Raw genomic sequence first — 140384 nt, 5'->3', positions numbered from 1 at the left:
TGTCTTTTCATTCTACATTGTTGCCCTTTTTTTTCCCTCCAAGATGTAAGTAAATGACTCTGAGTATCAAGTTATCTTCTTTTGTTCTTTCATTACCCATACGTGCTCCTCAACAGGAGGCACCGACGCTCAGTTTCCCCAGTCACTTACCTCTGTCCGGGGTGACCATTTGTTGTAGTATTGATGTTTTAATTACTTCGAGCAGTGCTTTCTGGGCCAGATGTAAGCAGCTGAAGACATTTATTACATTATACAGCAAAGTTATATAGTCTAATCAGAAGGCACACGTGGCACATCTCAGTTGGGCATTTTCTACTGGCATACGTGTAATTAAGGCATACAGTAGGTCGTAACAACAAAACTATTTTAACACGTCCAACCAAACTCTGCCCAGTTTCTCTCCTTCGGTTCCAAAGTGTTTACATTACTCTCAGAGTCAAAGGCAAAACATAGCTTTCTCTGACTCGAGCAAAGGCAAATCTTCCCCGTAGTCTTCCAAAGCTATCCCAAAACACCTTCCCACATCATACTATTCTTCTACATCCACTTAAACAGGAGAGCTTCTGGAATGTAAAAGCAAATTCTAGGGAGAGCAAAACAGGGTTTCAAAGCATAAATATAACATGTGTATCACATAAAAACAGTAGACCTTCCTTTTTGTCTGTCATGGGGGGGGGGGGGTTGCCCTTCTTTGTTCCTTTGGGGTTTTTTTCTTTTTGTTTCTTAGTTTTCAATACAAATGGAAAAACCTTCAAAGAGGGCCGCACTCAGCTGCTCCCCACACACAGGGGCAAGAGAAGCCCCTAACTGGTCAGTGTTGCCACCCCTCTTAAGGGGATCGGTTGGCACCTAAGGTGCACCTGGGGGTATCAAAGGGGAATTTGGGGGCACATAGAGGGATGAGGAGGGCCTCTGGAGAGTCTCCCAAAGGATTAGTTGGATATTTAGGGTTATTTGGACCCCCGCCACAAAGGCCACTACTGCAAAGCTTTCCCCCCACCACCACAACTAACCCTAACCATCCGACTAAAATACCCACAGGAGACCTTCCATTAGTCCCCACATGCCTCTATATTCCCCTTGACTTCCCATTCAAATTAAGAAACTAAAAATAAAACCAGTGATGTTTCTTTTGTGTGTCTTGTGGGGTTTTTTAGTTTGCAAATAAGAGTCATTTCAAAGCCTTTTTGCATCCACATTACTACTGTTCTGCAATCTCTCGATTAAGAGCACAGCTTTTTCTCTGCTGGAATACCTCACACTAACACTTAAATTTTTTTCATGGGTTTTCATCCCCTCTGAGAGCATTCAGGCAGCTTTTTTGGGCAGCATCCCCCGCCCCTCACTCACCTGCTCCTCTCCTGCATCAGCACCCACCCCCATGTGGTATCATGGAAGGAAAGAGAGACAGCTGAGGGGCTGCCCCGCTTTTTATCACCCCGACCCACGGATGCCCTTCTCAGTAGGATTTGCACCTTCAGCACGCAGCTGAGTTTTTGCTGCGCTTCTCTCCTCTGTGACAGCTGCTGCGCAGGTCTGCATCTCCAAGCGTGTCACACCTTCAGGGATTTACTACCCCATAATCACCTCGCAGTTGGTGCATTTCTTGCTGGCAATCAACCCATCTCTTCCATCTGTTGCTCTCATTGTTTTGTTTCAGCTTTCTGAGCCTGTGTCGGTACAAGTCCTTCTCAGGGCACTGCAAACAGAGACAGACAAAGCTTCCTTTTCTCCAATAGTTCCAGGAAGATTTCCGGCACTTCTAGGCAAGCACTGACAGAGTGACGGCTGTGAGGGGACATCAGCCTGGCACTGGAGCTGGGCATTCTGAGCAGATGAGGAACCCTGGGCAACACCTGCAGAGAAATCTTGGTTTCTCTGCAGAGAAGCACTGGCCTTAGAGACAAAGCTGTCTTTGATCTGGGCACCAGCTGCAGCTCCCAGCAGTGCCTAGCTGCAGAGCAATGGCCTGCACCTTCATCCTGATCCAGGTGGAGAGAGAACTGCCAGGAGCACAACTTCCCTGCTACGGTTGCAGCATCCCCAGGGGCCGAGCGCAGCCTTGCTGTTAGTGAGGAACACAGCCCCTGTGAAAAGCTCCTGGGGTCAGGGGACAAACAAGAGGTTGTCCACACTGGAAACAAGGGAAGTCTCTTTGCCACTCCCATTATACCCATCAGAGGACTTCTGCTTGCTTACCTACCTGCTCGGTTGGAGTCTACACTGGAAGAAGTTTCAGCTCCTCGGTAAAAGCGTGGACTGAGCAGTTTCTTTTTCAGCCTTTCCTTCCTGACTGACAGATCAAACCCTACCTGGAGCCCACACAAGCCAAGCAGGAGATCCCCTGCTAGGCTGGCAGGGCGAGGCTGTACCGTCGCAGCAGCCGTAGCCCTTGTGCCGACCGTGTCGCTGCTGCACGTCTTGCTTGCTCAGTTAATGAAGTGGAAAGCAAAGAGTCAATCTGTAAAGAATAAAGCAAAAAGCAAAGAACAGATCTCAGTTACTCACATTGTAAAGCTCTGAGGAGGTTAGCATGCATTCAATAAAAATACCACAAAATCATTTGTTCTCCCTTCAGCGTTCATTTAACTCACAGAGCTGTGAACTGATGCTGTCCCAAAACACACACTCAGCATCTGGTGGTACTTGGAGCACCAAGAAGAGAGTTTGGCATGCTGGGAGAACACTTCCCCACTGAGGGAAGATCTGGGGCCCCACTGGGAGACTTGGGAAGGCACTGGGAGCACTAGAAAAGGATTTTGGAGTTACTGGGAAGAAGAGGGAGAACACAGGGGCCATGCTGGGAGCAATCAGGAAAGCAGAATAGAATACAGACTTAACCAGGTTGGAAAAGACCTTCCAGAACACTGAGTCCAACCTATCACCCACCACCATCTAGTCAACCAAACCATGGTACTCAGTGCCTCATCCAGTCTTACTTTAAACACTTGCAGTGATGGTGACTCCATCACCTCCCAGGGCAGCTCATTCCTCATGAGTGCAACACAAAGCAGACTTACTTGTGGTCTTGTTCTCCAAAGCACAACGTATAGACTGCTCCTGATGTAGACATACACACACACCCCACATGTGGAGAACAGCAAGAGTCCTGCAGACAAGACTCCTAACAGGAGTGGGGAAACACTGGGTGTACTAGAAAAGAAAAGAGATAAAGGGCCAATTCTGTTATCACTTACAGCTCCACACTTCCGTCATTATTGCATGCACTAGAAGCACAGAGTTACAGGTATCTCTAGGTACAGTTGAGGCAGCAGCCGCCACCCCCCCAAAGCCCCGCGCTGCCCCGCCGGCGGCCAGCCCCCAAAGCCTCGCGCAGCCCCGCCTGGGGCCACCCCCCAAGCCCCGCGCAGCACCGCCTGCGGCCACCCCCCCAAAGCCCCGCGCAGCACCGCCGGCGGCCACCCCCCCAAGCCACGCGCAGCTCCAGCGGCTGCTATAGAGAAACCCCACAAAGCAGCAGAGACTAGCACTGACCTGGGACACAGCAGAAGAGCTCCAACCTCTACCAGCCACGACCCTGCACTGAGCCATTTTAAAGCATCCGGCGCCATGTTGTTCAGGGCGGTGCCACGCTGGGGGGTGGGGTTCAGGCTGGGGGGGCGATGCTACGCTGAGGGGGCGGTGCCGCGCTGGGGGAGGCGGTGCCGCGCTGGGGGAGGCGGTGCCGCGCTGGGGGAGGCGGTGCCGCGCTGGGGGAGGCGGTGCCGCGCTGGGGGAGGCGGTGCCGCGCTGGGGGAGGCGGTGCCGCGCTGGGGGAGGCGGTGCCGCGCTGGGGGAGGCGGTGCCGCGCTGGGGGAGGCGGTGCCGCGCTGGGGGAGGCGGTGCCGCGCTGGGGGAGGCGGTGCCGCGCTGGGGGAGGCGGTGCCGCGCTGGGGGAGGCGGTGCCGCGCTGGGGGAGGCGGTGCCGCGCTGGGGGAGGCGGTGCCGCGCTGGGGGAGGCGGTGCCGCGCTGGGGGAGGCGGTGCCGCGCTGGGAAGGACGGTGCCGCGCTGGGAAGGGCGGTGCCACCCTGGGGGGGGGCGGTGCAACCCTGGGGGGGGGCGGTGCCTGCTTTGTCACTTCACGCTCAGCTTTCCATGGGTTTTATTCCCCTCCAAGATTGTTGAGTTATGAGCAGCTGAGGAGCCCTGGGGAACACCTGTACAGAAATGTTCTTCCAAGAGCTGTCAGAAAAATCTGACTGAGAAGGACTGGGAAAGAACTGGGAGGGACTGGGATACCACTGGGACCCTCACAAGTCTATGGCACCAGATGGGATCCATCCCAGGGCAGAGAGCTCTGGCAGATGAGCTCCAAGCCACTGCCCAACATTTGCCACCAGTCCTGCATGACCACAGAGGTCCCAGGTGGCTGGAAGCTGCCAGTGTGATGCCATTCACGAGAAGGGCTGGAGGGAAGAACCTGGGAACTCCAGGCCTGTAAGCCTGACCTCAGTGCCTGGCAAGACTATGGAGCAGATCGTCCTGGGGGCAATCACAGCAAACCTGCAGGACGGGCAAGGGCTCAGGCCCAGCCAGCAAAGATTTGGTGGGAGGGGCAGGTCCTGCCTCACCAACCTGATCTCCTTCTATGCCCAGGTGACTGCCTGGTAGGTGTGGGGAAGGCTGTGGATGTAGTCTGCCTGGACTTCAGCAAGGCCTTTGACACTGTCTGCCACAACAACCACCTGGCCAAGCAGAACAGCCCACATCCTGGACAGGAGCACTCTGTGCTGGGTTAGGAACTGGCTGGAGTCCTGGGCCCAGAGAGTGGTGGTGAATGGTGCCACATGCAGCTGGCAGCCGGGCACTAGTGGTGTCCCCCAGGGATCAGTGCTGGGTCCCATCCTGTTCAATATCTGTATTGATGATCTGGATGAGGGGAGCGAGTCCATCATCAATAACTTTGCAGATGACACCAAGCTGGGGGCAGGAGTTGATCTGCTGGAAGGTAGGAGAGCTCAGCAGAGGGACCCTGACAGGCTGGACAGATGGGCAGAGTTTGGAAAGCATGCACGGACTCCCTGGTTGGTGAAGCAGGAATTGTTTAGTGGTACAGAACAAGCAGTGTATGTAGGAAAAATCAAGCAGGCTAAGCAATTCCCTGGCATTCTTGCACCACTGCTGCTAATTGAGTTTTCTCCTTTGATATGCAGCTCTCCATTATTATCTTCATCCCATATCAGGTTGAGCTTCTCCGGCACGGAGGCGAGCGTCCTTCTGTCTCGCGCTTCAGGCTGTTTACTGCAGTCAGCTCTTCTTTATCATCAGACCGTTCTTCCGTCGTCAGCAGCCTGTTGTTCTTTCCTGTCCTGAAACCTTCCATAGATACTTTCTGCTTTCCTCCAGGCAGAGTCCAAGGGCATGATATTGAACACATGCAAGTGCCAGGTTCTACACATTACCACAACAACCCCAGGCATTGCTACAGGCTGGGGTCAGACTAGCTGGAGAGGAACCAGGCTGGAAAGGGAGCGGTAAGGGAGTGGCAAAGGGCTGGGAGGGGCTCAGGACAGTACTGGGAGGTACTGGGAGGCTGTGGAAGGACTCTGGGGGGGAGGGTTACTGGGGGGGAGTGAGGAGGCACTGGGAAAATTCTAAGGGTTAACTGGGAGGTACTGGGAAGGGCTCTGAATGGCACTGGGAAGAACTCAGAGACTGTGGAAAGACTCTGGGGCAGTGTGGAGGGGCTGAGGGGGGCACTTGGGGTTATGAGGAGATACTCACAGTGCTCCCAGTGCTCTCCCAGTTGTCTCCCAGTTGCTCCCAGTTGGGTTCCTGCTGCTTCCAGTTGTCTCCCATGGCTCCAGAACTGACTTCAGCTGCTGCAGGTATGGCTCCCAGTCCCTCCCAGTGCCTCTCAGCCCCTACCAGCTTCCTCCCAGACTGGGAAAGGACTGGGAGGCACTGGGAGGGGTTCAGGACAGTACTGGAAGGTACTGGGAGGCTGTGGAAGACCTGTGGTGGGGGTAAGGTTACGGGGGGGAGAGTAAGGGGACACTGGGAAAATTCTAAGGGTTAACTGGGAGGTACTGGGAAGGGCTCTACATGGCACTGGGAAGAACTCAGACTGTGGAAAGACTTTGGGGCGGTCTGGAGGGGCTCAGGGGGGCACTGGGGGTCATGGGGAGATACTCCCAGTGCTCTCCCAGTTGTCTCCCAGTTCCTCCCAGGGACCCCTAGTGCTCCCAGTTGGGTTCCTGCTGCTTCCAGTTGTGTCCCAGGGCTCCAGCAATGCCTCCAGCTGGTCCAGGCATGTCTCCCAGTGCCTCCTGGTCCCTACTGGTCTCCTCCCATACTGGGATAGGACTAGAAGGGATTGGGAGGTACTGGGAGGGACAGGAATAAACAGGGGGGGACTGGGAGGGGACTGGGAAGGGAGTGGGACAGTGTGGGAGGGGACTTGGAGGGACAGGGAGGGGACATAGTGGGAATGGACTGGGAGGCTGTAAAGGGCTGTGGGAGGGAAATGGGGGACTGAGGGGGGGTACTGGGAATTCCTGGGTCATGCTCCCAGTGCTCCCAGTTGTCTCCCAGTGGGGATGCTACTGCTTCCAATTGTCCACCAGGGCTCTTGCCAGGTAGTGCAGGTATGACTGGGAGGGGACTGGAAAGGGATGGGGAAGGCACTGGTTGGGGACTGTGAAGGGACTGGGATGGAATGGGAGGAACTGGGATGGACTGGGAGGGGCTGGGATGGACTGGGGGGGCACTGGGAAGAGACTGGGATGGGAGTGGGAAAGGACAGGGAGCAACTGGGTGCACTGGAATGGGAATGGGAGGGAACTGGGAGAGACTGGGAAGGACTGGGAGTGCACTGCGACGGGACTGGGAGGGGAGTGGGGAGCCAGTGGGAGGGGATTGGGAGGGAACTAAGAAGGGAATGGGAAAGGAAAAGAGTTGGAAGGGACTGGGAAGGGACAGGGAGGGGATTGGAAAACGACTGGGAGGGTACTGGAAAGGGCTCAGGACAATAGTGGGAAGGACTGGGAGGCTGTTAACAGCTCTGGAGGGGAATTGGGGGGGGCAGTGGGAGGCTGTGGAAGGATCTGGGGTAGGGAGGGTTACTGGGGGGGAGTGAGGGGGCACTGGGGAAGTCTAAGGGTTAACTGGGAGGTACTGGGAAGGGCTCTACATGGCACTGGGAAGAACTCAGAGACTGTGGAAAGACTTTGGGGCGGTCTGGAGGGGCTCAGGGGGGCACTGGGGGTCATGGGGAGATTCTCCCAGTTGTCTCCCAGTTCCTCCCAGGGACCCCTAGTGCTCCCAGTTGGGTTTCTGCTGCTTCCAGTTGTGTCCCAGGGCTCCAGCAATGCCTCCAGCTGGTCCAGGTATGCCTCCCAGTGCCTCCTGGTCCCTACTGGTCTCCTCCCATACTGGGATAGGACTAGAAGGGATTGGGAGGTACTGGGAGAGACAGGAATAAACAGGGAGGGACTGGGAGGGGACTGGGAAGGGAGTGGGACAGTGTGGGAGGGGACGTGGAGGGACAGGGAGGGGACATAGTGGGAATGGACTGGGAGGCTGTAAAGGGCTGTGGAGGGAAATGGGGGACTGAGGGGGGTACTGGGAATTCCTGGGTCATGCTCCCAGTGCTCCCAGTTGTTTCCCAGTTGTCTCCCAGTGTTCCCAGTGGGGATGCTACTGTTTCCAATTGTCCACCAGGGCTCTTGCCAGGTAGTGCATGTATGACTGGGAGGGAACTGGAAAGGGATGGGGAAGGGACTGGTTGGGGACTGTGAAGGGACTTGAAGAGGACTGGGAGGGGCACTGGGAGGGGAGTGGGAGGGCCACTGGGCAGGACTGGGAGGGACTGGGGAGGAACTGGCAGGGACTGGCAAGGACTGGGAAGGGACTGAGAAAGGATTGGGAGGAAATGGGTTGAATGGGAGGGGACTGGGAAGGACTGGGGAAAACTAGGAAGGGACTAGTAGGGGACATGGAAGGGACTGGGATGGAATGGGAGGAACTGGGATGGACTGGGAGGGGCTGGGATGGACTGGGGGGGCACTGAGAAGAGACTGGGATGGGAGTGGGAAAGGACAGGGAGGAACTGGGTGTACTGGGATGGGAGTGGGAGGGAACCGGGAGAGACTGGGAAGGACTGGGAATGCAGTGCGACGGGACTGGGAGGGGAGTGGCAAGTGACTGGGAGGGGAGTGGGGAGCCAGTGGGAGGGAAATGGGAGGGAATTAAGAAGGGAATGGGAAGGGAAAAAAGTTGGAAGGGACTGGGAATGGAATGGGTAGGGAGTGTGAAGGGAGTGGGAAGGAACAGGGAGGGCACCGGGACAAACTGGGAGGCGACTGGCAATGTCACTGGGAGGACCTGAGTGAAATGGGAGGGGACTGAGAGGGAATGGGAGGAACTGGGAAGGATGGGGAGGGAACTATGAGGGGAATGGGAATGGACTGGGACAAACTGGGAGGGGACTGGTTGGGAAGTGGATGAACTGTGAAGGGACTGGGAAGTGACAGTGAAGGGACAGGAAGGGACTGGGAAGGGACAGGGAGGGCACTGGGACAAACTGGGAAGGGACTGGGGGGGGGGACTGGGAGGGGACTGCTTAGGCACTGGGATGGGAATGTAAAAGGGACAGGGAAAAGAGTTGGAAGGGACTGAGAAGGGACAGTGCGGGGAGTTTGAGGGACAGGGTGGACCAGGAGGGAATGGAAGGGACTGGGAGGGTACTGGGAAGGGTCTGGAAAAAGCCTGGGAGAAACTGGGAGGGGACTTGGAGGGAACTGGGAGTGGACTGGGAGGGAATGGGAGGGCACTGGGAAGGACTGGGCGGACTGGGAGGGGACCGGGAGGGAATGGGTGGAACTGGGATGGAGTGGGAGGGAACTGGGAGGGCCTGGGAAGGGACAAGGAAGGGGAGTGGGAAGAGATTGGCACAAACTGGGAGGGGACTGGGAGGGAACTGGGAAGGGAAAAGGAGGGCAGTGCAAAGGGACTGGGAAGGGACAGGAAGGGACTGGGAAGGGCCTGGGACAAATTGGGAGGGGACTTGGAGGGAACTGGGAGGACCCAGGAAGGGACAGGGAGGGGAGTGGGAAGGGACAGGGACGGGACAAGGAAGGGACAGGGAGGGGAGTGAGAGGAAGTGGGAGGGAACTGAAAAGGGAATGGGACGGGCCTGGAACTAACTGGGAGGGGACTTGGAGGACCTGGGAGGGCACTTGGAAGGACTGGGAGGGCACCAGGAGGGAGTGGGAGGAAACTGGGAGTGCCTGGGAAGGGACTGGAAAGGGCCTGGGACAAATTGGAGGGGACTGGGATGGAACTGGGAAGGGAAAAGGAAGGGACAAGAAGGGTAGAAGGAGGGGACAAGGAGGGGACTGGGAGGGGAGTGGGAGGACAAGGAGGGTACTGAGAAGGGACAGGGACAAACTAGGAAGGGCCTGGAACGAAGTGGGAGGGGACTTGGAGGACCTGGGAGGGCACTTGGAAGGAATGGGAGGGGACCGGGAGGGAGTGGGAGAAAACTTGGAGGGCCTGGGAAGGGACTGGAAAGGGCCTGGGACAAACTGGGAGGGGACTGGGATGGAACTGGGAAGGGAAAAGGAAGGGACAGGGAGGGGACAAGGAGGGGAGTGAGAAGGGACTGGGAGGGGAGTGAGAAGGGACTGGGAGGGGAGTGAGAAGGGACTGGGACAAACTGGGAAGGGCCTGGAACTAAGTGGGAGGGGACTTGGAGGGAACTGGGAGGGAATGGGAGGGCCTGGGAAGGAACTGGAAAGGGCCTGGGAGGGACTGAGAAGGGACTGGGTAGGTCCTGGGACAAACTGGGAGGGAACTGGGAATGCACAAGGAAGGGCAGTGGGAAGGGACTGGGAGGGGATTGGGATGGGACTGGGAGGGACCTGAGAAGGGACTGGGACAAACTGGGAAGGGCCTGGGAAGGGCCTGGAACTAACTGGGAGGGGACTTGGAGGGAACTGGGAGGACCTGGGAGGGCACTGGGAAGGACCGGGAAGGAATGGGAGGGGGTGGGATGGAGTGGGAGGAAACTTGGAGGGCCTGGGAAGGGACTGGAAGAAACTGGGTGGACTGGGAGGGGACTGGAAGGGGACTGGGATGGAACAAGGAAGGGACAAGGAAGCAACACGGAGGCAACAAGAAAGGGACAAGGAAGCGACACGGAGGCGACAAGGAAGGGACAGGGAGGGGAGTGGGAAGGGACAGGGAGGGGAGTGGGAAGGGACAGGGAGGGGAGTGGGAAGGGACAGGGAGGGGCCTGGAACTAAGTGGGAGGGGACTGGGATGGACAGGGAGGGGCTTGGAGGGACTGGGAGAGAATGGGAGGGGTCTGGAAGAGAATGGGAGGGGACTGGGAGTGCACTGGGAAGGGACTGGGAGTGCACTGGGAAGGGACTGGGAGGGGACAGGGAGGAAAGTGAGAATGGACTGGTAAGGGCCTGGGACAAACTGGGAGGGAACTGGGAGGGGAGTGGGAGGGACTGGGTGGACTGGGAGGGAATTGGGAGGGACAGGGCAGGACTGGGAGCTTGCTGGGAGGGACTGGAAAGGGCCTGGGCGAAACTGGGAGGGAACTGTGAAGAGACTGGGAAGGTATGGGGAGGGCACTGGGACGGACTGGGAGGGAACTGGGAAGGGACAGTGAGGGAGTGGGAGGGACTGGGTGGAACAGGAGGGAATGGGAGGGACTGGGATGGAGTGGGAGGGACTGGGAAGGGGCTGGGAAGGGACAGGGAGGGAACTGGGACAAAGTGGGAGGGGACTGGGAGTGCACTGGGAGGACCAGAGTGAAATGGGAGGGGACGGGGAGGGAATGGGAGGGCACTGGGAATGGACCAGGAGGGGACTGAGAGGGAATGGGAGGAACTGGGAATGACTGGGAGGGCACTGGGCAGACTGGGAGGGGACGGGGAGGGAATGGGAGGGGCTGGGATGGACAGGAATGGGGGGGGAGAGACTGGGAAGGACTGGGACGGAATGGGAGGGAACTGGGAAGGGAATGGGAAGGGACTGGGAGGGCCCGGGATGGAGTGGGATGGACTGGGATAGGACGGGGAAGGGACTGGGTGGGAATGGGATGGACTGGAAAGGACCTGGAGGGAACTGGCAAGGGACTAAGAAGAACTGGGAGGTAGTGGGAGAAATTGGGAGGGACTGGAAGGAAACTGGGAAGGGACTTGGCTGGGAATGGGAGAGTACTGCGAAGGGACTGGGATGCAGTGGGAAAGGACTGGGAATGAAACTGGGAAGGGACTGGGAAGGGACTGGGACAGTGTGGGAAGGGACTTGGTAGGGATAGCAAAGCGATTGTTACAGACTGGGACAAGCTGGGAGGGACAGGGACAAACAGGGAAGGGACTGGGAGAACACATTGCAGTACTGGGAGCCCTTGAAGGAGATCTTGGAGTTCCTGGGAGCACTGTTGTTGCTGCGAGGTCACCGAGAATAGGATCGGAGAGGTTTTACTGGCAGCACCGCGTGGGACAGGAGGTCACTCACTGCGTTCCTGGGAGCACTGGAGAGGGATTTTGCAGTTCCCGGGAGCACTGGCAGAGACTGGGAGGCGCTGGGTTCACCCTGGGATCGCTGGGCGAGTCTGGGGGCATTGGGGTCAGCCTGCAAGAGCTGGGAGAGACAGGAGAACAGCTCGTGAACTGGGAGCAGACTGCTCCTGACCGCGGCAAATCGACACCCACCCCCCGCCCCCTCGCTGCTGCCCACCCCCAGACCCGTGGCAGAGTCCTGCAGCAGGGACAAAACAACTCCAGAGAGCAGCAGAGTCGACACTGAGCTGATGCGGAGCAGAGAAAGCAGAGGGGACGAGGGTTACGCTGGCTAGGTCAGAGCCGAGGGGGCGAGGGCGGCGCCATCTTGGGAAGGGCAGGCGCTGTCACGGGGAGGACGGCGCCATCTTGGGAAGGGCAGGCGCTGTCACGGGGAGGACGGCGCCGAAGGGAGCCGAGCCGAGCCGAGGAGCCGAAGGGAGCCGAGCCGAGCCGAGGCGCCGAAGGGAGCCGAGCCGAGCCGAGGAGCCGAAGGGAGCCGAGCCGAGCCGAGGAGCCGAAGGGAGCCGAGCCGAGCCGAGGAGCCGAAGGGAGCCGAGCCGAGCCGAGGAGCCGAAGGGAGCCGAGCCCAGCCGAGGCGCCGAAGGGAGCCGAGCCCAGCCGAGGCGCCGAAGGGAGCCGAGCCCAGCCGAGCCGCCGAAGGGAGCCGAGCCCAGCCGAGCCGCCGAAGGGAGCCGAGCCCAGCCGAGCCGCCGAAGGGAGCCGAGCCCAGCCGAGGCGCCGAAGGGAGCCGAGCCCAGCCGAGGGTTATATAAAAGGTTAATCTTTTCCCATGTTAATTCTTATTTTATACAGAACGGTTAATTTTTCCTATCAGGCTCAGCCAGCCTCTGTTCAGAGGGTTTTCCATTCACATAAAAAATAACCAATCGACAACAAAATCGATACTTTTAAAAAGCCACTCTTTGCATATGATAGATACACACTGCACATTTATATATTTGAGAACCCCACGTACCCCATTTCAAAGCCTCCCTTCTTACGAATTAACACTGTAGTATAGAGGTTTTACTTCGAGCAGTGCTTTCTGGGCCAGATGTAAGCAGCTGAAGACATTTATTACATTATACAGCAAAGACATATAGTCTCATCAGAAGGCACACGTGGCACATCTCAGTTGGGCATTTTCTGCTGGCATACAATAGGTTGCAATAAAACTATTTTAACACATCCAACCTGTTATAAAATATGCATCCTTTTTTTTTTTAATATATATAATCCTTCTCTTAAAACGATTTTGAATACAAAGAAACAAAAATCTCATTCTATAATATCCCTATATCAAACTCTTATCCTAACACCTTAGTACCTTAGTACAATCACTAATTACTTAATACTTATAAACACTAAATACTTACTATTCATTATGCTTACAGGTAAAACAACTATTAAAAACAAAAAAAAAAATCTCTAAAACACATCACAATCAGAAATAATGAAATAATCATTGTTGCTTTAAATCAGAACACAACTTTCATAGACTAGAGAGGTTATCAGAAAGGGGGGGAGAAATGGGGGGGGGGGGGAGGCGGCCGGCTAGCAAAGGCACCATAGGGACAAAGAGAGGGGGGGGGAAAGGGGGGTGGGGAGAAAGCCACCGAATTCACACCAGCTGCCCTTCCAGGCAGCCTCGAGGTCAAATGTAGGATTCCCTGAAGGCATGGAGACTTCCATAGGAGGCGATAGCAGCAATTTTGAGCTACATTGATGTTTTTGAGCCTAAAACTCAAGGTGCTTGTAGCAGATGCCACTGTCTCTTCTCCACTCCATATTGCTGGATGTCAGTGCATACAACTTACAGCAGCAGTTCCTAAAGTACACAAAAGTATCTGGCAATCAGTGTTTCTTACAGGCTTCTAGGACAGTCATCTTCTCCCAAGTCATGCTTTTTGCCTAAAGTGTCCCTTCTGTCCACAATTAAAACACATGGAAAAGCTTTTAAGAGTTAGTGGGAGGGTGTCCAGCAGCAGGGGGGGAGTGGGCTGCTGTTGCTATTGGCCAGGTGCCAGTGACTGCAGCTCCAGGGGTGCAGGTGAGCTTAGTGGCCATGGTGGGGGAGAAGGGCTGGGGGGCGTAGATGTCAAAGAAGAGCTTTGTTCTGGTGAAATGGCATTACTATTGTAACAGCTTTATAATGCTCTGCTAATTGATCTAAAGAATCTTTAATTAGTCCCTGTGTTGTAAGGGAAGATGTAACAATTTTGTTTACTTTTGTTGCCGCCATCCCTCCCCGCTCCCATGTCTTTTCATTCTACATTGTTGCCCTTTTTTTTCCCTCCAAGATGTAAGTAAATGACTCTGAGTATCAAGTTATCTTCTTTTGTTCTTTCATTACCCATACGTGCTCCTCAACAGGAGGCACCGACGCTCAGTTTCCCCAGTCACTTACCTCTGTCCGGGGTGACCATTTGTTGTAGTATTGATGTTTTAATTACTTCGAGCAGTGCTTTCTGGGCCAGATGTAAGCAGCTGAAGACATTTATTACATTATACAGCAAAGTTATATAGTCTAATCAGAAGGCACACGTGGCACATCTCAGTTGGGCATTTTCTACTGGCATACGTGTAATTAAGGCATACAGTAGGTCGTAACAACAAAACTATTTTAACACGTCCAACCAAACTCTGCCCAGTTTCTCTCCTTCGGTTCCAAAGTGTTTACATTACTCTCAGAGTCAAAGGCAAAACATAGCTTTCTCTGACTCGAGCAAAGGCAAATCTTCCCCGTAGTCTTCCAAAGCTATCCCAAAACACCTTCCCACATCATACTATTCTTCTACATCCACTTAAACAGGAGAGCTTCTGGAATGTAAAAGCAAATTCTAGGGAGAGCAAAACAGGGTTTCAAAGCATAAATATAACATGTGTATCACATAAAAACAGTAGACCTTCCTTTTTGTCTGTCATGGGAGGGGGGGGTTGCCCTTCTTTGTTCCTTTGGGGTTTTTTTCTTTTTGTTTCTTAGTTTTCAATACAAATGGAAAAACCTTCAAAGAGGGCCGCACTCAGCTGCTCCCCACACACAGGGGCAAGAGAAGCCCCTAACTGGTCAGTGTTGCCACCCCTCTTAAGGGGATCGGTTGGCACCTAAGGTGCACCTGGGGGTATCAAAGGGGAATTTGGGGGCACATAGAGGGATGAGGAGGGCCTCTGGAGAGTCTCCCAAAGGATTAGTTGGATATTTAGGGTTATTTGGACCCCCGCCACAAAGGCCACTACTGCAAAGCTTTCCCCCCACCACCACAACTAACCCTAACCATCCGACTAAAATACCCACAGGAGACCTTCCATTAGTCCCCACATGCCTCTATATTCCCCTTGACTTCCCATTCAAATTAAGAAACTAAAAATAAAACCAGTGATGTTTCTTTTGTGTGTCTTGTGGGGTTTTTTAGTTTGCAAATAAGAGTCATTTCAAAGCCTTTTTGCATCCACATTACTACTGTTCTGCAATCTCTCGATTAAGAGCACAGCTTTTTCTCTGCTGGAATACCTCACACTAACACTTAAATTTTTTTCATGGGTTTTCATCCCCTCTGAGAGCATTCAGGCAGCTTTTTTGGGCAGCATCCCCCGCCCCTCACTCACCTGCTCCTCTCCTGCATCAGCACCCACCCCCATGTGGTATCATGGAAGGAAAGAGAGACAGCTGAGGGGTTGCCCCGCTTTTTATCACCCCGACCCACGGATGCCCTTCTCAGTAGGATTTGCACCTTCAGCACGCAGCTGAGTTTTTGCTGCGCTTCCCTCCTCTGTGACAGCTGCTGCGCAGGTCTGCATCTCCAAGCGTGTCACACCTTCAGGGATTTACTACCCCATAATCACCTTGCAGTTGGTGCATTTCTTGCTGGCAATCAACCCATCTCTTCCATCTGTTGCTCTCATTGTTTTGTTTCAGCTTTCTGAGCCTGTGTCGGTACAAGTCCTTCTCAGGGCACTGCAAACAGAGACAGACAAAGCTTCCTTTTCTCCAATAGTTCCAGGAAGATTTCCGGCACTTCCAGGCAAGCACCGACAGAGTGACGGCTGTGAGGGGACATCAGCCTGGCACTGGAGCTGGGCATTCTGAGCAGATGAGGAACCCTGGGCAACACCTACAGAGAAATCTTGGTTTCTCTGCAGAGAAGCACTGGCCTTAGAGACAAAGCTGTCTTTGATCTGGGCACCAGCTGCAGCTCCCAGCGGTGCCTAGCTGCAGAGCAATGGCCTGCACCTTCATCCTGATCCAGGTGGAGAGAGAACTGCCAGGAGCACAACTTCCCTGCTACGGTTGCAGCATCCCCAGGGGCCGAGCGCAGCCTTGCTGTTAGTGAGGAACACAGCCCCTGTGAAAAGCTCCTGGGGTCAGGGGACAAACAAGAGGTTGTCCACACTGGAAACAAGGGAAGTCTCTTTGCCACTCCCATTATACCCATCAGAGGACTTCTGCTTGCTTACCTACCTGCTCGGTTGGAGTCTACACTGGAAGAAGTTTCAGCTCCTCGGTAAAAGCGTGGACTGAGCAGTTTCTTTTTCAGCCTTTCCTTCCTGACTGACAGATCAAACCCTACCTGGAGCCCACACAAGCCAAGCAGGAGATCCCCTGCTAGGCTGGCAGGGCGAGGCTGTACCGTCGCAGCAGCCGTAGCCCTTGTGCCGACCGTGTCGCTGCTGCACGTCTTGCTTGCTCGGTTAATGAAGTGGAAAGCAAAGAGTCAATCTGTAAAGAATAAAGCAAAAACCAAAGAACAGATCTCAGTTACTCACATTGTAAAGCTCTGAGGAGGTTAGCATGCATTCAATAAAAATACCACAAAATCATTTGTTCTCCCTTCAGCGTTCATTTAACTCACAGAGCTGTGAACTGATGCTGTCCCAAAACACACACTCAGCATCTGGTGGTACTTGGAGCACCAAGAAGAGAGTTTGGCATGCTGGGAGAACACTTCCCCACTGAGGGAAGATCTGGGGCCCCACTGGGAGACTTGGGAAGGCACTGGGAGCACTAGAAAAGGATTTTGGAGTTACTGGGAAGAAGAGGGAGAACACAGGGGCCATGCTGGGAGCAATCAGGAAAGCAGAATAGAATACAGACTTAACAAGGTTGCAAAAGACCTTCCAGAACACTGAGTCCAACCTATCACCCACCACCATCTAGTCAACCAAACCATGGTACTCAGTGCCTCATCCAGTCTTACTTTAAACACTTGCAGTGATGGTGACTCCATCACCTCCCAGGGCAGCTCATTCCTCATGAGTGCAACACAAAGCAGACTTACTTGTGGTCTTGTTCTCCAAAGCACAACGTATAGACTGCTCCTGATGTAGACATACACACACACCCCACATGTGGAGAACAGCAAGAGTCCTGCAGACAAGACTCCTAACAGGAGTGGGGAAACACTGGGTGTACTAGAAAAGAAAAGAGATAAAGGGCCAATTCTGTTATCACTTACAGCTCCACACTTCCGTCATTATTGCATGCACTAGAAGCACAGAGTTACAGGTATCTCTAGGTACAGTTGAGGCAGCAGCCGCCACCCCCCCAAAGCCCCGCGCTGCCCCGCCGGCGGCCAGCCCCCAAAGCCTCGCGCAGCCCCGCCTGGGGCCACCCCCCCAAGCCCCGCGCAGCACCGCCTGCGGCCACCCCCCCAAAGCCCCGCGCAGCACCGCCGGCGGCCACCCCCCCAAGCCACGCGCAGCTCCAGCGGCTGCTATAGAGAAACCCCACAAAGCAGCAGAGACTAGCACTGACCTGGGACACAGCAGAAGAGCTCCAACCTCTACCAGCCACGACCCTGCACTGAGCCATTTTAAAGCATCCGGCGCCATGTTGTTCAGGGCGGTGCCACGCTGGGGGGTGGGGTTCAGGCTGGGGGGGGGGGCGATGTACGCTGAGGGGGCGGTGCCACGCTGGGGGCGGTGCCACATGGGTGGAGGCGGTGCCGCGCCGGGGGAGGCGGTGCCGCGCTGGGGGAGATGAGCTCCAAGCCACTGCCCAACATTTGCCACCAGTCCTGCATGACCACAGAGGTCCCAGGTGGCTGGAAGCTGCCAGTGTGATGCCATTCACGAGAAGGGCTGGAGGGAAGAACCTGGGAACTCCAGGCCTGTAAGCCTGACCTCAGTGCCTGGCAAGACTATGGAGCAGATCGTCCTGGGGGCAATCACAGCAAACCTGCAGGACGGGCAAGGGCTCAGGCCCAGCCAGCAAAGATTTGGTGGGAGGGGCAGGTCCTGCCTCACCAACCTGATCTCCTTCTATGCCCAGGTGACTGCCTGGTAGGTGTGGGGAAGGCTGTGGATGTAGTCTGCCTGGACTTCAGCAAGGCCTTTGACACTGTCTGCCACAACAACCACCTGGCCAAGCAGAACAGCCCACATCCTGGACAGGAGCACTCTGTGCTGGGTTAGGAACTGGCTGGAGTCCTGGGCCCAGAGAGTGGTGGTGAATGGTGCCACATGCAGCTGGCAGCCGGGCACTAGTGGTGTCCCCCAGGGATCAGTGCTGGGTCCCATCCTGTTCAATATCTGTATTGATGATCTGGATGAGGGGAGCGAGTCCATCATCAATAACTTTGCAGATGACACCAAGCTGGGGGCAGGAGTTGATCTGCTGGAAGGTAGGAGAGCTCAGCAGAGGGACCCTGACAGGCTGGACAGATGGGCAGAGTTTGGAAAGCATGCACGGACTCCCTGGTTGGTGAAGCAGGAATTGTTTAGTGGTACAGAACAAGCAGTGTATGTAGGAAAAATCAAGCAGGCTAAGCAATTCCCTGGCATTCTTGCACCACTGCTGCTAATTGAGTTTTCTCCTTTGATATGCAGCTCTCCATTATTATCTTCATCCCATATCAGGTTGAGCTTCTCCGGCACGGAGGCGAGCGTCCTTCTGTCTCGCGCTTCAGGCTGTTTACTGCAGTCAGCTCTTCTTTATCATCAGACCGTTCTTCCGTCGTCAGCAGCCTGTTGTTCTTTCCTGTCCTGAAACCTTCCATACAGACTTTCTGCTTTCCTCCAGGCAGAGTCCAAGGGCATGATATTGAACACATCCAAGTGCCAGGTTCTACACATTACCACAACAACCCCAGGCATTGCTACAGGCTAGGGTCAGACTAGCTGGAGAGGAACCAGGCTGGAAAGGGAGCGGTAAGGGAGTGGCAAAGGGCTGGGAGGGGCTCAGGACAGTACTGGGAGGTACTGGGAGGCTGTGGAAGGACTCTGGGGGGGAGGGTTACTGGGGGGGAGTGAGGAGGCACTGGGAAAATTCTAAGGGTTAACTGGGAGGTACTGGGAAGGGCTCTGAATGGCACTGGGAAGAACTCAGAGACTGTGGAAAGACTCTGGGGCAGTGTGGAGGGGCTGAGGGGGGCACTTGGGGTTATGAGGAGATACTCACAGTGCTCCCAGTGCTCTCCCAGTTGTCTCCCAGTTGCTCCCAGTTGGGTTCCTGCTGCTTCCAGTTGTCTCCCATGGCTCCAGAACTGACTTCAGCTGCTGCAGGTATGGCTCCCAGTCCCTCCCAGTGCCTCTCAGCCCCTACCAGCTTCTTCCCAGACTGGGAAAGGACTGGGAGGCACTGGGAGGGGTTCAGGACAGTACTGGAAGGTACTGGGAGGCTGTGGAAGACCTGTGGTGGGGGTAAGGTTACGGGGGGGAGAGTAAGGGGACACTGGGAAAATTCTAAGGGTTAACTGGGAGGTACTGGGAAGGGCTCTACATGGCACTGGGAAGAACTCGGAGACTGTGGAAAGACTTTGGGGCGGTCTGGAGGGGCTCAGGGGGGCACTGGGGGTCATGGGGAGATACTCCCAGTGCTCTCCCAGTTGTCTCCCAGTTCCTCCCAGGGACCCCTAGTGCTCCCAGTTGGGATCCTGCTGCTTCCAGTTGTGTCCCAGGGCTCCAGCAATGCCTCCAGCTGGTCCAGGCATGTCTCCCAGTGCCTCCTGGTCCCTACTGGTCTCCTCCCATACTGGGATAGGACTAGAAGGGATTGGGAGGTACTGGGAGGGACAGGAATAAACAGGGAGGGACTGGGAGGGGACTGGGAAGGGAGTGGGACAGTGTGGGAGGGGACTTGGAGGGACAGGGAGGGGACACAGTGGGAATGGACTGGGAGGCTGTAAAGGGCTGTGGGAGGGAAATGGGGGACTGAGGGGGGGTACTGGGAATTCCTGGGTCATGCTCCCAGTGCTCCCAGTTGTCTCCCAGTGGGGATGCTACTGCTTCCAATTGTCCACCAGGGCTCTTGCCAGGTAGTGCAGGTATGACTGGGAGGGGACTGGAAAGGGATGGGGAAGGCACTGGTTGGGGACTGTGAAGGGACTGGGATGGAATGGGAGGAACTGGGATGGACTGGGAGGGGCTGGGATGGACTGGGGGGGCACTGGGAAGAGACTGGGATGGGAGTGGGAAAGGACAGGGAGCAACTGGGTGCACTGGAATGGGAATGGGAGGGAACTGGGAGAGACTGGGAAGGACTGGGAGTGCACTGCGACGGGACTGGGAGGGGAGTGGGGAGCCAGTGGGAGGGGATTGGGAGGGAACTAAGAAGGGAATGGGAAAGGAAAAGAGTTGGAAGGGACTGGGAAGGGACAGGGAGGGGATTGGAAAACGACTGGGAGGGTACTGGAAAGGGCTCAGGACAATAGTGGGAAGGACTGGGAGGCTGTTAACAGCTCTGGAGGGGAATTGGGGGGGGCAGTGGGAGGCTGTGGAAGGATCTGGGGTAGGGAGGGTTACTGGGGGGGAGTGAGGGGGCACTGGGGAAGTCTAAGGGTTAACTGGGAGGTACTGGGAAGGGCTCTACATGGCACGGGGAAGAACTCAGAGACTGTGGAAAGACTTTGGGGCGGTCTGGAGGGGCTCAGGGGGGCACTGGGGGTCATGGGGAGATTCTCCCAGTTGTCTCCCAGTTCCTCCCAGGGACCCCTAGTGCTCCCAGTTGGGTTTCTGCTGCTTCCAGTTGTGTCCCAGGGCTCCAGCAATGCCTCCAGCTGGTCCAGGTATGCCTCCCACTGCCTCCTGGTCCCTACTGGTCTCCTCCCATACTGGGATAGGACTAGAAGGGATTGGGAGGTACTGGGAGAGACAGGAATAAACAGGGAGGGACTGGGAGGGGACTGGGAAGGGAGTGGGACAGTGTGGGAGGGGACGTGGAGGGACAGGGAGGGGACATAGTGGGAATGGACTGGGAGGCTGTAAAGGGCTGTGGAGGGAAATGGGGGGACTGAGGGGGGGTACTGGAAATTCCTGGGTCATGCTCCCAGTGCTCCCAGTTGTTTCCCAGTGGGGATGCTACTGCTTCCAATTGTCCACCAGGGCTCTTGCCAGGTAGTGCAGGTATGACTGGGAGGGGACTGGAAAGGGATGGGGAAGGCACTGGTTGGGGACTGTGAAGGGACTGGGATGGAATGGGAGGAACTGGGATGGACTGGGAGGGGCTGGGATGGACTGGGGGGGCACTGGGAAGAGACTGGGATGGGAGTGGGAAAGGACAGGGAGCAACTGGGTGCACTGGAATGGGAATGGGAGGGAACTGGGAGAGACTGGGAAGGACTGGGAGTGCACTGCGACGGGACTGGGAGGGGAGTGGGGAGCCAGTGGGAGGGGATTGGGAGGGAACTAAGAAGGGAATGGGAAAGGAAAAGAGTTGGAAGGGACTGGGAAGGGACAGGGAGGGGATTGGAAAACGACTGGGAGGGTACTGGAAAGGGCTCAGGACAATAGTGGGAAGGACTGGGAGGCTGTTAACAGCTCTGGAGGGGAATTGGGGGGGGCAGTGGGAGGCTGTGGAAGGATCTGGGGTAGGGAGGGTTACTGGGGGGGAGTGAGGGGGCACTGGGGAAGTCTAAGGGTTAACTGGGAGGTACTGGGAAGGGCTCTACATGGCACTGGGAAGAACTCAGAGACTGTGGAAAGACTTTGGGGCGGTCTGGAGGGGCTCAGGGGGGCACTGGGGGTCATGGGGAGATTCTCCCAGTTGTCTCCCAGTTCCTCCCAGGGACCCCTAGTGCTCCCAGTTGGGTTTCTGCTGCTTCCAGTTGTGTCCCAGGGCTCCAGCAATGCCTCCAGCTGGTCCAGGTATGCCTCCCAGTGCCTCCTGGTCCCTACTGGTCTCCTCCCATACTGGGATAGGACTAGAAGGGATTGGGAGGTACTGGGAGAGACAGGAATAAACAGGGAGGGACTGGGAGGGGACTGGGAAGGGAGTGGGACAGTGTGGGAGGGGACGTGGAGGGACAGGGAGGGGACATAGTGGGAATGGACTGGGAGGCTGTAAAGGGCTGTGGAGGGAAATGGGGGACTGAGGGGGGGTACTGGGAATTCCTGGGTCATGCTCCCAGTGCTCCCAGTTGTTTCCCAGTTGTCTCCCAGTGTTCCCAGTGGGGATGCTACTGTTTCCAATTGTCCACCAGGGCTCTTGCCAGGTAGTGCATGTATGACTGGGAGGGAACTGGAAAGGGATGGGGAAGGGACTGGTTGGGGACTGTGAAGGGACTTGAAGAGGACTGGGAGGGGCACTGGGAGGGGAGTGGGAGGGCCACTGGGCAGGACTGGGAGGGACTGGGGAGGAACTGGCAGGGACTGGCAAGGACTGGGAAGGGACTGAGAAAGGATTGGGAGGAAATGGGTTGAATGGGAGGGGATTGGGAAGGACTGGGGAAAACTAGGAAGGGACTAGTAGGGGACATGGAAGGGACTGGGATGGAATGGGAGGAACTGGGATGGACTGGGAGGGGCTGGGATGGACTGGGGGGGCACTGAGAAGAGACTGGGATGGGAGTGGGAAAGGACAGGGAGGAACTGGGTGTACTGGGATGGGAGTGGGAGGGAACCGGGAGAGACTGGGAAGGACTGGGAATGCAGTGCGACGGGACTGGGAGGGGAGTGGCAAGTGACTGGGAGGGGAGTGGGGAGCCAGTGGGAGGGAAATGGGAGGGAATTAAGAAGGGAATGGGAAGGGAAAAAAGTTGGAAGGGACTGGGAATGGAATGGGTAGGGAGTGTGAAGGGAGTGGGAAGGAACAGGGAGGGCACCGGGACAAACTGGGAGGGGACTGGCAATGGCACTGGGAGGACCTGAGTGAAATGGGAGGGGACTGAGAGGGAATGGGAGGAACTGGGAAGGATGGGGAGGGAACTATGAGGGGAATGGGAATGGACTGGGACAAACTGGGAGGGGACTGGTTGGGAAGTGGATGAACTGTGAAGGGACTGGGAAGTGACAGTGAAGGGACAGGAAGGGACTGGGAAGGGACAGGGAGGGCACTGGGACAAACTGGGAAGGGACTGGGGGGGGGGACTGGGAGGGGACTGCTTAGGCACTGGGAAGGGAATGTAAAAGGGACAGGGAAAAGAGTTGGAAGGGACTGAGAAGGGACAGTGCGGGGAGTTTGAGGGACAGGGTGGACCAGGAGGGAATGGAAGGGACTGGGAGGGTACTGGGAAGGGTCTGGAAAAAGCCTGGGAGAAACTGGGAGGGGACTTGGAGGGAACTGGGAGTGGACTGGGAGGGAATGGGAGGGCACTGGGAAGGACTGGGCGGACTGGGAGGGGACCGGGAGGGAATGGGTGGAACTGGGATGGAGTGGGAGGGAACTGGGAGGGCCTGGGAAGGGACAAGGAAGGGGAGTGGGAAGAGATTGGCACAAACTGGGAGGGGACTGGGAGGGAACTGGGAAGGGAAAAGGAGGGCAGTGCAAAGGGACTGGGAAGGGACAGGAAGGGACTGGGACGGGACTGGGAAGGGCCTGGGACAAATTGGGAGGGGACTTGGAGGGAACTGGGAGGACCCAGGAAGGGACAGGGAGGGGAGTGGGAAGGGACAGGGACGGGACAAGGAAGGGACAGGGAGGGGAGTGAGAGGGAACGGGACGGGCCTGGAACTAACTGGGAGGGGACTTGGAGGACCTGGGAGGGCACTTGGAAGGACTGGGAGGGCACCAGGAGGGAGTGGGAGGAAACTGGGAGTGCCTGGGAAGGGACTGGAAAGGGCCTGGGACAAATTGGAGGGGACTGGGATGGAACTGGGAAGGGAAAAGGAAGGGACAAGAAGGGTAGAAGGAGGGGACAAGGAGGGGACTGGGAGGGGAGTGGGAGGACAAGGAGGGTACTGAGAAGGGACAGGGACAAACTAGGAAGGGCCTGGAACGAAGTGGGAGGGGACTTGGAGGACCTGGGAGGGCACTTGGAAGGAATGGGAGGGGACCGGGAGGGAGTGGGAGGAAACTTGGAGGGCCTGGGAAGGGACTGGAAAGGGCCTGGGACAAACTGGGAGGGGACTGGGATGGAACTGGGAAGGGAAAAGGAAGGGACAGGGAGGGGACAAGGAGGGGACAAGGAGGGGAGTGAGAAGGGACTGGGAGGGGAGTGAGAAGGGACTGGGAGGGGAGTGAGAAGGGACTGGGACAAACTGGGAAGGGCCTGGAACTAAGTGGGAGGGGACTTGGAGGGAACTGGGAGGGAATGGGAGGGCCTGGGAAGGAACTGGAAAGGGCCTGGGAGGGACTGAGAAGGGACTGGGTAGGTCCTGGGACAAACTGGGAGGGAACTGGGAATGCACAAGGAAGGGCAGTGGGAAGGGACTGGGAGGGGATTGGGATGGGACTGGGAGGGACCTGAGAAGGGACTGGGACAAACTGGGAAGGGCCTGGGAAGGGCCTGGAACTAACTGGAAGGGGACTTGGAGGGAACTGGGAGGACCTGGGAGGGCACTGGGAAGGAATGGGAGGGGGTGGGATGGAGTGGGAGGAAACTTGGAGGGCCTGGGAAGGGACTGGAAGAAACTGGGTGGACTGGGAGGGGACTGGAAGGGGACTGGGATGGAACAAGGAAGGGACAAGGAAGCAACACGGAGGCAACAAGAAAGGGACAAGGAAGCGACACGGAGGCGACAAGGAAGGGACAGGGAGGGGAGTGGGAAGGGACAGGGAGGGGAGTGGGAAGGGACAGGGAGGGGAGTGGGAAGGGACAGGGAGGGGAGTGGGAAGGGACAGGGAGGGGAGTGGGAAGGGACAGGGAGGGGAGTGGGAAGGGACAGGGAGGGGAGTGGGAAGGGACAGGGAGGGGAGTGGGAAGGGACAGGGAGGGGAGTGGGAAGGGAACTGAGAAGGGACAGGGAAGGGCCTAGAACTAAGTGGGAGGGGACTTGGAGGACCTGGGAGGGCACTTGGAAGAACTGGGAGGGGACCGGGAGGGAGTGGGAGGAAACTGGGAGGGCCTGGGAAGGGAAAAGGAAGAGACATGGAAAGGACAAGGAGAGGAGAAGGAGGAGACAAGGAGAACAAAGAGAGTACAAGGAGGGGAGTGGGAAGGGACTGGGAGGGGAGTGGGAAGGGACTGGGAGGACCTGGGAGGGCACTTGGAAGGACTGGGAGGGGACCGGGAGGGCCTGGGAAGGGACTGGGAGGAAATGGGTGGACTGGGAGGGGACTGGGAAGGGACAAGGAGGAGACAAGGAGGGAATTGGGGAGGGACAGAGGGGAGTGGGAAGGGACTGGGAAGGGACAGGGAGGGGATTAGGATGAGACTGGGACAAACTGGGAGGGGACTGGAAGGGAACTGGAAAGTAACAAGGAATGGACAGGGAGGGAAGTGGGAGGGAACTGGAAGGGTAATGCAAAGGGACTGGGAGGGGAGTGGGAGAGACTGGGTGGAGTGGGATGGACTGGGATGGAACTGAGTAGGCACTGGGATAAACTTTGAAGGGACTGGGAAGGGCCTGGAACTAACTGGGAGGGGACTTGGAGGGAACTGGGAAGACCTGGGAGGGAATGGGAGGGAACGGGAGGGACTGGGAAGAGACGGGAAAGGGCCTGGGAGGAACTGGGTGGACTGGGAGGGGACTAGGACAAACTGGGAGGGGACTGGAAGGGAACTGGAAAGTAACAAGGAATGGACAGGGAGGGGAGTGGGAAGGGACTGGGAGGGGATTGGGAAGGGACTGGGACAAAGTGGGAAGGGACTGGGACACACTGGGAAGGGACTGGGACACACTGGGAGCAGACTTGGAGGGAAGTGGGAGGACCCGAGTGAAATGGGAGGGCACTGGGAGGGACTGGGAGGGCAGTGGGAAAGACTGGGTGACCACTGGAAAGGGAATGGGAAGAGACTGGGAGGGGCCTGAGAGGAACTGGGTGGACTGGGAGGGGACCAGGAGGGAATGGGAGGGACTGGTAGGAAACTGGGAGGACCAGGAAAGGGACTGGGACAAACTGGGAGGCGACTGGGAGGGCACTGGAAGGCTAATGGAAAGGGAGCGGGAGGGGAGTGAGAGGGTATTGGAAAGGGACTGGGAAGGGAGTGGGGGGGAGTGGGAGGGAATGGGTGGACTGGGTCAAACTGGGAAGGGACTGGGAAGGGCCTGGAACTAAGTGGGAAGGGACTTGGAGGGAACTGGGAGGGAATGGGAGGAATCTGGGAGGGCCTGGGAAGGGACTGGAGGAAGTGGGTGGACTGGAGGGGAATGAGATGGAGTGGGAGGACACTGGGAACGGCCTAGGAAGGCCCTGGAACTAAGTGGGAGGGGACTTGGAGGGAACTGGGAGGCAATGGGAGGGCCTGGGAAGGAACTGGAAAGGGCCTGGGAGGGACTGAGAAGGGACTGGGTAGGTCCTGGGACAAACTGGGAGGGAACTGGGAATGCACAAGGAAGGGCAGTGGGAAGGGACTGGGAGGGGATTGGGATGGGACTGGGAGGGACCTGAGAAGGGACTGGGAAGGGCCTGTGGGAGGGGACTTGGAAGGAACTGGGAGGACCTAGGAGGGCACTGGGAAGGACCGGGAAGGAATGGGAGGAAACTTGGAAGGCCTGGGAAGGGACTGGAAAGGGACTGGGAGAAACTGGGTGGACTGGGAGGGGACTGGAAGGGGACTGGGAAGGTCCTGGGACAAAATGGGAGGGGACTGGGATGGAACAAGGAAGGGACAAGGAAGCAACACGGAGGAGACAAGGAGGCGACAAGAAAGGGACAAGGAAGCAACACAGAGGCGACAGGGAAGCGACACGGAGGTGACAGGGAAGGGACAGGGAGGGGAGTGGGAAGGGACAGGGAAGGGCCTGGAACTAAGTGGGAGGGGACTGGGATGGAACTGGGAAGGGAAAAGGAAGGGACATGGAAAGGACAAGGAGAGAAGAAGGAGGGAACAAGGAGAGGACAAGGAGAGGACAAGGAGGGGAGTGAGAAGGGACAGGGACAAACTGGGAAGGAAGGGCCAAGAACTAAGTGGGAGGGGACTTGGAGGACCTGGGAGGGCACTTGGAAGGACTGGGAGGGGACCGGGAGGGAGTGGGAGGAAACTTGGAGGGCCTGGGAAGGGACTGGAAAGGGACTGGGAGGAAATGGGTGGACTGGGAGGGGACTGGGAAGGGAACTGGGAAGGGAACGGGAAGGGAACGGGAAGGGAACGGGAAGGGAACGGGAAGGGACCTGGGAAAGGAGTGGGAGGGAACTGGGAAGAGACTGGGACAAACTGGAAGGGGACTGGGAGGGGACTGGGATGGAACAAGGAAGGGACAAGGAAGCAACACGGAGGAGACAAGGAGGCGACAAGAAAGGGACAAGGAAGCAACACAGAGGCGACAGGGAAGCGACACGGAGGTGACAGGGAAGGGACAGGGAGGGGAGTGGGAAGGGACAGGGAGGGGAGTGGGAAGGGACAGGGAGGGGAGTGGGAAGGGACAGGGAGGGGAGTGGGAAGGGACAGGGAGGGGAGTGGGAAGGGACAGGGAGGGGCCTGGAACTAAGTGGGAGGGGACTGGGATGGACAGGGAGGGGCTTGGAGGGACTGGGAGAGAATGGGAGGGGTCTGGAAGAGAATGGGAGGGGACTGGGAGTGCACTGGGAAGGGACTGGGAGTGCACTGGGAAGGGACTGGGAGTGCACTGGGAAGGGACTGGGAGGGGACAGGGAGGAAAGTGAGAATGGACTGGTAAGGGCCTGGGACAAACTGGGAGGGAACTGGGAGGGGAGTGGGAGGGACTGGGTGGACTGGGAGGGAATTGGGAGGGACAGGGCAGGACTGGGAGCTTGCTGGGAGGGACTGAAAAGGGCCTGGGCGAAACTGGGAGGGAACTGTGAAGAGACTGGGAAGGTATGGGGAGGGCACTGGGACGGACTGGGAGGGAACTGGGAAGGGACAGTGAGGGAGTGGGAGGGACTGGGTGGAACAGGAGGGAATGGGAGGGACTGGGATGGAGTGGGAGGGACTGGGAAGGGGCTGGGAAGGGACAGGGAGGGAACTGGGACAAAGTGGGAGGGGACTGGGAGTGCACTGGGAGGACCAGAGTGAAATGGGAGGGGACGGGGAGGGAATGGGAGGGCACTGGGAATGGACCAGGAGGGGACTGAGAGGGAATGGGAGGAACTGGGAATGACTGGGAGGGCACTGGGCAGACTGGGAGGGGACGGGGAGGGAATGGGAGGGGCTGGGATGGACAGGAATGGGGGGGGAGAGACTGGGAAGGACTGGGACGGAATGGGAGGGAACTGGGAAGGGAATGGGAAGGGACTGGGAGGGCCCGGGATGGAGTGGGATGGACTGGGATAGGACGGGGAAGGGACTGGGTGGGAATGGGATGGACTGGAAAGGACCTGGAGGGAACTGGCAAGGGACTAAGAAGAACTGGGAGGTAGTGGGAGAAATTGGGAGGGACTGGAAGGAAACTGGGAAGGGACTTGGCTGGGAATGGGAGAGTACTGCGAAGGGACTGGGATGCAGTGGGAAAGGACTGGGAATGAAACTGGGAAGGGACTGGGACAGTGTGGGAAGGGACTTGGTAGGGATAGCAAAGCGATTGTTACAGACTGGGACAAGCTGGGAGGGACAGGGACAAACAGGGAAGGGACTGGGAGAACACATTGCAGTACTGGGAGCCCTTGAGGGAGATCTTGGAGTTCCTGGGAGCACTGTTGTTGCTGCGAGGTCACCGAGAATAGGATCGGAGAGGTTTTACTGGCAGCACCGCGTGGGACAGGAGGTCACTCACTGCGTTCCTGGGAGCACTGGAGAGGGATTTTGCAGTTCCCGGGAGCACTGGCAGAGACTGGGAGGCGCTGGGTTCACCCTGGGATCGCTGGGCGAGTCTGGGGGCATTGGGGTCAGCCTGCAAGAGCTGGGAGAGACAGGAGAACAGCTCGTGAACTGGGAGCAGACTGCTCCTGACCGCGGCAAATCGACACCCACCCCCGCCCCCTCGCTGCTGCCCACCCCCAGACCCGTGGCAGAGTCCTGCAGCAGGGACAAAACAACTCCAGAGAGCAGCAGAGTCGACACTGAGCTGATGCGGAGCAGAGAAAGCAGAGGGGACGAGGGTTACGCTGGCTAGGTCAGAGCCGAGGGGGCGAGGGCGGCGCCATCTTGGGAAGGGCAGGCGCTGTCACGGGGAGGACGGCGCCATCTTGGGAAGGGCAGGCGCTGTCACGGGGAGGACGGCGCCATCTTGGGAAGGGCAGGCGCTGTCACGGGGAGGGCGGCGCCGAAGGGAGCCGAGCCGAGCCGAGCCGAGGAGCCGAAGGGAGCCGAGCCGAGCCGAGCCGAGGAGCCGAAGGGAGCCGAGCCGAGCCGAGCCGAGGAGCCGAAGGGAGCCGAGCCGAGCCGAGCCGAGGAGCCGAAGGGAGCCGAGCCGAGCCGAGCCGAGGAGCCGAAGGGAGCCGAGCCGAGCCGAGGAGCCGAAGGGAGCCGAGCCGAGCCGAGGAGCCGAAGGGAGCCGAGCCGAGCCGAGGAGCCGAAGGGAGCCGAGCCGAGCCGAGGAGCCGAAGGGAGCCGAGCCGAGCCGAGGAGCCGAAGGGAGCCGAGCCGAGGAGCCGAAGGGAGCCGAGCCGAGCCGAGGAGCCGAAGGGAGCCGAGCCGAGCCGAGGAGCCGAAGGGAGCCGAGCCGAGCCGAGGAGCCGAAGGGAGCCGAGCCGAGCCGAGGAGCCGAAGGGAGCCGAGCCGAGCCGAGGAGCCGAAGCGAGCCGAGCCGAGCCGAGGAGCCGAAGGGAGCCGAGCCGAGCCGAGGAGCCGAAGGGAGCCGAGCCGAGCCGAGGCGCCGAAGGGAGCCGAGCCGAGCCGAGGCGCCGAAGGGAGCCGAGCCGAGCCGAGGAGCCGAAGGGAGCCGAGCCGAGCCGAGGCGCCGAAGGGAGCCGAGCCCAGCCGAGGCGCCGAAGGGAGCCGAGCCCAGCCGAGGCGCCGAAGGGAGCCGAGCCCAGCCGAGCCGCCGAAGGGAGCCGAGCCCAGCCGAGCCGCCGAAGGGAGCCGAGCCCAGCCGAGCCGCCGAAGGGAGCCGAGCCCAGCCGAGCCGCCGAAGGGAGCCGAGCCCAGCCGAGCCGCCGAAGGGAGCCGAGCCCAGCCGAGGCGCCGAAGGGAGCCGAGCCCAGCCGAGGGTTATATAAAAGGTTAATCTTTTCCCATGTTAATTCTTATTTTATACAGAACGGTTAATTTTTCCTATCAGGCTCAGCCAGCCTCTGTTCAGAGGGTTTTCCATTCACATAAAAAATAACCAATCGACAACAAAATCGATACTTTTAAAAAGCCACTCTTTGCATATGATAGATACACACTGCACATTTATATATTTGAGAACCCCACGTACCCCATTTCAAAGCCTCCCTTCTTACGAATTAACACTGTAGTATAGAGGTTTTACTTCGAGCAGTGCTTTCTGGGCCAGATGTAAGCAGCTGAAGACATTTATTACATTATACAGCAAAGACATATAGTCTCATCAGAAGGCACACGTGGCACATCTCAGTTGGGCATTTTCTGCTGGCATACAATAGGTTGCAATAAAACTATTTTAACACATCCAACCTGTTATAAAATATGCATCCTTTTTTTTTTTAATATATATAATCCTTCTCTTAAAACGATTTTGAATACAAAGAAACAAAAATCTCATTCTATAATATCCCTATATCAAACTCTTATCCTAACACCTTAGTACCTTAGTACAATCACTAATTACTTAATACTTATAAACACTAAATACTTACTATTCATTATGCTTACAGGTAAAACAACTATTAAAAACAAAAAAAAAAATCTCTAAAACACATCACAATCAGAAATAATGAAATAATCATTGTTGCTTTAAATCAGAACACAACTTTCATAGACTAGAGAGGTTATCAGAAAGGGGGGGAGAAATGGAGGGGGGGGGAGGCGGCCGGCTAGCAAAGGCACCATAGGGACAAAGAGAGGGGGGGGAAAGGGGGGTGGGGAGAAAGCCACCGAATTCACACCAGCTGCCCTTCCAGGCAGCCTCGAGGTCAAATGTAGGATTCCCTGAAGGCATGGAGACTTCCATAGGAGGCGATAGCAGCAATTTTGAGCTACATTGATGTTTTTGAGCCTAAAACTCAAGGTGCTTGTAGCAGATGCCACTGTCTCTTCTCCACTCCATATTGCTGGATGTCAGTGCATACAACTTACAGCAGCAGTTCCTAAAGTACACAAAAGTATCTGGCAATCAGTGTTTCTTACAGGCTTCTAGGACAGTCATCTTCTCCCAAGTCATGCTTTTTGCCTAAAGTGTCCCTTCTGTCCACAATTAAAACACATGGAAAAGCTTTTAAGAGTTAGTGGGAGGGTGTCCAGCAGCAGGGGGGGAGTGGGCTGCTGTTGCTATTGGCCAGGTGCCAGTGACTGCAGCTCCAGGGGTGCAGGTGAGCTTAGTGGCCATGGTGGGGGAGAAGGGCTGGGGGGCGTAGATGTCAAAGAAGAGCTTTGTTCTGGTGAAATGGCATTACTATTGTAACAGCTTTATAATGCTCTGCTAATTGATCTAAAGAATCTTTAATTAGTCCCTGTGTTGTAAGGGAAGATGTAACAATTTTGTTTACTTTTGTTGCCGCCATCCCTCCCCGCTCCCATGTCTTTTCATTCTACATTGTTGCCCTTTTTTTTCCCTCCAAGATGTAAGTAAATGACTCTGAGTATCAAGTTATCTTCTTTTGTTCTTTCATTACCCATACGTGCTCCTCAACAGGAGGCACCGACGCTCAGTTTCCCCAGTCACTTACCTCTGTCCGGGGTGACCATTTGTTGTAGTATTGATGTTTTAATTACTTCGAGCAGTGCTTTCTGGGCCAGATGTAAGCAGCTGAAGACATTTATTACATTATACAGCAAAGTTATATAGTCTAATCAGAAGGCACACGTGGCACATCTCAGTTGGGCATTTTCTACTGGCATACGTGTAATTAAGGCATACAGTAGGTCGTAACAACAAAACTATTTTAACACGTCCAACCAAACTCTGCCCAGTTTCTCTCCTTCGGTTCCAAAGTGTTTACATTACTCTCAGAGTCAAAGGCAAAACATAGCTTTCTCTGACTCGAGCAAAGGCAAATCTTCCCCGTAGTCTTCCAAAGCTATCCCAAAACACCTTCCCACATCATACTATTCTTCTACATCCACTTAAACAGGAGAGCTTCTGGAATGTAAAAGCAAATTCTAGGGAGAGCAAAACAGGGTTTCAAAGCATAAATATGTGTATCACATAAAAACAGTAGACCTTCCTTTTTGTCTGTCATGGGGGGGGGGGGTTGCCCTTCTTTGTTCCTTTGGGGTTTTTTTCTTTTTGTTTCTTAGTTTTCAATACAAATGGAAAAACCTTCAAAGAGGGCCGCACTCAGCTGCTCCCCACACACAGGGGCAAGAGAAGCCCCTAACTGGTCAGTGTTGCCACCCCTCTTAAGGGGATCGGTTGGCACCTAAGGTGCACCTGGGGGTATCAAAGGGGAATTTGGGGGCACATAGAGGGATGAGGAGGGCCTCTGGAGAGTCTCCCAAAGGATTAGTTGGATATTTAGGGTTATTTGGACCCCCGTCACAAAGGCCACTACTGCAAAGCTTTCCCCCCACCACCACAACTAACCCTAACCATCCGACTAAAATACCCACAGGAGACCTTCCATTAGTCCCCACATGCCTCTATATTCCCCTTGACTTCCCATTCAAATTAAGAAACTAAAAATAAAACCAGTGATGTTTCTTTTGTGTGTCTTGTGGGGTTTTTTAGTTTGCAAATAAGAGTCATTTCAAAGCCTTTTTGCATCCACATTACTACTGTTCTGCAATCTCTCGATTAAGAGCACAGCTTTTTCTCTGCTGGAATACCTCACACTAACACTTAAATTTTTTTCATGGGTTTTCATCCCCTCTGAGAGCATTCAGGCAGCTTTTTTGGGCAGCATCCCCCGCCCCTCACTCACCTGCTCCTCTCCTGCATCAGCACCCACCCCCATGTGGTATCATGGAAGGAAAGAGAGACAGCTGAGGGGCTGCCCCGCTTTTTATCACCCCGACCCACGGATGCCCTTCTCAGTAGGATTTGCACCTTCAGCACGCAGCTGAGTTTTTGCTGCGCTTCTCTTCTCTGTGACAGCTGCTGCGCAGGTCTGCATCTCCAAGCATGTCACACCTTCAGGGATTTACTACCCCATAATCACCTTGCAGTTGGTGCATTTCTTGCTGGCAATCAACCCATCTCTTCCATCTGTTGCTCTCATTGTTTTGTTTCAGCTTTCTGAGCCTGTGTCGGTACAAGTCCTTCTCAGGGCACTGCAAACAGAGACAGACAAAGCTTCCTTTTCTCCAATAGTTCCAGGAAGATTTCCGGCACTTCTAGGCAAGCACTGACAGAGTGACGGCTGTGAGGGGACATCAGCCTGGCACTGGAGCTGGGCATTCTGAGCAGATGAGGAACCCTGGGCAACACCTACAGAGAAATCTTGGTTTCTCTGCAGAGAAGCACTGGCCTTAGAGACAAAGCTGTCTTTGATCTGGGCACCAGCTGCAGCTCCCAGCGGTGCCTAGCTGCAGAGCAATGGCCTGCACCTTCATCCTGATCCAGGTGGAGAGAGAACTGCCAGGAGCACAACTTCCCTGCTACGGTTGCAGCATCCCCAGGGGCCGAGCGCAGCCTTGCTGTTAGTGAGGAACACAGCCCCTGTGAAAAGCTCCTGGGGTCAGGGGACAAACAAGAGGTTGTCCACACTGGAAACAAGGGAAGTCTCTTTGCCACTCCCATTATACCCATCAGAGGACTTCTGCTTGCTTACCTACCTGCTCGGTTGGAGTCTACACTGGAAGAAGTTTCAGCTCCTCGGTAAAAGCGTGGACTGAGCAGTTTCTTTTTCAGCCTTTCCTTCCTGACTGACAGATCAAACCCTACCTGGAGCCCACACAAGCCAAGCAGGAGATCCCCTGCTAGGCTGGCAGGGCGAGGCTGTACCGTCGCAGCAGCCGTAGCCCTTGTGCCGACCGTGTCGCTGCTGCACGTCTTGCTTGCTCAGTTAATGAAGTGGAAAGCAAAGAGTCAATCTGTAAAGAATAAAGCAAAAAGCAAAGAACAGATCTCAGTTACTCACATTGTAAAGCTCTGAGGAGGTTAGCATGCATTCAATAAAAATACCACAAAATCATTTGTTCTCCCTTCAGCGTTCATTTAACTCACAGAGCTGTGAACTGATGCTGTCCCAAAACACACACTCAGCATCTGGTGGTACTTGGAGCACCAAGAAGAGAGTTTGGCATGCTGGGAGAACACTTCCCCACTGAGGGAAGATCTGGGGCCCCACTGGGAGACTTGGGAAGGCACTGGGAGCACTAGAAAAGGATTTTGGAGTTACTGGGAAGAAGAGGGAGAACACAGGGGCCATGCTGGGAGCAATCAGGAAAGCAGAATAGAATACAGACTTAACCAGGTTGCAAAAGACCTTCCAGAACACTGAGTCCAACCTATCACCCACCACCATCTAGTCAACCAAACCATGGTACTCAGTGCCTCATCCAGTCTTACTTTAAACACTTGCAGTGATGGTGACTCCATCACCTCCCAGGGCAGCTCATTCCTCATGAGTGCAACACAAAGCAGACTTACTTGTGGTCTTGTTCTCCAAAGCACAACGTATAGACTGCTCCTGATGTAGACATACACACACACCCCACATGTGGAGAACAGCAAGAGTCCTGCAGACAAGACTCCTAACAGGAGTGGGGAAACACTGGGTGTACTAGAAAAGAAAAGAGATAAAGGGCCAATTCTGTTATCACTTACAGCTCCACACTTCCGTCATTATTACATGCACTAGAAGCACAGAGTTACAGGTATCTCTGGGTACAGTTGAGGCAGCAGCCGCCACCCCCCCAAAGCCCCGCGCTGCCCCGCCGGCGGCCAGCCCCCAAAGCCTCGCGCAGCCCCGCCTGGGGCCACCCCCCCAAGCCCCGCGCAGCACCGCCTGCGGCCACCCCCCCAAAGCCCCGCGCAGCACCGCCGGCGGCCACCCCCCCAAGCCACGCGCAGCTCCAGCGGCTGCTATAGAGAAACCCCACAAAGCAGCAGAGACTAGCACTGACCTGGGACACAGCAGAAGAGCTCCAACCTCTACCAGCCACGACCCTGCACTGAGCCATTTTAAAGCATCCGGCGCCATGTTGTTGAGGGCGGTGCCACGCTGGGGGGTGGGGTTCAGGCTGGGGGGGCGATGCTACGCTGAGGGGGCGGTGCCACGCTGGGGGGCGGTGCCGCGCTGGGGGAGGCGGTGCCGCGCTGGGGGAGGCGGTGCCGCGCTGGGGGAGGCGGTGCCGCGCTGGGGGAGGCGGTGCCGCGCTGGGAAGGGCGGTGCCACGCTGGGAAGGGCGGTGCCACGCTGGGAAGGGCGGTGCCACCCTGGGAAGGGCGGTGCCACCCTGGGGGGGGGGCGGTGCAACCCTGGGGGGGGGCGGTGCAACCCTGGGGGGGGGCGGTGCAACCCTGTGGGGGGGGCGGTGCAACCCTGGGGGGGGGCGGTGCCTGCTTTGTCACTTCACGCTCAGCTTTCCATGGGTTTTATTCCCCTCCAAGATTGTTGAGTTATGAGCAGCTGAGGAGCCCTGGGGAACACCTGTACAGAAATGTTCTTCCAAGAGCTGTCAGAAAAATGTGACTGAGAAGGACTGGGAAAGAACTGGGAGGGACTGGGATACCACTGGGACCCTCACAAGTCTATGGCACCAGATGGGATCCATCCCAGGGCAGAGAGCTCTGGCAGATGAGCTCCAAGCCACTGCCCAACATTTGCCACCAGTCCTGCATGACCACAGAGGTCCCAGGTGGCTGGAAGCTGCCAGTGTGATGCCATTCACGAGAAGGGCTGGAGGGAAGAACCTGGGAACTCCAGGCCTGTAATCCTGACCTCAGTGCCTGGCAAGACTATGGAGCAGATCGTCCTGGGGGCAATCACAGCAAACCTGCAGGACGGGCAAGGGCTCAGGCCCAGCCAGCAAAGATTTGGTGGGAGGGGCAGGTCCTGCCTCACCAACCTGATCTCCTTCTATGCCCAGGTGACTGCCTGGTAGGTGTGGGGAAGGCTGTGGATGTAGTCTGCCTGGACTTCAGCAAGGCCTTTGACACTGTCTGCCACAACAACCACCTGGCCAAGCAGAACAGCCCACATCCTGGACAGGAGCACTCTGTGCTGGGTTAGGAACTGGCTGGAGTCCTGGGCCCAGAGAGTGGTGGTGAATGGTGCCACATGCAGCTGGCAGCCGGGCACTAGTGGTGTCCCCCAGGGATCAGTGCTGGGTCCCATCCTGTTCAATATCTGTATTGATGATCTGGATGAGGGGAGCGAGTCCATCATCAATAACTTTGCAGATGACACCAAGCTGGGGGCAGGAGTTGATCTGCTGGAAGGTAGGAGAGCTCAGCAGAGGGACCCTGACAGGCTGGACAGATGGGCAGAGTTTGGAAAGCATGCACGGACTCCCTGGTTGGTGAAGCAGGAATTGTTTAGTGGTACAGAACAAGCAGTGTATGTAGGAAAAATCAAGCAGGCTAAGCAATTCCCTGGCATTCTTGCACCACTGCTGCTAATTGAGTTTTCTCCTTTGATATGCAGCTCTCCATTATTATCTTCATCCCATATCAGGTTGAGCTTCTCCGGCACGGAGGCGAGCGTCCTTCTGTCTCGCGCTTCAGGCTGTTTACTGCAGTCAGCTCTTCTTTATCATCAGACCGTTCTTCCGTCGTCAGCAGCCTGTTGTTCTTTCCTGTCCTGAAACCTTCCATAGATACTTTCTGCTTTCCTCCAGGCAGAGTCCAAGGGCATGATATTGAACACATCCAAGTGCCAGGTTCTACACATTACCACAACAACCCCAGGCATTGCTACAGGCTGGGGTCAGACTAGCTGGAGAGGAACCAGGCTGGAAAGGGAGCGGTAAGGGGGTGGCAAAGGGCTGGGAGGGGCTCAGGACAGTACTGGGAGGTACTGGGAGGCTGTGGAAGGACTCTGGGGGGGAGGGTTACTGGGGGGGAGTGAGGAGGCACTGGGAAAATTCTAAGGGTTAACTGGGAGGTACTGGGAAGGGCTCTGAATGGCACTGGGAAGAACTCAGAGACTGTGGAAAGACTCTGGGGCAGTGTGGAGGGGCTGAGGGGGGCACTTGGGGTTATGAGGAGATACTCACAGTGCTCCCAGTGCTCTCCCAGTTGTCTCCCAGTTGCTCCCAGTTGGGTTCCTGCTGCTTCCAGTTGTCTCCCATGGCTCCAGAACTGACTTCAGCTGCTGCAGGTATGGCTCCCAGTCCCTCCCAGTGCCTCTCAGCCCCTACCAGCTTCCTCCCAGACTGGGAAAGGACTGGGAGGCACTGGGAGGGGTTCAGGACAGTACTGGAAGGTACTGGGAGGCTGTGGAAGACCTGTGGTGGGGGTAAGGTTACGGGGGGGAGAGTAAGGGGACACTGGGAAAATTCTAAGGGTTAACTGGGAGGTACTGGGAAGGGCTCTACATGGCACTGGGAAGAACTCGGAGACTGTGGAAAGACTTTGGGGCGGTCTGGAGGGGCTCAGGGGGGCACTGGGGGTCATGGGGAGATACTCCCAGTGCTCTCCCAGTTGTCTCCCAGTTCCTCCCAGGGACCCCTAGTGCTCCCAGTTGGGATCCTGCTGCTTCCAGTTGTGTCCCAGGGCTCCAGCAATGCCTCCAGCTGGTCCAGGCATGTCTCCCAGTGCCTCCTGGTCCCTACTGGTCTCCTCCCATACTGGGATAGGACTAGAAGGGATTGGGAGGTACTGGGAGGGACAGGAATAAACAGGGAGGGACTGGGAGGGGACTGGGAAGGGAGTGGGACAGTGTGGGAGGGGACTTGGAGGGACAGGGAGGGGACACAGTGGGAATGGACTGGGAGGCTGTAAAGGGCTGTGGGAGGGAAATGGGGGACTGAGGGGGGGTACTGGGAATTCCTGGGTCATGCTCCCAGTGCTCCCAGTTGTCTCCCAGTGGGGATGCTACTGCTTCCAATTGTCCACCAGGGCTCTTGCCAGGTAGTGCAGGTATGACTGGGAGGGGACTGGAAAGGGATGGGGAAGGCACTGGTTGGGGACTGTGAAGGGACTGGGATGGAATGGGAGGAACTGGGATGGACTGGGAGGGGCTGGGATGGACTGGGGGGGCACTGGGAAGAGACTGGGATGGGAGTGGGAAAGGACAGGGAGCAACTGGGTGCACTGGAATGGGAATGGGAGGGAACTGGGAGAGACTGGGAAGGACTGGGAGTGCACTGCGACGGGACTGGGAGGGGAGTGGGGAGCCAGTGGGAGGGGATTGGGAGGGAACTAAGAAGGGAATGGGAAAGGAAAAGAGTTGGAAGGGACTGGGAAGGGACAGGGAGGGGATTGGAAAACGACTGGGAGGGTACTGGAAAGGGCTCAGGACAATAGTGGGAAGGACTGGGAGGCTGTTAACAGCTCTGGAGGGGAATTGGGGGGGGCAGTGGGAGGCTGTGGAAGGATCTGGGGTAGGGAGGGTTACTGGGGGGGAGTGAGGGGGCACTGGGGAAGTCTAAGGGTTAACTGGGAGGTACTGGGAAGGGCTCTACATGGCACTGGGAAGAACTCAGAGACTGTGGAAAGACTTTGGGGCGGTCTGGAGGGGCTCAGGGGGGCACTGGGGGTCATGGGGAGATTCTCCCAGTTGTCTCCCAGTTCCTCCCAGGGACCCCTAGTGCTCCCAGTTGGGTTTCTGCTGCTTCCAGTTGTGTCCCAGGGCTCCAGCAATGCCTCCAGCTGGTCCAGGTATGCCTCCCAGTGCCTCCTGGTCCCTACTGGTCTCCTCCCATACAGGGATAGGACTAGAAGGGATTGGGAGGTACTGGGAGAGACAGGAATAAACAGGGAGGGACTGGGAGGGGACTGGGAAGGGAGTGGGACAGTGTGGGAGGGGACGTGGAGGGACAGGGAGGGGACATAGTGGGAATGGACTGGGAGGCTGTAAAGGGCTGTGGAGGGAAATGGGGGACTGAGGGGGGGTACTGGGAATTCCTGGGTCATGCTCCCAGTGCTCCCAGTTGTTTCCCAGTTGTCTCCCAGTGTTCCCAGTGGGGATGCTACTGTTTCCAATTGTCCACCAGGGCTCTTGCCAGGTAGTGCATGTATGACTGGGAGGGAACTGGAAAGGGATGGGGAAGGGACTGGTTGGGGACTGTGAAGGGACTTGAAGAGGACTGGGAGGGGCACTGGGAGGGGAGTGGGAGGGCCACTGAGCAGGACTGGGAGGGACTGGGGAGGAACTGGCAGGGACTGGCAAGGACTGGGAAGGGACTGAGAAAGGATTGGGAGGAAATGGGTTGAATGGGAGGGGATTGGGAAGGACTGGGGAAAACTAGGAAGGGACTAGTAGGGGACATGGAAGGGACTGGGATGGAATGGGAGGAACTGGGATGGACTGGGAGGGGCTGGGATGGACTGGGGGGGCACTGAGAAGAGACTGGGATGGGAGTGGGAAAGGACAGGGAGGAACTGGGTGTACTGGGATGGGAGTGGGAGGGAACCGGGAGAGACTGGGAAGGACTGGGAATGCAGTGCGACGGGACTGGGAGGGGAGTGGCAAGTGACTGGGAGGGGAGTGGGGAGCCAGTGGGAGGGAAATGGGAGGGAATTAAGAAGGGAATGGGAAGGGAAAAAAGTTGGAAGGGACTGGGAATGGAATGGGTAGGGAGTGTGAAGGGAGTGGGAAGGAACAGGGAGGGCACCGGGACAAACTGGGAGGGGACTGGCAATGGCACTGGGAGGACCTGAGTGAAATGGGAGGGGACTGAGAGGGAATGGGAGGAACTGGGAAGGATGGGGAGGGAACTATGAGGGGAATGGGAATGGACTGGGACAAACTGGGAGGGGACTGGTTGGGAAGTGGATGAACTGTGAAGGGACTGGGAAGTGACAGTGAAGGGACAGGAAGGGACTGGGAAGGGACAGGGAGGGCACTGGGACAAACTGGGAAGGGACTGGGGGGGGGACTGGGAGGGGACTGCTTAGGCACTGGGATGGGAATGTAAAAGGGACAGGGAAAAGAGTTGGAAGGGACTGAGAAGGGACAGTGCGGGGAGTTTGAGGGACAGGGTGGACCAGGAGGGAATGGAAGGGACTGGGAGGGTACTGGGAAGGGTCTGGAAAAAGCCTGGGAGAAACTGGGAGGGGACTTGGAGGGAACTGGGAGTGGACTGGGAGGGAATGGGAGGGCACTGGGAAGGACTGGGCGGACTGGGAGGGGACCGGGAGGGAATGGGTGGAACTGGGATGGAGTGGGAGGGAACTGGGAGGGCCTGGGAAGGGACAAGGAAGGGGAGTGGGAAGAGATTGGCACAAACTGGGAGGGGACTGGGAGGGAACTGGGAAGGGAAAAGGAGGGCAGTGCAAAGGGACTGGGAAGGGACAGGAAGGGACTGGGACGGGACTGGGAAGGGCCTGGGACAAATTGGGAGGGGACTTGGAGGGAACTGGGAGGACCCAGGAAGGGACAGGGAGGGGAGTGGGAAGGGACAGGGACGGGACAAGGAAGGGACAGGGAGGGGAGTGAGAGGGAGTGGGAGGGAGTGGGAGGGAACTGAGAAGGGAATGGGACGGGCCTGGAACTAACTGGGAGGGGACTTGGAGGACCTGGGAGGGCACTTGGAAGGACTGGGAGGGCACCGGGAGGGAGTGGGAGGAAACTGGGAGTGCCTGGGAAGGGACTGGAAAGGGCCTGGGACAAATTGGAGGGGACTGGGATGGAACTGGGAAGGGAAAAGGAAGGGACAAGAAGGGTAGAAGGAGGGGACAAGGAGGGGACTGGGAGGGGAATGGGAGGACAAGGAGGGTACTGAGAAGGGACAGGGACAAACTAGGAAGGGCCTGGAACGAAGTGGGAGGGGACTTGGAGGACCTGGGAGGGTACTTGGAAGGAATGGGAGGGGACCGGGAGGGAGTGGGAGGAAACTTGGAGGGCCTGGGAAGGGACTGGAAAGGGCCTGGGACAAACTGGGAGGGGACTGGGATGGAACTGGGAAGGGAAAAGGAAGGGACAGGGAGGGGACAAGGAGGGGACAAGGAGGGGAGTGAGAAGGGACTGGGAGGGGAGTGAGAAGGGACTGGGAGGGGAGTGAGAAGGGACTGGGACAAACTGGGAAGGGCCTGGAACTAAGTGGGAGGGGACTTGGAGGGAACTGGGAGGGAATGGGAGGGCCTGGGAAGGAACTGGAAAGGGCCTGGGAGGGACTGAGAAGGGACTGGGTAGGTCCTGGGACAAACTGGGAGGGAACTGGGAATGCACAAGGAAGGGCAGTGGGAAGGGACTGGGAGGGGATTGGGATGGGACTGGGAGGGACCTGAGAAGGGACTGGGACAAACTGGGAAGGGCCTGGAACTAACTGGGAGGGGACTTGGAGGGAACTGGGAGGACCTGGGAGGGCACTGGGAAGGACCGGGAAGGAATGGGAGGGGGTGGGATGGAGTGGGAGGAAACTTGGAGGGCCTGGGAAGGGACTGGAAGAAACTGGGTGGACTGGGAGGGGACTGGAAGGGGACTGGGATGGAACAAGGAAGGGACAAGGAAGCAACACGGAGGCAACAAGAAAGGGACAAGGAAGCGACACGGAGGCGACAAGGAAGGGACAGGGAGGGGAGTGGGAGGGAACTGGAAGGGTAATGCAAAGGGACTGGGAGGGGAGTGGGAGAGACTGGGTGGAGTGGGATGGACTGGGATGGAACTGAGTAGGCACTGGGATAAACTTTGAAGGGACTGGGAAGGGCCTGGAACTAACTGGGAGGGGACTTGGAGGGAACTGGGAAGACCTGGGAGGGAATGGGAGGGAACGGGAGGGACTGGGAAGAGACGGGAAAGGGCCTGGGAGGAACTGGGTGGACTGGGAGGGGACTAGGACAAACTGGGAGGGGACTGGAAGGGAACTGGAAAGTAACAAGGAATGGACAGGGAGGGGAGTGGGAAGGGACTGGGAGGGGATTGGGAAGGGACTGGGACAAAGTGGGAAGGGACTGGGACACACTGGGAAGGGACTGGGACACACTGGGAGCAGACTTGGAGGGAAGTGGGAGGACCCGAGTGAAATGGGAGGGCACTGGGAGGGACTGGGAGGGCAGTGGGAAAGACTGGGTGACCACTGGAAAGGGAATGGGAAGAGACTGGGAGGGGCCTGGGAGGAACTGGGTGGACTGGGAGGGGACCGGGAGGGAATGGGAGGGACTGGTAGGAAACTGGGAGGACCAGGAAAGGGACTGGGACAAACTGGGAGGCGACTGGGAGGGCACTGGAAGGCTAATGGAAAGGGAGCGGGAGGGGAGTGAGAGGGTATTGGAAAGGGACTGGGAAGGGAGTGGGGGGGGAGTGGGAGGGAATGGGTGGACTGGGTCAAACTGGGAAGGGACTGGGAAGGGCCTGGAACTAAGTGGGAAGGGACTTGGAGGGAACTGGGAGGGAATGGGAGGAATCTGGGAGGGCCTGGGAAGGGACTGGAGGAAGTGGGTGGACTGGAGGGGAATGGGATGGAGCGGGAGGACACTGGGAACGGCCTAGGAAGGCCCTGGAACTAAGTGGGAGGGGACTTGGAGGGAACTGGGAGGGAATGGGAGGGCCTGGGAAGGAACTGGAAAGGGCCTGGGAGGGACTGAGAAGGGACTGGGTAGGTCCTGGGACAAACTGGGAGGGAACTGGGAATGCACAAGGAAGGGCAGTGGGAAGGGACTGGGAGGGGATTGGGATGGGACTGGGAGGGACCTGAGAAGGGACTGGGAAGGGCCTGGAACTAAGTGGGAGGGGACTTGGAGGGAACTGGGAGGACCTAGGAGGGCACTGGGAAGGACCGGGAAGGAATGGGAGGAAACTTGGAAGGCCTGGGAAGGGACTGGAAAGGGACTGGGAGAAACTGGGTGGACTGGGAGGGGACTGGAAGGGGACTGGGAAGGTCCTGGGACAAAATGGGAGGGGACTGGGATGGAACAAGGAAGGGACAAGGAAGCAACACGGAGGAGACAAGGAGGCGACAAGAAAGGGACAAGGAAGCAACACAGAGGCGACAGGGAAGCGACACGGAGGTGACAGGGAAGGGACAGGGAGGGGAGTGGGAAGGGACAGGGAGGGGAGTGGGAAGGGACAGGGAGGGGCCTGGAACTAAGTGGGAGGGGACTGGGATGGACAGGGAGGGGCTTGGAGGGACTGGGAGAGAATGGGAGGGGTCTGGAAGAGAATGGGAGGGGACTGGGAGTGCACTGGGAAGGGACTGGGAGTGCACTGGGAAGGGACTGGGAGTGCACTGGGAAGGGACTGGGAGTGCACTGGGAGGAAAGTGAGAATGGACTGGTAAGGGCCTGGGACAAACTGGGAGGGAACTGGGAGGGGAGTGGGAGGGACTGGGTGGACTGGGAGGGAATTGGGAGGGACAGGGCAGGACTGGGAGCTTGCTGGGAGGGACTGGAAAGGGCCTGGGCGAAACTGGGAGGGAACTGTGAAGAGACTGGGAAGGTATGGGGAGGGCACTGGGACGGACTGGGAGGGAACTGGGAAGGGACAGTGAGGGAGTGGGAGGGACTGGGTGGAACAGGAGGGAATGGGAGGGACTGGGATGGAGTGGGAGGGACTGGGAAGGGGCTGGGAAGGGACAGGGAGGGAACTGGGACAAAGTGGGAGGGGACTGGGAGTGCACTGGGAGGACCAGAGTGAAATGGGAGGGGACGGGGAGGGAATGGGAGGGCACTGGGAATGGACCAGGAGGGGACTGAGAGGGAATGGGAGGAACTGGGAATGACTGGGAGGGCACTGGGCAGACTGGGAGGGGACGGGGAGGGAATGGGAGGGGCTGGGATGGACAGGAATGGGGGGGGAGAGACTGGGAAGGACTGGGACGGAATGGGAGGGAACTGGGAAGGGAATGGGAAGGGACTGGGAGGGCCCGGGATGGAGTGGGATGGACTGGGATAGGACAGGGAAGGGACTGGGTGGGAATGGGATGGACTGGAAAGGCCCTGGAGGGAACTGGCAAGGGACTAAGAAGAACTGGGAGGTAGTGGGAGAAATTGGGAGGGACTGGAAGGAAACTGGGAAGGGACTTGGCTGGGAATGGGAGAGTACTGTGAAGGGACTGGGATGCAGTGGGAAAGGACTGGGAATGAAACTGGGAAGGGACTGGGAAGGGACTGGGACAGTGTGGGAAGGGACTTGGTAGGGATAGCAAAGCGATTGTTACAGACTGGGACAAGCTGGGAGGGACAGGGACAAACAGGGAAGGGACTGGGAGAACACATTGCAGTACTGGGAGCCCTTGAGGGAGATCTTGGAGTTCCTGGGAGCACTGTTGTTGCTGCGAGGTCACCGAGAATAGGATCGGAGAGGTTTTACTGGCAGCACCGCGTGGGACAGGAGGTCACTCACTGCGTTCCTGGGAGCACTGGAGAGGGATTTTGCAGTTCCCGGGAGCACTGGCAGAGACTGGGAGGCGCTGGGTTCACCCTGGGATCGCTGGGCGAGTCTGGGGGCATTGGGGTCAGCCTGCAAGAGCTGGGAGAGACAGGAGAACAGCTCGTGAACTGGGAGCAGACTGCTCCTGACCGCGGCAAATCGACACCCACCCCCGCCCCCTCGCTGCTGCCCACCCCCAGACCCGTGGCAGAGTCCTGCAGCAGGGACAAAACAACTCCAGAGAGCAGCAGAGTCGACACTGAGCTGATGCGGAGCAGAGAAAGCAGAGGGGACGAGGGTTACGCTGGCTAGGTCAGAGCCGAGGGGGCGAGGGCGGCGCCATCTTGGGAAGGGCAGGCGCTGTCACGGGGAGGACGGCGCCATCTTGGGAAGGGCAGGCGCTGTCACGGGGAGGGCGGCGCCGAAGGGAGCCGTGCCCAGCCGGGGGTTATATAAAAGGTTAATCTTTTCCCATGTTAATTCTTATTTTATACAGAACGGTTAATTTTTCCTATCAGGCTCAGCCAGCCTCTGTTCAGAGGGTTTTCCATTCACATAAAAAACAACCAATCGACAACAAAATCGATACTTTTAAAAAGCCACTCTTTGCATATGATAGATACACACTGCACATTTATATATTTGAGAACCCCACGTACCCCATTTCAAAGCCTCCCTTCTTACGAATTAACACTGTAGTATAGAGGTTTTACTTCGAGCAGTGCTTTCTGGGCCAGATGTAAGCAGCTGAAGACATTTATTACATTATACAGCAAAGTCATATAGTCTCATCAGAAGGCACACGTGGCACATCTCGGGCATTTTCTGCTGGCATACAATAGGTTGCAATAAAACTATTTTAACACATCCAACCTGTTATAAAATATGCATCCTTTTTTTTTTTAATATATATAATCCTTCTCTTAAAACGATTTTGAATACAAAGAAACAAAAATCTCATTCTATAATATCCCTATATCAAACTCTTATCCTAACACCTTAGTACCTTAGTACAATCACTAATTACTTAATACTTATAAACACTAAATACTTACTATTCATTATGCTTACAGGTAAAACAACTATTAAAAACAAAAAAAAAAATCTCTAAAACACATCACAATCAGAAATAATGAAATAATCATTGTTGCTTTAAATCAGAACACAACTTTCATAGACTAGAGAGGTTATCAGAAAGGGGGGGAGAAATGGAGGGGGGGGGGAGGCGGCCGGCTAGCAAAGGCACCATAGGGACAAAGAGAGGGGGGGGAAAGGGGGGTGGGGAGAAAGCCACCGAATTCACACCAGCTGCCCTTCCAGGCAGCCTCGAGGTCAAATGTAGGATTCCCTGAAGGCATGGAGACTTCCATAGGAGGCGATAGCAGCAATTTTGAGCTACATTGATGTTTTTGAGCCTAAAACTCAAGGTGCTTGTAGCAGATGCCACTGTCTCTTCTCCACTCCATATTGCTGGATGTCAGTGCATACAACTTACAGCAGCAGTTCCTAAAGTACACAAAAGTATCTGGCAATCAGTGTTTCTTACAGGCTTCTAGGACAGTCATCTTCTCCCAAGTCATGCTTTTTGCCTAAAGTGTCCCTTCTGTCCACAATTAAAACACATGGAAAAGCTTTTAAGAGTTAGTGGGAGGGTGTCCAGCAGCAGGGGGGGAGTGGGCTGCTGTTGCTATTGGCCAGGTGCCAGTGACTGCAGCTCCAGGGGTGCAGGTGAGCTTAGTGGCCATGGTGGGGGAGAAGGGCTGGGGGGCGTAGATGTCAAAGAAGAGCTTTGTTCTGGTGAAATGGCATTACTATTGTAACAGCTTTATAATGCTCTGCTAATTGATCTAAAGAATCTTTAATTAGTCCCTGTGTTGTAAGGGAAGATGTAACAATTTTGTTTACTTTTGTTGCCGCCATCCCTCCCCGCTCCCATGTCTTTTCATTCTACATTGTTGCCCTTTTTTTTCCCTCCAAGATGTAAGTAAATGACTCTGAGTATCAAGTTATCTTCTTTTGTTCTTTCATTACCCATACGTGCTCCTCAACAGGAGGCACCGACGCTCAGTTTCCCCAGTCACTTACCTCTGTCCGGGGTGACCATTTGTTGTAGTATTGATGTTTTAATTACTTCGAGCAGTGCTTTCTGGGCCAGATGTAAGCAGCTGAAGACATTTATTACATTATACAGCAAAGTTATATAGTCTAATCAGAAGGCACACGTGGCACATCTCAGTTGGGCATTTTCTACTGGCATACGTGTAATTAAGGCATACAGTAGGTCGTAACAACAAAACTATTTTAACACGTCCAACCAAACTCTGCCCAGTTTCTCTCCTTCGGTTCCAAAGTGTTTACATTACTCTCAGAGTCAAAGGCAAAACATAGCTTTCTCTGACTCGAGCAAAGGCAAATCTTCCCCGTAGTCTTCCAAAGCTATCCCAAAACACCTTCCCACATCATACTATTCTTCTACATCCACTTAAACAGGAGAGCTTCTGGAATGTAAAAGCAAATTCTAGGGAGAGCAAAACAGGGTTTCAAAGCATAAATATAACATGTGTATCACATAAAAACAGTAGACCTTCCTTTTTGTCTGTCATGGGAGGGGGGGGTTGCCCTTCTTTGTTCCTTTGGGGTTTTTTTCTTTTTGTTTCTTAGTTTTCAATACAAATGGAAAAACCTTCAAAGAGGGCCGCACTCAGCTGCTCCCCACACACAGGGGCAAGAGAAGCCCCTAACTGGTCAGTGTTGCCACCCCTCTTAAGGGGATCGGTTGGCACCTAAGGTGCACCTGGGGGTATCAAAGGGGAATTTGGGGGCACATAGAGGGATGAGGAGGGCCTCTGGAGAGTCTCCCAAAGGATTAGTTGGATATTTAGGGTTATTTGGACCCCCGCCACAAAGGCCACTACTGCAAAGCTTTCCCCCCACCACCACAACTAACCCTAACCATCCGACTAAAATACCCACAGGAGACCTTCCATTAGTCCCCACATGCCTCTATATTCCCCTTGACTTCCCATTCAAATTAAGAAACTAAAAATAAAACCAGTGATGTTTCTTTTGTGTGTCTTGTGGGGTTTTTTAGTTTGCAAATAAGAGTCATTTCAAAGCCTTTTTGCATCCACATTACTACTGTTCTGCAATCTCTCGATTAAGAGCACAGCTTTTTCTCTGCTGGAATACCTCACACTAACACTTAAATTTTTTTCATGGGTTTTCATCCCCTCTGAGAGCATTCAGGCAGCTTTTTTGGGCAGCATCCCCCGCCCCTCACTCACCTGCTCCTCTCCTGCATCAGCACCCACCCCCATGTGGTATCATGGAAGGAAAGAGAGACAGCTGAGGGGCTGCCCCGCTTTTTATCACCCCGACCCACGGATGCCCTTCTCAGTAGGATTTGCACCTTCAGCACGCAGCTGAGTTTTTGCTGCGCTTCCCTCCTCTGTGACAGCTGCTGCGCAGGTCTGCATCTCCAAGCGTGTCACACCTTCAGGGATTTACTACCCCATAATCACCTCGCAGTTGGTGCATTTCTTGCTGGCAATCAACCCATCTCTTCCATCTGTTGCTCTCATTGTTTTGTTTCAGCTTTCTGAGCCTGTGTCGGTACAAGTCCTTCTCAGGGCACTGCAAACAGAGACAGACAAAGCTTCCTTTTCTCCAATAGTTCCAGGAAGATTTCCGGCACTTCCAGGCAAGCACCGACAGAGTGACGGCTGTGAGGGGACATCAGCCTGGCACTGGAGCTGGGCATTCTGAGCAGATGAGGAACCCTGGGCAACACCTACAGAGAAATCTTGGTTTCTCTGCAGAGAAGCACTGGCCTTAGAGACAAAGCTGTCTTTGATCTGGGCACCAGCTGCAGCTCCCAGCGGTGCCTAGCTGCAGAGCAATGGCCTGCACCTTCATCCTGATCCAGGTGGAGAGAGAACTGCCAGGAGCACAACTTCTCTGCTACGGTTGCAGCATCCCCAGGGGCCGAGCGCAGCCTTGCTGTTAGTGAGGAACACAGCCCCTGTGAAAAGCTCCTGGGGTCAGGGGACAAACAAGAGGTTGTCCACACTGGAAACAAGGGAAGTCTCTTTGCCACTCCCATTATACCCATCAGAGGACTTCTGCTTGCTTACCTACCTGCTCGGTTGGAGTCTACACTGGAAGAAGTTTCAGCTCCTCGGTAAAAGCGTGGACTGAGCAGTTTCTTTTTCAGCCTTTCCTTCCTGACTGACAGATCAAACCCTACCTGGAGCCCACACAAGCCAAGCAGGAGATCCCCTGCTAGGCTGGCAGGGCGAGTCTGTACCGTCGCAGCAGCCGTAGCCCTTGTGCCGACCGTGTCGCTGCTGCACGTCTTGCTTGCTCAGTTAATGAAGTGGAAAGCAAAGAGTCAATCTGTAAAGAATAAAGCAAAGAACAGATCTCAGTTACTCACATTGTAAAGCTCTGAGGAGGTTAGCATGCATTCAATAAAAATACCACAAAATCATTTGTTCTCCCTTCAGCGTTCATTTAACTCACAGAGCTGTGAACTGATGCTGTCCCAAAACACACACTCAGCATCTGGTGGTACTTGGAGCACCAAGAAGAGAGTTTGGCATGCTGGGAGAACACTTCCCCACTGAGGGAAGATCTGGGGCCCCACTGGGAGACTTGGGAAGGCACTGGGAGCACTAGAAAAGGATTTTGGAGTTACTGGGAAGAAGAGGGAGAACACAGGGGCCATGCTGGGAGCAATCAGGAAAGCAGAATAGAATACAGACTTAACCAGGTTGCAAAAGACCTTCCAGAACACTGAGTCCAACCTATCACCCACCACCATCTAGTCAACCAAACCATGGTACTCAGTGCCTCATCCAGTCTTACTTTAAACACTTGCAGTGATGGTGACTCCATCACCTCCCAGGGCAGCTCATTCCTCATGAGTGCAACACAAAGCAGACTTACTTGTGGTCTTGTTCTCCAAAGCACAACGTATAGACTGCTCCTGATGTAGACATACACACACACCCCACATGTGGAGAACAGCAAGAGTCCTGCAGACAAGACTCCTAACAGGAGTGGGGAAACACTGGGTGTACTAGAAAAGAAAAAGAGATAAAGGGCCAATTCTGTTATCACTTACAGCTCCACACTTCCGTCATTATTGCATGCATTAGAAGCACAGAGTTACAGGTATCTCTGGGTACAGTTGAGGCAGCAGCCGCCACCCCCCCAAAGCCCCGCGCAGCACCGCCGGCGGCCACCCCCCCAAAGCCTCGCGCAGCACCGCGGGCGGCCACCCCCCCCAAAGCCCCGCGCAGCACCGCGGGCGGCCACACCCCCAAGCCCCGCGCAGCTCCAGCGGCTGCTATAGAGAAACCCCACAAAGCAGCAGAGACTGGCACTGACCCGGGACACAGCAGAAGAGCTCCAACCTCTACCAGCCACGACCCTGCACTGAGCCGTTTTAAAGCATCCGGCGCCATGTTGTTGAGGGCGGTGCCACGCTGGGGGGTGGGGTTCAGGCTGGGGGGGCGATGCTACGCTGAGGGGGCGGTGCCGCGCTGGGGGGCGGTGCCACATGGGTGGAGGCGGTGCCGCGCTGGGGGGCGGTGCCGCGCTGGGAAGGGCGGTGCCACCCTGGGAAGGGCGGTGCCACCCTGGGAAGGGGCGGTGCCACCCTGGGGGGGGGGCGGTGCCACCCTGGGAAGGGCGGTGCCACCCTGGGAAGGGCGGTGCCACCCTGGGGGGGTGCGGTGCAACCCTGGGGGGGGCGGTGCCACCCTGGGGGGGGGCGGTGCCTGCTTTGTCACTTCACGCTCAGCTTTCCATGGGTTTTTTTCCCCTCCAAGATTGTTGAGTTATGAGCAGCTGAGGAGCCCTGGGGAACACCTGTACAGAAATGTTCTTCCAAGAGCTGTCAGAAAAATCTGACTGAGAAGGACTGGGAAAGAACTGGGAGGGACTGGGATACCACTGGGACCCTCACAAGTCTATGGCACCAGATGGGATCCATCCCAGGGCAGAGAGCTCTGGCAGATGAGCTCCAAGCCACTGTCCAACATTTGCCACCAGTCCTGCATGACCACAGAGGTCCCAGGTGGCTGGAAGCTGCCAGTGTGATGCCATTCACGAGAAGGGCTGGAGGGAAGAACCTGGGAACTCCAGGCCTGTAAGCCTGACCTCAGTGCCTGGCAAGACTATGGAGCAGATCGTCCTGGGGGCAATCACAGCAAACCTGCAGGACGGGCAAGGGCTCAGGCCCAGCCAGCAAAGATTTGGTGGGAGGGGCAGGTCCTGCCTCACCAACCTGATCTCCTTCTATGCCCAGGTGACTGCCTGGTAGGTGTGGGGAAGGCTGTGGATGTAGTCTGCCTGGACTTCAGCAAGGCCTTTGACACTGTCTGCCACAACAAACTCCTGGCCAAGCAGAACAGCCCACATCCTGGACAGGAGCACTCTGTGCTGGGTTAGGAACTGGCTGGAGTCCTGGGCCCAGAGAGTGGTGGTGAATGGTGCCACATGCAGCTGGCAGCCGGGCACTAGTGGTGTCCCCCAGGGATCAGTGCTGGGTCCCACCCTGTTCAATATCTGTATTGATGATCTGGATGAGGGGAGCAAGTCCATCATCAATAACTTTGCAGATGACACCAAGCTGGGGGCAGGAGTTGATCTGCTGGAAGGTAGGAGAGCTCAGCAGAGGGACCCTGACAGGCTGGACAGATGGGCAGAGTTTGGAAAGCATGCACGGACTCCCTGGTTGGTGAAGCAGAATTGTTTAGTGGTACAGAACAAGCAGTGTATGTAGGAAAAATCAAGCAGGCTAAGCAATTCCCTGGCATTCTTGCACCACTGCTGCTAATTGAGTTTTCTCCTTTGATATGCAGCTCTCCATTATTATCTTCATCCCATAGCAGGTTGAGCTTCTCCAGCACGGAGGCGAGCGTCCTTCTGTCTCGCGCTTCAGGCTGTTTACTGCAGTCAGCTCTTCTTTATCATCAGACCGTTCTTCCGTCGTCAGCAGCCTGTTGTTCTTTCCTGTCCTGAAACCTTCCATAGATACTTTCTGCTTTCCTCCAGGCAGAGTCCAAGGGCATGCTATTGAACACATGCAAGTGCCAGGTTCTACACATTACCACAACAACCCCAGGCATTGCTACAGGCTGGGGTCAGACTAGCTGGATAGGAACCAGGCTGGAAAGGGACCTGAGGGTGCTGGTTGACACCAGCTGAACATGAGCCAGCAGTGTGCCCAGGTGGCCAAGAAGGCCAAATACATCCTGGCCTGCATCAGGAACAGTGTGGCCAGCAGGAGCAGGGAGGTCATTCTGCCCTGTGCTCAGCACTGGTCAGGCCACACCTTGAGTTCTGGGTCCAGTTCCTGGGCCCCTCAGTTTAGGAAAGATGTTGAGATGCTGGAAGGTGTCCAGAGAAGGGCAACAAAGCTGGGGAGGGGTCTGGAGCACAGCCCTGTGAGGCAAGGCTGAGGGAGCTGGGGTTGCTTAGCCTGGAGAAGAGGAGGCTCAGGGGAGACCTTCTTGCTCTCTACAACTACCTGAGGGCAGATTGTAGCCAGGTGGGGTTTGGTCTGTTCACCCAGGCACCCAGTACCAGAACAAGAGGACGCAGTCTCAGGCTGTGCCAGGGAAGGTTTAAGCTAGAGGTGAGGACAAAGTTCATCCCAGAAAGAGGAACTGGCCATTGGAATGTGCTGCCCAGGGAGGTGGTGGAGTCCCCATCCCTGGAGGTGTTCCAAAAAAGAACTGGATGTGGCACCTGGAGCCATGGTTTAATTGTGAGGAGGGGATAGGGATGCAGACATAGGAGGGAATTGATGAGATCTGAGGTCTCTTCAAACCTGGTTGATTATGTGAGACTGGGAGGTACTAGGAGGAACTGGGGGTTACTGGGAAGTACTAGAAGGTACTGGGAGGCTGTGGAAGGACTCTGGGGGGGAGTGAGGGGCACTGGAGAACTATAAGGGTTAACTGGGAGGTACTGGGAAGGGCTCTGAATGGCACTGGGAAAAACTCAGAGACTGTGGAGAGACTTTGGGGCGGTCTGCAGGGGGTGAAGGGGTCACTGGGGGTTATGGGGAGATACTCACAGTGCTCCCAGTGCTCTCCCAGTTGTCTCCCAGTTCCTCCCAGTGCTCCCAGTTGAGTTCCTGATGCTTCCAGTTGTATCCCAGGGCTCCAGAACTGACTCCAGGTGCTGCAGGTATGGCTCCCAGTCCCTCCCAGTGCCTCTCAGCCCCTGCCAGCCTCCTCCCAGACTGGGAAAGGACTGGGAGGCACTGGGAGGGGCTCAGGACAGTAGTGGGGAGGTACTGGGAGACTGTGGAAGGACTCTGGGGAGGAATTGGGGATGCTCAGTGGGGTACAGAGGGTCACTGGGAGGCTGTGGAAGGACTTCCTCGGTGGAACTGGGAGGGCTCAGGGGGGCACTGGGGGTTACTGGAAGGTACTGGGAGGTAGTGGGGAGTACTGGGAGGCTGTGAAAGGACTCTGGGAGGGGAGGGTTACTGTGGGGGGAGTGAGGGGGCACTGGGGAAGTCTAAGGGTTAACTGGGAGGTACTGGGAAGGGCTCTGAATGGCACTGGGAAGAACTCAGAGACTGTGGAAAGACTTTGGGGCGGTCTGGAGGGGCTCAGGGGGGCACTGGGGGTCATGGGGAGATTCTCCCAGTTGTCTCCCAGTTCCTCCCAGGGACCCCTAGTGCTCCCAGTTGGGTTTCTGCTGCTTCCAGTTGTGTCCCAGGGCTCCAGCAATGCCTCCAGCTGGTCCAGGTATGCCTCCCAGTGCCTCCTGGTCCCTACTGGTCTCCTCCCATACTGGGATAGGACTAGAAGGGATTGGGAGGTACTGGGAGGGACAGGAATAAACAGGGAGGGACTGGGAAGGGAGTGGGACAGTATGGGAGGGGACATGGAGGGACAGGGAGGGGACATAGTGGGAATGGACTGGGAGGGACTGGCAGGGACTGAGAGGGCACTTTCACAGCTGTCTCCCAGTTTTGTCCCAGTTGGGTTCCTGCTGCTTCCAGTTGTCTCCCAGGGCTCCAGGTCTGACTCCAGGTGCTGCAGGTACGGCTCCCAGACTCTCCCAGAAACTTCCAGTCCCTACCAGTCTCCTCCCAGACTGGGAAAGGTGTAGGAGAAAATGGGATGGACTGGGAGGCTGTAAAGGGCTGTGGGAGGGAAATGGGGGACTGAGGGGGGTACTGGGAATTCCTGGGTCATGCTCCCAGTGCTCCCAGTTGTCTCCCAGTGGGGATGCTACTGCTTCCAATTGTCCACCAGGGCTCTTGCCAGGTAGTGCAGGTAGAACTGGGAGGGTACTGGAAAGGGATGGGGAAGGGACTGGTTGGGGACTGTGAAGGGACTGGGATGGACTGGGAGGAACTGGGAGGGGCGGGGAAGGCCTGGGGGGGCACTGGGAAGAGACTGGGATGGGAGTGGGAAAGGACAGGGAGGAACTGGGTGTACTGGAATGGGAGGGAACTGGGAGAGACTGGGAAGGACTGGGAGTGCACTGCGACGGGACTGGGAGGGGAGTGGGGAGCCAGTGGGAGGGGATTGGGAGGGAACTAAGAAGGGAATGGGAAGGGAAAAGAGTTGGAAGGGACTAGGATGGAGTGGGATGGATCAGGGAGGGAATTGGAAAGGGCTCAGGACAGTACTGTGAAGGACAGGGAGGCTGTTAAGGGCTCTGGGGGGGCACTGGGAGGTACTGGGAGGCTGTGAAAAGATCTGGGGGGGGAGGGTTACTGGGGGGAGTGAGGGGGCGCTGGAGAACTATAAGGGTTAACTGGGAGGTACTGGGAAGGGCTCTGAATGGCACTGGGAAGAACTCAGAGACTCTGGAAAGACTTTGAGGAGGTCTGGAGGGGCTGAGGGGGGCACTGGGGGTTATGTGGAGATACTCACAGTGCTCCCAGTGCTCTCCCAGTTGTCTCCCAGTTGTTCCCAGTGCTCCCAGTTGAGTTCCTGCTGCTTCCAGTTGTCTCCCAGGGCTCCAGCAATGCCTCCAGCTGGTCCAGGCATGTCTCCCAGTGCCTCCTGGTCCCTACTGGTCTCCTCCCATACTGGGATAGGACTAGAAGGGATTGGGAGGTACTGTAAGGGACAGGAATAAACAGGGAGGGACTGGGAGGGGATGGGAAGGGAGTGGGACAGTATGGTAGGGGACTTGGAGGGACAGGGAGGGGACATAGTGTGAATGGACTGGGAGGGACTGGCAGGGACTGGGATGGAGTGGGATGGGACAGTAAGGGGATTGGGAAGGGACAGGGAAGGGACAGGGAGGGGATTGGGATGGGACTGAGTGAACTGGGAAGGGAATGAAAGGGACTGGGATGGACTGTTAGGGGCTTGGGTGGACTGGGATTGACAGGGAGGGCAGTGGTAGGGAATGGGAGGGATGGGAGGGGACTGGGAAGGAACTGGGAAGGGCCTGGGTCAAACTGGAAGGGGACTTGGAGGGAACTGGGAGGACCTGAGTGAAATTGGAGGGGACTGGGAGGCAGCGGGAGGAAACTGGGAGGGAATTGGTAGGGAACAGTGAAGGGACTGGGAGGGCACTGGAAGGGTTTTGGAAAGGGAGTGGGAAAGGACAGGGAGGAACTGGGTGTAGTGGAATGGGAATGGGAGGGAACTGGGAGAGAATGCGAAGGACTGGGAGTGCACTGCGATGGGACTGGCTGGCCACGCCCCCTCCCAAATAAGGGAGGGAGAGTGAAACGGAGGAGGACGGCTGGCCACACCCACAAAGGGAGGGCAGTGAAGAAGCGAGGTGGGGGGCTGGCCACGCCACCCCCCCAAATAAGGGAGGGAGAAAGTGAAGCGGAGGCGGGTGGCTGGCCATGCCCCCTCCCCCCACCAAGCTAAAAAGGGGAGGGAGCTTCTGGCGCGATGCGGCCAATAGGAGGGAGGGGAAAGCGCAAAGGCGGGAAAGGGGTTAGGGGTGGGCGGCAAAAGGGGAGGGGAGGGTGGGAAAGGAATAAGGAAGGGGAAGGGAGGAGAGAGGAAGAGAGGGGGGACCAGTATGTACCAGTATGTACCAGTATGGAGCCAGGGCTAGACCAGTCTGGACCGGTCTGGACCAGTTTGGACCAGTCTGGACCAGTCTGGACCATTTTGGAACAGTATGGATCAGTTTGGACCAGTGTAGACTGGTTTGGACCGGTTTGGACCAGTCTGGAGTGGTTTGGACCGGTTTGGACCGGTCTGGACCGGTCTGGACCAGTCTGGACCGGTTTTGACCGGTCTGGACTGGTTTGGACCGGTCTGGACCGGTTTGGACCGGTCTGGACCGGTCTGGGCCGGTCTGGACCGGTCTGGACCGGTTTGGACCGGTTTGGGCCGGTTTGGGCCGGTCTGGGCCGGTTTGGACCGGTCTGGACCGGTCTGGACCGGTCTGGGCCGGTCTGGACCGGTCTGGACCGGTCTGGACCGGTCTGGGCCGGTCTGGGCCGGTCTGGACCGGTCTGGACCGGTTTGGACCGGTCTAGGCCGGTTTGGACCGGTCTAGGCCGGTCTGGACCGGTCTGGGCCGGTCTAGACCGGTTTGGACCGGTCTGGACCGGTTTGGACCGGTCTGGACCGGTTTGGACCGGTTTGGACCGGTCTGGACCGGTTTGGACCGGTCTGGACCGGTTTGGACCGGTCTGGACCGGTTTTGACCGGTTTGGACCGGTCTGGACCAGTTTGGACCGGTCTGGACCGGTTTGGACCGGTCTGGACCGGTTTGGACCGGTTTTGACCGGTCTGGACCGGTCTGGACCGGTCTGGACCAGTCTGGACCGGCTTGGACCAGTCTGGACCAGTCTGGACCGGCTTGGACCGGTCTGGACCGGTCTGGCCCGGTCTGGACCGGTTTGGACCGGTTTGGACCAGTCTGGACCGGCTTGGACCGGTTTGGACCGGTCTGGACCAGTTTGGACCGGTCTGGACCGGTTTTGACCGGTTTGGACCGGTCTGGACCAGTTTGGACCGGTCTGGACCGGTTTTGACCGGTTTGGACCGGTCTGGACCAGTTTGGACCGGTCTGGGCCGGTCTGGGCCGGTCTGGACCGGTTTGGACCGGTTTTGACCGGTCCGGACCGGTCTGGACCGGCTTGGACCGGTCTGGACCAGGCTGGACCGGCTTGGACCAGTCTGGACTGGTCTGGCCCGGTCTGGACCGGTTTGGACCGGTTTGGACCATTCTGGACCGGCTTGGACCGGTTTGGACCGGTTTGGACCAGTTTGGACCGGTCTGGACCGGCTTGGACCGGTTTGGACCGGTCTGGATCAGTATCGAGCTTGGGTGGCCACTAATGACCCCCCCCAGCCTCTCCCTCCCACCCCTCCTCCTCCTCTCCCCTCCCATTCTCCCTTTTCCGCGCTCCCCGCGGCCCCACTCCACTCTCTGATGTCACCGCGCGGGGCAGCCCTGGTGCCCTCCTCCCAACTCCCGCCTAGGTGCTCCGCCCCCTTGCTCTGACGTAATCAGCAGCCATCGCCTCTCTGCCCCAGCTGCTCAGGCCACGCCCCCCGTGACATAGTCTGCGCTATTCCCCGCCCCCCCATAGCCATCCTGCTGCCCTCCTCCAGCCCCGCCCCCTCCTATAGCCATCCAATTGTCGCTCTCCAGCCCTGCCTCCAGTCCTCCAGTCCCACCTCCTGCAACCTCCCTCAGCCCTTTCCCCGCCCCCTCCATAACCATCCTATTTCACTCAAACCCCGCCCCCTTGTGACGCAGCTGTCCTCTCGTTCCCGCCCCCTCCCTTAGCCATTCTATTGCCGCCCGCTAGCCCCGCCTCCAGTGACGTAACCTGCGCACTCTTCCCCGCTCCCCCTCCCCTCTAGCTCCCTTCCCACCCTTTCCCTTTCCTATCCCCTCACAGCGCCGCCGCCGCTTTCTCTGCTCCCCGCCCCTCCTTTGCGCGGCCCCTAATCACGTGACGATCGCTGGGCGAGTCTGGGTGCTGCGGGGTTCACCCTGGGATCGCTGGGCGAGTCTGGGGGCATTGGGGTCAGCCTGCAAGAGCTGGGAGAGACAGGAGAACAGCTCGTGAGCAGACTGCTCCCGACCGCGGCAAATCGACACCCACCCCCCCCCCTCGCCGCTGATGTTTCTCGCCCCCCCCCCCTCGCTGCTGCCCACCCTCAGACCCATAGCAGAGTCCTGCAGCAGGGACAGAACAACTCCAGAGAGCAGCAGAGTCTACACTGAGATGATGCGGAGCGGAGAAAGCAGAGGGGACGATAGTTACGCTGGCTAGGTCGGAGCCGACGGGGCGAGGGCGGCGCCATCTTGGGAAGGGCAAGCGCTGTCACGGGGAGGGCGACGCCATCTTGGGAAGGGCAAGCGCTGTCACGGGGAGGGCGACGCCATCATGGGAAGGGCAAGCGCTGTCACGGGGAGGGCGACGCCATCTTGGGAAGGGCAGGCGCTGTCATGGGGAGGGCGGCGCCGTCTTGGGAAGGGCAGGCGCTGTCACGGGGAGAGCGGTGCCGTCTTGGTGCCCTCACTTCCGTCTACATGCCCCCAGACCTCCTTTGTCACCCTCTAAGGCCCTTGAGGTGCTCGCAGCTCGCCTTGAGATGTCGGGGGAGATGTGGCTGGGGGGTCCTGGGACTGCAGGACACCCAATACCGGAGTGAGACCACCCCAATCCTGGGGGACCCCAAAACCTGGAACCCCCCAGAGACCTCTAACACAGCACCACCACTCCCCGCCCCCTCAGCTGCTTCAGGACCCTCCAGAGACACCCCCGGAGACCCTCCAGAGGCCGCCAGACACCTCTCGATGCCCACAAAGCCCCTCTAGACGCCCCAGAATACCTCTCTGCGCCTCCCTTCAGAGGCCACTCACACCCTTGGCAGCAGGCAACAGCAAGCAGTACCTGGCCGTGCCCACAAGGTGGGAGCAGTGAGCAGAAGAGTCAGCGGCGCTAGGGACACCGAGACTCCAGCAGTGCCACACAGCAACCCACACGCTGTGGGGACCTGACACAGAGACCCCGAAACCACACTGAGGCACAGACCCCCCCACTCCTCCCTGACCCTCCAGACATGACCCAGGAGCCCCTCCAGAGGTCCCCAGACACCTCTAGATGCTCCCAGAACCCTTCACATGCCCCCAAATTCCCCTTTCATACCCCCAAGCCCACTTCAGATGACAGCAGACCCTCCTTAACAGGCCCCCAACGCTCAGCAGGTCCGGTGCTGCTGTGCCTCGGGAGCAGATCAGCTGGTCTCCCTGCAGAGCTTTTTCCAGTCAATGAAAAAACAGCACACCACACACACATGAAAGACAATCCACTGTTTTAATTGAGAGACAGTTGCTATTTCTGTTTCAAACCACACCCCACACCCCCCCGTGGCTCTGCTCAGGATGTGCTTTTCTCCTCTAGAAGCCTTTCTACAGAACAGAGGGGGGTCACGTCAAGGCCTTTCTGCACACAAATCACTGCCCTTCTGCAATCTCTCAATAAGCAGCACCGCTGTTCCTCTGCTGGAACACCTCACAATCACTCTTACACTTTCCCGGGGCTTTCCCTCCCCTCCAAGAACGTCCTGGCATTTCAAACATTTGGCATTTCAGGTCTGCAAGCAGCCTTTGTGGGAGGCTGCCCTCACCCCTCCCTCACTGCTCCTCTGCTGTATCCTCGCCCACCCCCCTGTGGCATCACAGAAGGAAAGACAGCCGAGCGGCTACGCTCCTGTTCTTTTTATCACCCCGAGCCGGGGACAGCCTTCTGGGCAAGGTTTGCAGCTTCAGCACACAGCTGAGCTTTGCTCTCACCCATTAAACCCTTTGGTGGTTTCAGCTTCCCGAGGATGTGTCGGCACAAGTCCTTGTCGGGGCACCGCAAACAGGGAGAGACAAAGCTCCGAGATCCAGGAAGAGGACGGCTGAGCAGACACTCCTAAAGAGAGAAACTTCATCAGCTGAACCTCACACTTCTCCCAGCTTTGCAACAGCAAAGAACTTTGTGAACAACACAGTGGTGCTCCTAAGGAGGTCACCAGCTTGCAAGTTACAGGAGAAATAAAAACCTTTTTATTACAGAAGCACTGGCAAAAATTTACGGACAGGAACAGCAGACGAGGAAATTCTGCGATTGAGCTAACGATAGACATCGGGCCTAGGATCTGGCTACCCTGACAAAGGATGCCAACAGGACAGAGTGAGGCCTCAGCAGCACCCCCAAAAAGCCCCACAGAGAGCCACAGGCTCTGGCCCGTGCCCCACCTACGGGCCGGCCCTCCTGGCAGCAGCGCAACACCACCTCTTCAGGAGCCCAGGGACTGACCTCAGCCCCCTAAGGGCCAGGCAAGGTTGGTTCCTGTCAGCTGCCTAAAGCAGCCTCCCCAGCCCTGCTTACAGGGACCTTGGGCTGCTGCTGGGGACAGAAGGGGGATGGAGGGCTCCACAACTCGTCACACAGGCCCCGAGTACAGGGCTGTTAAGCTGACAGGGTGCCAAGGGAACAGGCTGCCATGAAGGCACAGACCCAGGCCCTGAACTACAGGGTGGGTCACCTTGCCGCAGCAACATGACCCAGCGGCTTCGCTGCGTCCGACGAATAAAAGGAGGAAGTTCCGCAGGAACAGAAGGGAAAACCTTTTCACTGTGTGTGCCAGAGCCCTGGAGCAGGCTGCCCAGAGAGTTAGTGGAGTCTCTGGAGACATTCAAAACCTGCCCCAGGTGATCCTGCACTGGCACAGGGGTTGGACCGGATGCTATTTTGGGGTCCCTTCCAACCCCTAACACTCAGTGATTCTGTGATTAGCTATGCTGGTGACAGAGTCTCACTGAGTGCTCTTTAAAATGTTTTTCTTTTCTTTCAGCCTAGGAGTTTCATATTTAAATATACCTTCTGCTCTGTCTTCCCCCTTCCTTCTTCCATCTTGCGTCTAAACACTAGGAGAGCTTGATGAGCTGTATCCTGGGCGTCCCAACGTAACACATCTCAACTGCATACATGGATTTTGTAATCTTTTGCCCCATTGCTCGCACAGGGTGGATTAAGTTCATTACTTAGAGCTTGTCAGGACAGCTGTTGAAGTGTCCTGTGCAATGCAGGAGGAGTTGAATCCCATAGGAAACCACATTACTGTGCTTTGTCAGCCTGGTTATGGTCAGAAACCTCCTTCATTTTTTTTTCTCTTAAACAGATATATCACATGAGTCCCCAGAATTAATTTGCCTCTTCTCATAATTATTTCTTTAAAACTGTCTTAGAAGTGTCTCTGTCCTTCCCTCTCTCTAGATACTGGCCTCCTGAGCCCACGGCAGACTTGCACAGAGCTACTGCGAGCACCACTCTGCACGGCCTCTGGGGGGCTTTCAAGCACAGGCACCCCAGGAGAATCCAAACCTAACCTTGCAGCTGGCCTTAGAGCTCCTCTTTGGAAAACTGTCGCTGCCAGGGCCCACAAACCAACGTCCTCTGTCGGCAAACCGGATGTAAGGGCTGAAAAGTGTCAACGGAAACCGTAATCGGATGGCCCAGGAAGATCCTGCCGGTCTGAACACACCGGACCTGGAATGCACAAAGAAACTCTGTTAACAACTGTCTGTGCGTCTGCTCATAGCTTGAGGAGTAACAGAGCAGAACCAATTCCCAAAAGGTTTTCACTGCGTTCCCAGGGCAAGTAGAGGCTTGCTCTGGCTGTAGTTAATACCTAGAAATTCCTATCAAAATCTTTGCAGCACAACAAGAAAAAAACCAAACCAACCAAACCACAAACTGCTTTATATTATTAAGTAGGAACTCGAAAGCTTACAGGAACTGTGGGGATTTTTTTATGACAAATTATTCCTTTTCTTTTTTTCAGTGAGCAATTGGGTTTCCAACAGCTCCACATTCTGACACCAAAGCACCCCGCTCCGTGTCAGGGCTTGTGGCTGAGGCCGAATACAAATCTGCAACTGGTCCTCAGGCAAAGCAGTTAAGCTCCCTGAAAAAAAAGGAAAGAAAGCAAGAGTGAGTCAACCATAAAAACAAGACCTAACCAAACCCCCAAAGCCATTTTGTCAGGAAGTCGCCTCCACTATCACCCGCCACATGCTGAAATTCCCTTCCCCTGGGGCTCCTGCTTGGCCCACAGCTGGGGAACATAAAGCAAGGCACAGCCCTGTGGGTACCTGCTGCCCTGGAGCCACCAAAACCGGAGCACCCAGTCACTACCAATCCCACGGCAGACCCAAGATACAACAGGGACTCCATAGAGACTCCAAAACCTCACTGAGAACCCCCCAACTCCTTCAGGACCCCCACAGATTCTCCAACTTAGATGCCCACAAAACCCCTTTGGTTGCACCCAAACCCCCCATCTGAAACACCCAGCTCCACTTTAGGTACCCCCAGATGCTTCCAATGTCCCCAGACCCGCTGGTGGACCAGCCCAGAACCCCCTGACACTATCCCAGACCCTTTCAGGGGGCTCCACACCCCTTCTAGATGCCCACAAAACCCCTTCACACGCCAAAAGAAACCTTTACCTGCCTCCAAACCCCATTAGGGGGCCACTTAGCAGCGGGTGGCAGCAACCAAGTCTGTTGCTCTCACCAATTAAACCCTTTGGTGCTCTCAGCTCTCTGACCCTGTGTCAGTGCAAGTCCTTGTCGGCCGGCACCTTCGTCCTGATCCAGGCGGAGAGAGAACTGCCAGGAACACAGCTTCGCCGCTCCGCTTGCGGCACGCCTGCTGCCGAGGGCAGCCTCGTCCGCAGCCTGCCCGAGAGGAACACGGCCCCCGGGGCCGGGGGACACACAAAAGCCTTCCACAAAGGAAACAAGGGAAGTCTCTTGGCCACTCTTCACGTGCCGAGTGCGATTGTCATGTGGAACACACCGCGGCATCTGGAACGAGTTTAAGTCCAGGTCTATGGCAGCACAGAGGTTCCTGGAATATCCCGGTACATCGATCCACAGGAGGTTGTCTTTCGGTCCCCAGTCTGATGCTTTGCAGCACAGCCATCACACCATTTCTCTCGAGTGCTTTGAACTGACAATTCATGCAGGAGAATAAAACCAAACAGGAGTAAGCAGCTTGGAAAAGAACTTTGATCATCACCGGGCCCAACAAGAGGACACAGTCTCAGGCTGCACCAGGGGAGGTTTAGGCTAGAGGTTAGGAAGAGGTTCTGCACAGAGAGAGTGATGGCCCATTGGAATGGGCTGCCCAGGGAGGTGCTGGAGTCACCATCTTTGGAGGTGTTCAGGAGGAGACTGGATAGGGTGCTTGGTTGCATGGTTTAGTTAATTAGGTGGTGTTGGATGATAGGTTGGACACGATGATCTTGAAGGTCTCTTCCTACTCGGTCTGGTCTATTCTATTCTATTCTATTCCATTCCATTCCAACACCATCTAATCAACTAAACCATGGCACTGAGTGCCTCATCCAGTCTCTTTCTAAACACTTCCAGTGATGGTGACTCCCTGGGCACCACCTCCCTGAGCAGCACATTCCAAAGGCCAATCTCTCTTTCAACCTGCTCTATTCTATTCTATGAAGACCTTCTTCCTAACATCCAGCCTAAACCTCCCCTGGCACAGCTTGAGACTGTGTCCTCTTGCTCTGGTGCTGCTTGCCTGGGAGAAGGGACCAACCCCCACCTGGCTACAACCAGAACTGAGGGGACTGCAATCTTTGCAGCTTCAGCTTTCCTTCTCTGCTACTTCTTTTTTCAGATGGATTTTTTTTCAAAGGGACTGCTGGACAGCAGAACAGGATGGATGGCTGGGCCCCAAGAGCGGTGGGGAACAGAGTTAAACCCAGCCGGTGGACGGCCAGGCACGAGTGGTGTTCCCCAGGACACCCCTTGTGAGAGAGTGAGTCCAGAGAAGGGCCACAAAGATGGTGAGGGGTCTGGATAACAAGCCTTACGAGGAGTGGCTGAAGGAACTGGGACTGTTTAATCTGCAGAAGAGGAAGCTGAGGGAATTAAGGTATGGTCTGGCTTCAGCTCTCAACTAGTTCCACGTTGAGCAAGGACAGCTTGTACTCACAGAAGGCACTGGCTGCTTGGGTTCAAGGTTCCTGCAGAGCTCAGGCTATCTCTCTTCATTAGTGAGGTCGTCCTGTCACCTAGGCAGAGAGAAGAAAATGCAGCTATGAAATTAGACCACTGGAATCGTGAGACTCGTTCTGTGTGCGACTCCAGGAGAATCCAAACCTAACCTTGGAGCTGCCCTGAAGAGCTCCTCTTTGGAAAAGTCTCGCTGCCGGGCCCCACAAACCCCACACCCTCTGTCAGCAAACCGGATGTACGAGCTGAAGAGTGTCGACAGAAACTGTACGTGGACAGCTCAGGAAGGTCCTGCCAGTCCCAGCACACCAGACCTGGAATGATCAAAGAAAGTCCGTTAACAGCTGTCTGTGTGTCTGCTCATAGCTTGAGGAGAACCCCCCAACTCCTTCAGGACCCCCCCAGATTCCCCAACTTAGATGCCCACAAAACCCCTTTGGAGGCACCCAAACCCCCCATCTGATACGCTCAGCTCCATTTTAGGTACCCCCAGACGCTTCTAATGTCCCCAGACCCGCTGGTAGACCAGCCCAGAACCCCCTGACACTATCCCAGACCCTTTCAGGGGGCTCCACACCCCTTCTAGATGCCCACAAAACCCCTTCACACGCCAAAAGAAACCTTTACCTGCCTCCAAACCCCATTTGGGGGCCACTCAGACCCCTTAGCAGCGGGTGGCAGCAACCAAGTCTGTGGCTCTCACCAATTAAACCTGGATGTTAGGAAGAAGGTCTTCATAGAATAGAATAGAGCAGGTTGAAAGAGAGATTGGCCTTTGGAATGTGCTGCCCAGGGAGGTGGTGGAGTCACCATCACTGGAAGTGTTTAGAAAGAGACTGGATGAGGCACTCAGTGCCGTGGTTTAGTTGATTAGATGGTGTTGGAATGGAATGGACCGGACCAGGTTGGAAGAGACCTTCAAGATCATCGTGTCCAACCTATCATCCAACACCACCTAATCAACTAAACCATGCAACCAAGCACCCTATCCAGTCTCCTCCTGAACACCTCCAAAGATGGTGACTCCACCACCTCCCTGGGCAGCCCACTCCAATGGGCAATCACTCTCTCTGTGCAGAACCTCTTCCTAACCTCTAGCCTAAACCTCCCCTGCCACAGCTTGAGACTGTGTCCTCTTGTTCTGCTGCTGCTTGCCTGGAAGAAGAGACCAACCCCCACCTGGCTACAACCTCCCTTCAGGGAGTTGCAGAGAGCAAGAAGGTCTCCCCTGAGCCTCCTCTTCTCCAGGCTAAGCAACCCCAGCTCCCTCAGCCGCTCCTCACAGGCCTGTGCTCCAAACCCCTCCCCAGCTTTGTTGCCCTTCTCCGGACTCCTTCCAGCAACTCAACGTCTTGCTTAAACGGAGGGGCCCAGAACTGGACACGGGACTCAAGGTGTGCCCTAACCAGTGCCAAGTGCAGGGGCAGAATGACCTCCCTGCTCCTGCTGGCCACACTGTTCCCGATATTGGCCAGGTTGCCAGTGGCCTTCTTGGCCACCCGTGCACGCTGCTGGTCACGACCAGAAGACAGGGATCAGAAGAGTCTTTGGCCAAGCTGTAAACCTCTTCCTAACATTCAGCCTAAACCTCCCCTGGCACAGCTTGAGACTGTGTCCTCTTGCTCTGGTGCTGCTTGCCTGGGAGAAGAGACCAACCCCCACCTGGCTACAACCAGAACTGAGGGGACTGCAATCTTTGCAGCTTCAGCTTTCCTTCTCTGCTACTTCTTTTTTCAGATGGATTGTTTTTCAAAGGGACTGCTAGACAGCAGAACAGGATGGATGGCTGGGCCCCAAGAGCAGTGGGGAACAGAGTTAAACCCAGCCGGTGGACGGCCGGGCACGAGTGGTGTTCCCCAGGACACCCCTTGTGAGAGAGTGAGTCCAGAGAAGGGCCACAAAGATGGTGAGGGGTCTGGATAACAAGTCTTATGAGGAGTGGCTGAAGGAACTGGGACTGTTTAATCTGCAGAAGAGGAAGCTAAGGGAATTAAGGCGTGGTCTGGCTTCAGCTCTCAACTAGTTCCACGTTGAGCAAGGACAGCTTGTACTCACAGAAGGCACTGGCTGCTTGGGTTCAAGGTTCCTGCAGAGCTCAGGCTATCTCTCTTCATTAGTGAGGTCGTCCTGTCACCTAGGCAGAGAGAAGAAAATGCAGCTATGAAATTAGACCACTGGAATCGTGAGACTCGTTCTGTGTGAGACTCCAGGAGAATCCAAACCTAACCTTGGAGCTGCCCTGAAGAGCTCCTCATAGCTTGAGGAGTACCAGAGCAGGAACAATTCCCAAAAGGTTTTCACTGCATTCCTAGGGCACTTGAAGGATTGCCCTGGCTGTAGTTAATACCTAGAAATTCCCCTCAAAATCTTTGCAGCACAGCAAGGAAATTGAGGGATGGGAAGGCAATATGTACTTACACGTTAGGCAAGAATTGGCTTTGCAAACTAATCTCTCTAACTGTTGGATATGCACTGAACTTCCTCGAGGCCAAATGAGGACCCCTTTATTTGGGGAAGCCTCAATGAATTGGACTTGGGGGGCATCAGACTGGGTGACTACATCTGAGAGTACCTTCCACAATTGTCAGCATGGGAAAGATAGCTCAGAAAGCCTGGGTCCAAAGTTTGCCTTAAGAAAATATAGTATAGGAATATACTGTTGGCTGTGAGAAAGGGGGGAACTGATGAACAGAAAAGTCTCATTAACAGAACCACAGAGTTGATAAGAATTTTCCGCTTGTTAGCTGAAATGCTGGGACGCAGGGAGGAGGAGAGGGGCTGGCAGACAGCCTTTGGATAGAGAAGGAATAACAGGATTTGTCAGTGATTCACTTCTGTTAGTCTTGGACAAGATGCTCTTTTGTATACGATAAAGGACACCTGCATGATATGTGTACTTCTGCTCTTTTAGATAGATAAGCTTTGTATAGATAGGCAGCATCTGGACCTCTGTCATTATAGACAGATAACTTTTTGTATAAAAGTTTGCCCAAACCTCTCTGAAGACACACAGCTCTTTTGAAATGATCCTACCTGTGTCAGGCGCCAGAATAGAAGCACGATACAAGAGACTTACTGAGTCTCTTGTGTGTCTTTCTCTAAGTCATTATCAACGCTGTTTGCAGCACAAACCCAAACCCAAACCCACCCCGAGACACCCCCAGCTCCCACGGGAGCCTGCAGAGACCTCCCAAAGGGTCCGTCGGAGGTGCCTAGCTGCCTCTCCACGACCCTTGATCCTTTCAGATGGCCCCACCAGAACTTTACATATCCCCAGACCCTTTTAGGTGTCCCCAGACCTCCTCCGTCACCCCCAAAAGCCCTGCCGATGGCCCCAGACCACCTTCAGACGCCGGAAGGAACACACCTGGGAGTCCCGGGCCGGCAGCGACACCGGAAACCGCACTGCGAGCTCCCCGAATGCGCCAGGACGCCTTGCCCCGCCAAAGGACGGCGGTTCGCAGGCACCCTGGGGCCAGAACGGCGTCAGGCGCCGAATCAGGGCTCTCCGCCACCGCTCCGGCTCCAAAGCTGCTCAGCGCGGCGCCCGCCCCCCCGGCCAGAAAAGCGGGGCGCAGCCCGCGAGGAGGGCGCGTGCGCGGGACCGGACCCGCTGCGGCGCGGGCGCCGTATCCATAGCGACCACCGGGACGCTGCCCCCCTGGCGCGAGCAGAGCCGGGCTAGGGCGCAGGCGCCGTATCCATAGCGACCACCGGGACGCTGCCCCCCTGGCGCGAGCAGAGCCGGGCTAGGGCGCAGGCGCTGGACCCATAGCGACGCTCGACTCAAGCTCTCCGCTCTTCCCCTAAGAATTTTCGAGCATTCAGCGCAGTTAGGCTGCAGAAATTAGCTCCCCCGGGGCGGCACACGCCGCGGCACGGCTGCACTGCCGGCCATTACACACCGGGTGGCAGCATTGAGCTCCCCCGGGGCAGCACACGCCGCGGCACGGCTGCACTGCCGGCCATTACACACCGGGTGGCAGCATTGAGCTCCCCCGGGGCGGCACACGCCGCGGCACGGCTGCACTGCCGGCCATTACACACAGGGTTGAGCACTGAGCTCCCCCGGGGCGGCACACGCCGCGGCACGGCTGCACTGCCGGCCATTACACACAGGGTTGAGCACTGAGCTCCCCCGGGGCGGCACACGCCGCGGCACGGCTGCACTGCCGGCCATTACACACCGGGTGGCAGCATTGAGCTCCCACGGGGCCTCTGGGCACGGTTGAGGCAGCAGCCGCCATCCCCGCAGAGCCCCACCGGCCAAGCCCGGACACGCCCCCCCCCCCAAAAGCCCCGCGCTGCCCCGCCGGTGGCCACCCCCCCAAGCCCCGCGCAGCTGCAGCGGCTGCTATAGAGAAACCCCACAAAGCAGCAGAGACTGGCACTGACCTGGGACACAGCAGAAGAGCTCCAACCTCTACCAGCCACGACCCTGCACTGAGCCATTTTAAAGCATCTGGCGCCATGTTGTTGAGGGCGGTGCCATGCTGGGGGGTGGGGTTCAGGCTGGGGGGGCGGTGACACGCTGGGGGGGGCGGTGTCACGCGGGAGGGGGGCGGCGCCGCGGGAGGGGGGCGGCGCCACGCGGGGGGGGCGGCGCCACGCTGGCGGGGGCGGCGCCACGCTGGCGGGGGCGGCGCCACGCTGGCGGGGGCGGCGCCACGCTGGCGGGGGCGGCGCCACGCTGGCGGGGGCGGCGCCACGCTGGCGGGGGCGGCGCCACGCTGGCGGGGGCGGCGCCACGCTGGCGGGGGCGGCGCCACGCTGGCGGGGGCGGCGCCACGCTGGCGGGGGCGGCGCCACGCTGGCGGGGGCGGCGCCACGCTGGCGGGGGCGGCGCCACGCTGGCGGGGGCGGCGCCACGCTGGCGGGGGCGGCGCCACGCTGGCGGGGGCGGCGCCACGCTGGCGGGGGCGGCGCCACGCTGGCGGGGGCGGCGCCACGCTGGCGGGGGCGGCGCCACGCTGGCGGGGGCGGCGCCACGCTGGCGGGGGCGGCGCCACGCTGGCGGGGGCGGCGCCACGCTGGCGGGGGGCGGCGCCACGCTGGCGGGGGCGGTGCCTGCGTTGTCACCTCACGCTCAGCTTTCCATGGTTTTTATTCCCCTCCAAGACAACACGTTGAGTTCTGAGCAGCTGAGGAGCCCTGGGGAACACCTGTACAGAAATGTTCCTCCAAGAGCTGTCAGAAAAACGTTCGTTCCGCCAGCACTGCCGGCCGTTACACACCGGGTGGCAGCATTGAGCTCCCACGGGGCGGCACACGCCGCGGCACGGCTGCACTGCCGGCCGTTACACACCGGGTGGCAGCATTGAGCTCCCCCGGGGCGGCACACGCCGCGGCACGGCTGCACTGCCGGCCGTTACACACCGGGTGGCAGCACTGAGCACCTCCCTGGGCGTGGGCAGCAGCCGGGCCCCCACGTGGGTTTTATTTTCCAATGCTAAAAGCCTTTTAGAAGCAGAGAGGGCAGACAGGGGTCGTTTCCAAAGCTTTCTTACGCACCAGTCACTCCAAGCCCTCCCTTTCCAGCTGCAAACCAGAGGTTTGCCTCCGCCTCGCCTCACCCCAGTACTTACACTTTTAAAGATAGTGTGGTCCCCTCGGAGAATTTTCAGCACTTTAGGGGGGGGCCCCCAGTCCTCGCTCACCTGCTCCTCTGCTGAAGCAGCCCCCTGCCCCACGTGGCAGAACCAGCCCACCCACAATCCCCCCACTCCCTTTGATTCACCCCCAAAAAGGCACAAAATAAAGCAAACTGCCCAGCCAGCACCTCCTGCCTTTCACAGCAAGGACTGAACATTGCAGCTTTGGCCAAGACTATCAGCCCAAAGGAAGGCCTGGCCCCTGAGGAGCTAAATGCAAGTGAACCATCTGACACCACCACAGTCCTGTGAATGTTGCAAAGCAGTAGTGCATGCAGTATAATAATTCGAAAGTTAAGGGCTGCTCAAGCTTTACACAAAGTATCCTATTCAGTTTTGGGTTCCACTTAACACAAAGTAAAAGTGTAAAAGGTCAGAGGGAAAGCCAACTCTACCTCTGAACTACAGCAAGAAATACTGGAATCAAGGGGCCCTTTCTTCTGCTACTAATAGATGAAGAGAACATGAAAACTGATGGGCTAAACCAACAGGGCAAGATTAGAATAACTAGTAGAGAGAACGGAAGATACAAAGCTTCAACTGCATCTGTTTAGCAACGACTCCTACCAGGTAACTTCCATGCCATAACTTTGCTGAATTCAAACAAGCCAGCTGGTGAAGCGTCTCGCTTACAGGCGGCCGACGAGGAGACGTGCAGAAGGCAGAGGCGAGGGAACAAGTCCTGAGCTTTGCTGCAGGCTGTCCTGCGGCTTCCCCTACCGACTCTTTCCCGTACACCACCGCAGAAGGAGTTGGGTGAATTTTGTCTCAAACCCATTAAACCCTTTGGTGGTTTCAGCTTCCCGAGGATGTGTCGGCACAAGTCCTTGTCGGGGCACCGCAAACAGGGAGAGACAAAGCTCCGAGATCCAGGAAGAGGACGGCTGAGCAGACACTTCTAAAAGAGAGAAACTTCATCAGCTGAACCTCACACTTCTCCCAGCTTTGCAACAGCAAAGAACTTTGTGAACAACACAGTGGTGCTCCTAAGGAGGTCACCAGCTTGCAAGTTACAGGAGAAATAAAAACCTTTTTATTACAGAAGCACTGGCAAAAATTTACGGACAGGAACAGCAGACGAGGAAATTCTGCGATTGAGCTAACGATAGACATCGGGCCTAGGATCTGGCTACCCTGACAAAGGATGCCAACAGGACAGAGTGAGGCCTCAGCAGCACCCCCAAAAAGCCCCACAGAGAGCCACAGGCTCTGGCCCGTGCCCCACCTACGGGCCGGCCCTCCTGGCAGCAGCGCAACACCACCTCTTCAGGAGCCCAGGGACTGACCTCAGCCCCCTAAGGGCCAGGCAAGGTTGGTTCCTGTCAGCTGCCTAAAGCAGCCTCCCCAGCCCTGCTTACAGGGACCTTGGGCTGCTGCTGGGGACAGAAGGGGGATGGAGGGCTCCACAACTCGTCACACAGGCCCCGAGTACAAGGCTGTTAAGCTGACAGGGTGCCAAGGGAACAGGCTGCCATGAAGGCACAGACCCAGGCCCTGAACTACAGGGTGGTCACCTTGCCGCAGCAACACGACCCAGCGGCTCCGCTGTGTCCGACGAATAAAAGGAGGAAGTTCCGCAGGAACAGAAGGGAAAACCTTTTCACTGTGTGTGCCAGAGCCCTGGAGCAGGCTGCCCAGAGAGTTAGTGGAGTCTCTGGAGACATTCAAAACCTGCCCCAGGTGATCCTGCACTGGCACAGGGGTTGGACCGGATGCTATTTTGGGGTCCCTTCCAACCCCTAACACTCAGTGATTCTGTGATTAGCTATGCTGGTGACAGAGTCTCACTGAGTGCTCTTTAAAATGTTTTTCTTTTCTTTCAGCCTAGGAGTTTCATATTTAAATAGACCTTCTGCTCTGTCTTCCCCCTTCCTTCTTCCATCTTGCGTCTAAACACTAGGAGAGCTTGATCAGGTGTATCCTGGGCGTCCCAACGTAACACATCTCAACTGCATACATGGATTTTGTAATCTTTTGCCCCATTGCTCGCACAGGGTGGATTAAGTTCATTACTTATAGCTCGTCAGGACAGCTGTTGAAGTGTCCTGTGCAATGCAGGAGGAGTTGAATCCCATAGGAAACCACATTACTGTGCTTTGTCAGCCTGGTTATGGTCAGAAACCTCCTTCATTTTTTTTTCTCTTAAACAGATATATCACATGAGTCCCCAGAATTAATTTGCCTCTTCTCATAATTATTTCTTTAAAACTGTCTTAGAAGTGTCTCTGTCCTTCCCTCTCTCTAGATACTGGCCTCCTGAGCCCACGGCAGACTTGCACAGAGCTACTGCGAGCACCACTCTGCACGGCCTCTGGGGGGCTTTCAAGCACAGGCACCCCAGGAGAATCCAAACCTAACCTTGCAGCTGGCCTTAGAGCTCCTCTTTGGAAAACTGTCGCTGCCAGGGCCCACAAACCAACGTCCTCTGTCGGCAAACCGGATGTAAGGGCTGAAAAGTGTCAACGGAAACCGTAATCGGATGGCCCAGGAAGATCCTGCCGGTCTGAACACACCGGACCTGGAATGCACAAAGAAACTCTGTTAACAACTGTCTGTGCGTCTGCTCATAGCTTGAGGAGTAACAGAGCAGAACCAATTCCCAAAAGGTTTTCACTGCGTTCCCAGGGCAAGTAGAGGCTTGCTCTGGCTGTAGTTAATACCTAGAAATTCCTATCAAAATCTTTGCAGCACAACAAGAAAAAAACCAAACCAACCAAACCACAAACTGCTTTATATTATTAAGTAGGAACTCGAAAGCTTACAGGAACTGTGGGGATTTTTTTATGACAAATTATTCCTTTTCTTTTTTTCAGTGAGCAATTGGGTTTCCAACAGCTCCACATTCTGACACCAAAGCACCCCGCTCCGTGTCAGGGCTTGTGGCTGAGGCCGAATACAAATCTGCAACTGGTCCTCAGGCAAAGCAGTTAAGCTCCCTGAAAAAAAAGGAAAGAAAGCAAGAGTGAGTCAACCATAAAAACAAGACCTAACCAAACCCCCAAAGCCATTTTGTCAGGAAGTCGCCTCCACTATCACCCGCCACATGCTGAAATTCCCTTCCCCTGGGGCTCCTGCTTGGCCCACAGCTGGGGAACATAAAGCAAGGCACAGCCCTGTGGGTACCTGCTGCCCTGGAGCCACCAAAACCGGAGCACCCAGTCACTACCAATCCCACGGCAGACCCAAGATACAACAGGGACTCCATAGAGACTCCAAAACCTCACTGAGAACCCCCCAACTCCTTCAGGACCCCCACAGATTCTCCAACTTAGATGCCCACAAAACCCCTTTGGTTGCACCCAAACCCCCCATCTGAAACACCCAGCTCCACTTTAGGTACCCCCAGATGCTTCCAATGTCCCCAGACCCGCTGGTGGACCAGCCCAGAACCCCCTGACACTATCCCAGACCCTTTCAGGGGGCTCCACACCCCTACTAGATGCCCACAAAACCCCTTCACACGCCAAAAGAAACCTTTACCTGCCTCCAAACCCCATTAGGGGGCCACTTAGCAGCGGGTGGCAGCAACCAAGTCTGTTGCTCTCACCAATCAAATCCTTTGGTGCTCTCAGCTCTCTGACCCTGTGTCAGTGCAAGTCCTTGTTGGCCGGCACCTTCGTGCTGATCCAGGCGGAGAGAGAACTGCCAGGAACACAGCTTCGCCGCTCCGCTTGCGGCACGCCTGCTGCCGAGGGCAGCCTCGTCCGCAGCCTGCCCGAGAGGAACACGGCCCCCGGGGCCGGGGGACACACAAAAGCCTTCCACAAAGGAAACAAGGGAAGTCTCTTGGCCACTCTTCACGTGCCGAGTGCGATTGTCATGTGGAACACACCGCGGCATCTGGAACGAGTTTAAGTCCAGGTCTATGGCAGCACAGAGGTTCCTGGAATATCCCAGTACATCGATCCACAGGAGGTTGTCTTTCGGTCCCCAGTCTGATGCTTTGCAGCACAGCCATCACACCATTTCTCTCGAGTGCTTTGAACTGACAATTCATGCAGGAGAATAAAACCAAACAGGAGTAAGCAGCTTGGAAAAGAACTTTGATCATCACCGGGCCCAACAAGAGGACACAGTCTCAGGCTGCACCAGGGGAGGTTTAGGCTAGAGGTTAGGAAGAGGTTCTGCACAGAGAGAGTGATGGCCCATTGGAATGGGCTGCCCAGGGAGGTGCTGGAGTCACCATCTTTGGAGGTGTTCAGGAGGAGACTGGATAGGGTGCTTGGTTGCATGGTTTAGTTAATTAGGTGGTGTTGGATGATAGGTTGGACACGATGATCTTGAAGGTCTCTTCCTACTCGGTCTGGTCTATTCTATTCTATTCTATTCCATTCCATTCCAACACCATCTAATCAACTAAACCACGGCACTGAGTGCCTCATCCAGTCTCTTTCTAAACACTTCCAGTGATGGTGACTCCCTGGGCACCACCTCCCTGAGCAGCACGTTCCAAAGGCCAATCTCTCTTTCAACCTGCTCTATTCTATTCTATGAAGACCTTCTTCCTAACATCCAGCCTAAACCTCCCCTGGCACAGCTTGAGACTGTGTCCTCTTGCTCTGGTGCTGCTTGCCTGGGAGAAGGGACCAACCCCCACCTGGCTACAACCAGAACTGAGGGGACTGCAATCTTTGCAGCTTCAGCTTTCCTTCTCTGCTACTTCTTTTTTCAGATGGATTTTTTTTCAAAGGGACTGCTGGACAGCAGAACAGGATGGATGGCTGGGCCCCAAGAGCGGTGGGGAACAGAGTTAAACCCAGCCGGTGGACGGCCGGGCACGAGTGGTGTTCCCCAGGACACCCCTTGTGAGAGAGTGAGTCCAGAGAAGGGCCACAAAGATGGTGAGGGGTCTGGATAACAAGCCTTACGAGGAGTGGCTGAAGGAACTGGGACTGTTTAATCTGCAGAAGAGGAAGCTGAGGGAATTAAGGTATGGTCTGGCTTCAGCTCTCAACTAGTTCCACGTTGAGCAAGGACAGCTTGTACTCACAGAAGGCACTGGCTGCTTGGGTTCAAGGTTCCTGCAGAGCTCAGGCTATCTCTCTTCATTAGTGAGGTCGTCCTGTCACCTAGGCAGAGAGAAGAAAATGCAGCTATGAAATTAGACCACTGGAATCGTGAGACTCGTTCTGTGTGCGACTCCAGGAGAATCCAAACCTAACCTTGGAGCTGCCCTGAAGAGCTCCTCTTTGGAAAAGTCTCGCTGCCGGGCCCCACAAACCCCACACCCTCTGTCAGCAAACCGGATGTACGAGCTGAAGAGTGTCAACAGAAACTGTACGTGGACAGCTCAGGAAGGTCCTGCCAGTCCCAGCACACCAGACCTGGAATGATCAAAGAAAGTCCGTTAACAGCTGTCTGTGTGTCTGCTCATAGCTTGAGGAGAACCCCCCAACTCCTTCAGGACCCCCCCAGATTCCCCAACTTAGATGCCCACAAAACCCCTTTGGAGGCACCCAAACCCCCCATCTGATACGCCCAGCTCCGTTTTAGGTACCCCCAGACGCTTCTAATGTCCCCAGACCCGCTGGTAGACCAGCCCAGAACCCTCTGACACTATCCCAGACCCTTTCAGGGGGCTCCACACCCCTTCTAGATGCCCACAAAACCCCTTCACATGCCAAAAGAAACCTTTACCTGCCTCCAAACCCCATTTGGGGGCCACTCAGACCCCTTAGCAGCGGGTGGCAGCAACCAAGTCTGTGGCTCTCACCAATTAAACCTGGATGTTAGGAAGAAGGTCTTCATAGAATAGAATAGAGCAGGTTGAAAGAGAGATTGGCCTTTGGAATGTGCTGCCCAGGGAGGTGGTGGAGTCACCATCACTGGAAGTGTTTAGAAAGAGACTGGATGAGGCACTCAGTGCCGTGGTTTAGTTGATTAGATGGTGTTGGAATGGAATGGACCGGACCAGGTTGGAAGAGACCTTCAAGATCATCGTGTCCAACCTATCATCCAACACCACCTAATCAACTAAACCATGCAACCAAGCACCCTATCCAGTCTCCTCCTGAGCACCTCCAAAGATGGTGACTCCACCACCTCCCTGGGCAGCCCACTCCAATGGGCAATCACTCTCTCTGTGCAGAACCTCTTCCTAACCTCTAGCCTAAACCTCCCCTGCCACAGCTTGAGACTGTGTCCTCTTGTTCTGCTGCTGCTTGCCTGGAAGAAGAGACCAACCCCCACCTGGCTACAACCTCCCTTCAGGGAGTTGCAGAGAGCAAGAAGGTCTCCCCTGAGCCTCCTCTTCTCCAGGCTAAGCAACCCCAGCTCCCTCAGCCGCTCCTCACAGGCCTGTGCTCCAAACCCCTCCCCAGCTTTGTTGCCCTTCTCCGGACTCCTTCCAGCAACTCAACGTCTTGCTTAAACGGAGGGGCCCAGAACTGGACATGGGACTCAAGGTGTGCCCTAACCAGTGCCAAGTGCAGGGGCAGAATGACCTCCCTGCTCCTGCTGGCCACACTGTTCCCGATATTGGCCAGGTTGCCAGTGGCCTTCTTGGCCACCCGTGCACGCTGCTGGTCACGACCAGAAGACAGGGATCAGAAGAGTCTTTGGCCAAGCTGTAAACCTCTTCCTAACATTCAGCCTAAACCTCCCCTGGCACAGCTTGAGACTGTGTCCTCTTGCTCTGGTGCTGCTTGCCTGGGAGAAGAGACCAACCCCCACCTGGCTACAACCAGAACTGAGGGGACTGCAATCTTTGCAGCTTCAACTTTCCTTCTCTGCTACTTCTTTTTTCAGATGGATTGTTTTTCAAAGGGACTGCTGGACAGCAGAACAGGATGGATGGCTGGGCCCCAAGAGCGGTGGGGAACAGAGTTAAACCCAGCCGGTGGACGGCCAGGCACGAGTGGTGTTCCCCAGGACACCCCTTGTGAGAGAGTGAGTCCAGAGAAGGGCCACAAAGCTGGTGAGGGGTCTGGATAACAAGTCTTATGAGGAGTGGCTGAAGGAACTGGGACTGTTTAATCTGCAGAAGAGGAAGCTAAGGGAATTAAGGCGTGGTCTGGCTTCAGCTCTCAACTAGTTCCACGTTGAGCAAGGACAGCTTGTACTCACAGAAGGCACTGGCTGCTTGGGTTCAAGGTTCCTGCAGAGCTCAGGCTATCTCTCTTCATTAGTGAGGTCGTCCTGTCACCTAGGCAGAGAGAAGAAAATGCAGCTATGAAATTAGACCACTGGAATCGTGAGACTCGTTCTGTGTGAGACTCCAGGAGAATCCAAACCTAACCTTGGAGCTGCCCTGAAGAGCTCCTCATAGCTTGAGGAGTACCAGAGCAGGAACAATTCCCAAAAGGTTTTCACTGCATTCCTAGGGCACTTGAAGGATTGCCCTGGCTGTAGTTAATACCTAGAAATTCCCCTCAAAATCTTTGCAGCACAGCAAGGAAATTGAGGGATGGGAAGGCAATATGTACTTACACGTTAGGCAAGAATTGGCTTTGCAAACTAATCTCTCTAACTGTTGGATATGCACTGAACTTCCTCGAGGCCAAATGAGGACCCCTTTATTTGGGGAAGCCTCAATGAATTGGACTTGGGGGGCATCAGACTGGGTGACTACATCTGAGAGTACCTTCCACAATTGTCAGCATGGGAAAGATAGCTCAGAAAGCCTGGGTCCAAAGTTTGCCTTAAGAAAATATAGTATAGGAATATACTGTTGGCTGTGAGAAAGGGGGGAATTGACGAACAGAAAAGTCTCATTAACAGAACCACAGAGTTGATAAGAATTTTCTGCTTGTTAGCTGAAATGCTGGGACGCAGGGAGGAGGAGAGGGGCTGGCAGACAGCCTTTGGATAGAGAAGGAATAACAGGATTTGTCAGTGATTCACTTCTGTTAGTCTTGGACAAGATGCTCTTTTGTATAAGATAAAGGACACCTGCATGATATGTGTACTTCTGCTCTTTTAGATAGATAAGCTTTGTATAGATAGGCAGCATCTGGACCTCTGTCATTATAGACAGATAACTTTTTGTATAAAAGTTTGCCCAAACCTCTCTGAAGACACACAGCTCTTTTGAAATGATCCTACCTGTGTCAGGCGCCAGAATAGAAGCACGATACAAGAGACTTACTGAGTCTCTTGTGTGTCTTTCTCTAAGTCATTATTAACGCTGTTTGCAGCACAAACCCAAACCCAAACCCACCCCGAGACACCCCCAGCTCCCACGGGAGCCTGCAGAGACCTCCCAAAGGGTCCGTCGGAGGTGCCCAGCTGCCTCTCCACGACCCTTGACCCTTTCAGATGGCCCCACCAGAACTTTACGTATCCCCAGACCCTTTTAGGTGTCCCCAGACCTCCTCCGTCACCCCCAAAAGCCCTGCCGATGGCCCCAGACCACCTTCAGACGCCGGAAGGAACACACCTGGGAGTCCCGGGCCGGCAGCGACACCGGAAACCGCACTGCGAGCTCCCCGAATGCGCCAGGACGCCTTGCCCCGCCAAAGGACGGCGGTTCGCAGGCACCCTGGGGCACAGAACGGCGTCAGGCGCCGAATCAGGGCTCTCCGCCACCGCTCCGGCTCCAAAGCTGCTCAGCGCGGCGCCCGCCCCCCCGGCCAGAAAAGCGGGGCGCAGCCCGCGAGGAGGGCGCGTGCGCGGGACCGGACCCGCTGCGGCGCGGGCGCCGTATCCATAGCGACCACCGGGACGCTGCCCCCCTGGCGCGAGCAGAGCCGGGCTAGGGCGCAGGCGCCGTATCCATAGCGACCACCGGGACGCTGCCCCCCTGGCGCGAGCAGAGCCGGGCTAGGGCGCAGGCGCTGGACCCATAGAGACGCTCGACTCAAGCTCTCCGCTCTTCCCCTAAGAATTTTCGAGCATTCAGCGCAGTTAGGCTGCAGAAATTAGCTCCCCCGGGGCGGCACACGCCGCGGCACGGCTGCACTGCCGGCCATTAAACACCGGGTGGCAGCATTGAGCTCCCACGGGGCGGCACACGCCGCGGCACGGCTGCACTGCCGGCCATTACACACAGGGTTGAGCACTGAGCTCCCCCGGGGCGGCACACGCCGCGGCACGGCTGCACTGCCGGCCATTACACACAGGGTTGAGCACTGAGCTCCCCCGGGGCGGCACACGCCGCGGCACGGCTGCACTGCCGGCCATTACACACAGGGGTGAGCACTGAGCTCCCCCGGGGCGGCACACGCCGCGGCACGGCTGCACTGCCGGCCATTACACACCGGGTGGCAGCATTGAGCTCCCACGGGGCCTCTGGGCACGGTTGAGGCAGCAGCCGCCATCCCCGCAGAGCCCCACCGGCCAAGCCCGGACACGCCCCCCCCCCCAAAAGCCCCGCGCTGCCCCGCCGGTGGCCACCCCCCCAAGCCCCACGCAGCTGCAGCGGCTGCTATAGAGAAACCCCACAAAGCAGCAGAGACTGGCACTGACCTGGGACACAGCAGAAGAGCTCCAACCTCTACCAGCCACGACCCTGCACTGAGCCATTTTAAAGCATCTGGCGCCATGTTGTTGAGGGCGGTGCCATGCTGGGGGGTGGGGTTCAGGCTGGGGGGGGCGGTGACACGCTGGGGGGGGCGGTGCCACGCGGGAGGGGGGCGGCGCCACGCGGGGGGGGCGGCGCCACGCGGGGGGGGGGCGGCGCCACGCGGGGGTGGGGCGGCGCAACGCGGGGGTGGGGCGGCGCCACGCTGGCGGGGGCGGCGCCACGCTGGCGGGGGCGGCGCCACGCTGGCGGAGGCGGCGCCACGCTGGCGGGGGCGGCGCCACGCTGGCGGGGGCGGCGCCACGCTGGCGGGGGCGGCGCCACGCTGGCGGGGGCGGCGCCACGCTGGCGGGGGCGGCGCCACGCTGGCGGGGGCGGCGCCACGCTGGCGGGGGCGGCGCCACGCTGGCGGGGGCGGCGCCACGCTGGCGGGGGCGGTGCCTGCGTTGTCACCTCACGCTCAGCTTTCCATGGTTTTTATTCCCCTCCAAGACAACACGTTGAGTTCTGAGCAGCTGAGGAGCCCTGGGGAACACCTGTACAGAAATGTTCCTCCAAGAGCTGTCAGAAAAACGTTCGTTCCGCCAGCACTGCCGGCCGTTACACACCGGGTGGCAGCATTGAGCTCCCACGGGGCGGCACACGCCGCGGCACGGCTGCACTGCCGGCCGTTACACACCGGGTGGCAGCATTGAGCTCCCCCGGGGCGGCACACGCCGCGGCACGGCTGCACTGCCGGCCGTTACACACCGGGTGGCAGCACTGAGCACCTCCCTGGGCGTGGGCAGCAGCCGGGCCCCCACGTGGGTTTTATTTTCCAATGCTAAAAGCCTTTTAGAAGCAGAGAGGGCAGACAGGGGTCGTTTCCAAAGCTTTCTTACGCACCAGTCACTCCAAGCCCTCCCTTTCCAGCTGCAAACCAGAGGTTTGCCTCCGCCTCGCCTCACCCCAGTACTTACACTTTTAAAGATAGTGTGGTCCCCTCGGAGAATTTTCAGCACTTTAGGGGGGGGGCCCCCAGTCCTCGCTCACCTGCTCCTCTGCTGCAGCAGCCCCCTGCCCCACGTGGCAGAACCAGCCCACCCACAATCCACCCACTCCCTTTGATTCACCCCCAAAAAGGCACAAAATAAAGCAAACTGCCCAGCCAGCACCTCCTGATGAACAGAAAAGTCTCATTAACAGAACAACAGAGTTGATAAGAATTTTCTGCTTGTTAGCTGAAATGCTGGAATGCAGGGAGGGGGAGAGGGGTTGGCAGACAGCCTTTGGATAGATAAGGAATAGCAGGATTTTTCAGTGATTTACTTCTGTTAGTCTTGGACAAGATGATCTTTTGTATAAGATAAAGGACACCTACATGATATGTATACTTCTGCTCTTTTAGATAGATAAGCTTTGTATAGATAGGAAGCATCTGGATAGATAAGCTTTGTATAGATAGGAAGCATCTGGACCCCTGTCATTATAGACAGATAACTTTTTGTATAAAAGCTTGCCCAAAACTCTCTGAAGACACACAGGTCTTTTGAAATGATTCTACCTGTGTCAGGCGCGCCAGAATAGAAGCATAATACAAGAAACTTACTGAGTCTCTTGTGTGTCATTCTCTAAGTCAATTTGGCGACCGCGGCAGGACGACTCTGTTTGGCTGCAGGACCTGCTGAGGAGCCGGACCTCTCAGGGCCCGCCGAGAAATTCTCGAGGAGAGCTCCGCTGCTCATCAGATCGCTGCAGGAACAGACAAGACTGCCAGCACAGAGAAGGTATGCTTCTATGAAAGGGGTAGCTCCGTAAGTCGCGAGGGGACGCCCTGCGCGGGAGAGAGGCATTTATTGCACCCCTAGGTAAAAGAGCTCTTGGGTTGGGACCAGGGGGGTCCCAAAGGTAACTATAGGCATTGTTTATGTATCATGAACATTGTCTGTAGTGTGGGACCAGGGGGGTCCCAAAGGGAATTATTAGTACCGTTTAAGTGTGCGAGGGGCCAAGAGGGTCCCTAAAGAACATAAAGTACGAGAGGTTTTGAATGTGTGGCTGAGTGTGTGTGGCCAATAACTGTGTGCTAAGGACCGGTCATTATTGTTGTAGTTGTATTTGTATTTGTTTTGTGTTCTGTGTGCTGTAAAAAGAAAGTACTGTGTTGTATTGTGTAAAATGGGAGGGAGACAAAGTAGTGAAATCCCAAGACATAGCCCACTTGGTTGTATACTTGCCCACTGGGGGGAAATTGGAGGACCCCCAGGAGGGTCAACAAATCAAAAGACTCTAATTAAATTTTGTACCCGGTGGTGGCCATTATATAAATTAGATGGGGGAGAGAAATGGCCTGTAAATGGGAGTCTGGAGTATGATACTTTACTGCAATTGATGTTGTTTTTAAGAAGAGAAAAGAAATGGGATGAGACAATATATGCTGATATGTTTTTCTATCTCCGAGAGCATCCGGAGTTTCAAAGGGACTGTGGTGTTAGAGCTCCCTCAGATCCAATGGTTTTGGCCCTTGAAAAAGAAAACAAGGCCAAGAATAAGAAGCAGACACAGTTGAAAAGGTGTTGCTCTGCGTGTAGTATAGGGCAGAGGTGTCTTAAACTTGAGGAAATAAAAGACCTGCCTGAATTTTATCAATCTCCAGGAAAATTGCAAGAGGTAGTGACAGAGAGTTCGGAAAATAATGTCGGAGGTTTTGGGAGTGGCAGCAATTCAGATAGTGATACTGGAGTAAGTTCCCAGAGCTACGCTCAGGGAAGCCCAGTGGCAAGAAGGACCCGAGGACAGCAAGCAAATGCCCCGGCTTCCCAGGTACTCATTCAAGCCCCCCTGCGACAAGCAGTAGGGCCTGAGGGGGACCCAGTCTGGATTAAGGTGCCTTTTACAAGTCATGATTTGGATAGTTGGAGAGAAAAGGCTAAAAATTATCGTAATGATCCCACAGGGACAGCTACACATTTTCGATTCATGGTTAGGCAGCACAATCCAGACTGGGACGATATCCAGTTATTATTAGAACAAATGACTGAAACAGAGAAACAATTAATTGAAAAACATGGATTGGAGCTTGCAACAGAAAGAATTCAAACCCGGGGAGGGGGGGCAAACATTGGAGATGTATTTCCACTCCAAAATCCGGAATGGAATACAAACAATGCGCTGCAAAGGACTAGATTGGAGGAATACCGGGAGTTTGTAGCCAGGGGAATAGAAAAAGCCATTCCGAAAGCAATTAACTGGTCTGTGTTATACTCAGTCAGACAAGGACCTGGTGAATCACCCTCAGAATTCTTGGATAAGCTGAGGGAAGTAATGAGGAAAAACACCTCTCTTGACCCCGGATCAGAAGTAGGTATACAACAACTGGTATCCCTATTTATTGGCCAATCTGCTAGTGATATCAGAAAGAAGCTGCAAAAGTTGTCACCCCCGCAGGGAAGGGATTTAGAGGCACTTTTGGATGTAGCATGGAGAGTATTTTCTAACAGGGAAGAAGAAAGTAGGAGAAAAGAGAAGAGAATGTTGGTAGCAGCGTTGCAGGAAAGTAAGAAGACTAAAGGGACTAATAGAGTGCGGTTGGAAAAGGATCAGTGTGCGATTTGTAGAAAGAAGGGACACTGGAAAAGAGAATGTCCAGAGAGGAAAAAGAAAAACAGAATACAGGCACAACTAGAAGAGGATGATTAGGGAGGACCGGAGGAGACTATAAATACCCTAGCAGATCCTCTGGTTATAATGAAGCTAGGGGAACAAGAAAATAAACTGGAATTCCTAGTTGACACAGGAGCAACCTTTTCAGTCTTAAATCAAGCACTGCTGCCTCTGGATGAGAGCTATGTTTCTGTGGTAGGGGCTACAGGTCAAACTGAGAAGGCATATTTTTTTAAACCTCTTAAATATAAATATGGTAAAACTTGGGGCTTACATAAGTTTTTATATATGCCAAATGCCCCAAAGTCATTGCTGGGGAGGGATTTGTTGGAAGCATTGGGAGCTGAAATTAAATTTAATAAGGGGAAGGTAGAATTCAGAGTAAGGGAGGAACAGTTGGTTGAGGTTTTAAGTCTTGCATTAATGAGCCCTCAACAAGAGAAAAACGGAATAAAAGAAAGCATAAAAGATCAAGTATATCCTGGGGTTTGGGACACTGAGCAGCCTGGAAGGGCCAAAAATGCCCTACCTGTGATAATAGATCTTAAGCCTGGAGCTCAACCTGTTAGATTAAAACAATATCCTTTAAGGAAAGAAGATAGGGAAGGAGTTTTGCCTATTGTAGAAAAATTCTTAAAGTATGGGCTGCTAACAGAGTGTGAATCAGCTTACAATACTCCAATTTTACCTGTAAGGAAAGCAGCTGGAGGGTATCGGTTAGTGCAGGACCTAAGGGCTATAAATAAAATAACAAAGGATATCCATCCTGTGGTGGCAAACCCATATACCCTCTTGACTCAATTGAGAACAGAATTAGAATGGTTTACCGTCTTGGATCTAAAGGATGCCTTTTTCTGTTTACCCCTGGCCCCTGAGAGCCAGCCACTGTTTGCCTTTGAATGGGAGAACCCAGAAACTAACCGAAAGTGTCAATTAACTTGGACAGTCTTGCCCCAAGGATTTAAGAACAGCCCTACTGTCTTTGGAAATCAGCTCGCAAAAGAATTAGAGAAGTGGAACAGGCCAGAAGGCAACGGGGCTCTGCTACAGTATGTAGATGACATCCTGCTGGCCACCCAGACCAGAGCGGAATGTGAAAGATGGACTGTGAGTATGCTGAATTTCCTGGGACTTCATGGGTACCGAGTTTCCCCACAGAAGGCCCAAATAGTACAGCAGCAAGTACAGCAGCAGTACAGTAACCTACTTGGGATATGAATTAACAGCAGGACAACGAGTGCTGGGCCCTGAAAGAAAGGAGGCCATCTGTTCTATTCCACTTCCAAACACAGTAAAGGCACTCTGAACCTTTTTGGGAATGACAGGGTGGTGCCGGTTGTGGATTTATAATTATGGCCTGCTTGTGAAACCCCTCTATGAATTATTGAAAGAGACTGATAAGGACTTGCAATGGAATGGAGAAGCTGAACAAGCTTTCCGTACCTTAAAGAAGGAATTGATGAGGGCACCAGCACTAGGCCTACCTGATGTCACTAAACCTTTTTTATTGTATTCCCATGAAAGCCAAGGGATAGCACTCGGAGTCCTAGCACAAACCTTAGGACCCTACCGAAGGGCGGTGGCATACCTCTCTGAACAACTGGATGAGGTAAGCAAGGGATGGCCAGGATGCCTGAGGGCTGTGGCAGCAGTTGCAATTAACATTCAAGAGTCTCGAAAGTTCACAATGGGGCAGAAGATCACAGTCCTAGTATCACACACCATCTCTGCTGTTCTAGAAGCCAAGGGAGGACACTGGCTGTCTCCACAACGATTTCTTAAATACCAAGCCATCCTAGTAGAGCAGGATGATGTAGAAATTAAAGTTGCTAACTTTGTCAATCCAGCCTCTTTCCTCCAGGGTGGTGATGGAGAACGAGTTATTCATGATTGTTTGGAAACAATTGAGGCCACTTATTCCAGCAGACCTGACCTGAAGGAAGAACCCCTAGAAAAGGCAGACCATAATTGGTACACCGATGGAAGCAGTTTTGTGATCCAGGGAGAAAGAAAAGCTGGGTACGCTGTAACTACAGGAGAAGAGGTAATCGAGGCAGAAGCCCTACCAAGTAACACCTCCGCTCAAAAGGCAGAGATAATAGCACTGACCAGAGCTCTTGAGCTTTCCCGAGGGAAAAGTGCAAACATATGGACTGACTCCAAGTATGCCTTTGGGGTGGTACATGCCCATGGAGCCATTTGGAAAGAAAGAGGACTGTTGATATCTCAAGGAAAAGGTATTAAACATGCAGAAGAAATACTGAGGCTGCTAGAAGCAGTGCAGAAGCCAAGCAAAGTTGCCATAATGCACTGCAAAGCACACCAAAAAGGAAATACTGGTCAAGAAAGAGGCAACAGACTGGCAGATGAAACAGCTAAAAGGGTGGCCAGGGAGGGGAGAAAGGTGTCAGAGTTTGTTTTGATCCCAGATGGTAAACTGTCAATTGAGCAAAAAGAGCCAGAACCTGTGTATAGCACAGAGGATCAGAAATTAATTAAAGACCTTTTGGGGAATAGGACAGGAAAGGGCTGGGCCAGGACACTGGATGGGAGATTAATCATTCCCACGAACCTTCTCTGGGCTTTTGTTCAGATGGAACATGCAAAGACTCACTGGGGAGCAGAAGCCCTGTATCGAAAATTGGTTCAGGAGTGTATAGCACGGAAATTATACACCACGGTCGAACAGGTAACCCGGCAATGTGAGGTGTGTCTTAAGGCTAACCCCAAAGTAAGAAGAGGAGTTAGACTGGGACAAATTAGCAGAGGAAATTATCCAGGACAACAATGGCAAATTGATTTTACTGAGCTCCCAAGAAAGGGGGGATACAGGTACCTGTTGGTACTCACTGACACCTTCTCTGGTTGGCCAGAAGCATTTCCCTGTCGCACAAACAAAGCACGGGAGGTTACTAAGGCAGTGTTACAAGAAATAATACCTCGTTTTGGGGTACCTGCTGCTATTTCCTCAGACAGGGGACCTCATTTTGTGGCCAAGGTGGTACAACAGGTGAGCAAAATTTTAGGGATTGATTGGCAACTCCACTCCCCCTACAATCCACATTCGAGTGGGCAAGTGGAGAAAATGAACCATTTAATCAAAAACCAGATAGTAAAAATTGGACAGGAAGCAAACCTTCCTTGGCCACAAGCATTACCAATTGCCCTGTTGCGAATTCGAACTAAGCAAAGAATAAAGGAAGGGTTGAGCCCATTTGAAATCCTGTTTGGAAGACCTTATGTAGTAGGAACTATGGACCCTTCTGAACCAGGGCAATTTAGAGAGGAAATGTTGAACAAGTATGTTCAGTAAATTTATAAGAACCTGAGCATTGTTAACAAACAGGTGATTGGAACCAACGTGAGAGGGTTAGACAGACCAGTCCATGATGTGGAACCTGGAGATTATGTCTATGTCAGATCTCTTTCAGAAAACCCTCTGGAGCCCAAGTGGACCGGACCATATCAGGTGTTATTGACGTCCTTCACAGCCATCAAAATCAAGGAACAAGCTGCTTGGATTCACCACACCAGAGTCAAGAAGACTTCAGCAAGAGAATGGAAACTCGAATCTCAGGGACCCCTGAAGCTCAAGCTGTATCGATAATCGTGATTTGTTTGTTGGTTAATACTATTGAAGGATGGGAAGGCAATATGTACTTAAATGTTAGTCAAGAATTGGCTTTGCAAACTAATCTTTCTAACTGTTGGATATGCACTGAACTTCCTCGAGGCCAAATGAGGACCCCTTTATTTGGGGTAGCCTCAATGAATTGGACATGGGGGCCGTCAGACTGGATGACTACATCTGATAGTAACTTCCACAATTGTCAGCATGGGAAAGATAGCTCAGAAAGCTTGGACTGGATATCACAGTTTTGTTCGAGCATTGTTCCCTGCATTAGGCATTGCACAACTTGAAAAAGCAATTGTAAATATATCAGCTACAATGGAAGTCATTGCTAATTCAGCAGCTGATGCAGTGCAGAATCTGCAGGTGGAAGTTAAGTCTGCGAGCAGTGTGTCACTACAAAACAGGCTGGCTTTGGATATTATTACAGCTGAAATGGGAGGGGTGTGTACCCTGATAAACACCACTTGTTGCACCTATGTAGATAGATCAGGACAAATTAAAACTGATGTACAAAATATATGGGAACAGGGGAAAGTATTACATGAGGTAAGCAAGGATGATACATCATATGGATTATCAGACCTCTGGGAAGAGTTAACCTCATGGATGCCCAATATACGCTGGCTTAAACAGTTGTTGCTGGGAATTGTAATGATTGTTTTATTAATAATATTACTGCTAGTTTTGATTGAGATAATTATGTGTACTGGAAAGAGTAGTGTAGAATCCTACCATAAGTATAAAAATTATAAACTCAGGCATGAGCTGGAAACAGGACATTATTTTAAGAAAATATAGTATAGGAATATACTCTTGGCTGTAAGAAAGGGGGGAATTGATGAACAGAAAAGTCTCATTAACAGAACAACAGAGTTGATAAGAATTTTCTGCTTGTTAGCTGAAATGCTGGAATGCAGGGAGGGGGAGAGGGGTTGGCAGACAGCCTTTGGATAGATAAGGAATAGCAGGATTTTTCAGTGATTTACTTCTGTTAGTCTTGGACAAGATGATCTTTTGTATAAGATAAAGGACACCTACATGATATGTATACTTCTGCTCTTTTAGATAGATAAGCTTTGTATAGATAGGAAGCATCTGGATAGATAAGCTTTGTATAGATAGGAAGCATCTGGACCCCTGTCATTATAGACAGATAACTTTTTGTATAAAAGCTTGCCCAAAACTCTCTGAAGACACACAGGTCTTTTGAAATGATTCTACCTGTGTCAGGCGCCAGAATAGAAGCATAATACAAGAAACTTACTGAGTCTCTTGTGTGTCATTCTCTAAGTCACTCCTGCCTTTCACAGCAAGGACTGAACATTGCAGCTTTGGCCAAGACTATCAGCCCAAAGGAAGGCCTGGCCCCTGAGGAGCTAAATGCAAGTGAACCATCTGACACCACCACAGTCCTGTGAATGTTGCAAAGCAGTAGTGCATGCAGTATAATAATTCGAAAGTTAAGGGCTGCTCAAGCTTTACACAAAGTATCCTATTCAGTTTTGGGTTCCACTTAACACAAAGTAAAAGTGTAAAAGGTCAGAGGGAAAGCCAACTCTACCTCTGAACTACAGCAAGAAATACTGGAATCAAGGGGCCCTTTCTTCTGCTACTAATACATGAAGAGAACATGAAAACTGATGGGCTAAACCAACAGGGCAAGATTAGAATAACTAGTAGAGAGAACGGAAGATACAAAGCTTCAACTGCATCTGTTTAGCAACGACTCCTACCAGATAACTTCCATGCCATAACTTTGCTGAATTCAAACAAGCCAGCTGGTGAAGCGTCTCGCTTACAGGCGGCCGACGAGGAGACGTGCAGAAGGCAGAGGCGAGGGAACAAGTCCTGAGCTTTGCTGCAGGCTGTCCTGCGGCTTCCCCTACCGACTCTTTCCCGTACACCACCGCAGAAGGAGTTGGGTGAATTTTGTCTCAAACCCATTAAACCCTTTGGTGGTTTCAGCTTCCCGAGGATGTGTCGGCACAAGTCCTTGTCGGGGCACCGCAAACAGGGAGAGACAAAGCTCCGAGATCCAGGAAGAGGACGGCTGAGCAGACACCCCTAAAGAGAGAAACTTCATCAGCTGAACCTCACACTTCTCCCAGCTTTGCAACAGCAAAGAACTTTGTGAACAACACAGTGGTGCTCCTAAGGAGGTCACCAGCTTGCAAGTTACAGGAGAAATAAAAACCTTTTTATTACAGAAGCACTGGCAAAAATTTACGGACAGGAACAGCAGACGAGGAAATTCTGCGATTGAGCTAACGATAGACATCGGGCCTAGGATCTGGCTACCCTGACAAAGGATGCCAACAGGACAGAGTGAGGCCTCAGCAGCACCCCCAAAAAGCCCCACAGAGAGCCACAGGCTCTGGCCCGTGCCCCACCTACGGGCCGGCCCTCCTGGCAGCAGCGCAACACCACCTCTTCAGGAGCCCAGGGACTGACCTCAGCCCCCTAAGGGCCAGGCAAGGTTGGTTCCTGTCAGCTGCCTAAAGCAGCCTCCCCAGCCCTGCTTACAGGGACCTTGGGCTGCTGCTGGGGACAGAAGGGGGATGGAGGGCTCCACAACTCGTCACACAGGCCCCGAGTACAAGGCTGTTAAGCTGACAGGGTGCCAAGGGAACAGGCTGCCATGAAGGCACAGACCCAGGCCCTGAACTACAGGGTGGTCACCTTGCCGCAGCAACACGACCCAGCGGCTTCGCTGCGTCCGACGAATAAAAGGAGGAAGTTCCGCAGGAACAGAAGGGAAAACCTTTTCACTGTGTGTGCCAGAGCCCTGGAGCAGGCTGCCCAGAGAGTTAGTGGAGTCTCTGGAGACATTCAAAACCTGCCCCAGGTGATCCTGCACTGGCACAGGGGTTGGACCGGATGCTATTTTGGGGTCCCTTCCAACCCCTAACACTCAGTGATTCTGTGATTAGCTATGCTGGTGACAGAGTCTCACTGAGTGCTCTTTAAAATGTTTTTCTTTTCTTTCAGCCTAGGAGTTTCATATTTAAATAGACCTTCTGCTCTGTCTTCCCCCTTCCTTCTTCCATCTTGCGTCTAAACACTAGGAGAGCTTGATGAGCTGTATCCTGGGCGTCCCAACGTAACACATCTCAACTGCATACATGGATTTTGTAATCTTTTGCCCCATTGCTCGCACAGGGTGGATTAAGTTCATTACTTATAGCTCGTCAGGACAGCTGTTGAAGTGTCCTGTGCAATGCAGGAGGAGTTGAATCCCATAGGAAACCACATTACTGTGCTTTGTCAGCCTGGTTATGGTCAGAAACCTCCTTCATTTTTTTTTCTCTTAAACAGATATATCACATGAGTCCCCAGAATTAATTTGCCTCTTCTCATAATTATTTCTTTAAAACTGTCTTAGAAGTGTCTCTGTCCTTCCCTCTCTCTAGATACTGGCCTCCTGAGCCCACGGCAGACTTGCACAGAGCTACTGCGAGCACCACTCTGCACGGCCTCTGGGGGGCTTTCAAGCACAGGCACCCCAGGAGAATCCAAACCTAACCTTGCAGCTGGCCTTAGAGCTCCTCTTTGGAAAACTGTCGCTGCCAGGGCCCACAAACCAACGTCCTCTGTCGGCAAACCGGATGTAAGGGCTGAAAAGTGTCAACGGAAACCGTAATCGGATGGCCCAGGAAGATCCTGCCGGTCTGAACACACCGGACCTGGAATGCACAAAGAAACTCTGTTAACAACTGTCTGTGCGTCTGCTCATAGCTTGAGGAGTAACAGAGCAGAACCAATTCCCAAAAGGTTTTCACTGCGTTCCCAGGGCAAGTAGAGGCTTGCTCTGGCTGTAGTTAATACCTAGAAATTCCTATCAAAATCTTTGCAGCACAACAAGAAAAAAACCAAACCAACCAAACCACAAACTGCTTTATATTATTAAGTAGGAACTCGAAAGCTTACAGGAACTGTGGGGATTTTTTTATGACAAATTATTCCTTTTCTTTTTTTCAGTGAGCAATTGGGTTTCCAACAGCTCCACATTCTGACACCAAAGCACCCCGCTCCGTGTCAGGGCTTGTGGCTGAGGCCGAATACAAATCTGCAACTGGTCCTCAGGCAAAGCAGTTAAGCTCCCTGAAAAAAAAGGAAAGAAAGCAAGAGTGAGTCAACCATAAAAACAAGACCTAACCAAACCCCCAAAGCCATTTTGTCAGGAAGTCGCCTCCACTATCACCCGCCACATGCTGAAATTCCCTTCCCCTGGGGCTCCTGCTTGGCCCACAGCTGGGGAACATAAAGCAAGGCACAGCCCTGTGGGTACCTGCTGCCCTGGAGCCACCAAAACCGGAGCACCCAGTCACTACCAATCCCACGGCAGACCCAAGATACAACAGGGACTCCATAGAGACTCCAAAACCTCACTGAGAACCCCCCAACTCCTTCAGGACCCCCACAGATTCTCCAACTTAGATGCCCACAAAACCCCTTTGGTTGCACCCAAACCCCCCATCTGAAACACCCAGCTCCACTTTAGGTACCCCCAGATGCTTCCAATGTCCCCAGACCCGCTGGTGGACCAGCCCAGAACCCCCTGACACTATCCCAGACCCTTTCAGGGGGCTCCACACCCCTACTAGATGCCCACAAAACCCCTTCACACGCCAAAAGAAACCTTTACCTGCCTCCAAACCCCATTAGGGGGCCACTTAGCAGCGGGTGGCAGCAACCAAGTCTGTTGCTCTCACCAATTAAACCCTTTGGTGCTCTCAGCTCTCTGACCCTGTGTCAGTGCAAGTCCTTGTCGGCCGGCACCTTCGTGCTGATCCAGGCGGAGAGAGAACTGCCAGGAACACAGCTTCGCCGCTCCGCTTGCGGCACGCCTGCTGCCGAGGGCAGCCTCGTCCGCAGCCTGCCCGAGAGGAACACGGCCCCCGGGGCCGGGGGACACACAAAAGCCTTCCACAAAGGAAACAAGGGAAGTCTCTTGGCCACTCTTCACGTGCCGAGTGCGATTGTCATGTGGAACACACCGCGGCATCTGGAACGAGTTTAAGTCCAGGTCTATGGCAGCACAGAGGTTCCTGGAATATCCCGGTACATCGATCCACAGGAGGTTGTCTTTCGGTCCCCAGTCTGATGCTTTGCAGCACAGCCATCACACCATTTCTCTCGAGTGCTTTGAACTGACAATTCATGCAGGAGAATAAAACCAAACAGGAGTAAGCAGCTTGGAAAAGAACTTTGATCATCACCGGGCCCAACAAGAGGACACAGTCTCAGGCTGCACCAGGGGAGGTTTAGGCTAGAGGTTAGGAAGAGGTTCTGCACAGAGAGAGTGATGGCCCATTGGAATGGGCTGCCCAGGGAGGTGCTGGAGTCACCATCTTTGGAGGTGTTCAGGAGGAGACTGGATAGGGTGCTTGGTTGCATGGTTTAGTTAATTAGGTGGTGTTGGATGATAGGTTGGACACGATGATCTTGAAGGTCTCTTCCTACTCGGTCTGGTCTATTCTATTCTATTCTATTCCATTCCATTCCAATACCATCTAATCAACTAAACCATGGCACTGAGTGCCTCATCCAGTCTCTTTCTAAACACTTCCAGTGATGGTGACTCCCTGGGCACCACCTCCCTGAGCAGCACATTCCAAAGGCCAATCTCTCTTTCAACCTGCTCTATTCTATTCTATGAAGACCTTCTTCCTAACATCCAGCCTAAACCTCCCCTGGCACAGCTTGAGACTGTGTCCTCTTGCTCTGGTGCTGCTTGCCTGGGAGAAGGGACCAACCCCCACCTGGCTACAACCAGAACTGAGGGGACTGCAATCTTTGCAGCTTCAGCTTTCCTTCTCTGCTACTTCTTTTTTCAGATGGATTGTTTTTCAAAGGGACTGCTGGACAGCAGAACAGGATGGATGGCTGGGCCCCAAGAGCGGTGGGGAACAGAGTTAAACCCAGCCGGTGGACGGCCGGGCACGAGTGGTGTTCCCCAGGACACCCCTTGTGAGAGAGTGAGTCCAGAGAAGGGCCACAAAGCTGGTGAGGGGTCTGGATAACAAGCCTTACGAGGAGTGGCTGAAGGAACTGGGACTGTTTAATCTGCAGAAGAGGAAGCTGAGGGAATTAAGGTATGGTCTGGCTTCAGCTCTCAACTAGTTCCACGTTGAGCAAGGACAGCTTGTACTCACAGAAGGCACTGGCTGCTTGGGTTCAAGGTTCCTGCAGAGCTCAGGCTATCTCTCTTGATTAGTGAGGTCGTCCTGTCACCTAGGCAGAGAGATGAAAATGCAGCTATGAAATTAGACCACTGGAATCGTGAGACTCGTTCTGTGTGCGACTCCAGGAGAATCCAAACCTAACCTTGGAGCTGCCCTGAAGAGCTCCTCTTTGGAAAAGTCTCGCTGCCGGGCCCCACAAACCCCACACCCTCTGTCAGCAAACCGGATGTACGAGCTGAAGAGTGTCGACAGAAACTGTACGTGGACAGCTCAGGAAGGTCCTGCCAGTCCCAGCACACCAGACCTGGAATGATCAAAGAAAGTCCGTTAACAGCTGTCTGTGTGTCTGCTCATAGCTTGAGGAGAACCCCCCAACTCCTTCAGGACCCCCACAGATTCTCCAACTTAGATGCCCACAAAACCCCTTTGGAGGCACCCAAACCCCCCATCTGATACGCCCAGCTCCGTTTTAGGAACCCCCAGACGCTTCTAATGTCCCCAGACCCGCTGGTAGACCAGCCCAGAACCCCCTGACACTATCCCAGACCCTTTCAGGGGGCTCCACACCCCTTCTAGATGCCCACAAAACCCCTTCACACGCCAAAAGAAACCTTTACCTGCCTCCAAACCCCATTTGGGGGCCACTCAGACCCCTTAGCAGCGGGTGGCAGCAACCAAGTCTGTGGCTCTCACCAATTAAACCTGGATGTTAGGAAGAAGGTCTTCATAGAATAGAATAGAGCAGGTTGAAAGAGAGATTGGCCTTTGGAATGTGCTGCCCAGGGAGGTGGTGGAGTCACCATCACTGGAAGTGTTTAGAAAGAGACTGGATGAGGCACTCAGTGCTGTGGTTTAGTTGATTAGATGGTGTTGGAATGGAATGGACCGGACCAGGTTGGAAGAGACCTTCAAGATCATCGTGTCCAACCTATCATCCAACACCACCTAATCAACTAAACCATGCAACCAAGCACCCTATCCAGTCTCCTCCTGAACACCTCCAAAGATGGTGACTCCACCACCTCCCTGGGCAGCCCACTCCAATGGGCAATCACTCTCTCTGTGCAGAACCTCTTCCTAACCTCTAGCCTAAACCTCCCCTGCCACAGCTTGAGACTGTGTCCTCTTGTTCTGCTGCTGCTTGCCTGGAAGAAGAGACCAACCCCCACCTGGCTACAACCTCCCTTCAGGGAGTTGCAGAGAGCAAGAAGGTCTCCCCTGAGCCTCCTCTTCTCCAGGCTAAGCAACCCCAGCTCCCTCAGCCGCTCCTCACAGGCCTGTGCTCCAAACCCCTCCCCAGCTTTGTTGCCCTTCTCCGGACTCCTTCCAGCAACTCAACGTCTTGCTTAAACGGAGGGGCCCAGAACTGGACACGGGACTCAAGGTGTGCCCTAACCAGTGCCAAGTGCAGGGGCAGAATGACCTCCCTGCTCCTGCTGGCCACACTGTTCCCGATATTGGCCAGGTTGCCAGTGGCCTTCTTGGCCACCCGTGCACGCTGCTGGTCACGACCAGAAGACAGGGATCAGAAGAGTCTTTGGCCAAGCTGTAAACCTCTTCCTAACATTCAGCCTAAACCTCCCCTGGCACAGCTTGAGACTGTGTCCTCTTGCTCTGGTGCTGCTTGCCTGGGAGAAGAGACCAACCCCCACCTGGCTACAACCAGAACTGAGGGGACTGCAATCTTTGCAGCTTCAACTTTCCTTCTCTGCTACTTCTTTTTTCAGATGGATTGTTTTTCAAAGGGACTGCTGGACAGCAGAACAGGATGGATGGCTGGGCCCCAAGAGCGGTGGGGAACAGAGTTAAACCCAGCCGGTGGACGGCCAGGCACGAGTGGTTTTCCCCAGGACACCCCTTGTGAGAGAGTGAGTCCAGAGAAGGGCCACAAAGCTGGTGAGGGGTCTGGATAACAAGCCTTAGGAGGAGTGGCTGAAGGAACTGGGACTGTTTAATCTGCAGAAGAGGAAGCTAAGGGAATTAAGGCGTGGTCTGGCTTCAGCTCTCAACTAGTTCCACGTTGAGCAAGGACAGCTTGTACTCACAGAAGGCACTGGCTGCTTGGGTTCAAGGTTCCTGCAGAGCTCAGGCTATCTCTCTTCATTAGTGAGGTCGTCCTGTCACCTAGGCAGAGAGAAGAAAATGCAGCTATGAAATTAGACCACTGGAATCGTGAGACTCGTTCTGTGTGCGACTCCAGGAGAATCCAAACCTAACCTTGGAGCTGCCCTGAAGAGCTCCTCATAGCTTGAGGAGTACCAGAGCAGGAACAATTCCCAAAAGGTTTTCACTGCATTCCTAGGGCACTTGAAGGATTGCCCTGGCTGTAGTTAATACCTAGAAATTCCCCTCAAAATCTTTGCAGCACAGCAAGGAAATTGAGGGATGGGAAGGCAATATGTACTTACACGTTAGGCAAGAATTGGCTTTGCAAACTAATCTCTCTAACTGTTGGATATGCACTGAACTTCCTCGAGGCCAAATGAGGACCCCTTTATTTGGGGAAGCCTCAATGAATTGGACTTGGGGGGCATCAGACTGGGTGACTACATCTGAGAGTACCTTCCACAATTGTCAGCATGGGAAAGATAGCTCAGAAAGCCTGGGTCCAAAGTTTGCCTTAAGAAAATATAGTATAGGAATATACTGTTGGCTGTGAGAAAGGGGGGAATTGACGAACAGAAAAGTCTCATTAACAGAACCACAGAGTTGATAAGAATTTTCCGCTTGTTAGCTGAAATGCTGGGACGCAGGGAGGAGGAGAGGGGCTGGCAGACAGCCTTTGGATAGAGAAGGAATAACAGGATTTGTCAGTGATTCACTTCTGTTAGTCTTGGACAAGATGCTCTTTTGGATAAGACAAAGGACACCTGCATGATATGTGTACTTCTGCTCTTTTAGAGAGATAAGCTTTGTATAGATAGGCAGCATCTGGACCTCTGTCATTATAGACAGATAACTTTTTGTATAAAAGTTTGCCCAAACCTCTCTGAAGACACACAGCTCTTTTGAAATGATCCTACCTGTGTCAGGTGCCAGAATAGAAGCACGATACAAGAGACTTACTGAGTCTCTTGTGTGTCTTTCTCTAAGTCATTATTAACGCTGTTTGCAGCACAAACCCAAACCCAAACCCACCCCGAGACACCCCCAGCTCCCACGGGAGCCTGCAGAGACCTCCCAAAGGGTCCGTCGGAGGTGCCCAGCTGCCTCTCCACGACCCTTGACCCTTTCAGATGGCCCCACCAGAACTTTACATATCCCCAGACCCTTTTAGGTGTCCCCAGACCTCCTCCGTCACCCCCAAAAGCCCTGCCGATGGCCCCAGACCACCTTCAGACGCCGGAAGGAACACACCTGGGAGTCCCGGGCCGGCAGCGACACCGGAAACCGCACTGCGAGCTCCCCGAATGCGCCAGGACGCCTTGCCCCGCCAAAGGACGGCGGTTCGCAGGCACCCTGGGGCACAGAACGGCGTCAGGCGCCGAATCAGGGCTCTCCGCCACCGCTCCGGCTCCAAAGCTGCTCAGCGCGGCGCCCGCCCCCCCCGGCCAGAAAAGCGGGGCGCAGCCCGCGAGGAGGGCGCGTGCGCGGGACCGGACCCGCTGCGGCGCGGGCGCCGTATCCATAGCGACCACCGGGACGCTGCCCCCCTGGCGCGAGCAGAGCCGGGCTAGAGCGCAGGCGCCGTATCCATAGCGACCACCGGGACGCTGCCCCCCTGGCGCGAGCAGAGCCGGGCTAGGGCGCAGGCGCTGGACCCATAGAGACGCTCGACTCAAGCGCTCCGCTCTTCCCCTAAGAATTTTCGAGCATTCAGCGCAGTTAGGCTGCAGAAATTAGCTCCCCCGGGGCGGCACACGCCGCGGCACGGCTGCACTGCCGGCCAATAAACACCGGGTGGCAGCATTGAGCTCCCACGGGGCGGCACACGCCGCAGCACGGCTGCACTGCCGGCCATTACACACCGGGTGGCAGCATTGAGCTCCCCCGGGGCGGCACACGCCGCGGCACGGCTGCACTGCCGGCCATTACACACCGGGTGGCAGCATTGAGCTCCCCCGGGGCGGCACACGCCGCGGCACGGCTGCACTGCCGGCCATTACACACAGGGTTGAGCACTGAGCTCCCCCGGGGCGGCACACGCCGCGGCACGGCTGCACTGCCGGCCATTACACACAGGGTTGAGCACTGAGCTCCCCCGGGGCGGCACACGCCGCGGCACGGCTGCACTGCCGGCCATTACACACAGGGGTGAGCACTGAGCTCCCCCGGGGCGGCACACGCCGCGGCACGGCTGCACTGCCGGCCATTACACACCGGGTGGCAGCATTGAGCTCCCACGGGGCCTCTGGGCACGGTTGAGGCAGCAGCCGCCATCCCCGCAGAGCCCCACCGGCCAAGCCCGGACACGCCCCCCCCCCCAAAAGCCCCGCGCTGCCCCGCCGGTGGCCACCCCCCCAAGCCGCGCGCAGCTGCAGCGGCTGCTATAGAGAAACCCCACAAAGCAGCAGAGACTGGCACTGACCTGGGACACAGCAGAAGAGCTCCAACCTCTACCAGCCACGACCCTGCACTGAGCCATTTTAAAGCATCTGGCGCCATGTTGTTGAGGGCGGTGCCATGCTGGGGGGTGGGGTTCAGGCTGGGGGGGGGCGGTGCCACGCGGGAGGGGGGCGGCGCCACGCGGGAGGGGGGCGGCGCCACGCGGGAGGGGGGCGGCGCCACGCGGGAGGGGGGCGGCGCCACGCGGGAGGGGGGCGGCGCCACGCGGGAGGGGGGCGGCGCCACGCGGGGGGGGGCGGCGCCACGCGGGGGGGGGCGGCGCCACGCGGGGGGGGGGCGGCGCCACGCTGGCGGGGGCGGCGCCACGCTGGCGGGGGCGGCGCCACGCTGGCGGGGGCGGCGCCACGCTGGCGGGGGCGGCGCCACGCTGGCGGGGGCGGCGCCACGCTGGCGGGGGCGGCGCCACGCTGGCGGGGGCGGCGCCACGCTGGCGGGGGCGGCGCCACGCTGGCGGGGGCGGCGCCACGCTGGCGGGGGCGGCGCCACGCTGGCGGGGGCGGCGCCACGCTGGCGGGGGCGGCGCCACGCTGGCGGGGGCGGCGCCACGCTGGCGGGGGCGGCGCCACGCTGGCGGGGGCGGCGCCACGCTGGCGGGGGCGGCGCCACGCTGGCGGGGGCGGCGCCACGCTGGCGGGGGCGGCGCCACGCTGGCGGGGGCGGCGCCACGCTGGCGGGGGCGGCGCCACGCTGGCGGGGGCGGCGCCACGCTGGCGGGGGCGGCGCCACGCTGGCGGGGGCGGCGCCACGCTGGCGGGGGCGGCGCCTGCGTTGTCACCTCACGCTCAGCTTTCCATGGTTTTTATTCCCCTCCAAGACAACACGTTGAGTTCTGAGCAGCTGAGGAGCCCTGGGGAACACCTGTACAGAAATGTTACTCCAAGAGCTGTCAGAAAAACGTTCGTTCCGCCAGCACTGCCGGCCGTTACACACCGGGTGGCAACATTGAGCTCCCACGGAGCGGCACACGCCGCGGCACGGCTGCACTGCCGGCCGTTACACACCGGGTGGCAGCATTGAGCTCCCCCGGGGCGGCACACGCCGCGGCACGGCTGCACTGCCGGCCGTTACACACCGGGTGGCAGCACTGAGCACCTCCCTGGGCGTGGGCAGCAGCCGGGCCCCCACGTGGCTTTTATTTTCCAATGCTAAAAGCCTTTTAGAAGCAGAGAGGGCAGACAGGGGTCGTTTCCAAAGCTTTCTTACGCACCAGTCACTCCAAGCCCTCCCTTTCCAGCTGCAAACCAGAGGTTTGCCTCCGCCTCGCCTCACCCCAGTACTTACACTTTTAAAGATAGTGTGGTCCCCTCGGAGAATTTTCAGCACTTTAGGGGGGGGGCCCCCAGCCCTCGCTCACCTGCTCCTCTGCTGCAGCAGCCCCCTGCCCCACGTGGCAGAACCAGCCCACCCACAATCCCCCCACTCCCTTTGATTCACCCCCAAAAAGGCACAAAATAAAGCAAACTGCCCAGCCAGCACCTCCTGCCTTTCACAGCAAGGACTGAACATTGCAGCTTTGGCCAAGACTATCAGCCCAAAGGAAGGCCTGGCCCCTGAGGAGCTAAATGCAAGTGAACCATCTGACACCACCACAGTCCTGTGAATGTTGCAAAGCAGTAGTGCATGCAGTATAATAATTCGAAAGTTAAGGGCTGCTCAAGCTTTACACAAAGTATCCTATTCAGTTTTGGGTTCCACTTAACACAAAGTAAAAGTGTAAAAGGTCAGAGGGAAAGCCAACTCTACCTCTGAACTACAGCAAGAAATACTGGAATCAAGGGGCCCTTTCTTCTGCTACTAATACATGAAGAGAACATGAAAACTGATGGGCTAAACCAACAGGGCAAGATTAGAATAACTAGTAGAGAGAACGGAAGATACAAAGCTTCAACTGCATCTGTTTAGCAACGACTCCTACCAGATAACTTCCATGCCATAACTTTGCTGAATTCAAACAAGCCAGCTGGTGAAGCGTCTCGCTTACAGGCGGCCGACGAGGAGACGTGCAGAAGGCAGAGGCGAGGGAACAAGTCCTGAGCTTTGCTGCAGGCTGTCCTGCGGCTTCCCCTACCGACTCTTTCCCGTACACCACCGCAGAAGGAGTTGGGTGAATTTTGTCTCAAACCCATTAAACCCTTTGGTGGTTTCAGCTTCCCGAGGATGTGTCGGCACAAGTCCTTGTCGGGGCACCGCAAACAGGGAGAGACAAAGCACCTAGATCCAGGAAGAGGACGGCTGAGCAGACACCCCTAAAGAGAGAAACTTCATCAGCTGAACCTCACACTTCTCCCAGCTTTGCAACAGCAAAGAACTTTGTGAACAACACAGTGCTGCTCCTAAGGAGGTCACCAGCTTGCAAGTTACAGGAGAAATAAAAACCTTTTTATTACAGAAGCACTGGCAAAAATTTACAGACAGGAACAGCAGACGAGGAAATTCTGCGATTGAGCTAACGATAGACATCAGGCCTAGGATCTGGCTACCCTGACAAAGGATGCCAACAGGACAGAGTGAGGCCTCAGCAGCACTCCCAAAAAGCCCCACAGAGAGCCACAGGCTCTGGCCCGTGCCCCACCTACGGGCCGGCCCTCCTGGCAGCAGCGCAACACCACCTCTTCGGGAGCCCAGGGACTGACCTCAGCCCCCTAAGGGCCAGGCAAGGTTGGTTCCTGTTAGCTGCCTAAAGCAGCCTCCCCAGCCCTGCTTCCAGGGACCTTGGGCTGCTGCTGGGGACAGAAGGGGGATGGAGGGCTCCACAACTCGTCACACAGACCCCGAGTACAGGGCTGTTAAGCTGACAGGGTGCCAAGGGAACAGGCTGCCATGAAGGCACAGACCCAGGCCCTGAACTACAGGGTGGGTCACCTTGCCGCAGCAACACGACCCAGCGGCTCCGCTGTGTCCGACGAATAAAAGGAGGAAGTTCCACAGGAACAGAAGGGAAAACCTTTTCACTGTGTGTGCCAGAGCCCTGGAGCAGGCTGCCCAGAGAGTTAGTGGAGTCTCTGGAGACATTCAAAACCTGCCCCAGGTGATCCTGCACTGGCACAGGGGTTGGACCGGATGCTATTTTGGGGTCCCTTCCAACCCCTAACACTCAGTGATTCTGTGATTAGCTATGCTGGTGACAGAGTCTCACTGAGTGCTCTTTAAAATGTTTTTCTTTTCTTTCAGCCTAGGAGTTTCATATTTAAATAGACCTTCTGCTCTGTCTTCCCCCTTCCTTCTTCCATCTTGCGTCTAAACACTAGGAGAGCTTGATGAGCTGTATCCTGGGCGTCCCAACGTAACACATCTCAACTGCATACATGGATTTTGTAATCTTTTGCCCCATTGCTCGCACAGGGTGGATTAAGTTCATTACTTAGAGCTTGTCAGGACAGCTGTTGAAGTGTCCTGTGCAATGCAGGAGGAGTTGAATCCCATAGGAAACCACATTACTGTGCTTTGTCAGCCTGGTTATGGTCAGAAACCGCCTTCATTTTTTTTTCTCTTAAACAGATATATCACATGAGTCCCCAGAATTAATTTGCCTCTTCTCATAATTATTTCTTTAAAACTGTCTTAGAAGTGTCTCTGTCCTTCCCTCTCTCTAGATACTGGCCTCCTGAGCCCATGGCAGACTTGCACAGAGCTACTGCGAGCACCACTCTGCACGGCCTCTGGGGGGCTTTCAAGCACAGGCACCCCAGGAGAATCCAAACCTAACCTTGCAGCTGGCCTTAGAGCTCCTCTTTGGAAAACTGTCGCTGCCAGGGCCCACAAACCAACGTCCTCGGTCGGCAAACCGGATGTAAGGGCTGAAAAGTGTCAACGGAAACCATAATCGGATGGCTCAGGAAGATCCTGCCGGTCTGAACACACCGGACCTGGAATGCACAAAGAAACTCTGTTAACAACTGTCTGTGTGTCTGCTCATAGCTTGAGGAGTAACAGAGCAGAACCAATTCCCAAAAGGTTCTCACTGCGTTCCCAGGGCAAGTAGAGGCTTGCTCTGGCTGTAGTTAATACCTAGAAATTCCTATCAAAATCTTTGCAGCACAGCAAGGAAATTGAGGGATGGGAAGGCAATATGTACTTACACGTTAGGCAAGAATTGGCTTTGCAAACTAATCTCTCTAACTGTTGGATATGCACTGAACTTCCTCGAGGCCAAATGAGGACCCCTTTATTTGGGGAAGCCTCAATGAATTGGACTTGGGGGGCATCAGACTGGGTGACTACATCTGAGAGTAACTTCCACAAGTGTCAGCATGGGAAAGATAGCTCAGAAAGCCTGGGTCCAAAGTTTGCCTTAAGAAAATATAGTATAGGAATATACTGTTGGCTGTGAGAAAGGGGGGAACTGATGAACAGAAAAGTCTCATTAACAGAACCACAGAGTTGATAAGAATTTTCCGCTTGTTAGCTGAAATGCTGGGACGCAGGGAGGGGGAGAGGGGCTGGCAGACAGCCTTTGGATAGAGAAGGAATAACAGGATTTGTCAGTGATTCACTTCTGTTAGTCTTGGACAAGATGCTCTTTTGGATAAGACAAAGGACACCTGCATGATATGTGTACTTCTGCTCTTTTAGAGAGATAAGCTTTGTATAGATAGGCAGCATCTGGACCTCTGTCATTATAGACAGATAACTTTTTGTATAAAAGTTTGCCCAAACCTCTCTGAAGACACACAGCTCTTTTGAAATGATCCTACCTGTGTCAGGCGCCAGAATAGAAGCACGATACAAGAGACTTACTGAGTCTCTTGTGTGTCTTTCTCTAAGTCATTATCAACGCTGTTTGCAGCACAAACCCAAACCCAAACCCACCCCGAGACACCCCCAGCTCCCACGGGAGCCTGCAGAGACCTCCCAAAGGGTCCGTCGGAGGTGCCCAGCTGCCTCCCCACGACCCTTGACCCTTTCCGATGGCCCCACGAGAACTTTACGTATCCCCAGACCCTTTTAGGTGTCCCCAAGACCTCCTCCGTCACCCCCAAAAGCCCTGCCGATGGCCCCAGACCACCTTCAGACGCCGGAAGGAACACACCTGGGAGTCCCGGGCCAACAGCGACACCGGGACCGGACCCGCTGCGGCGCAGGCGCCGGATCCATAGCGACCACCGGGACGCTGCCCCCCTGGCGCGAGCAGAGCCGGGCTAGGGCGCAGGCGCCGGATCCATAGCGACGCTCGAGTCAAGCTCTCCGCCCTCCGCTCTTCCCCTAAGAATTTTCGAGCATTCAGCGCAGTTAGGCTGCAGAAATTAGCTCACCCAGGGCGGCACACGCCGCGGCACGGCTGCACTGCCGGCCATTACACACCGGGTTGAGCACTGACCTCCCACGGGGCGGTATACGCCGCGGCACGGCTGCACTGCCGGCCATTACACACAGGGTTGAGCACTGAGCTCCCCCGGGGCGGTATACGCCGCGGCACGGCTGCACTGCCGGCCATTACACACCGGGTGGCAGCATTGAGCTCCCCCGGGGCGGCACACGCCGCGGCACGGCTGCACTGCCGGCCATTACACACAGGGTGGCAGCATTGAGCTCCCACGGGGCCTCTGGGTACGGTTGAGGCAGCAGCCGCCACCCCCGCAGAGCCCCGCCGGCCAAGCCCGGACACGCCCCCCTCCCCCCCCCCAAAAGCCCCGCGCTGCCCCGCCGGTGGCCACCCCCCCAAGCCCCGCGCAGCTCCAGCGGCTGCTATAGAGAAACCCCACAAAGCAGCAGAGACTGGCACTGACCTGGGACACAGCAGAAGAGCTCCAACCTCTACCAGCCACAACCCTGCACTGAGCCACTTTAAAGCATCTGGCGCCATGTTGTTGAGGGCGGTGCCACGCTGGGGGGCGGTGCCACGCTGGGGGGGCGGTGCCACGCTGGGGGGGCGGTGCCCCGCTGGGGGGGGCGGTGCCCCGCTGGGGGGGGCGGTGCCCCGCTGGGGGGGGGCGGTGCCCCGCTGGGGGGGGCGGTGCCCCGCTGGGGGGGGGCGGTGCCCCGCTGGGGGGGCGGTGCCACGCTTGGGGGGGGGCGGTGCCACGCTGGGGGGGGGGGGCGGTGCCACGCTGGGGGGGGGGCGGTGCCACGCTGGGGGGGGGGCGGTGCCACGCTGGGGGGGGGGCGGTGCCACGCTGGGGGGGGCGGTGCCACGCTGGGGGGGGCGGTGCCACGCTGGGGGGGGGGGCGGTGCCACGCTGGGGGGGGGCGGTGCCACGCTGGGGGGGGGCGGTGCCACGCTGGGGGGGCGGTGCCACGCTGGGGGGGGCGGTGCCACGCTGGGGGGGCGGTGCCACGCTGGGGGGGCGGTGCCACGCTGGGGGGGCGGTGCCACGCTGGGGGGGCGGTGCCACGCTGGGGGGGGCGGTGCCACGCTGGGGGGGGCGGTGCCACGCTGGGGGGGGCGGTGCCACGCTGGGGGGGGCGGTGCCACGCTGGGGGGGGGCGGTGCCTGCGTTGTGACCTCACGCTCAGCGTTCCATGGGTTTTATTCCCCTCCAAGACAACACGTTGAGTTCTGAGCAGCTGAGGAGCCCTGGGGAACACCTGTACAGAAACGTTCCTCCAAGAGCTGTCAGAACAACGTTCGTTCCGCCAGCACTGCCGGCCGTTACACACCGGATGGCAACATTGAGCTCCCCCGGGGCGGCACACGCCGCGGCACGGCTGCACTGCCGGCCGTTACACACAGGGTGGCAGCATTGAGCTTCCACGGGGCGGCACACGCCGCGGCACGGCTGCACTGCCGGCCGTTACACACCGGGTGGCAGCACTGAGCACCTCCCTGGGCGTGGGCAGCAGCCGGGCCCCCACCTGGCTTTTATTTTCCAATGCTAAAAGCCTTTTAGAAGCAGAGAGGGCAGACAGGGGTCGTTTCCAAAGCTTTCTTACGCACCAGTCACTCCAAGCCCTCCCTCTCCAGCTGCAAACCAGAGGTTTGCCTCCGCCTCGCCTCACCCCAGTACTTACACTTTTAAAGATAGTGTGGTCCCCTCGGAGAATTTTCAGCACTTTAGGGGGGGGCCCCCAGCCCTCGCTCACCTGCTCCTCTGCTGCAGCAGCCCCCTGCCCCACGTGGCAGAACCAGCCCACCCACAATCCCCCCACTCCCTTTGAGTCACCCCCAAAAAGGCACAAAATAAAGCAAACTGCCCAGCCAGCACCTCCTGCCTTTCACAGCAAGGACTGAACATTGCAGCTTTGGCCAAGACCATCAGCCCAAAGGAAGGCCTGGGCCCTGAGGAACTAAATGCAAGTGAACTATCTGACACCACCACAGTCCTGTGAATGTTGCAAAGCAGTAGTGCATGCGGTATAATAATTCGAAAGTTAAGGGCTGCTCAAGCTTTACACAAAGTATCCTATTCAGTTTTGGGTTTCACTTAACACAAAGTAAAAGTATAAAAGGTCAGAGGGAAAGCCAACTCTACCTCTGAACTACAGCAAGAAATACTGGAATCAAGGGGCCCTTTCTTCTGCTATTAATAGATGAAGAGAACATGAAAACTGATGGGCTAAACCAACAGGGCAAGATTAGAATAACTAGTAGAGAGAACGGAAGATACAAAGCTTCAACTGCATCTGTTTAGCAACGACTCCTACCAGATAACTTCCATGCCATAACTTTGCTGATTTCAAACAAGCCAGCTGGTGAAGCGTCTCGCTCACAGGCGGCCGACGAGGAGACGTGCAGAAGGCAGAGGCGAGGGAGCAAGTCCTGAGCTTTGCTGCAGGCTGTCCTGCGGCTTCCCCTACCGACTCTTTCCCGTACACCACCGCAGAAGGAGTTGGGTGAATTTTGTCTCAAACCCATTAAACCCTTTGGTGGTTTCAGCTTCCCGAGGATGTGTCGGCACAAGTCCTTGTCGGGGCACCGCAAACAGGGAGAGACAAAGCTCCGAGATCCAGGAAGAGGACGGCTGAGCAGACACCCCTAAAGAGAGAAACTTCATCAGCTGAACCTCACACTTCTCCCAGCTTTGCAACAGCAAAGAACTTTGTGAACAACACAGTGGTGCTCCTAAGGAGGTCACCAGCTTGCAAGTTACAGGAGAAATAAAAACCTTTTTATTACAGAAGCACTGGCAAAAATTTACGGACAGGAACAGCAGACGAGGAAATTCTGCGATTGAGCTAACGATAGACATCGGGCCTAGGATCTGGCTACCCTGACAAAGGATGCCAACAGGACAGAGTGAGGCCTCAGCAGCACCCCCAAAAAGCCCCACAGAGAGCCACAGGCTCTGGCCCGTGCCCCACCTACGGGCCGGCCCTCCTGGCAGCAGCGCAACACCACCTCTTCAGGAGCCCAGGGACTGACCTCAGCCCCCTAAGGGCCAGGCAAGGTTGGTTCCTGTCAGCTGCCTAAAGCAGCCTCCCCAGCCCTGCTTACAGGGACCTTGGGCTGCTGCTGGGGACAGAAGGGGGATGGAGGGCTCCACAACTCGTCACACAGGCCCCGAGTACAAGGCTGTTAAGCTGACAGGGTGCCAAGGGAACAGGCTGCCATGAAGGCACAGACCCAGGCCCTGAACTACAGGGTGGTCACCTTGCCGCAGCAACACGACCCAGCGGCTTCGCTGCGTCCGACGAATAAAAGGAGGAAGTTCCGCAGGAACAGAAGGGAAAACCTTTTCACTGTGTGTGCCAGAGCCCTGGAGCAGGCTGCCCAGAGAGTTAGTGGAGTCTCTGGAGACATTCAAAACCTGCCCCAGGTGATCCTGCACTGGCACAGGGGTTGGACCGGATGCTATTTTGGGGTCCCTTCCAACCCCTAACACTCAGTGATTCTGTGATTAGCTATGCTGGTGACAGAGTCTCACTGAGTGCTCTTTAAAATGTTTTTCTTTTCTTTCAGCCTAGGAGTTTCATATTTAAATAGACCTTCTGCTCTGTCTTCCCCCTTCCTTCTTCCATCTTGCGTCTAAACACTAGGAGAGCTTGATGAGCTGTATCCTGGGCGTCCCAACGTAACACATCTCAACTGCATACATGGATTTTGTAATCTTTTGCCCCATTGCTCGCACAGGGTGGATTAAGTTCATTACTTATAGCTCGTCAGGACAGCTGTTGAAGTGTCCTGTGCAATGCAGGAGGAGTTGAATCCCATAGGAAACCACATTACTGTGCTTTGTCAGCCTGGTTATGGTCAGAAACCTCCTTCATTTTTTTTTCTCTTAAACAGATATATCACATGAGTCCCCAGAATTAATTTGCCTCTTCTCATAATTATTTCTTTAAAACTGTCTTAGAAGTGTCTCTGTCCTTCCCTCTCTCTAGATACTGGCCTCCTGAGCCCACGGCAGACTTGCACAGAGCTACTGCGAGCACCACTCTGCACGGCCTCTGGGGGGCTTTCAAGCACAGGCACCCCAGGAGAATCCAAACCTAACCTTGCAGCTGGCCTTAGAGCTCCTCTTTGGAAAACTGTCGCTGCCAGGGCCCACAAACCAACGTCCTCTGTCGGCAAACCGGATGTAAGGGCTGAAAAGTGTCAACGGAAACCGTAATCGGATGGCCCAGGAAGATCCTGCCGGTCTGAACACACCGGACCTGGAATGCACAAAGAAACTCTGTTAACAACTGTCTGTGCGTCTGCTCATAGCTTGAGGAGTAACAGAGCAGAACCAATTCCCAAAAGGTTTTCACTGCGTTCCCAGGGCAAGTAGAGGCTTGCTCTGGCTGTAGTTAATACCTAGAAATTCCTATCAAAATCTTTGCAGCACAACAAGAAAAAAACCAAACCAACCAAACCACAAACTGCTTTATATTATTAAGTAGGAACTCGAAAGCTTACAGGAACTGTGGGGATTTTTTTATGACAAATTATTCCTTTTCTTTTTTTCAGTGAGCAATTGGGTTTCCAACAGCTCCACATTCTGACACCAAAGCACCCCGCTCCGTGTCAGGGCTTGTGGCTGAGGCCGAATACAAATCTGCAACTGGTCCTCAGGCAAAGCAGTTAAGCTCCCTGAAAAAAAAGGAAAGAAAGCAAGAGTGAGTCAACCATAAAAACAAGACCTAACCAAACCCCCAAAGCCATTTTGTCAGGAAGTCGCCTCCACTATCACCCGCCACATGCTGAAATTCCCTTCCCCTGGGGCTCCTGCTTGGCCCACAGCTGGGGAACATAAAGCAAGGCACAGCCCTGTGGGTACCTGCTGCCCTGGAGCCACCAAAACCGGAGCACCCAGTCACTACCAATCCCACGGCAGACCCAAGATACAACAGGGACTCCATAGAGACTCCAAAACCTCACTGAGAACCCCCCAACTCCTTCAGGACCCCCACAGATTCTCCAACTTAGATGCCCACAAAACCCCTTTGGTTGCACCCAAACCCCCCATCTGAAACACCCAGCTCCACTTTAGGTACCCCCAGATGCTTCCAATGTCCCCAGACCCGCTGGTGGACCAGCCCAGAACCCCCTGACACTATCCCAGACCCTTTCAGGGGGCTCCACACCCCTACTAGATGCCCACAAAACCCCTTCACACGCCAAAAGAAACCTTTACCTGCCTCCAAACCCCATTAGGGGGCCACTTAGCAGCGGGTGGCAGCAACCAAGTCTGTTGCTCTCACCAATTAAACCCTTTGGTGCTCTCAGCTCTCTGACCCTGTGTCAGTGCAAGTCCTTGTCGGCCGGCACCTTCGTGCTGATCCAGGCGGAGAGAGAACTGCCAGGAACACAGCTTCGCCGCTCCGCTTGCGGCACGCCTGCTGCCGAGGGCAGCCTCGTCCGCAGCCTGCCCGAGAGGAACACGGCCCCCGGGGCCGGGGGACACACAAAAGCCTTCCACAAAGGAAACAAGGGAAGTCTCTTGGCCACTCTTCACGTGCCGAGTGCGATTGTCATGTGGAACACACCGCGGCATCTGGAACGAGTTTAAGTCCAGGTCTATGGCAGCACAGAGGTTCCTGGAATATCCCGGTACATCGATCCACAGGAGGTTGTCTTTCGGTCCCCAGTCTGATGCTTTGCAGCACAGCCATCACACCATTTCTCTCGAGTGCTTTGAACTGACAATTCATGCAGGAGAATAAAACCAAACAGGAGTAAGCAGCTTGGAAAAGAACTTTGATCATCACCGGGCCCAACAAGAGGACACAGTCTCAGGCTGCACCAGGGGAGGTTTAGGCTAGAGGTTAGGAAGAGGTTCTGCACAGAGAGAGTGATGGCCCATTGGAATGGGCTGCCCAGGGAGGTGCTGGAGTCACCATCTTTGGAGGTGTTCAGGAGGAGACTGGATAGGGTGCTTGGTTGCATGGTTTAGTTAATTAGGTGGTGTTGGATGATAGGTTGGACACGATGATCTTGAAGGTCTCTTCCTACTCGGTCTGGTCTATTCTATTCTATTCTATTCTATTCCATTCCATTCCAATACCATCTAATCAACTAAACCATGGCACTGAGTGCCTCATCCAGTCTCTTTCTAAACACTTCCAGTGATGGTGACTCCCTGGGCACCACCTCCCTGAGCAGCACATTCCAAAGGCCAATCTCTCTTTCAACCTGCTCTATTCTATTCTATGAAGACCTTCTTCCTAACATCCAGCCTAAACCTCCCCTGGCACAGCTTGAGACTGTGTCCTCTTGCTCTGGTGCTGCTTGCCTGGGAGAAGGGACCAACCCCCACCTGGCTACAACCAGAACTGAGGGGACTGCAATCTTTGCAGCTTCAGCTTTCCTTCTCTGCTACTTCTTTTTTCAGATGGATTGTTTTTCAAAGGGACTGCTGGACAGCAGAACAGGATGGATGGCTGGGCCCCAAGAGCGGTGGGGAACAGAGTTAAACCCAGCCGGTGGACGGCCGGGCACGAGTGGTGTTCCCCAGGACACCCCTTGTGAGAGAGTGAGTCCAGAGAAGGGCCACAAAGCTGGTGAGGGGTCTGGATAACAAGCCTTACGAGGAGTGGCTGAAGGAACTGGGACTGTTTAATCTGCAGAAGAGGAAGCTGAGGGAATTAAGGTATGGTCTGGCTTCAGCTCTCAACTAGTTCCACGTTGAGCAAGGACAGCTTGTACTCACAGAAGGCACTGGCTGCTTGGGTTCAAGGTTCCTGCAGAGCTCAGGCTATCTCTCTTCATTAGTGAGGTCGTCCTGTCACCTAGGCAGAGAGAAGAAAATGCAGCTATGAAATTAGACCACTGGAATCGTGAGACTCGTTCTGTGTGCGACTCCAGGAGAATCCAAACCTAACCTTGGAGCTGCCCTGAAGAGCTCCTCTTTGGAAAAGTCTCGCTGCCGGGCCCCACAAACCCCACACCCTCTGTCAGCAAACCGGATGTACGAGCTGAAGAGTGTCGACAGAAACTGTACGTGGACAGCTCAGGAAGGTCCTGCCAGTCCCAGCACACCAGACCTGGAATGATCAAAGAAAGTCCGTTAACAGCTGTCTGTGTGTCTGCTCATAGCTTGAGGAGAACCCCCCAACTCCTTCAGGACCCCCCCAGATTCCCCAACTTAGATGCCCACAAAACCCCTTTGGAGGCACCCAAACCCCCCATCTGATACGCCCAGCTCCGTTTTAGGAACCCCCAGACGCTTCTAATGTCCCCAGACCCGCTGGTAGACCAGCCCAGAACCCCCTGACACTATCCCAGACCCTTTCAGGGGGCTCCACACCCCTTCTAGATGCCCACAAAACCCCTTCACACGCCAAAAGAAACCTTTACCTGCCTCCAAACCCCATTTGGGGGCCACTCAGACCCCTTAGCAGCGGGTGGCAGCAACCAAGTCTGTGGCTCTCACCAATTAAACCTGGATGTTAGGAAGAAGGTCTTCATAGAATAGAATAGAGCAGGTTGAAAGAGAGATTGGCCTTTGGAATGTGCTGCCCAGGGAGGTGGTGGAGTCACCATCACTGGAAGTGTTTAGAAAGAGACTGGATGAGGCACTCAGTGCTGTGGTTTAGTTGATTAGATGGTGTTGGAATGGAATGGACCGGACCAGGTTGGAAGAGACCTTCAAGATCATCGTGTCCAACCTATCATCCAACACCACCTAATCAACTAAACCATGCAACCAAGCACCCTATCCAGTCTCCTCCTGAACACCTCCAAAGATGGTGACTCCACCACCTCCCTGGGCAGCCCACTCCAATGGGCAATCACTCTCTCTGTGCAGAACCTCTTCCTAACCTCTAGCCTAAACCTCCCCTGCCACAGCTTGAGACTGTGTCCTCTTGTTCTGCTGCTGCTTGCCTGGAAGAAGAGACCAACCCCCACCTGGCTACAACCTCCCTTCAGGGAGTTGCAGAGAGCAAGAAGGTCTCCCCTGAGCCTCCTCTTCTCCAGGCTAAGCAACCCCAGCTCCCTCAGCCGCTCCTCACAGGCCTGTGCTCCAAACCCCTCCCCAGCTTTGTTGCCCTTCTCCGGACTCCTTCCAGCAACTCAACGTCTTGCTTAAACGGAGGGGCCCAGAACTGGACACGGGACTCAAGGTGTGCCCTAACCAGTGCCAAGTGCAGGGGCAGAATGACCTCCCTGCTCCTGCTGGCCACACTGTTCCCGATATTGGCCAGGTTGCCAGTGGCCTTCTTGGCCACCCGTGCACGCTGCTGGTCACGACCAGAAGACAGGGATCAGAAGAGTCTTTGGCCAAGCTGTAAACCTCTTCCTAACATTCAGCCTAAACCTCCCCTGGCACAGCTTGAGACTGTGTCCTCTTGCTCTGGTGCTGCTTGCCTGGGAGAAGAGACCAACCCCCACCTGGCTACAACCAGAACTGAGGGGACTGCAATCTTTGCAGCTTCAGCTTTCCTTCTCTGCTACTTCTTTTTTCAGATGGATTGTTTTTCAAAGGGACTGCTGGACAGCAGAACAGGATGGATGGCTGGGCCCCAAGAGCGGTGGGGAACAGAGTTAAACCCAGCCGGTGGACGGCCAGGCACGAGTGGTTTTCCCCAGGACACCCCTTGTGAGAGAGTGAGTCCAGAGAAGGGCCACAAAGCTGGTGAGGGGTCTGGATAACAAGCCTTAGGAGGAGTGGCTGAAGGAACTGGGACTGTTTAATCTGCAGAAGAGGAAGCTAAGGGAATTAAGGCGTGGTCTGGCTTCAGCTCTCAACTAGTTCCACGTTGAGCAAGGACAGCTTGTACTCACAGAAGGCACTGGCTGCTTGGGTTCAAGGTTCCTGCAGAGCTCAGGCTATCTCTCTTCATTAGTGAGGTCGTCCTGTCACCTAGGCAGAGAGAAGAAAATGCAGCTATGAAATTAGACCACTGGAATCGTGAGACTCGTTCTGTGTGCGACTCCAGGAGAATCCAAACCTAACCTTGGAGCTGCCCTGAAGAGCTCCTCATAGCTTGAGGAGTACCAGAGCAGGAACAATTCCCAAAAGGTTTTCACTGCATTCCTAGGGCACTTGAAGGATTGCCCTGGCTGTAGTTAATACCTAGAAATTCCCCTCAAAATCTTTGCAGCACAGCAAGGAAATTGAGGGATGGGAAGGCAATATGTACTTACACGTTAGGCAAGAATTGGCTTTGCAAACTAATCTCTCTAACTGTTGGATATGCACTGAACTTCCTCGAGGCCAAATGAGGACCCCTTTATTTGGGGAAGCCTCAATGAATTGGACTTGGGGGGCATCAGACTGGGTGACTACATCTGAGAGTACCTTCCACAATTGTCAGCATGGGAAAGATAGCTCAGAAAGCCTGGGTCCAAAGTTTGCCTTAAGAAAATATAGTATAGGAATATACTGTTGGCTGTGAGAAAGGGGGGAACTGATGAACAGAAAAGTCTCATTAACAGAACCACAGAGTTGATAAGAATTTTCCGCTTGTTAGCTGAAATGCTGGGACGCAGGGAGGAGGAGAGGGGCTGGCAGACAGCCTTTGGATAGAGAAGGAATAACAGGATTTGTCAGTGATTCACTTCTGTTAGTCTTGGACAAGATGCTCTTTTGGATAAGACAAAGGACACCTGCATGATATGTGTACTTCTGCTCTTTTAGAGAGATAAGCTTTGTATAGATAGGCAGCATCTGGACCTCTGTCATTATAGACAGATAACTTTTTGTATAAAAGTTTGCCCAAACCTCTCTGAAGACACACAGCTCTTTTGAAATGATCCTACCTGTGTCAGGTGCCAGAATAGAAGCACGATACAAGAGACTTACTGAGTCTCTTGTGTGTCTTTCTCTAAGTCATTATTAACGCTGTTTGCAGCACAAACCCAAACCCAAACCCACCCCGAGACACCCCCAGCTCCCACGGGAGCCTGCAGAGACCTCCCAAAGGGTCCGTCGGAGGTGCCCAGCTGCCTCTCCACGACCCTTGACCCTTTCAGATGGCCCCACCAGAACTTTACATATCCCCAGACCCTTTTAGGTGTCCCCAGACCTCCTCCGTCACCCCCAAAAGCCCTGCCGATGGCCCCAGACCACCTTCAGACGCCGGAAGGAACACACCTGGGAGTCCCGGGCCGGCAGCGACACCGGAAACCGCACTGCGAGCTCCCCGAATGCGCCAGGACGCCTTGCCCCGCCAAAGGACGGCGGTTCGCAGGCACCCTGGGGCACAGAACGGCGTCAGGCGCCGAATCAGGGCTCTCCGCCACCGCTCCGGCTCCAAAGCTGCTCAGCGCGGCGCCCGCCCCCCCGGCCAGAAAAGCGGGGCGCAGCCCGCGAGGAGGGCGCGTGCGCGGGACCGGACCCGCTGCGGCGCGGGCGCCGTATCCATAGCGACCACCGGGACGCTGCCCCCCTGGCGCGAGCAGAGCCGGGCTAGAGCGCAGGCGCCGTATCCATAGCGACCACCGGGACGCTGCCCCCCTGGCGCGAGCAGAGCCGGGCTAGGGCGCAGGCGCTGGACCCATAGAGACGCTCGACTCAAGCGCTCCGCTCTTCCCCTAAGAATTTTCGAGCATTCAGCGCAGTTAGGCTGCAGAAATTAGCTCCCCCGGGGCGGCACACGCCGCGGCACGGCTGCACTGCCGGCCAATAAACACCGGGTGGCAGCATTGAGCTCCCACGGGGCGGCACACGCCGCAGCACGGCTGCACTGCCGGCCATTACACACCGGGTGGCAGCATTGAGCTCCCCCGGGGCGGCACACGCCGCGGCACGGCTGCACTGCCGGCCATTACACACCGGGTGGCAGCATTGAGCTCCCCCGGGGCGGCACACGCCGCGGCACGGCTGCACTGCCGGCCATTACACACAGGGTTGAGCACTGAGCTCCCCCGGGGCGGCACACGCCGCGGCACGGCTGCACTGCCGGCCATTACACACAGGGTTGAGCACTGAGCTCCCCCGGGGCGGCACACGCCGCGGCACGGCTGCACTGCCGGCCATTACACACAGGGGTGAGCACTGAGCTCCCCCGGGGCGGCACACGCCGCGGCACGGCTGCACTGCCGGCCATTACACACCGGGTGGCAGCATTGAGCTCCCACGGGGCCTCTGGGCACGGTTGAGGCAGCAGCCGCCATCCCCGCAGAGCCCCACCGGCCAAGCCCGGACACGCCCCCCCCCCCAAAAGCCCCGCGCTGCCCCGCCGGTGGCCACCCCCCCAAGCCGCGCGCAGCTGCAGCGGCTGCTATAGAGAAACCCCACAAAGCAGCAGAGACTGGCACTGACCTGGGACACAGCAGAAGAGCTCCAACCTCTACCAGCCACGACCCTGCACTGAGCCATTTTAAAGCATCTGGCGCCATGTTGTTGAGGGCGGTGCCATGCTGGGGGGTGGGGTTCAGGCTGGGGGGGGCGGTGACACGCTGGGGGGGGCGGTGCCACGCGGGAGGGGGGCGGCGCCACGCGGGAGGGGGGCGGCGCCACGCGGGAGGGGGGCGGCGCCACGCGGGGGGGGGCGGCGCCACGCGGGGGGGGGCGGCGCCACGCTGGCGGGGGCGGCGCCACGCTGGCGGGGGCGGCGCCACGCTGGCGGGGGCGGCGCCACGCTGGCGGGGGCGGCGCCACGCTGGCGGGGGCGGCGCCACGCTGGCGGGGGCGGCGCCACGCTGGCGGGGGCGGCGCCACGCTGGCGGGGGCGGCGCCACGCTGGCGGGGGCGGCGCCACGCTGGCGGGGGCGGCGCCACGCTGGCGGGGGCGGCGCCACGCTGGCGGGGGCGGCGCCACGCTGGCGGGGGCGGCGCCACGCTGGCGGGGGCGGCGCCACGCTGGCGGGGGCGGCGCCACGCTGGCGGGGGCGGCGCCACGCTGGCGGGGGCGGCGCCACGCTGGCGGGGGCGGCGCCACGCTGGCGGGGGCGGCGCCACGCTGGCGGGGGCGGCGCCACGCTGGCGGGGGCGGCGCCACGCTGGCGGGGGCGGCGCCACGCTGGCGGGGGCGGCGCCACGCTGGCGGGGGCGGCGCCACGCTGGCGGGGGCGGCGCCACGCTGGCGGGGGCGGCGCCACGCTGGCGGGGGCGGCGCCACGCTGGCGGGGGAGGCGCCACGCTGGCGGGGGAGGCGCCACGCTGGCGGGGGCGGCGCCACGCTGGCGGGGGCGGCGCCACGCTGGCGGGGGCGGCGCCACGCTGGCGGGGGCGGCGCCACGCTGGCGGGGGCGGCGCCACGCTGGCGGGGGCGGCGCCTGCGTTGTCACCTCACGCTCAGCTTTCCATGGTTTTTATTCCCCTCCAAGACAACACGTTGAGTTCTGAGCAGCTGAGGAGCCCTGGGGAACACCTGTACAGAAATGTTACTCCAAGAGCTGTCAGAAAAACGTTCGTTCCGCCAGCACTGCCGGCCGTTACACACCGGGTGGCAACATTGAGCTCCCACGGAGCGGCACACGCCGCGGCACGGCTGCACTGCCGGCCGTTACACACCGGGTGGCAGCATTGAGCTCCCCCGGGGCGGCACACGCCGCGGCACGGCTGCACTGCCGGCCGTTACACACCGGGTGGCAGCACTGAGCACCTCCCTGGGCGTGGGCAGCAGCCGGGCCCCCACGTGGCTTTTATTTTCCAATGCTAAAAGCCTTTTAGAAGCAGAGAGGGCAGACAGGGGTCGTTTCCAAAGCTTTCTTACGCACCAGTCACTCCAAGCCCTCCCTTTCCAGCTGCAAACCAGAGGTTTGCCTCCGCCTCGCCTCACCCCAGTACTTACACTTTTAAAGATAGTGTGGTCCCCTCGGAGAATTTTCAGCACTTTAGGGGGGGGCCCCCAGCCCTCGCTCACCTGCTCCTCTGCTGCAGCAGCCCCCTGCCCCACGTGGCAGAACCAGCCCACCCACAATCCCCCCACTCCCTTTGATTCACCCCCAAAAAGGCACAAAATAAAGCAAACTGCCCAGCCAGCACCTCCTGCCTTTCACAGCAAGGACTGAACATTGCAGCTTTGGCCAAGACTATCAGCCCAAAGGAAGGCCTGGCCCCTGAGGAGCTAAATGCAAGTGAACCATCTGACACCACCACAGTCCTGTGAATGTTGCAAAGCAGTAGTGCATGCAGTATAATAATTCGAAAGTTAAGGGCTGCTCAAGCTTTACACAAAGTATCCTATTCAGTTTTGGGTTCCACTTAACACAAAGTAAAAGTGTAAAAGGTCAGAGGGAAAGCCAACTCTACCTCTGAACTACAGCAAGAAATACTGGAATCAAGGGGCCCTTTCTTCTGCTACTAATACATGAAGAGAACATGAAAACTGATGGGCTAAACCAACAGGGCAAGATTAGAATAACTAGTAGAGAGAACGGAAGATACAAAGCTTCAACTGCATCTGTTTAGCAACGACTCCTACCAGATAACTTCCATGCCATAACTTTGCTGAATTCAAACAAGCCAGCTGGTGAAGCGTCTCGCTTACAGGCGGCCGACGAGGAGACGTGCAGAAGGCAGAGGCGAGGGAACAAGTCCTGAGCTTTGCTGCAGGCTGTCCTGCGGCTTCCCCTACCGACTCTTTCCCGTACACCACCGCAGAAGGAGTTGGGTGAATTTTGTCTCAAACCCATTAAACCCTTTGGTGGTTTCAGCTTCCCGAGGATGTGTCGGCACAAGTCCTTGTCGGGGCACCGCAAACAGGGAGAGACAAAGCACCTAGATCCAGGAAGAGGACGGCTGAGCAGACACCCCTAAAGAGAGAAACTTCATCAGCTGAACCTCACACTTCTCCCAGCTTTGCAACAGCAAAGAACTTTGTGAACAACACAGTGCTGCTCCTAAGGAGGTCACCAGCTTGCAAGTTACAGGAGAAATAAAAACCTTTTTATTACAGAAGCACTGGCAAAAATTTACAGACAGGAACAGCAGACGAGGAAATTCTGCGATTGAGCTAACGATAGACATCAGGCCTAGGATCTGGCTACCCTGACAAAGGATGCCAACAGGACAGAGTGAGGCCTCAGCAGCACTCCCAAAAAGCCCCACAGAGAGCCACAGGCTCTGGCCCGTGCCCCACCTACGGGCCGGCCCTCCTGGCAGCAGCGCAACACCACCTCTTCGGGAGCCCAGGGACTGACCTCAGCCCCCTAAGGGCCAGGCAAGGTTGGTTCCTGTTAGCTGCCTAAAGCAGCCTCCCCAGCCCTGCTTCCAGGGACCTTGGGCTGCTGCTGGGGACAGAAGGGGGATGGAGGGCTCCACAACTCGTCACACAGACCCCGAGTACAGGGCTGTTAAGCTGACAGGGTGCCAAGGGAACAGGCTGCCATGAAGGCACAGACCCAGGCCCTGAACTACAGGGTGGGTCACCTTGCCGCAGCAACACGACCCAGCGGCTCCGCTGTGTCCGACGAATAAAAGGAGGAAGTTCCACAGGAACAGAAGGGAAAACCTTTTCACTGTGTGTGCCAGAGCCCTGGAGCAGGCTGCCCAGAGAGTTAGTGGAGTCTCTGGAGACATTCAAAACCTGCCCCAGGTGATCCTGCACTGGCACAGGGGTTGGACCGGATGCTATTTTGGGGTCCCTTCCAACCCCTAACACTCAGTGATTCTGTGATTAGCTATGCTGGTGACAGAGTCTCACTGAGTGCTCTTTAAAATGTTTTTCTTTTCTTTCAGCCTAGGAGTTTCATATTTAAATAGACCTTCTGCTCTGTCTTCCCCCTTCCTTCTTCCATCTTGCGTCTAAACACTAGGAGAGCTTGATGAGCTGTATCCTGGGCGTCCCAACGTAACACATCTCAACTGCATACATGGATTTTGTAATCTTTTGCCCCATTGCTCGCACAGGGTGGATTAAGTTCATTACTTAGAGCTTGTCAGGACAGCTGTTGAAGTGTCCTGTGCAATGCAGGAGGAGTTGAATCCCATAGGAAACCACATTACTGTGCTTTGTCAGCCTGGTTATGGTCAGAAACCGCCTTCATTTTTTTTTCTCTTAAACAGATATATCACATGAGTCCCCAGAATTAATTTGCCTCTTCTCATAATTATTTCTTTAAAACTGTCTTAGAAGTGTCTCTGTCCTTCCCTCTCTCTAGATACTGGCCTCCTGAGCCCATGGCAGACTTGCACAGAGCTACTGCGAGCACCACTCTGCACGGCCTCTGGGGGGCTTTCAAGCACAGGCACCCCAGGAGAATCCAAACCTAACCTTGCAGCTGGCCTTAGAGCTCCTCTTTGGAAAACTGTCGCTGCCAGGGCCCACAAACCAACGTCCTCGGTCGGCAAACCGGATGTAAGGGCTGAAAAGTGTCAACGGAAACCGTAATCGGATGGCTCAGGAAGATCCTGCCGGTCTGAACACACCGGACCTGGAATGCACAAAGAAACTCTGTTAACAACTGTCTGTGTGTCTGCTCATAGCTTGAGGAGTAACAGAGCAGAACCAATTCCCAAAAGGTTCTCACTGCGTTCCCAGGGCAAGTAGAGGCTTGCTCTGGCTGTAGTTAATACCTAGAAATTCCTATCAAAATCTTTGCAGCACAGCAAGGAAATTGAGGGATGGGAAGGCAATATGTACTTACACGTTAGGCAAGAATTGGCTTTGCAAACTAATCTCTCTAACTGTTGGATATGCACTGAACTTCCTCGAGGCCAAATGAGGACCCCTTTATTTGGGGAAGCCTCAATGAATTGGACTTGGGGGGCATCAGACTGGGTGACTACATCTGAGAGTAACTTCCACAAGTGTCAGCATGGGAAAGATAGCTCAGAAAGCCTGGGTCCAAAGTTTGCCTTAAGAAAATATAGTATAGGAATATACTGTTGGCTGTGAGAAAGGGGGGAATTGACGAACAGAAAAGTCTCATTAACAGAACCACAGAGTTGATAAGAATTTTCCGCTTGTTAGCTGAAATGCTGGGACGCAGGGAGGGGGAGAGGGGCTGGCAGACAGCCTTTGGATAGAGAAGGAATAACAGGATTTGTCAGTGATTCACTTCTGTTAGTCTTGGACAAGATGCTCTTTTGGATAAGACAAAGGACACCTGCATGATATGTGTACTTCTGCTCTTTTAGAGAGATAAGCTTTGTATAGATAGGCAGCATCTGGACCTCTGTCATTATAGACAGATAACTTTTTGTATAAAAGTTTGCCCAAACCTCTCTGAAGACACACAGCTCTTTTGAAATGATCCTACCTGTGTCAGGCGCCAGAATAGAAGCACGATACAAGAGACTTACTGAGTCTCTTGTGTGTCTTTCTCTAAGTCATTATCAACGCTGTTTGCAGCACAAACCCAAACCCAAACCCACCCCGAGACACCCCCAGCTCCCACGGGAGCCTGCAGAGACCTCCCAAAGGGTCCGTCGGAGGTGCCCAGCTGCCTCCCCACGACCCTTGACCCTTTCCGATGGCCCCACGAGAACTTTACGTATCCCCAGACCCTTTTAGGTGTCCCCAAGACCTCCTCCGTCACCCCCAAAAGCCCTGCCGATGGCCCCAGACCACCTTCAGACGCCGGAAGGAACACACCTGGGAGTCCCGGGCCAACAGCGACACCGGGACCGGACCCGCTGCGGCGCAGGCGCCGGATCCATAGCGACCACCGGGACGCTGCCCCCCTGGCGCGAGCAGAGCCGGGCTAGGGCGCAGGCGCCGGATCCATAGCGACGCTCGAGTCAAGCTCTCCGCCCTCCGCTCTTCCCCTAAGAATTTTCGAGCATTCAGCGCAGTTAGGCTGCAGAAATTAGCTCACCCAGGGCGGCACACGCCGCGGCACGGCTGCACTGCCGGCCATTACACACCGGGTTGAGCACTGACCTCCCACGGGGCGGTATACGCCGCGGCACGGCTGCACTGCCGGCCATTACACACAGGGTTGAGCACTGAGCTCCCCCGGGGCGGTATACGCCGCGGCACGGCTGCACTGCCGGCCATTACACACCGGGTGGCAGCATTGAGCTCCCCCGGGGCGGCACACGCCGCGGCACGGCTGCACTGCCGGCCATTACACACAGGGTGGCAGCATTGAGCTCCCACGGGGCCTCTGGGTACGGTTGAGGCAGCAGCCGCCACCCCCGCAGAGCCCCGCCGGCCAAGCCCGGACACGCCCCCCTCCCCCCCCCCAAAAGCCCCGCGCTGCCCCGCCGGTGGCCACCCCCCCAAGCCCCGCGCAGCTCCAGCGGCTGCTATAGAGAAACCCCACAAAGCAGCAGAGACTGGCACTGACCTGGGACACAGCAGAAGAGCTCCAACCTCTACCAGCCACAACCCTGCACTGAGCCACTTTAAAGCATCTGGCGCCATGTTGTTGAGGGCGGTGCCATGCTGGGGGGGGCGGTGCCACGCTGGGGGGCGGTGCCACGCTGGGGGGGCGGTGCCACGCTGGGGGGGGCGGTGCCCCGCTGGGGGGGGCGGTGCCCCGCTGGGGGGGGCGGTGCCCCGCTGGGGGGGGCGGTGCCCCGCTGGGGGGGGCGGTGCCCCGCTGGGGGGGGCGGTGCCCCGCTGGGGGGGCGGTGCCACGCTTGGGGGGGGGCGGTGCCACGCTGGGGGGGGGGGGCGGTGCCACGCTGGGGGGGGGGGCGGTGCCACGCTGGGGGGGGGGGCGGTGCCACGCTGGGGGGGGGCGGTGCCACGCTGGGGGGGGGGCGGTGCCACGCTGGGGGGGCGGTGCCACGCTGGGGGGGGCGGTGCCACGCTGGGGGGGGGCGGTGCCACGCTGGGGGGGCGGTGCCACGCTGGGGGGGCGGTGCCACGCTGGGGGGGGCGGTGCCACGCTGGGGGGGGCGGTGCCACGCTGGGGGGGGCGGTGCCACGCTGGGGGGGGGCGGTGCCACGCTGGGGGGGCGGTGCCACGCTGGGGGGGGGCGGTGCCTGCGTTGTGACCTCACGCTCAGCGTTCCATGGGTTTTATTCCCCTCCAAGACAACACGTTGAGTTCTGAGCAGCTGAGGAGCCCTGGGGAACACCTGTACAGAAACGTTCCTCCAAGAGCTGTCAGAACAACGTTCGTTCCGCCAGCACTGCCGGCCGTTACACACCGGATGGCAACATTGAGCTCCCCCGGGGCGGCACACGCCGCGGCACGGCTGCACTGCCGGCCGTTACACACAGGGTGGCAGCATTGAGCTTCCACGGGGCGGCACACGCCGCGGCACGGCTGCACTGCCGGCCGTTACACACCGGGTGGCAGCACTGAGCACCTCCCTGGGCGTGGGCAGCAGCCGGGCCCCCACCTGGCTTTTATTTTCCAATGCTAAAAGCCTTTTAGAAGCAGAGAGGGCAGACAGGGGTCGTTTCCAAAGCTTTCTTACGCACCAGTCACTCCAAGCCCTCCCTCTCCAGCTGCAAACCAGAGGTTTGCCTCCGCCTCGCCTCACCCCAGTACTTACACTTTTAAAGATAGTGTGGTCCCCTCGGAGAATTTTCAGCACTTTAGGGGGGGGCCCCCAGCCCTCGCTCACCTGCTCCTCTGCTGCAGCAGCCCCCTGCCCCACGTGGCAGAACCAGCCCACCCACAATCCCCCCACTCCCTTTGAGTCACCCCCAAAAAGGCACAAAATAAAGCAAACTGCCCAGCCAGCACCTCCTGCCTTTCACAGCAAGGACTGAACATTGCAGCTTTGGCCAAGACCATCAGCCCAAAGGAAGGCCTGGGCCCTGAGGAACTAAATGCAAGTGAACTATCTGACACCACCACAGTCCTGTGAATGTTGCAAAGCAGTAGTGCATGCGGTATAATAATTCGAAAGTTAAGGGCTGCTCAAGCTTTACACAAAGTATCCTATTCAGTTTTGGGTTTCACTTAACACAAAGTAAAAGTATAAAAGGTCAGAGGGAAAGCCAACTCTACCTCTGAACTACAGCAAGAAATACTGGAATCAAGGGGCCCTTTCTTCTGCTATTAATAGATGAAGAGAACATGAAAACTGATGGGCTAAACCAACAGGGCAAGATTAGAATAACTAGTAGAGAGAACGGAAGATACAAAGCTTCAACTGCATCTGTTTAGCAACGACTCCTACCAGATAACTTCCATGCCATAACTTTGCTGATTTCAAACAAGCCAGCTGGTGAAGCGTCTCGCTCACAGGCGGCCGACGAGGAGACGTGCAGAAGGCAGAGGCGAGGGAGCAAGTCCTGAGCTTTGCTGCAGGCTGTCCTGCGGCTTCCCCTACCGACTCTTTCCCGTACACCACCGCAGAAGGAGTTGGGTGAATTTTGTCTCAAACCGGCTCCTAAGACAACCTCCGCTTTTTCCCTGGGTGCCTACGTGGGTGTTGCTTCATCTTTCCCTCACGCTCGGTACGGCATTCGGGTGCAGAGCAAGGCTCTGGACAGCCAAACCGAACTCCTGTGCTGAAGAAAAGGAAGCGGAAGCACAGGCTGAGCCCCTGAGCTCTAAACATTCACTGAGCCCCAGGAAATGCCTGCATGTGCTGGCTGCTGCCACCTCCTCGTTGCCCCGGGCCTGCTCATTGGAGGCTGCCTGGCAAAAGCACCTGCCCCCACTTTCCTCGGCGTTCTTTGAATACCCAGGTTGGAAACCTAAGAGGTAGCGTACTAATTGGAAAGCATGTTCCAGCGGGCGTGGCTGGAGGCTGGGCGCCGCCGCCGCTTTCTCTGCTCCCCGCCCCTCCTTTGCGCGGCCCCTAATCACGTGACGATCGCTGGGCGAGTCTGGGTGCTGCCGGGTTCACCCTGGGATCGCTGGGCGAGTCTGAGGGCATTGGGGTCAGCCTGCAAGAGCTGGGAGAGACAGGAGAACAGCTCGTGAACTGGGAGTAGACTGCTCCCGACCGCGGCAAATCGACACCCCCCCCCCCCCCCCCCCGCCGCTGGTGTTTCTCGGCCCCCCCCCTCGCTGCCGCCCACCCTCAAACCCATAGCAGAGTCCTGCAGCAGGCACAGAGCAACTCCAGAGAGCAGCAGAGTCCACACTGAGCTGATGCGGAGCGGAGAAAGCAGAGGGGACGAGGATTACGCTGGCTAGGTCGGAGCCGACGGGGCGAGGGCGGCGCCATCTTGGGAAGGGCAGGCGCTGTCACGGGTAGGGCGGCGCCATCTTGGGAAGGGCAGGCGCTGTCACGGGGAGGACGGTGCCGTCTTGGTGCCCTCACTTCCGTCTACATGCCCCCAGCCCTCCTTTCTCACCCTCTAAGGCCCTTGAGGTGCTCGCAGCTCGCCTTGAGATGCCGGGGGAGATGTGGCTGGGGGGTCCTGGGACTGCAGGACACCCAATACCGGGGTGAGACCACCCCAATCCTGCGGGACCCCAAACCCTGGAACCCCCCCGAGACCTCTAACACAACACCACCACTCCCCGCCCCCTCAGCTGCTTCAGGACCCTCCAGAGACCCCCCCGGAGACCCTCCAGAGGCCGCCAGACACCTCTCGATGCCCACAAAGCCCCTCTAGACGCCCCAGAATACCTCTCTGCGCCTCCCTGCAGAGGCCACTCACACCCTTGGCAGCAGGCGACAGCAAGCAGTACCTGGCCGTGCCCACAAGGTGGGAGCAGTGAGCAGAAGAGTCAGCGGCGCTAGGGACACCGAGACTCCAGCAGTGCCACACAGCAACCCACACGCTGTGGGGACCTGACACAGAGACCCCGAAACCACACTGAGGCACAGACCCCCCCACTCCTCCGTGACCCTCCAGACATGACCCAGGAGCCCCTCCAGAGGTCCCCAGACACCTCTAGATGCTCCCAGAACCCTTCACATGCCCCCAAATTCCCCTTTCATACCCCCAAGCCCACTTCAGATGACAGCAGACCCTCCTTAACAGGCCCCCAGCGCTCAGCAGGTCCGGTGCTGCTGTGCCTCGGGAGCAGATCAGCTGGTCTCCCTGCAGAGCTTTTTCCAGTCAATGAAAAAACAGCACACCACACACACACACGAAAGACAATCCACTGTTTTAATTGAGAGACAGTTGCTATTTCTGCTTCTAACCACACCCCACACCCCCCCGTGGCTCTGCTCAGGATGTGCTTTTCTCCTCTAGAAGCCTTTCTACAGAACAGAGGGGGGTCACGTCAAGGCCTTTCTGCACACAAATCACTGCCCTTCTGCAATCTCTCAATAAGCAGCACCGCTGTTCCTCTGCTGGAACACCTCACACTCACTCTTACACTTGCCCGGGGCTTTCCCTCCCCTCCAAGAACGTCCTGGCATTTCAAACATTTGGCATTTCAGGTCTGCAAGCAGCCTTTGTGGGAGGCTGCCCTCACCCCTCCCTCACTGCTCCTCTGCTGTATCCTCGCCCACCCCGCTGTGGCATCACAGAAGGAAAGACAGCCGAGCGGCTACGCTCCTGTTCTTTTTATCACCCCGAGCCGGGGACAGCCTTCTGGGCAAGGTTTGCAGCTTCAGCACACAGCTGAGCTTTGCTCTCACCCATTAAACCCTTTGGTGGTTTCAGCTTCCCGAGGATGTGTCGGCACAAGTCCTTGTCGGGGCACCGCAAACAGGGAGAGACAAAGCTCCGAGATCCAGGAAGAGGACGGCTGAGCAGACACTCCTAAAGAGAGAAACTTCATCAGCTGAACCTCACACTTCTCCCAGCTTTGCAACAGCAAAGAACTTTGTGAACAACACAGTGGTGCTCCTAAGGAGGTCACCAGCTTGCAAGTTACAGGAGAAATAAAAACCTTTTTATTACAGAAGCACTGGCAAAAATTTACGGACAGGAACAGCAGACGAGCAAATTCTGCGATTGAGCTAACGATAGACATCGGGCCTAGGATCTGGCTACCCTGACAAAGGATGCCAACAGGACAGAGTGAGGCCTCAGCAGCACTCCCAAAAAGCCCCACAGAGAGCCACAGGCTCTGGCCCGTGCCCCACCTACGGGCCGGCCCTCCTGGCAGCAGCGCAACACCACCTCTTCAGGAGCCCAGGGACTGACCTCAGCCCCCTAAGGGCCAGGCAAGGTTGGTTCCTGTTAGCTGCCTAAAGCAGCCTCCCCAGCCCTGCTTCCAGGGACCTTGGGCTGCTGCTGGGGACAGAAGGGGGATGGAGGGCTCCACAACTCGTCACACAGGCCCCGAGCACAGGGCTGTTAAGCTGACAGGGTGCCAAGTGAACAGGCTGCCATGAAGGCACAGACCCAGGCCCTGAACTACAGGGTGGGTCACCTTGCCGCAGCAACACGACCCAGCGGCTTCGCTGCGTCCGACGAATAAAAGGAGGAAGTTCCACAGGAACAGAAGGGAAAACCTTTTCACTGTGTGTGCCAGAGCCCTGGAGCAGGCTGCCCAGAGAGTTAGTGGAGTCTCTGGAGACATTCAAAACCTGCCCCAGGTGATCCTGCACTGGCACAGGGGTTGGACCGGATGCTATTTTGGGGTCCCTTCCAACCCCTAACACTCAGTGATTCTGTGATTAGCTATGCTGGTGACAGAGTCTCACTGAGTGCTCTTTAAAATGGTTTTCTTTTCTTTCAGCCTAGGAGTTTCATATTTAAATAGACCTTCTGCTCTGTCTTCCCCCTTCCTTCTTCCATCTTGCGTCTAAACACTAGGAGAGCTTGATGAGCTGTATCCTGGGCGTCCCAACGTAACACATCTCAATTGCATACATGGATTTTGTAATCTTTTGCCCCATTGCTCGCACAGGGTGGATTAAGTTCATTACTTAGAGCTTGTCAGGACAGCTGTTGAAGTGTCCTGTGCAATGCAGGAGGAGTTGAATCCCATAGGAAACCACATTACTGTGCTTTGTCAGCCTGGTTATGGTCAGAAACCGCCTTCATTTTTTTTTCTCTTAAACAGATATATCACATGAGTCCCCAGAATTAATTTGCCTCTTCTCATAATTATTTCTTTAAAACTGTCTTAGAAGTGTCTCTGTCCTTCCCTCTCTCTAGATACTGGCCTCCTGAGCCCATGGCAGACTTGCACAGAGCTACTGCGAGCACCACTCTGCACGGCCTCTGGGGGGGCTTTCAAGCACAGGCACCCCAGGAGAATCCAAACCTAACCTTGCAGCTGGCCTTAGAGCTCCTCTTTGGAAAACTGTCACTGCCAGGGCCCACAAACCAACATCCTCTGTCAGCAACCTGGATGTAAGAGCTGAAAAGTGTCAACAGAAATTGTACTTGGACACCTCAGGAAGATCCTTCAATGAAAGAGCTGGCTCCTCCTGAAGGGCAAGTATGAATGGAGCTCTCAAAGTACCACACTTCAGAGCCTCCTACTTGCTAGCACTAAGACAATTGTTCATGTAGAACGACTGGCCACTCCCTTCAACAAACCCCACAGAACTGGCTCCTATCAACTCTCCAGAAGACACTGCTGCACTAGCTTGGCTGCCTGACTGGCTCAGTTCAGGTGGCTTAGGATCTCACAGAGGGTACCACCAGAACTGAGGGGACTGCAGTCTTTGCAGCTTCAGCTTTCCTTCTCTGCTACTTCTTTTTTCAGAAGAGGAAGCTGAGGGAATTATGGCGTGGTCTGGCTTCAGCTCTCAACTACCTCCATGCTGGACAAGGACAGCTTGTACTCACAGAAAGCACTTGGGGGTTTGTGTGCGAAGTTCCTGTAGAGCTCAGGTCTCTGAGACTTCTGAACAGCTGTGCTTAGCCCAAAATCAGACAGTTTCACATCACCCTGGGAAAAAAAAAAAAATCCAAGAATTCAGAAAGATTGTGCTTGAGCAAAAGAAAAGGTTTAACCGCTCCACAGCCTCCTGAGCCCATGGCAGACTTGCAGAGCTACTGTGAGCACCATTCTGCACGGCCTCTGGGGGGGGTTTCAAGCACAGGCACTCCAGGAGACTCCAGGCACTCCATAGAGACTCCAAAACCTCACTGAGAACCCCCCAACTCCTTCAGGACCCCCACAGATTCCCCAACTTAGATGCCCACAAAACCCCTTTGGAGGCACCCAAACCCCCCATCTGATACGCCCAGCTCCGTTTTAGGTACCCCCAGACGCTTCTAATGTCCCCAGACCCGCAGGTGGACCAGCCCAGAACCCCCTGACACTATCCCAGACCCTTTCAGGGGGCTCCACACCCCTTCTAGATGCCCACAAAACCCCTTCACATGCCAAAAGAAACCTTTACCTGCCTCCAAACCCCATTTGGGGGCCACTCAGACCCCTTAGCAGCGGGTGGCAGCAACCAAGTCTGTTGCTCTCACCAATTAAACCTGGATGTTAGGAAGAAGATCTTCATAGACTAGAATAGAGCAGGATGAAAGAGAGATTGGCCTTTGGAATGTGCTGCCCAGGGAGGTGGTGGAGTCACCATCACTGGAAGTGTTTAGAAAGAGACTGGATGAGGCACTCAGTGCCGTGGTTTAGTTGATTAGATGGTGTTGGAATGGAATGGACCGGACCAGGTTGGAAGAGACCTTCAAGATCATCGTGTCCAACCTATCATCCAACACCACCTAATCAACTAAACCATGCAACCAAGCACCCTATCCAGTCTCCTCCTGAACACCTCCAAAGATGGTGACTCCACCACCTCCCTGGGCAGCCCACTCCAATGGGCAATCACTCTCTCTGTGCAGAACCTCTTCCTAACCTCTAGCCTAAACCTCCCCTGGCACAGCTTGAGACTGTGTCCTCTTGTTCTGGTGCTGCTTGCCTGGAAGAAGAGACCAACCCCCACCTGGCTACAACCTCCCTTCAGGGAGTTGCAGAGAGCAAGAAGGTCTCCCCTGAGCCTCCTCTTCTCCAGGCTAAGCAACCCCAGCTCCCTCAGCCTCTCCTCACAGGCCTGTGCTCCAAACCCCTCCCCAGCTTTGTTGCCCTTCTCCGGACTCCTTCCAGCAACTCAACGTCTTGCTTAAACGGAGGGGCCCAGAACTGGACACGGGACTCAAGGTGTGCCCTAACCAGTGCCAAGTGCAGGGGCAGAATGACCTCCCTGCTCCTGCTGGCCACACTGTTCCCGATATTGGCCAGGTTGCCAGTGGCCTTCTTGGCCACCCGTGCACGCTGCTGGTCACGACCAGAAGACAGGGATCAGAAGAGTCTTTGGCCAAGCTGTAAACCACTTCCTAACATTCAGCCTAAACCTCCCCTGGCACAGCTTGAGACTGTGTCCTCTTGTTCTGGTGCTGCTTGCCTGGGAGAAGAGACCAACCCCCACCTGGCTACAACCAGAACTGAGGGGACTGCAATCTTTGCAGCTTCAGCTTTCCTTCTCTGCTACTTCTTTTTTCAGATGGATTGTTTTTCAAAGGGACTGCTGGACAGCAGAACAGGATGGATGGCTGGGCCCCAAGAGCGGTGGGGAACAGAGTTAAACCCAGCCGGTGGCCGGCCGGGCACAAGTGGTGTTCCCCAGGACACCCCTTGTGAGAGAGTGAGTCCAGAGAAGGGCCACAAAGCTGGTGAGGGGTCTGGATAACAAGCCTTAGGAGGAGTGGCTGAAGGAACTGGGACTGTTTAATCTGCAGAAGAGGAAGCTAAGGGAATTAAGGCGTGGTCTGGCTTCAGCTCTCAACTAGTTCCACGTTGAGCAAGGACAGCTTGTACTCACAGAAGGCACTGGCTGCTTGGGTTCAAGGTTCCTGCAGAGCTCAGGCTATCTCTCTTGATTAGTGAGGTCGTCCTGTCACCTAGGCAGAGAGAAGAAAATGCAGCTATGAAATTAGACCACTGGAATCGTGAGACTCGTTCTGTGTGCGACTCCAGGAGAATCCAAACCTAACCTTGGAGCTGCCCTGAAGAGCTCCTCATAGCTTGAGGAGTACCAGAGCAGGAACAATTCCCAAAAGGTTTTCACTGCATTCCTAGGGCACTTGAAGGATTGCCCTGGCTGTAGTTAATACCTAGAAATTCCTATCAAAATCTTTGCAGCACAGCAAGGAAATTGAGGGATGGGAAGGCAATATGTACTTACACGTTAGGCAAGAATTGGCTTTGCAAACTAATCTCTCTAACTGTTGGATATGCACTGAACTTCCTCGAGGCCAAATGAGGACCCCTTTATTTGGGGAAGCCTCAATGAATTGGACTTGGGGGGCATCAGACTGGGTGACTACATCTGAGAGTAACTTCCACAAGTGTCAGCATGGGAAAGATAGCTCAGAAAGCCTGGGTCCAAAGTTTGCCTTAAGAAAATATAGTATAGGAATATACTGTTGGCTGTGAGAAAGGGGGGAACTGATGAACAGAAAAGTCTCATTAACAGAACCACAGAGTTGATAAGAATTTTCCGCTTGTTAGCTGAAATGCTGGAACGCAGGGAGGGGGAGAGGGGCTGGCAGACAGCCTTTGGATAGAGAAGGAATAACAGGATTTGTCAGTGATTCACTTCTGTTAGTCTTGGACAAGATGCTCTTTTGTATACGATAAAGGACACCTGCATGATATGTGTACTTCTGCTCTTTTAGATAGATAAGCTTTGTATAGATAGGCAGCATCTGGACCTCTGTCATTATAGACAGATAACTTTTTGTATAAAAGTTTGCCCAAACCTCTCTGAAGACACACAGCTCTTTTGAAATGATCCTACCTGTGTCAGGCGCCAGAATAGAAGCACGATACAAGAGACTTACTGAGTCTCTTGTGTGTCTTTCTCTAAGTCATTATCAACGCTGTTTGCAGCACAAACCCAAACCCAAACCCACCCCGAGACACCCCCAGCTCCCACGGGAGCCTGCAGAGACCTCCCAAAGGGTCCGTCGGAGGTGCCCAGCTGCCTCTCCACGACCCTTGACCCTTTCAGATGGCCCCACCAGAACTTTACGTATCCCCAGACCCTCTTAGGTGCCCCCAGACCTCCTCCGTCACCCCCAAAAGCCCTGCCGATGGCCCCAGACCACCTTCAGACGCCGGAAGTAACACACCTGGGAGTCCCGGGCCGGCAGCGACACCGGAAACCGCACTGCGAGCTCCCCGAATGCGCCAGGACCGCTTGCCCCGCCAAAGTACGGCGGTTCGCAGGCACCCTGGGGCACAGAACGGCGTCAGGCGCCGAATCAGGGCTCTCCGCCACCGCTCCGGCTCCAAAGCTGCTCAGCGCGGCGCCCGCCCCCCCGGCCAGAAAAGCGGGGCGCAGCCCGCGAGGAGGGCGCGTGCGCGGGACCGGACCCGCTGCGGCGCAGGCGCCGTATCCATAGCGACCACCGGGACGCTGCCCCCCTGGCGCGAGCAGAGCCGGGCTAGGGCGCAGGCGCCGTATCCATGGCGACCACCGGGACGCTGCCCCCCTGGCGCGAGCAGAGCCGGGCTAGGGCGCAGGCGCCGGATCCATAGCGACCACCGGGACGCTGCCCCCCTGGCGCGAGCAGAGCCGGGGTAGGGCGCAGGCGCCGGATCCATAGCGACCACCGGGACGCTGCCCCCCTGGCGCCAGCAGAGCCGGGCTAGGGCGCAGGCGCCGGATCGATAGCGACCACCGGGACGCTGCCCCTCTGGCGCCAGCAGAGCCGGGCTAGGGCGCAGGCGCCGTATCCATAGGGACCACCGGAACGCTGCCCCCCTGTCGCGAGCAGAGCCGGGCTAGGGCGCAGGCGCCGGATCCATAGCGACGCTCGAGTCAAGCTCTCCGCTCTCCCCCTAAGAATTTTCGAGCATTCAGCGCAGTTAGGCTGCAGAAATTAGCTCCCCCGGGTCGGCACACGCCGCGGCACGGCTGCACTGCCGGCCATTACACACCGGGTGGCAGCATTGAGCTCCCACGGGGCGGCACACACGCGGCACGGCTGCACTGCCGGCCGTTACACACCGGGTGGCAGCATTGAGCTCCCACGGAGGCACACGCCGCGGCACGGCTGCACTGCCGGCCGTTACACACCGGGTGGCAGCATTGAGCTCCCCCGGGGCGGCACACGCCGCGGCACGGCTGCACTGCCGGCCGTTACACACCGGGTGGCAGCACTGAGCACCTCCCTGGGCGTGGGCAGCAGCCGGGCCCCCACGTGGCTTTTATTTTCCAACGCTAAAAGCCTTTTAGAAGCAGAGAGGGCAGACAGGGGTCGTTTCCAAAGCTTTCTTACGCACCAGTCACTCCAAGCCCGCCCTCTCCAGCTGCAAACCAGAGGTTTGCCTCCGCCTCGCCTCACCCCAGTACTTACACTTTTAAAGATAGTGTGGTCCCCTCGCAGAATTTTCAGCACTTTAGGGGGGGGCCCCCAGCCCTCGCTCACCTGCTCCTCTGCTGCAGCAGCCCCCTGCCCCACGTGGCAGAACCAGCCCACCCACAATCCCCCCACTCCCTTTGATTCACCCCCAAAAAGGCACAAAATAAAGCAAACTTCCCCAGCCTTCCTGTAGGCCCCATTCAGATACTGGAAGGCCACAATTAGGTCACCTCGGAGCCCTCTCTTCTGCAGACTGAACAGCCCCAACTCCTTCAGTCTGCCCTCATAGGAGAGGTGCTCCAGCCCTCTGATCATCCTCGTGGCCCTTCTCTGGACACGTTCCAGCACCTCCACATCCCTCTTGTCATAGGGGCTCCAGAACTGGACACAGTACTCCAGGTGGGGTCTCACCAGGGCTGAGCAGAGGGGGAGGATCACCTCCCTCGACCTGCTAGCCACACTTCTCCTGATGCAGCCCAGGATCTGATTGGCCTTGCGGGCTGCAAGTGCACACTGAGAGCTCATGTTGAGCTTTTTGTCCACCAGCACCCCCAAGTCTCTCTCTTCAGGGCTGCTTTCCAGCCAGTCCCTGCCCAGCCTGGATTTGTGCCTGGGATTGCCTCGACCCAGATGCAGGACCCTGCACTTGCTCTTATTGAACTTCATGAGGTTGGCTTGTGCCCACCTCTCCAGCCTGTCAAGGTCCCTCTGGATGGCCTCCCTTCCCTCCAGCGTGTCTGCTGCACCACACAGCTTGGTGTCATCAGCAAACTTGCTGAGGGTGCACTCAATGCCACTGTCCATGTCACCCACAAAGATGTTGAACAAGACAGGTCCCAGGACTGATCCCTGAGGGACTCCGCTTGTCCCTGGCCTCCACTGGGACATGGAGCCATTGACAGCCACTCTTTGGCTGCGGCCATCAAGCCAGTTCCTTATCCATCCAGTGGTCACCCATCACACCCATGTGTCACCAGCCTGGAGACCAGGATGTGGTGTGGGACAGTGTCGAAGGCTTTGCTCAGGTCCAGGTAAATGACATCAGTTGCTCGCCCCTCAGCTATTAATTTTGTCACCTGCTCATAGAAGGCCACCAGGTTGGTCAGGCAGGATTTGCCCTTGGCAAAGCCATGCTGACTGTTCCCAATCACCTCTTCACTATTCTTTTGAGCAAGTAGTGACTCCAGGAGGATCTGCTCCATGATCTTTCCAGGCACAGAGGTGAGACTGAGTGGCCTGGAGTTCCCTGGTTCCTCCTTCTTGCCCTTTTTGAAGATGGGGGCAATGTTTCCCCTTTTCCAGTCTGTGGGGACTGCCCCAGCTTGCCATGACTTTTGAAATATAATAGAGAGGGGGTTAGCAACCTCCTCTGCCAGTTCTCTCAGCACCCGTGGGTGTAACCCGTCGGGTCCCATGGACTTGAACACTTTCAGGTTCTTCAGATGATCACGAACCTGATCTGCACTTACAATGGGCAGTTCTTCCTCCCCGTCCCTGGCTTTGACTTCCATAACATCAGGAGTGTGGCTAGAGGCCCTTGCAGTGAAGACTGAGGTAAAGAAGTTATTAAGCACCTCAGCCTTTTCCTCATCACTTGTGACCATGTCACCAGTTTCCTTTCTGAGGGGAACCTCCTCAGAAAGGAAACCTCCTGATGAACCTCCTGCCTTTCACAGCAAGGACTGAACATTGCAGCTTTGGCCAAGACTATCAGCCCAAAGGAAGGCCTGGCCCCTGAGGAGCTAAATGCAAGTGAACTATCTGACACCACCACAGTCCTGTGAATGTTGCAAAGCAGTAGTGCATGCGGTATAATAATTCGAAAGTTAAGGGCTGCTCAAGCTTTACACAAAGTATCCTATTCAGTTTTGGGTTCCACTTAACACAAAGTAAAAGTATAAAAGGTCAGAGGGAAAGCCAACTCCAACTCTACCTCTGAACTACAGCAAGAAACACTGGAATCAAGGGGCCCTTTCTTCTGCTACTAATAGATGAAGAGAACATGAAAACTGATGGGCTAAACCAACAGGGCAAGATTAGAATAACTAGTAGAGAGAACGGAAGATACAAAGCTTCAACTACATCTGTTTAGCAACGACTCCTACCAGATAACTTCCATGCCATAACTTTGCTGAATTCAAACAAGCCAGCTGGTGAAGCGTCTCGCTTACAGGCGGCCGACGAGGAGACGTGCAGAAGGCAGAGGCGAGGGAGCAAGTCCTGAGCTTTGCTGCAGGCTGTCCTGCGGCTTCCCCTACCGACTCTTTCCCGTACACCACCGCAGAAGGAGTTGGGTGAATTTTGTCTCAAACCCATTAAACCCTTTGGTGGTTTCAGCTTCCCGAGGATGTGTCGGCACAAGTCCTTGTCGGGGCATCGCAAACAGGGAGAGACAAAGCTCCGAGATCCAGGAAGAGGACGGCTGAGCAGACACCCCTAAAGAGAGAAACTTCATCAGCTGAACCTCACACTTCTCCCAGCTTTGCAACAGCAAAGAACTTTGTGAACAACACAGTGCTGCTCCTAAGGAGGTCACCAGCTTGCAAGTTACAGGAGAAATAAAAACCTTTTTATTACAGAAGCACTGGCAAAAATTTACGGACAGGAACAGCAGACGAGGAAATTCTGCGATTGAGCTAACGATAGACATCAGGCCTAGGATCTGGCTACCCTGACAAAGGATGCCAACAGGACAGAGTGAGGCCTCAGCAGCACTCCCAAAAAGCCCCACAGAGAGCCACAGGCTCTGGCCCGTGCCCCACCTACGGGCCGGCCCTCCTGGCAGCAGCGCAACACCACCTCTTCAGGAGCCCAGGGACTGACCTCAGCCCCCTAAGGGCCAGGCAAGGTTGGTTCCTGTTAGCTGCCTAAAGCAGCCTCCCCAGCCCTGCTTCCAGGGACCTTGGGCTGCTGCTGGGGACAGAAGGGGGATGGAGGGCTCCACAACTCGTCACACAGGCCCCGAGTACAGGGCTGTTAAGCTGACAGGGTGCCAAGGGAACAGGCTGCCATGAAGGCACAGACCCAGGCCCTGAACTACAGGGTGGGTCACCTTGCCGCAGCAACACGACCCAGCGGCTCCGCTGTGTCCGACGAATAAAAGGAGGAAGTTCCACAGGAACAGAAGGGAAAACCTTTTCACTGTGTGTGCCAGAGCCCTGGAGCAGGCTGCCCAGAGAGTTAGTGGAGTCTCTGGAGACATTCAAAACCTGCCCCAGGTGATCCTGCACTGGCACAGGGGTTGGACCGGATGCTATTTTGGGGTCCCTTCCAACCCCTAACACTCAGTGATTCTGTGATTAGCTATGCTGGTGACAGAGTCTCACTGAGTGCTCTTTAAAATGGTTTTCTTTTCTTTCAGCCTAGGAGTTTCATATTTAAATATACCTTCTGCTCTGTCTTCCCCCTTCCTTCTTCCATCTTGCGTCTAAACACTAGGAGAGCTTGATGAGCTGTATCCTGGGCGTCCCAACGTAACACATCTCAACTGCATACATGGATTTTGTAATCTTTTGCCCCATTGCTCGCACAGGGTGGATTAAGTTCATTACTTAGAGCTTGTCAGGACAGCTGTTGAAGTGTCCTGTGCAATGCAGGAGGAGTTGAATCCCATAGGAAACCACATTACTGTGCTTTGTCAGCCTGGTTATGGTCAGAAACCTCCTTCATTTTTTTTTCTCTTGAACAGATATATCACATGAGTCCCCAGAATTAATTTGCCTCTTCTCATAATTATTTCTTTAAAACTGTCTTAGAAGTGTCTCTGTCCTTCCCTCTCTCTAGATACTGGCCTCCTGAGCCCATGGCAGACTTGCACAGAGCTACTGCGAGCACCACTCTGCACGGCCTCTGGGGGGCTTTCAAGCACAGGCACCCCAGGAGAATCCAAACCTAACCTTGCAGCTGGCCTTAGAGCTCCTCTTTGGAAAACTGTCGCTGCCAGGGCCCACAAACCAACATCCTCTGTCAGCAACCTGGACGTAAGAGCTGAAAAGTGTCAACAGAAACTGTAATTGGATGGCCCAGGAAGATCCTGCCAGTCTGAACGCAGACCTGGAATGCACCAAGAAACTCTGATAGCAACTTTGTGTGTGTGTGTGTGTACATAGCTTTAGCAGTAACAAAGCAGAACCGATTCCCAAAAGGTTTTCACTGCGTTCCCAGGGCAAGTAGAGGCTTGCTCTGGCTGTAGTTAATACCTAGAAATTCCTATCAAAATCTTTGCAGCACAACAAGAAAAAAACCAAAACAACCAAACCACAAACTGCTTTATATTATTAAGTACTCGAAATCCTACAGGAATTGTGGGTTTTATATGACAAATTATTCCTTTTCTTTTTTCCCCTCTTTTGGTGTCATACCACCTAGTACACATTCACCACCTAACTGAACGTCACAGTCATGATTCAAAGCCAAGCAAGACAGTGTATCAAGGGAAAGAAAAGAGAGAGAAAGCTAAAGAATTCTCCTGCTCTTCACTTTTTCCCTTGAGAGATCCAAAACTACAGGAAGGCAGGCCTGAATTTCATGAGCTATGGAAATAATTTTGTTTGCACTTCATGGTTCTTGTGTTCAGTTGTGGAATGACCTCCTTGCAACATGAAATACAGGCTTCTGAAACTGGAACATCTATCCCACTGAGACCTCCACGACCTTGTGTCCAAACCCTACTTACATGTCAATTCAATTGTTCACAGCTTTTACCACAGGACAGTGTTAGCACCTGAGTGTCTCAGACTAGATGAGACATCCTGCTGTCTGGCTCTGAGCTCAGGAAAACATGCCAAGCTGCTGGCTACCTGCAGACATCAGATCAATAGCACTGAATCAGCCCAACTTTATCTTTCAAACAGGCAGCACCTGTCTGAATGCTGGATTCACATAAGTATGCCTAGGCAGAGCACACAAGCAGGCTCCGTGTCCGGCACAGCCCTGAGGGCACTCGCCAGCTAGCAAACAAGCATCACACAGCAGGATGTGGGGGTAAGACAACTGGAAGGGTAAAAGTGAGAACACTCAGGGGTAGGAATAATAGTAATAGCAATAATAAGAATAGCAGAAGTCCTAAGCAGGATAAGGAATGGAACAACCTCCCTTCAGGGAGTCGTAGAAAGCAAGAAGGTCTCCCCTGAGCCTCCTCTTCTCCAGGCTAAGCAACCCCAGCTCCCTCAGCCGCTCCTCACAGGCCTGTGCTCCAAACCCCTCCCCAGCTTTGTTGCCCTTCTCCGGACACCTTCCAGCAACTCAACGTCTTGCTTAAACGGAGGGGCCCAGAACTGGACACAGGACTCAAGGTGTGCCCTAACCAGTGCCAAGTGCAGGGGCAGAATGACCTCCCTGCTCCTGCTGGCCACTCTGATCCTGATATTGGCCAGGTTGCCAGTGGCCTTCTTGGCCACCCGTGCACGCTGCTGGTCACGACCAGAAGACAGGGATCGGAAGAGTCTTTAGCCAAGCTGTAAACCACTTCCTAACATTCAGCCTAAACCTCCTCTGGCACAGCTTGAGACTGTGTCCTCTTGTTCTGGTGCTGCTTGCCTGGGAGAAGAGACCAACCCCCACCTGGCTACAACCAGAACTGAGGGGACTGCAATCTTTGCAGCTTCAACTTTCCTTCTCTGCTACTTCTTTTTTCAGATGGATTGTTTTTCAAAGGGACTGCTGGACAGCAGAACAGGATGGATGGCTGGGCCCCAAGAGCGGTGGGGAACAGAGTTAAACCCAGCCGGTGGACGGCCGGGCACAAGTGGTGTTCCCCAGGACACCCCTTGTGAGAGAGTGAGTCCAGAGAAGGGCCACAAAGCTGGTGAGGGGTCTGGATAACAAGCCTTAGGAGGAGTGGCTGAAGGAACTGGGACTGTTTAATCTGCAGAAGAGGAAGCTAAGGGAATTAAGGTATGGTCTGGCTTCAGCTCTCAACTAGTTCCACGTTGAGCAAGGACAGCTTGTACTCACAGAAGGCACTGCCTGCTTGGGTTCAAGGTTCCTGCAGAGCTCAGGCTCTCTCTCTTGATTAGTGAGGTCGTCCTGTCACCTAGGCAGAGAGAAGAAAATGCAGCTATGAAATTAGACCACTGGAATCGTGAGACTCGTTCTGTGTGAGACTCCAGGAGAATCCAAACCTAACCTTGGAGCTGCCCTGAAGAGCTCCTCATAGCTTGAGGAGTACCAGAGCAGGAACAATTCCCAAAAGGTTTTCACTGCATTCCTAGGGCACTTGAAGGATTGCCCTGGCTGTAGTTAATACCTAGAAATTCCTATCAAAATCTTTGCAGCACAGCAAGGAAATTGAGGGATGGGAAGGCAATATGTACTTACACGTTAGGCAAGAATTGGCTTTGCAAACTAATCTCTCTAACTGTTGGATATGCACTGAACTTCCTCGAGGCCAAATGAGGACCCCTTTATTTGGGGAAGCCTCAATGAATTGGACTTGGGGGGCATCAGACTGGGTGACTACATCTGAGAGTAACTTCCACAAGTGTCAGCATGGGAAAGATAGCTCAGAAAGCCTGGGTCCAAAGTTTGACTTAAGAAAATATAGTATAGGAATATACTGTTGGCTGTGAGAAAGGGGGCAATTGATGAACAGAAAAGTCTCATTAACAGAACCACAGAGTTGATAAGAATTTTCCGCTTGTTAGCTGAAATGCTGGGACGCAGGGAGGAGGAGAGGGGCTGGCAGACAGCCTTTGGATAGAGAAGGAATAACAGGATTTGTCAGTGATTCACTTCTGTTAGTCTTGGACAAGATGCTCTTTTGGATAAGATAAAGGACACCTGCATGATATGTGTACTTCTGCTCTTTTAGAGAGATAAGCTTTGTATAGATAGGCAGCATCTGGACCTCTGTCATTATAGACAGATAACTTTTTGTATAAAAGTTTGCCCAAACCTCTCTGAAGACACACAGCTCTTTTGAAATGATCCTACCTGTGTCAGGCGCCAGAATAGAAGCACGATACAAGAGACTTACTGAGTCTCTTGTGTGTCTTTCTCTAAGTCATTATCAACGCTGTTTGCAGCACAAACCCAAACCCAAACCCACCCCGAGACACCCCCAGCTCCCACGGGAGCCTGCAGAGACCTCCCAAAGGGTCCGTCGGAGGTGCCTAGCTGCCTCCCCACGACCCTTGACCCTTTCAGATGGCCCCACCAGAACTTTACATATCCCCAGACCCTTTTAGGTGTCCCCAAGACCTCCTCCGTCACCCCCAAAAGCCCTGCCGATGGCCCCAGACCACCTTCAGACGCCGGAAGGAACACACCTGGGAGTCCCGGGCCGGCAGCGACACCGGAAACCGCACTGCGAGCTCCCCGAATGCGCCAGCACCCCTTGCCCCGCCAAAGGACGGCGGTTCGCAGGCACCCTGGGGCACAGAACGGCGTCAGGCGCCGAATCAGGGCTCTCGGCGACCGCTCCGGCTCCAAAGCTGCTCAGCGCGGCGCCCGCCCCCCCGGCCAGAAAAGCGGGGCGCAGCCCGCGAGGAGGGCGCGTGCGCGGGACCGGACCCGCTGCGGCGCAGGCGCCGTATCCATAGCGACCACCGGGACGCTGCCCCCCTGGCGCGAGCAGAGCCGGGCTAGAGCGCAGGCGCCGTATCCATAGCGACCACCGGGACGCTGCCCCTCTGGCGCGAGCAGAGCCGGGCTAGGGCGCAGGCGCCGTATCCATAGCGACCACCGGGACGCTGCCCCCCCTGGCGAGAGCAGAGCCGGGCTAGGGCGCAGGCGCTGTGCCCATTGCAGCAGTGTCATTACACAGGCGGGGCGGGATTGAGCACTTCCCTGGGCGTGGGCAGCAGCTCGGCTCGGCCCTGCTCATAATCTTTTCTATTTACATTACAAACCACAACGCGCACACCCCACTGTTTTGAATTTGCATGACACAGGCTCTGCTTATAGCTCAAGCCCCTCTGTGGCTTCTGTTTTTCAATTCTCTAAGCCTTTAAAAAGGGCAGACAGGGGTCGTTTCCAAAGCTTTCTTACGCACCATCACTCCAACCCCTGCCTCTCCAGCTGCAAACCAGAGGTTTGGCTCTGCCTCGCCTCACCCCCGTGCTTACAGTTTTGAAGATTTCGTGGTCCCCTCTGAGAGTTTTCAGCACTTTAGGGGGGTGCCCCCAGCCCTCGCTCACCTGCTCCTCTGCTGCAGCAGCCTCCTGCCCCACGTGGCAAAACCAGCCCACCCACAATCCCCCCACTCCCTTTGATTCACCCCCAAAAATGTCAGAAAATAAAGCAAACTGCCCAGCCAGCACCTTGGTGAGGTCAGAACCGCCTTGGTACCCCCAGTCCCGTTCACATGTCCCCAGACCCCTTTTGTCACAATCTGAAGCCCTGGAGGTGCACCTAGCTTACCTTTAGATGCAGGGGGAGCCGAAGCTGGGGCCTCCCAGGGCTGCAGGTACACTAAAACCCAGAGTGAGACCTCCCCAGCTCCTGCAAGACCCCAAAACCTGGAACCCCACAGAGATGCCTGACCCTAAACCCCACCACCTCCCCCCAGTCTCCATCAGGACCCTGCAGAGGCCCTCAGAACCATTCAGATACCCCCAAATTCCCTTTTCATACCCCCCAGGCCCACTTTAGATAACAGCAGACCCCTGTAACAGACTCCCAACACAGCAGGTCTGGGGAGGTCCTCCACCTCTGCCTGGGGAGCAGCTTTGCTGAGCTCCCTTCCAGGCTTTTCCCATTCCAAGAAAAAACAACACACCACAAGCACACACAAAGTTTTAATTGAGAGAGACACAGTTGATATTTCTATTTCCAGTTCAAACCCTCTGTGGCCTGCTCAGGCTGTGCTTTTCTATTCTGGAAGCATTTCAAGGTAACAGAGATCCAGGGGGAGTCAGGTCAAAGCCTTGCTGCATACAAATCACTGTCCTGCAAACAGCACCGCTTTTCCTCTGCTGGAACACCTCACACTCACACTTTCCCAGGGCTTTCCCTCCCCTCCAAGAACGTTCTGGCATTTCAAACATTCAGGTCTGCAAGCAGCCTTTGTGGGAGACTGCCCCCACCCCTCCCTCACTGCTCCTCTGCTGCACCCTTACCACCCCCACGTGGCATCACAGAAGGAAAGACAGCTGAGCAGCTACGCTCCTCTTCTTTTTATCACCCCGAGCTGGGGACAGCCTTCTGGGTAAGGTTTCCACCTTCAGCAACTGGCTGAGCTTTGCTCTCATCCACTAAACCCTTCGGTGGTTTCAGCTTTCTGAGCCTGTGTTGGCACAAGTCCTCATCAGGGCACTGCAAACAGAGAGAGACAAACCTTTCTTCTGTCCAAGAGATCCAGGAAGAGGATGGCTGAGCAGACACTTCTAAAGAAAGTAACTCACCTAAATCTCACATTTGTCCCAAGTTTGCAACAAAAAAACACTCTGTGAACAACAGAGCGGTGCTCCCACGGTGGTCACCAGCTTGCAAGCTACAGCAGAAATAAAAACCTTTTTATTACAGAAGCACTGGCAAAATTTTACAGACAAATAAGTGCTGTGATTGAGCTAAACTGTTCCCTGAAGAATCCCCCCGGTGTTTAGGAGGGTTAAAAAGTGCAAAGAACGTCCACAACAGATGCTTAAGCCTAGAAACAAGCCAGGATGCCTGCAAGGGAAGGAGCAGTTGCTCCATGTGAAGACATGATGAGAAGCTTTGGAGAGTTTGATTTGAGTCTGCCCTCTCACCTGATTGCCTGGCACGTGGACTAACTGAAAACTGGTCCTTAGTGTCCCTGCTGAATACTGCTTCCATACCACTTAAAATTTCCTTCCAACTCATTAAAAGCACGGAGGCATCACATAAGAGCAAAAGAACAAAAATTATTCTCTCCCAAAGAAGAGGATCACTGGGAACACAAATTCACCCTTACACCTGTGGCATGTTCACCCTGAGCACAGAAAAGCTGTCCAGAATCGAAGCAAAATGGACTTCAAACGGACACAGTAAGAGCTGCGTGGTACCTCAACCATTTTGCACTAGTGCAAGTGACAATCCACATGGAAGAAGGATGGGATTCTTGCACAACAGGACTGCAGCTCATTATGCCAGGAGACATAAACAGGCAAAAAATCACCTGAGGCAGGCCTTTGATACAGCTTGTGGCAGCTGAAGGCTAGTCTGAGTGTGCTTTCCACATGAAGAATATCTGAAGGAACAGGACAAGAAGTGATGATACACAGCAGTGCTACGTTCTGTCTGCCTTGACAAAGATTGCCAAAAGGACAAAAGAAGGCCTCGGTAGTGCCAATTCCTCCCTGCCCGAGGGAAAGAGGGATGCCCCCAGCCGGCCCTCCTGGCTGCAGCACAACACCACCTCTTCAGGAGCCCAGGGACTGACCTCAACCCTCTAAAGGTTTGTTCCTGTTAGCTGCCAAAAGCAGCCTCCCCAGCCCTGCTTACAGGGACCTGGGGCTGCTGCTGGGGACAGAAGGGGACAGAACGGCACAGAAGGCTCCATAACTCGTCATACAGGCCCCGAGTGCGGGGCTGTTAATCTGACAGGGTGCCAAGGGAACAGGCTGCCATGAAGGCAGAGACCCAGGCCCTGAACTACAGGGGGGTCACCTTGCCGCAAGACGACTAAGCGGCATCCCTGTGTCCGTCCAATCAAAGGAGGGGCAAGCCGAGCTCCCACCCCACTCAAGGCCTCCAAGGAGACTGCCGTGGAACCGCCCAGAGCCCCTCTTTCCCTCCTGGGAAGCCTAAGCTAAGCTA

The 140384-nt window shown here is 55.6% G+C and overlaps 2 protein-coding genes and 5 long non-coding RNA genes across 8 annotated transcripts; 1 reads left to right on the top strand and 6 right to left on the bottom strand.

Moving 5' to 3' along the window:
- Positions 1-51375: 51375 nt before the first annotated feature.
- LOC137446900 (uncharacterized) lies at positions 51376-55338 on the bottom strand. The gene is made up of 4 exons (XM_068150005.1): positions 55264-55338; positions 54131-55086; positions 52309-53342; positions 51376-51942 (listed from the first exon to the last, which is right to left on the bottom strand). Exons 1-3 carry the CDS (start codon positions 55336-55338, stop codon positions 53324-53326), a joined length of 1050 nt encoding a protein of 349 aa, XP_068006106.1. The 3' UTR covers positions 51376-51942; positions 52309-53323.
- A 3158-nt stretch (positions 55339-58496) lies between these two features.
- Positions 58497-65364, bottom strand: LOC137443913 (uncharacterized). The gene is made up of 7 exons (XR_010988026.1): positions 65286-65364; positions 63383-63544; positions 63211-63289; positions 61701-62205; positions 60983-61156; positions 60579-60738; positions 58497-59118 (listed from the first exon to the last, which is right to left on the bottom strand). It is a non-coding gene; the product is annotated as an uncharacterized lncRNA (long non-coding RNA).
- A 3769-nt stretch (positions 65365-69133) lies between these two features.
- Positions 69134-74145, bottom strand: LOC137445167 (uncharacterized). 2 transcript variants are annotated; one of them, XR_010988347.1, is made up of 6 exons: positions 74044-74145; positions 73872-73950; positions 72362-72866; positions 71644-71817; positions 71240-71399; positions 69134-69779 (listed from the first exon to the last, which is right to left on the bottom strand). It is a non-coding gene; the product is annotated as an uncharacterized lncRNA (long non-coding RNA). The 2 variants fall into 2 exon arrangements; XR_010988346.1 differs by having other exon boundaries at positions 71644-72866.
- Positions 74146-83169: 9024 nt separating this feature from the next.
- Positions 83170-86167, top strand: LOC137446766 (protein NYNRIN-like). The gene is made up of 3 exons (XM_068149759.1): positions 83170-84672; positions 85404-85580; positions 86099-86167. The coding sequence occupies exons 1-3, from the start codon at positions 83302-83304 to the stop codon at positions 86165-86167; spliced, it is 1617 nt and encodes a 538-aa protein (XP_068005860.1). The 5' UTR covers positions 83170-83301.
- Positions 86168-97968: 11801 nt separating this feature from the next.
- LOC137445163 (uncharacterized) lies at positions 97969-121338 on the bottom strand. Its single transcript, XR_010988345.1, has 10 exons — positions 121186-121338; positions 110452-110530; positions 108549-108710; positions 108377-108455; positions 106862-107366; positions 106144-106317; positions 105740-105899; positions 103950-104280; positions 100075-100234; positions 97969-98614 (listed from the first exon to the last, which is right to left on the bottom strand). It is a non-coding gene; the product is annotated as an uncharacterized lncRNA (long non-coding RNA).
- On the bottom strand, positions 114726-118929 carry LOC137443881 (uncharacterized). Its single transcript, XR_010988015.1, has 4 exons — positions 118852-118929; positions 118155-118327; positions 116832-116991; positions 114726-115371 (listed from the first exon to the last, which is right to left on the bottom strand). It is a non-coding gene; the product is annotated as an uncharacterized lncRNA (long non-coding RNA).
- A 3668-nt stretch (positions 121339-125006) lies between the features above and the next one.
- Positions 125007-128575, bottom strand: LOC137443844 (uncharacterized). Its single transcript, XR_010988007.1, has 3 exons — positions 128430-128575; positions 127118-127196; positions 125007-125232 (listed from the first exon to the last, which is right to left on the bottom strand). It is a non-coding gene; the product is annotated as an uncharacterized lncRNA (long non-coding RNA).
- Positions 128576-140384: the final 11809 nt, after the last annotated feature.

The sequence above is a fragment of the Melanerpes formicivorus genome, unplaced genomic scaffold (assembly GCF_026170545.1).
Source record: "Melanerpes formicivorus ecotype bairdi unplaced genomic scaffold, bMelFor1.0.p_v2 SCAF_1, whole genome shotgun sequence".
Classification (NCBI taxonomy): Eukaryota; Metazoa; Chordata; class Aves; order Piciformes; family Picidae; genus Melanerpes; species Melanerpes formicivorus.
Note: the sequence above shows the minus strand (reverse complement) of the source record. Positions and strands in the feature narration are given on the sequence as shown.

What these genes read in the sequence shown, in the direction of transcription:
- LOC137446766 (XM_068149759.1), top strand. Translation starts at nt 83,302, where the DNA reads ATGACAGGGTGGTGCCGGTTGTGGATTTATAATTATGGCCTGCTTGTG. An exon ending in TATACACCACGGTCGAACAG is followed by an intron (nt 84,673 to 85,403) that starts GTAACCCGGCAA and finishes TGTCTATGTCAG; the next exon opens with ATCTCTTTCAGAAAACCCTC. An exon ending in GGACCCCTGAAGCTCAAGCT is followed by an intron (nt 85,581 to 86,098) that starts GTATCGATAATC and finishes GCACCTATGTAG; the next exon opens with ATAGATCAGGACAAATTAAA.
- LOC137446900 (XM_068150005.1), bottom strand. Translation starts at nt 55,338, where the DNA reads ATGGTCCAGACTGGTCCAGACTGGTCCAAACTGGTCCAGACCGGTCCA. An exon ending in CTAGCCCTGGCTCCATACTG is followed by an intron (nt 55,087 to 55,263) that starts GTACATACTGGT and finishes TCCCCTTTTTAG; the next exon opens with CTTGGTGGGGGGAGGGGGCA.